Consider the following 144,179-nt stretch of genomic DNA (forward strand, 5'->3'; position numbering starts at 1 on the left):
GAGACATACAAGATGATCAGAGGATTAGATAGGGTGGACAGTGAGAGTCTTTTTCCGAGGATGATGACTTCAGCTTGTACAAGGGGGCATAGCTACAAATTGAGGGGTGATAGATTTAAGACAAATGTCAGAGGCAGGTTCTTTACTCAGAGAGTGGTAAGGGTGTGGAATGCCCTGCCTGCCAGTGTAGTTAACTCAGCCACATTAGGGGCATTTAAACGGTCCTTGGATAAGCATATGGATAATGATAGGATAGTGTAGGGGGAGCGGCTTAGATTAGTTCGCAGGTCGGAGCAACATCCAGGGCTGAAGGGCCTGTTCTGTGCTGTATTGTTCTATGTTCTATGTGACTCCAGATCCAAAGTAATATTGAAGTTATATTCAAGATTGTTTGGGACCACCTTCTCTAGAGCAATTAAGAATGGGCAGCAGGGCATACATCTCATGATGGAATATTGAGAAATGTAGAGACTCCAAGCCCATTTATTTAGCATGAAATTAATGATTATTAGATGGCAAATCCTTTATGAAATGTATAATTGAAGGTCAGTTCTACTGGAAAATTCAATATTCCCCTGTTATTTTTGGTTTAAGGTTTTACGACAGTCATCAACCCATTTGATGTTTTATGATGAAAGCAGGGTAGCAATAACGTTTGTAGGGGTATGGGCCAAATGCTGGCAAGTGGGACTAGATTAATTTAGGATGTCTGGTCGGCGTGGCAAGTTGGACTGAAGGGTCTGCTGTATAACTCTAGGACTCCATAAGTTGGAGTCTTGTTAAGTACAGAATCATGGGTCAAAAGGACAGGGGAATTTGGGAATCTTTGTGTAGTTTTTAAAATCTTAAATTTTCTGATGAGTCTGAGAGTAGTATATGCAGTGTGTTTCCCCAGTGAATTGTGACAAGCTGTTCTTGCAGTAACTACTGACAAATGTCACTAGAATACCGGGTGAAAACTTTATTTCGATAATGTTCCCATGAAGCACCAGACATCGTTAACTTGGGAGGTGCTATAGAAATACTGTTGTTGATGGTGAGGCAGCAAAATCAGTAAGATTCTATGGTAAATAAGTTTTGACTTGAAGAATATTTTTAAACATTCTGTTCATCTTTTCATTCAATATTCCCACTATTTGCTAGAAAATACTTTAGTGCAGAGGGAAAGCTAGAATTGTGGAAAAATTTCAGCTGACAGGTGTTATGCGTCCAATTTCATCTTGCAATCTTTGTTCTAGGAATATATCCTATTTACTTAAATAAACTCTTCTTTTCCTGATCTCATTTTCGTTTAAATGCTAAGTATGTCTGCAAAATCATGAGGGGTATAGACAGGGTGGATAGCAAAAAGCTTTTTCCCAAAAAAATAGATGACAGGTTAGACAGAGTTCAGTGAGTGGAGGAAAGTTTAAGGGAGATATGCGTGGAAAGTTCTTTACACAGAGGGTGGTGGGTGCCTGGAACGCGTTGCCAGTGGAGGTGGTAGACACAGACACGTTAGCGTCTTTTAAGATATATCTGGACAGGTACATGGATGGGCAGGGAGCAAATGGACACAGGCTGTTAGAAAATAGATGACAGGTTAGACAGAGGATCTTGATCGGCGCAGGCTTGGAGGGCTGAAGGGCCTGTTCCTGTGCTGTAGGTTTCTTTGTTCTTTGTTATGTTGCCTCTTGACTATTCATTTCTACCTTATTTCTTCCTCTTTGAAAGTCTTAACAAATAACCATTTCCAAAGGGCACAGTCGATTAAATGACACGAGAAAGAAATACCAAAAATTATTTTCTAAACAGGATTTTAATACAATTAATCCCCGTAGAGTGTTTAGAAGGTGCTAAAAACCAACAAGTGGATATAATGAAGAAATAGTAGTCAGCAAGTCCAGTGATGTCACAAGGATATCTGCATCAGTCAACATAGTCAAATTTCACTGGAGTGACTGGATATCCAAGGAGTCTCATGTTTTTGAGTAAAATAAAAACTGAAAGAACTGTGGATGCTGTAATTCAGAAACAAGAACAGGAACTTCCTAGAAAAGCTCAGCAGATCTGCTAGCATCTGTGGAGAGAAATCAGAGTTAATGTTTCAAGTAAAGTGACCCTTCCCCAGAACTGATTCTGTTCTGAAGGGTCACTCGACCCGAAGTGTTAACTCTGATTTCTCTCCACAGATGTTGCTGGACCTGCTAGGCTTTTCCAGCAATTTCTGTTTTTGCTTTTGAGTAAAATATAGTTTGCAAAATGTATTTTGTAGTCTTAAGGGATACAACCCTTCCTGGGAAACCAGGATTCTTTTTAAGATTACAAAGTGTGGAGCTGGTTGAACACAGCAGGCCAAGCAGCATCTTGTGCTCCTGAGATGCTGCTTGGCCTGCTGTGTTCATCCAGCTCCACACTTTGTTGTCTTGGATTCTCCAGCATCTGCAGTTCCCATTATCTCTGATTCTTTTTAAGATTACTCAGTTTGCAATTCCTACGTGCACAGATTATTTTCAAATCAATACTCTTATTAATCTCTGAAGAAGGGTCTTGGCCCAAAATGTCAGCCTTCCTGTTCAAAGAAACAAAGAAACCTACAGCACAGGAACAGGCCCTTCAGCCCTCTAAGCTTGCGCCGATCAAGATCCTCTGTCTAACCTGTCATCTATTTTCTAACAGTCTGCGTCCATTTGCTCCCTGCCCATCCATGTACCTGTCCAAATATATCTTAAAAGACGTTAATGTGCCTGCGTCTACCACCTCCGCTGGCAATGCGTTCCAGGCACCCACCACCCTCTGTGTAAAGAACTTTCCACGCATATCTCCCTTAAACTTTCCTCCTCTCACTTTGAACTCATGACCCCTAGTAACTGAGTCCCCCACTCTGGGGGAAAAGCTTTTTGCTATCCACCCTGTCTATACCCCTCAAGATTTTGTAGACCTCAATCAGGTCCCCCCTCAATCTCCGTCTTTCTAATGAAAATAATCCTAATCTATTCAACCTCTCTTCATGGCTAGCATCCTCCATACCAGGCAACATCCTGGTGTACCTCCTGTGAACCTTCTCCAAAGCATCCACATCCTTTTGGTAATGTGGCGACCAGAACTGTACACAGTACTCCAAATGTGGCCAAACCAAAGTCCTATACAACTGCAACATGACCTGCCAACTCTTGTACTCAATAACCTGCCCAATGAAGGAAAGCATGCCATATATCTTCTTGACCACCCTATTGACCTGCGTTGCCACCTTCAGGGAACAATGGACCTGAACACCCAGATCTCTCTGTTCATCAATTTTCCCTAGGACTTTTCCATTTACTGTATAGTTCGCCCTTGAATTTGATCTTCCAAAATGCATCACCTCACATTTGCCTGGATTGAACTCCATCTGCCATTTATCTGCCCAACTCTCCAGTCTATCTATATTCTGCTGTAATTTCTGACAGTCCCCTTCACTATCAGCTACTCCACCAATCTTAGCGTCATCAGCAAACCTGCTGATCAGACCACCTACACCTTCCTCCAAATCATTTACATATATCACAAGCAACAGTGGTCCCAGTACAGATCCCTGTGGAACACCACTGGTCACATGTCTCCAATTTGAGAAACTCCCTTCTACTGCTACCATCTGTCTCCTGTTTCCCAGCCAGTTTTTTATCCATCTAGCTAGCACGCCCTGGGCCCCATGTGATTTCAATTTCTCCATCAGCCTGCCATGGGGAACCTTATCAAACGCCTTACTGAAGTCCATGAATATGACATCTACAACCTTTCCCTCATCAATCAACTTTGTCACGTCCTCAAAGAATTCTATTAAGTTGGTAAGACATGACCTTCTCTGAACAAAACCATGTTGCCTATCACTGATAAGCCCATTTTCTTCCAAATGGGAATAGATCCTATCTCTCAGTATCTTCTCCAGTGCTTCCCTACCACTGACGTCAGACTCACCAGTCGATAATTACCTGGATTATCCTTGCTGCCCTTTTTTAAACAAGGGGACAACATTAGCAAGTCTCCAGTCCTCTGGGACCTCACCCATGTCTAAGGACGCTGCAAAGATATCTGTTAGGGCCCCGGCCATTTTCTCTCTCGCGTCCCTCATAAACCTGGGATAGATCCCATCCAGACCTGGGGACTTGTCCACCTGAATGTCTTTTAGGATACCTAACACTCCCTCCTTCCTTCTGTCAACTTGACCTAGACTAAGCAAACATCGATCCCTAACCTCAACATCTGTCATGTCCCTGTCCTTGGTGAATACCGATGCAAAGTACTCGTTAAGAATGTCACCCATTTTCTCTGACTCAGCGCATAACTTTCCTTCTTTGTCCTTAAGTGGGCCAATCCTTTCTCTAGTTACCCTCTTGCTCTTTATATATGAGTAAAAGGCTTTGGGATTTTCCTTAACCATGTTTGCCAGCAATATCTCATGTCCTCTCTTAGCCCTCTTAATCCCTCATTTCAGATTCGCTCTACATTCCCGATATTCTTGCAAAGCTTCATCTGTCTTCATTCACCTAGACCTCATGCATGCTTCCTTTTTTCTCTTGGCCAGTCACACAATTTCACCTGTCATCCATGGCTCCCTAATCTTGCCTTTTCTATTCCTCATTTTCACAGGAACATGTCTCTCCTGCTAATCAACCTCTCCTTAAAAGCCTGCCACATATCAAATGTGGATTTACCTTCAAACAGTTTCTCCCAATCTACATTCCTCAGATCCTGCCGAATCTTGGTATAGTCGGCCTTCCCCCAGTTTAGTACTCTGATGCTGCTTGGCCTGCTGTATTCATCCAGCTCCACACCTTGTTATGTCTTATTAATTGCTATTTACTGCAGCAGTGCAATTGTCAGAGAGAATTATTAAACAGACTGGAGTTCTTAGAAGACTGAATATCGAGGGGGTCAGCCAATACATTTTTAAAATTCATTCATTGGATGACGGCATCACTGGCTCGGGGTAATTTATTCCCCATCCCTAATGGCCCAGAGGGTAGTTCAGAGTCAACCACATTGCTGTGGGTCTGGAGTCACATGTAGGGCAAATCAGGTAAGGATGGCAGTTTCCTTCCCTAAAGGACATTAGTGAACCAGGTGGGTTTTACCCGACAATCGATTCTTGGTCATTATTACACACTTAATTCTAGTTTTTAAAAATTGAATTCAAATTCTATCATCTGCCATGGTGGGATTTGAATACAGGTCCTCAGAACATTTTCCGGGTCTCTGGATTAATAGTCCAGCGATAATACCACTAGGCCACTGCCTCCTCTAATGAACATTAAAATTATGAATGGGTGCAACAGGGTACCTTACACAAAGTAGAGATGTTGCCACTTCTGGGAACATCCAAAACAACTTTTCATGTTTACATCACTTGTCGCCTGTGCTTTCTCCAGTGTTTTGAATAAGTTTAATATCTTGATATTCAGATTCATAAAAGTCAGTTTGTGCACCATTCCATCTGTGGTCTATTGTTACACCTGACTGGAATGGCACACTCAAAATCAGGCCCTTGTATTCCTGGAGACATCACTAAATTAAAGATTTTAATAAAGTGTGCAAAATCTCAAGTTCATCTCTCTGATGGACTCGGGTTAACAGAAAACACAGGCCAGGTTTCTGTACATAAGAACAATTTCAATTTATTAAAAAAAAAGTAGATTTTCAAGGTTTGAGTGAAGATTTGAAGCTCATGTGCCAGTTGTAGGTGTTGGTGTGTTCACTGAGCTGGGAGGTTTGATAGCAGATGTTTCGTCCCCTTATTAGGAGACATCCTCAGTGCTCTGGAGCCTCCTGTTGACTCGTGCCGATTTGAATTTCTAACGTCTGGTTTTTGCTGCTTCTGGTGGGTCCTGGTTCCGGTTGTGCATTGTAATTAGACCTGATATACCGACTATTACAATGCACAGCCGGAGCCAGCATTTACCGGAAGCAGCAAAAACCAGGCCATTATAAATTCAAACCAGCACAAGACAACAGCGCTTCACAGGAGGCTCCAGAACACTGAGGATGTCACCGAGTAAGGGGACAAAACATCTGCTATCAAACCTCCCAGCTCAGCGAACACACCAACATCTACAAAATAAGTAGATTCTAACCACCAGTAAACAATGACATATTGACATATAACTCTATCAGTAAAAGCTCTAACCCCTCTAGCTTTAACCCAGCTAATCAAACATCTTGGTACTACATTTGGAGGGAAAATGTAATGGGGAAACAGTTTGCTATCACCACTCCTCAGGATTTAATGTGGAGTCCTCTTGTTCCCAAAGTCTTTTCTTCAGGTTCATAGAATCATCATTGAGAAGGTTCAAGATGCATAATATTATTTAGAAACTTGGGTCCTAATTTGGACAGATCAGATATAGCTTAAAGTTTGATAATCAGTTCTATATTGTGAGGGTTTAGAAAGGGCTTGCTTTTGTTTTTGTGCTCACAGTGTGGTACCACGGTGTCTGGTAAAGTGTTTATGCAGATTTAAAGCAGGCTTTAAAAGAAACCCTTGAGGTGAACAGTTCAGCATTTTATAGAACAAGGGTAGAACAGAAAACAAAAGTGCTGTTGCTTGGTAATAAAATGTAATATGAACAAAAATAATTTCTCTTTAGAAAAGGAGAACCATCCAGGTCAAGCAGTGTGCAGGCTTCTTATGACAGAAGTAAGTCAGTCAGGTAATAAAGGGCTGCAAGAGCAGTCAGGACAGGAGAAAAAGAGGATGCTGCCCAACATACTATGGTCTCCAGCATTTGAATTGAATTGTATCATTTATTATCACATGCATTCAATATAAAAAGTGGAAAGTGTGTACCATCGCTGTACATACGTGCTGCCATTCACTTTAATTTAAAATAAATCAAGAAAGATAACTTAGATTCCAACTTTCCCTTCTACTGCCGAAGTCCCACTCTGCGCTTTCCAACCCTCGCCATGCTGCAGCCAGTGTCCTGCTCTGGGCTGCCTCACTGGCCCCGCTCTTGCCCTCGCTGCCACTGCTCCACCAGTCCCACTTTCTCAATCACCCAATTCCTAGTCAATAGCGATTGACTCTGGAAATGCCTTCAGATAACTCATTATGTGAAAGCTAATCAAAATGCACATTGCTGTTCCAGATAACTTTGACTCAACCCATAACTTTACCACACTGTTTGCTTTCATTGATGTTAGCACAGCCCAGAGACAGCACTTGTCCCTAAACTACAAGAGATCAGAGGTTTGAACCTCACTCCAAGGAGCTAAGTACAGCATCTAGGCTGAGACTTCAGGACTGCATTGCTGGGGCTCTGTCTTTAACCCATGCCTTGCCTGTGATATGACAGATGAGGTGGGGATAAATACTTGCCAATCTTTGTCTCAAAATCTCATAAAAGATTAAATGGCTATCATGTTTACTGCTGTTTGAAAATACCTACATGTGCAACCTTCAAACAATTCACATCAACACAGCTAATGAATTGCTTTTTAAAGTGAAGTCTTTTGGAGATATTTTTAAGGTGAGAAGAGAGAGTTTTAAAAAGACATAGGGAGCGGTTTGTGTGTGGAATGAACTGCCAAAGGAAGTGACGGATGCATGTATGGTTACATCTAGAAGACATTTGGATAAGTACAGGAATAGGAAAGGTTTGGAGAATTACGTGCCAAATGCAGGTAAGTGGGATCAGTTTAGTTTGGTGTCTACTAGTTAGACCAAATGATCTGCTTCCAAGCTGTGTGACTGACTCCAATTAAAATTTTACCTATACACAACATTTAATGAGTCAAAAGTTTTTGGCACTAAATATGCTTGGTTTATTAATTTTAGCTGTAGTTTCATGGCAAAACAGATGCTTGTTCAGAATATCCAACAATCCAAGACAATAGAAAAGGCAGTTAGCAGTTGCTACTTCTCTTAACGTTTTGCAACAGATTCTAGAGTGGCACTTCCTGGTCTTGTGCAAACTGTGTAGAACTTTTTTTTAAAAAGAGAGGTGGTGTACCCTGGATGTTCCAACGTACACAACAACATACCCACTGTTAACTTTTGTTATTAAACAAGATCCTGAATCCCAGGCACATCCTAAAAACAGACAGAGGGAAGAGAAATATATGAAAACAGTTGTTCAAGTGTTAAATTATGACAGGCCTGTTGACTACTCCACTATGCCTGAAAGTGATGTAAAGCCCATGAAAATTTAAAAGGAGCATTTATTGCAAGCTTAACCATTACAGGTATATACAATACTCGAGATATCAAAACGATATCCAAGAGAAAGTCCTTATTTACAGCATCAGGTTTCAGTCATTAAGTTACAAGCAAGATGAGACAGCATGAACACAGAAGCATTTACACAGTATTTTTACAAAACAAAAACAATTTAAACTCTGCAGCCTAAAGTGACGCAAGTGAGATGTTAATGTGATAACATCCCATCGATTTCCATACTTCTATAAATTAAAGTCTTTTATCTACCTATACATAGGTATGCAGGCACTGCCCTGAAGCTTCCTGCCCAGCTAGGAATTCAGTGTAAGGCTTTTGTAACTCAGCTTCCCACACATTGGTATGCAGACACTGTCTTAAGCTTCCTGACTGAATAAAATTAGAATTAAACTGTTTCAAATAGGATTAGGTGGGGAACATTTGTAAAGCTGTGAGACCTCTAAAGCATGTAGCTTCTGTTGCTGACAAAGGGGCCAGGGCGCTGACTTTGTTCTAGCCAGACACACCGGCAACTTGAAATCACAATCTGTCCCGATAACAACTTGAAATTGCCTCCTGCCATTAGCAGCCACTTCACTAGCAATCGATACTATATCCTAGAGATAATGGGAACTGCAGATGCTGGAGAATTCCAAGATAATAAATGTGAGGCTGGATGAACACAGCAGGCCAAGCAGCATCTCAGGAGCACAAAAGATGATGTTTCGGGCCTAGGCCCTTCATCAGAGAGATACTATATCCTGGTCTTTTATGTTCTTATTAGATTAAATTCCCTACAGTGTGGAAACAGGCCCTTTGGCCCAACAAGTCCACATCACCCCTTGAAGCATCCCAGACCTATCCCCCTATAACCCACACACCCCTGAACACTATGGGTAATTCACCTAACCTGCACATCTTTGGACTATGGGAGGAAACCGGAGCACCCGGAGGAAACCCACGTAGACACGGGGAGAACGTGCAAACTCCACACAGTCGCCCAAGGCTGGAATTGAACCCGGGTCCCTGGCGCTGTGAGGCTGCAGTGCTAACCACTGAGCCACCATGCCGCCTCTGATGTAATAGTTGTTTGGTATCCTGTCTGTCTGTTGTAGTAATTGTTTAATGTATCATGTCATTGTAAATTGTGAAATTGTTTTATGTATCATGTCTTTTATAAAGTATAAAAAGCGGGGACCGTCCCCTGCTCGGGGAGAATTACTTGTGAGACTCTGCACTCTGTGCCGGGTTAAGTATAGTGATTCTCCACAGCTTATACTTGCTTGGTAATAAAAGGATTTGTGTTTTTCTAAATAGCTGAGTGTCTTGTTATTGCAGCAAGTCCATGAGGGCCTCCGAAAACAAACTTGACACAAAGAACAAAAGCATGACATGATAACACAAGCAAGATGATTTGGTCTAAGAGCAGCTTGAAGAATGTCCAAAATACCAATTCACATTTAGGATGGGCAGACTGCCTCAAATGCATTTGGATGTAACATGGAATGGTTCACAATTATGATGCACAACAAATGTAGGTCAATAGTACCTTCAACTGCTAAAGAAAATGCAATTATTTGTCGGTTTCACGAAAACGACAAGTACCTGGGCAAAACATACAATGTAATTCTCATGAATTAATGGCCAGTAAGAATGGCTGAAACTACACCAAGTTCAGAAATCAGGTTACAATAATTTACAGATGATTCAGACAAAACCACCAAAGCAATGACAGAAAATATTCAATAGCCCTACATTTTATTTAAAAGTACTGTGTGAACACAACCTTGAATTCAAAGTATTTTCCCAAAGACTGAGCATATTTCTATTCACGAGACTTAATTATCAAAAAAATGGGTTTGAATTACCAGAAGGGTAATTAAAAACAATTGGATGCAGATGCTTATAAGTTACTTAATACTAAGCAAACACAACTGTGGGGTCATACAGCTTTAATGCTTGTGCTTTTCTGAAGAACATTTCATTGATGTTTGAAGTACTTGCACAGTCCCCACAAATTCTTCTTTGAAGCTCCTGATAGGCTTGACTCTTAACAGCTCAATCCAGGAATAATATAGAAAATGTTCCATTCAAAAGCTAGCTAGTTAAAGTGCATTGTACTCCACACACTTTGATGGGTCTGTTGGAAAATGCTTTTGGCAGATGGTCATCAACCGTTTCAAGCCCTAGAAGAATAGCAACGAGGAAAAGTAAGTTGAGGCGATGGTTTTTGGTGAATGAATGCAATCTGAAGGGCTAAGCATTTTCTTGAATCAAAACAGTTTAATTCTCAAACAGGAATTTGGAGATATTTTACAATTTTAAGGCCAACATGTACATCTTCATTAGGCAATTCACATTCCAATGTATAATGCCCAATGTACTAACAGTACTTAACAGTAAATGTTTTTAAATAATATCAGGGAAATTCAATTCTCAAATATAGGTTCAGTTTTAGGTACCAGCCAAACGTTCATTTCAAACATATGAAAATCAGAAACTGGTGCCCCCTCAACAATCTGCAAAAAGGTCTTTCAATAGACTCATTGTACCTGTAATAGCTAAGCAATTGTTTTTAACAATGTGTTTCTACTTTGCACAAGCTGTTTATAATTAAACTGAATACCTCAGAATTAAGCTAAATGTTCTATGTTGCTTCCCACTTAATTTCATCATAGCTTGTCAAATGCTATGTGAAATATTAGATTTGTTTCTTATCATTGTTTTCATAGTTTCTGTTTCTTTAAACATTAGCTGATCTCTGATACTGTTGCTCACAAAAAGGTTAAGCCCAAGGAGTGCAGTTAATGAGTTAACCAGGCATGTTTCTCCAAGGTCACTGCTGAATGCTCTCCATAGCTAAATCAGGATAATTGTAGCTGCCTATAAACGGCTGAGGCTAATCAGAAAGTAACTGAACCAACCGTAAATTTCTAGCTAGGGTAAGGAAGCAACAATCATGAAATAACTGCCCCTTTCTTTTGAAAAAGTGTGTTTTACATCTATTATACAATACAATATTTTGGAGTGTCATTAGAGACAACACATATTAGATTGCTGATCTCCTGTACCAGTGCAAGTCAGTGACTAAAAAAGTGCTGATTTTCCTTTGCTGGTCTCAGCCAGATTTGTGCACCCAGGGGATGTTGCACCTTCCCTAAGACCATTTACACGAGAACATAAATGTGGGAAGAAGAACAAGTTAAAAAAGTAGAATAAAAGTCTAAAGATTAAAGTACCTTTCACAGCTCAGTATAAAGCCTTTCATTTAGGATTAAAAAGACAAACCTGGATGTATTTCCGCTGTGTTTCATCATTCAATACATGTGCCACGTGTTTGGAAAAGATTTTTTCACGACCTGTACGGGCATGGATTCCAACCATGGTAACTCCAATAGGCCATGGAGCATTGCCAATGGCCATCTGAAGGTAAGCATCATTTGCCTGCAGAGAAGACAACTGCTTCTTACAAAATCTATACTTACTGATAACACAAATATGGTCCAGTTAACGGTTCATTAACTTCATCAACTAAATTGAACAAAAGCTCTCAGGTCAGTTAAATGGCCAAGCGATGCAAAGTGCTATTGCTTGAACTCTGATTCAACAGTAACAATTAGTTCTGAGCATCTTATGTGTTGAAGACACAGACTTTCAGATCATAACACTGCCTGGAACAGTTTGTTCCATAAAATTAAGCTTCATAGCTGGTATATTATCAATATTTCTGAATTGGTAAAACTATGTTCAGCTGCACGCTGGTGTCTTCTATAATTTCCCTTACTAAACATCAGAGAATATAACATAAGGATCCTGTAGAAAGACAAAGGCTGTAGAGAACAGATACTGTTAAATCTATTAGACTTGATGGCTTTGAAACTTCTCTGTAGCTTTCCAAATAACACGTTCCAGTATGTCATCACTACATGAGTACCAGCTATGTTGAATACATCTCACTGAAGCGGGCAAGCAAGGTTGATCTTTTACAGAGATTTGTCCTCGACTACCAGCTTATCCTGTCATGATCATTAGTATTTACCTTAACGTATTCCCTTTGTAACATGAATTTGATGATATCTGTAATGGATTCTTTGATGTCCTGGGACAGGGTCTGGGAGAAAGTAGAATATATATTCATTTAAACTTGTATTTTGACAAACTATAATAAACTAATGCAGCATTTATTCAAGTCTTATGCTACCCAACTGTGACAATCAAATAGTTCATGAAAAATGACACAACAGTAATTGCAGATACAAAGTACTTTACAAATTTTATAGTCAAACTCTATTACGGCCACAGGGTTTAAGTTAAAAAATTTAAATCTTGAGAGTTGGGGGTATTTACGAAGAAATGAATTAGGAGCAAAAGTAGGCAATTTGGCCATTTCAGCCTGCTCTGCCATTCAGTAAGGTCACAATTGATTTGTTTGTGTCACAAATTCCATGTTCCCATCTCTCCCTGATAACTCGTGATTCCCCTACCTAATTAAAATTTAACTACTTCCACTTTAAAAATATTCAATAATCCCACCTCCAGCACCTACTCAGACAGAGTTCCAAACTTATCTGGCCCTCAGACAAAAAAAGAATTCCCCATATCTGTCCTAAAAGGGTAATCCTAATTTTAAACTAGTGTCCCTGAGCTCTGGACTCACTCAAGGAGGGCTTATCTTATGAAGAGAGGTTGACTGAGCTCGGACTCTCTTCATTGGAGAAAAGGAGGAGGAGAGGGGACCTAATTGAGGTATACAAGATAATGAGAGGCATAGATAGAGTTGATAGCCAGAGACTATTTCCCAGGGCAGAAATGGCTAACACGAGGGGTCATAGTTTTAAGCTGGTTGGAGGAAAGTATAGAGGGGATGTCAGAGGCAGGTTCTTTACACAGAGAGTTGTGAGAGCATGGAATGCGTTGCCAGCAGCAGTTGTGGAAGCAAGGTCATTGGGGCCATTTAAGAGACTGCTGGGCATGCATATGGTCACAGAAATTTGAGGGTGCATACATGAGGATCAATGGTCGGCACAACATCGTGGGCTGAAGGGCCTGTTCTGTGCTGTACTGTTCTATGTTCTATTCTTCCCACGTCCACCTCGTCAAGACCTTTCAGGATCTTATACACTTTGATCCAAACACCTTTTGCACTTCTGAACTCCAGTGGAAAAAAGTCCAGCCTGTCCAATCTTATTTCATTACACAATATGGTCATTCCAGGAAGCAATCTAGTAAATCTCCTCTGAACTGCCTCCATGGAATTTAAAAGCTGGAAAACTGAGCTAGTTCATTTCAAACAATTTCACTACAAGTCCTTCCTATTCCTGTGCACCAGAGGAGACCTAGCTGGCTGAAAACTCAAGTTTAAAAAAAGAGCAGAAATGACTCCAGCAATTTCAAAATTTTTACCTTCTTCCGAAGTTTCCTGAAGAGAGGTTTCAAGTAAGATTCAGTCTGCTTGTGGGTGGCTCCAGCAAGTTTACCCTGAACACTGCACTTTAAATAATCCTCCCTGGCATTCAGGTCTTTTGCCCAAACATCAAGAAGAAACTACAGAATACAAATCATAAAAATATATTAGAGAACCCTATGAAGAAAACACAAATTAGGTTATTAATGCAAGGTTAGGCCCCTCAACCCCTTGAATCTGCTCCACCATTTTGATCCTGGCTGTTCTAATTACTCCTTGTATTCAATAACCTTTCAGTTCTTTTTCTTTTCAAGAACCTATCTACTTGTGTTTTAAAGACATTCAGAGGGTCTGCTTCTGTGCTTTTTGAGGAAGAGACTTCCAAAGACACATGACCCTCTGATGAGGAAACAAAATTCAGAATTGTTCTGAAGGGTCACAGGAGTTGAAAACGTTAACTATGCTTTCTCTCTACTTGTGCAGTCTGACCTGCTGAATTTCTTTAGAAATTTCAGTTGTTTGTTTGTTTCAGGTCTTCAGCATCCGCAATTCTGTTTTATATTATAGAAGAAAAGACTACTTTTTTAGTCAAGTATTAGGAAACACAGCCAAATAGCAGGTCAGGGGAAGTGCAATAGCATCAGATTTCACAAGTCAGGCTCTATTCTTGAAAGATCAGGAGATCAAAACACTGTCTTTCTGGATTGAGAATTGTTTCTACTTTATGGCACACACTGACATTGGCAGAACAAATTTTCTTGGATGCTGCAAAAAGCTTTTAGAGGTTTGTTTAAGAATCTTTTTTTCACCTCTGAATACAGACTCAAAACACTCCAACCCCGCACGGCCCGTTTCTATCTCCTTCCCAAAATCCACAAACCTGCCTGCCCTGGTCGACCCATCGTCTCAGCCTGCTCCTGCCCCACCGAACTCATCTCCACCTATCTGGACTCCATTTTCTCCCCTTTGGTCCAGGAATTCCCCACCTATGTCCGTGACACCACCCACGCCCTCCACCTCCTCCAGGACTTCCAATTCCCTGGCCCCCAACACCTCATATTCACCATGGACGTCCAGTCCCTGTACACCTGCATTCCGCATGGAGATGGCCTCAAGGCCCTCCGCTTCTTCCTGTCCCGCAGGCCCGACCAGGCCCCCTCCACCGACACTCTCATCCGCCTAGCTGAACTCGTCCTCACACTCAACAACTTCTCTTTTGACTCCTCCCACTTCCTACAGACTAAGGGGGTGGCCATGGGCACCCGCATGGGCCCCAGCTATGCCTGTCTCTTTGTAGGTTACGTGGAACAGTCCCTCTTCCGCACCTACACAGGCCCCAAACCCCACCTCTTCCTCCGGTACATTGATGACTGTATCGGCGCCGCCTCTTGCTCCCCAGAGGAGCTCGAACAGTTCATCCACTTCACCAACACCTTCCACCCCAACCTTCAGTTCACCTGGGCCATCTCCAGCACATCCCTCACCTTCCTGGACCTCTCAGTCTCCATCTCAGGCAACCAGCTTGTAACTGATGTCCATTTCAAGCCCACCGACTCCCACAGCTACCTAGAATACACCTCCTCCCACCCACCCTCCTGCAAAAATTCCATCCCCTATTCCCAATTCCTCCGCCTCCGCCGCATCTGCTCCCACGATAAGACATTCCACTCCCGCACATCCCAGATGTCCAAGTTCTTTAAGGACCGCAACTTTCCCCCCACGGTGATTGAGAACGCCCTTGACCGCGTCTCCTGCATTTCCCGCGACACATCCCTCAGACCCCGCCCCCGCCACAACCGCCCTAAGAGGATCCCCCTCGTTCTCACACACCACCCTACCAACCTCCGGATACAACGCATTATCCTCCGACACTTCCGCCATTTACAATCCGACCCCACCACCCAAGACATTTTTCCATCCCCTCCCCTGTCTGCTTTCCGGAGAGACCACTCTCTCCGTGACTCCCTTGTTCGCTCCACACTGCCCTCCAACCCCACCACACCCGGCACCTTCCCCTGCAACCGCAGGAAATGCTACACTTGTCCCCACACCTCCTCCCTCACCCCCATCCCAGGCCCCAAGATGACATTCCACATTAAGCAGAGGTTCACCTGCACATCTGCCAATGTGGTATACTGCATCCACTGTACCCGGTGCGGCTTCCTCTACATTGGGGAAACCAAGCGGAGGCTTGGGGACCGCTTTGCAGAACACCTCCGCTCAGTTCGCAACAAACAACTGCACCTCCCAGTCGCAAACCATTTCCACTCCCCCTCCCATTCTCTTGATGACATGTCCATCATGGGCCTCCTGCACTGCCACAATGATGCCACCCGAAGGTTGCAGGAACAGCAACTCATATTCCGCCTGGGAACCCTGCAGCCATATGGTATCAATGTGGACTTCACCAGTTTCAAAATCTCCCCTTCCCCTACTGCATCCCTAAACCAGCCCAGTTCATCCCCTCCCCCCACTGCACCACACAACCAGCCCAGCTCTTCCCCCCCACCCACTGCATCCCAAAACCAGTCCAACCTGTCTCTGCCTCCCTAACCGGTTCTTCCTCTCACCCATCCCTTCCTCCCACCCCAAGCCGCACCCCCAGCTACCTACTAACCTCATCCCACCTCCTTGACCTGTCCGTCTTGCCTGGACTGACCTATCCCCTCCCTACCTCCCCACCTACACCCTCTCCACCTATCTTCTTTACTCTCCATCTTCGGTCCGCCTCCCCCTCTCTCCCTGTTTATTCCAGTTCCCTCCCCCCATCCCCCTCTCTGATGAAGGGTCTAGGCCCGAAACGTCAGCTTTTGTGCTCCTGAGATGCTGCTTGGCCTGCTGTGTTCATCCAGCCTCACATTTTATTATCTTGGAATCTCCAGCATCTGCAGTTCCCATTATCTCTCTCTCTCTCTCAAAACAATCCAAATGCATTTCAGAGATTTTCATTAGTAAATGACAAAAGATTATGAATGTATAATCTCCATTTGTGTTTTCATTTTATGATTGTATTCCATAAAGCCTACAAGAGACAGTTACACACGTATACTGTTTCTTCACATTGACATGACTTAGACACCGAATTGTTTTACTGGAAATCAGTATCTAGGCTAGCTCACTGAGCCAACTTAATCTTTGTTTCAACAGAACATGGATCGGCAAAGTTACATTTTAATCCCAATCCCATACAATTTACCAATATTCTTTAATACAAAGTGTGCTTTCAGATATGTGGAGTCAAAAAAAAATCGTATTGCATTATAATTAAATTGCTGGCAAGTGATCCTGTACAGGATCAGAAAGACACAAGGGAATGTGCTAAAGGGAAAGTCAGGCCTTTTTGTGGGGGGGGGGATGGGGAGGGGAGACTGAGTTGACCTGTCGGTCAAGTCAGTCCAAAGGAGAAGCAAGAGCCGAGACAGGGGACAGAATGGGCTAGTCAGGATGAAGGAGTAGTAGCGAGGGCAGTGGTAGGCATTGGGAGCCATGAGATCCTTGCAGTCCAACTAATTTGGGTTTTTCTGATCCAGGTTATATCAAATTTCCACTATATTTCTTCATAATGCTTTCAGACAGCTGATGTTTGTTTTAAAATTATTACTACTTGTTGGAATTGGCTTGTTTATAGGTAAATTGTTCAACTTTATACTACTACTCTGTTGACTGGACCTTTGGAGGAGATGGACCAGCTGACAAGTACTGCAGACAGTCATAATGAGATTTTTTTATTTTTCTTCCCCATAACAGTAATGTAGAGATATTTAGCAACTTAGTCATCTTTGCAATGAGTTATTATTTAAGATAAAGCAAACGTGCAGAGTGATAGAAAAATACAAGCTACTCCTACAACAGTCGTTGGAGACTGCTTCCCGTGAGCAGGTTGGTTAATGCATTTCCGACATTTCAAAAAAGACTCCACTTCAAAACACTTTATAGGCTGTAAAGTATTTTGAGTAGCTGGTGGACATGAGTGATGAATAAAGTATATGGCTTGACTGTCTTCATTGCTCAGAGCGTTGAGTTCAGGAGTAGGGACATAATGTTGAGGTTGAAACAGAGGTTGGTGAGGCCACTGAAGCAGAAAAGTGCACTCTTCTGGTCACCCTGCTTTAGGAAAGATATTATTAAATTGGAGAGGGTGCAGAAAAGATTTACAAGGATATTACTGGAACTGGAGCATTTGACTTAAAAGGAGAGGCGGAATAGGTACAGTACAGCATAGGAGGTTGAGGGGTGACCTTATTGAGGTTTATAAAATCATGAGGGGCATAGATAAGGTGAATAGCAGAAGTGGTTTCCTTTGGGCAGGGGAGTTCAAAACAAAAGGGCATAATTTTAAGGTGAGAGGAGAAAAATTTAAAAAGCATCCGGGGGCAACTTTTTCCACACAGAGGATGTTTCTTTTGTGGAATGAACTGTTACAATAAGTAGTAGATACAGGTGGAGCTACAACATTGAAAATATATTTGGACAGGTACACGAATGGGAAACGTGGTCAGATAGATCAAAGATAATGGGAACTGCAGATGCTGGAGAATCCAAGATAATAAAATGTGAGGCTGGATGAACACAGCAGGCCCAGCAGCATCTCAGGAGCACAAAAGCTGACGTTTCGGGCCTAGACCCTTCATCAGAGAGGGGGATGGGGAGAGGGCTCTGGAATAAATAGGGAGAGAGGGGGAGGCAGACCGAAGATGGAGAGTAAAGAAGATAGGTGGAGAGAGTATAGGTGGGGAGGTAGGGAGGGGATAGGTCAGTACAGGGAAGACGGACAGGTCAAGGAGGTGGGATGAGGTTAGTAGGTAGGAGATGGAGGTGCGGCTTGAGGTGGGAGGAAGGGATGGGCGAGAGGAAGAACAAGTTAGGGAGGCAGACAGGTTGGGCTGGTTTTGGGATGCAGTGGGTGGAGGGGAAGAGCTGGGCTGGTTGTGTGGTGCAGTGGGGGAGGGGAGATTTTGAAGCTGGTGAAGTCCACATTGATACCATTGGGCTGCAGGGTTCCCAAGCGGAATATGAGTTGCTGTTCCTGCAACCTTCGGGTGGCATCATTGTGGCACTGCAGGAGGCCCATGATGGACATGTCATCTAAAGAATGGGAGGGGGTGTGGAAATGGTTTGCAACTGGGAGGTGCAGTTGTTTATGGCGAACCGAGCGGAGGTGTTCTGCAAAGCGGCCCCCAAGCCTCCGCTTGGTTTCCCCAATGTAGCGGAAGCCACACCGGGTACAGTGGATGCAGTATACCACATTGGCAGATGTGCAGGTGAACCTCTGCTTAATGTGGAAAGTCATCTTGGGGCCTGGGATAGGGGTGAGGAAGGAGGTGTGGGGGCAAGTGTAGCACTTCCTGTGGTTGCAGGGGAAGGTGCCGGGTGTGGTAGGGTTGGAGGGCAGTGTGGAGCGAACAAGGGAGTCACGGAGAGAGTGGTCTCTCTGGAACGCAGACAGGGGTGGGGATGGAAAAATGTCTTGGGTGGTGGGGTCGGATTGTAGATGGCGGAAGTGTCGGAGGATGATGCGTTGTATCCGGAGGTTGGTGGGGTGGTGTGTGAGAACGAGGGGGGTCCTCTTTGGGCGGTTGTGGCGGGGGCGGGGTGTGAGGGATGTGTTGCTGGAAATGCGGGAGACGCGGTCAAGGGCGTTCTCGACCACTGCGGGGGGGAAAGTTGCGGTCCTTGAAGAACTTGGGCATCTGGGATGTGCGGGAGTGGAATGCCTCATCCTGGGAGCAGATGCGGCGGAGGTGGAGGAATTTGGAATAGGGGATGGAATTTTTGCAGGACGGTGGCACCCAACACCTCATTTTCACCATGGACGTCCAGTCCCTATACACCTGCATTCCGCATGCAGATGGCCTCAAGGCCCTCCGCTTCTTCCTGTCCCGCAGGCCCGACCAGTCCCCCTCCACCGACACCCTCATCCGCCTAGCTGAACTCGTCCTCACCCTCAACAATTTCTCTTTCAATTCCTCTCACTTCCTACAGACTAAGGGGGTGGCAATGGGCACCCGCATGGGCCCCAGCTATGCCTGCCTCTTTGTAGGTTACGTGGAACAATCCCTCTTCCGCACCTACACAGGCCCCAAACCCCACCCCTTCCTCCGTTACATTGATGACTGTATCGGCGCTGCCTCTTGCTCCCCAGAGGAGCTCGAACAGTTCATCCACTTCACCAACACCTTCCATCCCAACCTTCAGTTCACCTGGGCCATCTCCAGCACATCCCTCACCTTCCTGGATCTCTCAGCCTCCATCTCAGGCAACCAGCTTGTAACTGATGTCCACTTCAAGCCCACCGACTCCCACAGCTACCTAGAATACACCTCCTCCCACCCACCCTCCTGCAAAAATTCCATCCCCTATTCCCAATTCCTCCGCCTCCGCCGCATCTGCTCCCAGGATGAGGCATTCCACTCCCGCACATCCCAGATGTCCAAGTTCTTCAAGGACCGCAACTTCCCCCCCGCAGTGGTCGAGAACGCCCTTGACCGCGTCTCCCGCATTTCCAGCAACACATCCTTCACACTCCGCCCCCGCCACAACCGCCCAAAGAGGATCCCCCTCGTTCTCACACACCACCCAACAACCTCCGGATACAACGCATCATCCTCCGACACTTCCGCCATCTACAATCCAGCGCGACCACCCAAGACATTTTTCCATCCCCACCCCTGTCTGCTTTCCGGAGAGACCACTCTCTCTGTGACTCCCTTGTTCGCTCCACACTGCCCTCCAACTCCACCACACCCAGCACCTTCCCCTGCAACCGCAGGAAATGCTACACTTGCCCCCACACCTCCTCCCTCACTCCTATCCCAGGCCCCAAGATGACTTTCCACATTAAGCAGAGGTTCACCTGCACATCTGCCAATGTGGTATACTGCATCCACTGTACCCGGTGTGGCTTCCTCTACATTGGGGAAACCAAGCGGAGGCTTGGAGACCGCTTTGCAGAACACCTCCGCTCGGTTCGCAATAAACAACTGCACCTCCCAGTCGCAAACCATTTCCACTCCCCCTCCCATTCTCTAGATGACATGTCCATCATGGGCCTCCTGCAGTGCCACAATGATGCCACCCGAAGGTTGCAGGAACAGCAACTCATATTCCGCTTGGGAACCCTGCAGCCCAATGGTATCAATGTGGACTTCACCAGCTTCAAAATCTCCCCTTCCCCTACCACATCCCAAAACCAGCCCAGTTCGTCCCCTCCCCCTACTGCACCACACAACCAGCCCAGCTCTTCCCCTCCACCCACTGCATCCCATAACCAGTTCAACCTGTCTCTGCCTCCCTAACCTGTTCTTCCTCTCACCCATCCCTTCCTCCCACCCCAAGCCGCACCTCCATCTCCTACCTACTAACCTCATCCCACCTCCTTGACCTGTCCGTCTTCCCTGGACTGACCTATCCCCTCCCTACCTCCCCACCTCTACTCTTCTCTCCACCTATCTTCTTTTCTCTCCATCTTCGGTCCGCCTCCCCCTCTCTCCCTATTTATTCCAGAATCCTCACCCCATCCCCCTCTCTGATGAAGGGTCTAGGCCCGAAACGTCAGCTTTTGTGCTCCTGAGATGCTGCTGGGCCTGCTGTGTTCATCCAGCCTCACATTTTATTATCTCAGATAGATCAAAGGATCTGTTTCCATGCTGCATGACTGACTCTAAGTGCAAATTTTCCCCCTCATAATGGTCAGGAATTCATTAACTCATTTAAAATAGCTTTAAATTAAATAGTGGGGAGGTCCAGGTTCAAGTATCAACTGCTCCAGAGGTATGTCATAACATTTCTGAACAAGTTATGTTATATAAATGACTTGGATCTGAACATAGGAGATATGGTTAGTAAGTCAGCAGATGACACCAAAAGTGGTGGTGTAGTGGACAGCAAACAAGGTTACCTCAGAGTACAACGGGTCTTTGATCACATGGGCTGATGGACCATGAAGTAGCAGATGGAGTTTAATTTAGATAAATGTGATATACTGCAGTTTGGAAAGCCAAATCAGGGCAGGACTTATACACTTAATGGTAAAGTCCTGGTGAGTATTGCTGAACAAAGAGACCTTGGAAGTGCTGGTTCATAGTTCCATGAAAATAAAGTCACAGGCAGACAGGATAGAGAAGGCGGCGTTTGATATGCTTGCCTTTATTGGTCAGTGCATAGAGTTTAGGAGTTGGGAGGTCATGTTGCAGTTGTACAGGACATTGAGTAGACCACTTTTGGAGTACTGCATTCAATTTGGGTCTCCCTGCTATCGGAATGTTACTGTGAAATTTGAAGAGTTCAGAAAAGATTTACAAGGCAGTTGCCAGGGTTCGAGGGTTTGAGCTATATAGAGAGCCTGAATAAGCTGGGGCTATTTTCCTTGCAACATCAGAGGCTGAAGGGTGACCTTACAGAAATTTATAAAATCATGAGGGGCAATGGATAGGGCAAAATGCCAAGCTCTTTTCCCTGGGGTGGGGAAATCCAGAACGAAAGGGAATTAGTTTAAGGTGAGACAGGAAAGATTTAAAAGGGAAATAAGGGGCAATTTTTTCATACAGAGAGTGGTGTGTATGGATTGAACTGCCAGAGGAAATGGTGGAAGCTGGTACAATTAAAACATTTAAAAAGCATCTGGATGGGTATATGAATAGGAAGGATTTAGAGGAATTAGGGCCAAATGCTGGCAAATGGAACTGTACTGATTTAGGATATTTGGTCAAAATGGACAAATTGGACCGAAGGGTCTATTTCCATGCTGCACAGCTCTATGACTAAGTTGATTAGAAATGCTTAAAACTATTAAAAAGGAACTGAATGAAATGTACCTGCCGAGAGATTAGAATCCCTAATGGGGACAAGTCAGATGGAAAATCCTCCAAATTCCAGTGAATGCAACAAAAGCAAAAAGAAAGAAATTGGCTCTCCTGGTACAGCTATCATGTTTAATAGGGGCAGGCCTTAGCCAGAGGCAGGGCGATAAGATGGAGGCTGCCAGTTTTCAAACTTGGTGGTTTTGTAGAAAAGATGGCATCACCAAAATCAAGTAATTCAGGTCCAGGAGGCATTCACTGTTTGGATACTCATTTATATTCATTTCAATTCTAGAGTCAGCTGAGATTGATCAGCAAAATCAAGCAAGCTTGTTCAGAGGGACTACTGCAGAGTATTTATAACTTTTCTGTAAGGTTCGGTACTTGGATAATGTGAAATCTGACGAGAATTGTTATTCTATATGTCCACCTGCTGTCTGAAAAATAAAGCAGCTTAAAGATTTGCATTTAGCCTCATCGCACTAAAGCTTTTGCCCATCTGTCTTTGAAAAGACTGGAAAAGTCCATGTGAAAGCATGAGTGAAATAGAATACTGAAGTACCAACCACCAATGCGTACGACATTTACACTCCTGGATTATATTGTTAAGCACTACGCATTGCAGTCACATTCATGAACACATGCGGCTTAGACTGCTCATAGTTAGTGCCAACTTTGTAAAACAGGGAAGGTTTATATAAGGTAGATTTAAAACATATAAGCAGCAGCAAAATTCATCCAGATATTAAAAACAGTTAATGCAGATTACGGTGTTGTCTGGAGATGGCGATGATTACTTGGGGTTGCCATCAAGTTCATTTTTACACCAGCACAGATGAAAAGTTGATGATGTACCACCTCAGACAAGTGTTTGGCTTTAAGATTTCAGCTTTCCACGGAAGATTACAGTGTGGTCAGTGGTTTTATTTTGGGGGAAGCACGCACTCTGGAAATTTCACATTGTAAGCTACCTAAAATTCTTCAGAATCAACATGTTGGGTTCTTGATGGGCGAGAACAATTTTTAATAAATTCATGTTCATCACGGAAAGGAAATTTATTGCCCAAGAAAACACCATGTTCCACTTTAAATGTTGACTGATAGCATCAAGCAGTCGACTTCAGGTACAGATTGCGAGATACAGATTAAATCTCCTCTAATTTGTCGTCAGTATGTGCCTCTAAAGAACGTCTTCAACTCAATACATTGCAAGTGGCTGTTTTCCAACCTAGCTTTTGTGTGGGCTCCCCTGGTGGGATGTCAATTTTGAGCCAATTATTGCTGAATTGTCAGCAGTCTTGTGTTTTAGGCTCACTTCTATTAGGAATGAGATTACAGCCACCAGGACAAGGCTAGTTTCATCATGTCAGACATGGTTGGTTCACTCTGTGGACCAACTCATTAAATAGATATAATTCACTGTCAGAAATAAGTGCTTTAAAAATATTGTCAGCATTTGTTGTCTTACCCTTAGAACTTTGGTTATGGTATCCATGTCTTTACAGTCATCACCGTGGCCCAAAGACTCACCCAAGGCCTGTAATAAAACAGATCAACTATCAGTTGAAATTTGTGGAAGCATTGCGAATTAACCAATTAAGAGCAGTTAATATGAAGAAATAACTTATTTGTAGCTGTTGTGACATTATAAAAACTACATTGCTTTATTAGTCAATGAAAGCAAGCATGCAGGTACAGCAGGCAGTGAAGAAAGCTCATAGCATGTTGGCCTTCATCACAAGAGGAATTGAGTACAGGAGCAAAGAGGTCCTTCTGCAGCTGTACAGGATCCTGGTGAGACCGCACCTGGAGTATTGTGTGCAGTTTGGTCTCCAAATTTGAGGAAGGACATTCTTGCTATTGAGGGAGTGCAGCGTAGGTTAACAAGGTCAATTCCTGGAATGGCGGGACTATCATATGTTGAAAAATTGGAGCGACTGGGCCTGTATATACTTGAGTTTAGAAGGATGAGAGGGGATCTGATTGAGACGTATAAGATTATTAAGGGATTGGACACTGGAGGCAGGAGGCATGTTTCCGCTGATGGGTGAGTCCAGAGCCAGAGGACACAGTTTTAAAATAAGGGGTTGGCCATTTAGAACAGAGTTGAGGAAAAACTTCTTCACCCAGAGACTGGTGGATATATGGAATGCGCTGCCCCAGAAGGCAGTGGAGGCCAACTCTCTGGAGGCTTTCAAGAAAGAGATAGACAGAGCTCTTAAAGATAGTGGAATCAAGGGTTATGGGGATAAGGCAGGAACAGGATACTGATTGTGGATGATCAGCCATGATCATAATGAATGGTGGTGCTGGCTCGAAGGGCCGAATGGCCTACTCCAGCACCTATTGTCTATTAAAAAAAAATTGGCTAACGCCTTATAGTTTGGTAGTCATGTGACATTATACAGCTGTTGCGATAGGGAGAATTAAAAAGACTGCAATTCACATTGAGTATGTTAGTGCAGATATGCTGTACAATTGAACACTTTTGCAAATGCTGGCTCTGGACCTAGATTGAGCAGCATTATGCAAAGTTCTCTCAGGCTGCCAGTGATAGGTTTATCTACGGCTGAACTTGAAGATTCAGTTTCTTGGCTAGAGTTTATTTGCTGTCTCACTAGCACATTGGACAGCAGATATCTTCCAAAGCAGACAATCTACCACCTCAGGAATTGAAGATCTGCAGCCTTCAGTACTCATGGGTTACTTGCCACGAGCAGTGTAGAATCATAAGCAGGAAAAGTTTGATTTGCTGATAACAACGTGTGAAGCTGGATGAACACAGCAGGCCAAGCAGCATCTCAGGAGCACAAAAGCTGATGTTTCGGGCCTAGACCCTTCATGAGAGAGGGGGATGGGGAGAGGGTTCTGGAATAAATAGGGAGAGAGGGGGAGGCAGACCGAAGATGGAGAGAAAAGAAGATAGGTGGAGAGGAGAGTATAGGTGGAGAGGAGAGTATAGGTGGGGAGGTAGGGAGGGGATAGGTCAGTCCAGGGAAGACGGACAGGTCAAGGAGACGGGATGAGGTTCGTAGGTAGGAAATGGAGGTGCGGCTTGAGGTGGGAGGAAGGGATAGATGAGAGGAAGAACAGGTTAGGGAGGCGGGACAAGCTGGGCTGGTTTTGGGATGCAGTGGGGGAAGGGAAGATTTTGAAGCTTGTGAAGTCCACATTGATAGCATTGGGCTGCAGGGTTCCCAAGCAGCATATGAGTTGCTGTTCCTGCAACCTTTGGGTTGTATCATTGTGGCACTGCAGGAGGCCCATGATGGACATGTCGTCGGAGGAATGGGAGGCGGAGTTAAAATGGTTCGCGACTGGGAGGTGCAGTTGTTGCATCCCAAAACCAGCCCAGCTCGTCCCCTCCCCCCATTGCATCCCAAAACCAGCCCAGCTTGTCCCCGCCTCCCTAACCTGTTCTTCCTCTCACCCATCCCTTCCTCCGACCTCCATTTCCTACCTACTAACCTCATCCCGTCTCCTTGACCTGTCCGTCTTCCCTGGACTGACCTATCCCCTCCCTACCTCCCCACCTATACTCTCCTCTCCACCTATCTTCTTTTCTCTCCATCTTCGGTCTGCCTCCCCTCTCTCCCTATTTATTCCAGAACCCTCTCCCCATCCCCCTCTCTGATGAAGGGTCTAGGCACGAAACGTCAGCTTTTGTGCTCCTGAGATGCTGCTTGGCCTGTTGTGTTCATCCAGCTTCACACTTTGTTATCTTGGATTCTCCAGTATCTGCAGTTCCCATTAGCTCTGATCACAAAGTTTGATTTGCTGGCTGCTCAGCAGATTTATGGCACCGAAAGAAGCAATGTTTTCTCATACCAATATTACCAAGTCTTCCTCTGCTGGGATATCCCTGACACAGCACTTCAGACCCCTCAACTATCTCAGTCACTATGTTCACCTCACCTTTTGCAGCATATCCTCTCGCACACGTCCTCACCTTTCATTTGCAATCATTTGTCCTAATGCTATTTCTTTCAGTGTCTATCATGATATGCTGTAAATTATATTATTGGTACAGAAATCTAGAAGGAAAGAAAACACTAGAAAACTATAGGTCAGTCAGGTTCTGAAAAAGATTCAATATTTAAATCAGAATATGAAACATTTCACTCAAATCCTACTCTGTAAGATGTGATCGAGTCGCTATAAGTTTCTTAAACTCAGAGTTTCAGTATTTCTGGTTGTTTTTCATTCTGTTTTTACTTTCAACATGTTTGTGCCCTTTTGAAATCAGCATTTTTAAAAGCTCCTTCAGTCATCTTCAGGTAGTTTCTTTCATTCTTTTCAACAGCTTTAGAAACTTACATGATCCTGTGTGTATCTTTCCCAAATGCAGGTTTGTCAGAGACTTTTCATATTATTGAATATAAATAATAATTTCAAACTACTAAAGCATGAGATCACCCAACAATAAGTTGTACCTGCTTTGAATCAAAACATTGGTGAGAAATTTTGTTTCAGAAAAGGCAACTTAACTTCCAAAACACAGTTACCAGTTGTTAATAGTTCAAAAACAAGCAAGATTATTAAATAGCAGTTACATCCAAAAAAACAAAGGAGGAGCTGGAAATGTTAGATTGCGCAAAAAACAAAACTTGATGGCAACTATCAATGAGAATTTTGGAAGAATTCAGAAATAATCATCATTATTCAAGGTGATATGCTATGTACATTGACCAGGTCCAAATGGCATTATTACGATCACTCAAGATGTGTAGAAGAAATAAGGGAACAGAGCAACAGAATAGGCCAGTCAGCTTCTCGACTCTGTACCACAATTCAACAAGACCCAGGCAAATCTGTGGCCTAACTCCATATACCTGTCTTTGCTCATGTCCCTGAACACCTTTGCTTAACAAACATTTATCTATCTCCAATTTAAAATTAACTGATCCAGCATCCACTGCCATTTGTGGAAGAGTTCCAAAAACCATCAGTTTGTGTGTAGAAATATTTCCTAACAGGATTAGAGTTAAAACAACTACCTAGCTAGGCCTGAAAGTCAATAAGAATCTATCAGAAACATCAGATGTTGTTTCTGTAGCATCAATCAATTTTGAACAATGCAAGTGAGGGATGGAAGACAACGTCCAGAAGCTTGCTCAGGCATCAGTAAAATATAACACCAACTTTCGTACAATCAAGACTACACTCCACGACACAGATGTGAAGAATAAAAGGCAAGATCTCCGGAAATAATTAAGATCTCAGTATCCTAAAGCTGAATGAAGTAGAACATTTTAAAGCTTTGGTTCATCCAATCTCTGAGTTACCTTAAAGAACTAGTTCACAAACCTCTTACCTCCAGCTCCTCAATCGTTGTATTTTCTTCATGAACTTTCAGGTCATTCTGTCCTTCCTCTTCACCATGTTCCTGACCAGCGACAATTTCGTTTAAATACTGCTGGTCTATCTTATCCATAGCAGCTTTCAAGTCATTTCTCAAACCCTATAGGAGGTCAGACAAAACAAAAACACCTGAGATTTTATGAATGATGGAATGACTAATTGGAATTATTACATACTGGTTGGCTCACTTGTTGTTTGGAAAATTTTGTATATTTTCACTCTTGTATGTTAACCCTTCATCATGCAGAATAGCAATCACAAAATTGCTTTACATGAGCAGAATTTCTGTTTTTTAAAGTAATTTGTAGCAGTTGTAGCTATGTCTTTGTATTTTCTGGTTCCTTTCTTTAGTTTTATATTTTGCAAGCTTCCAAAGTTACTTTATCTTGGGAGTGATGCAAGGCTAGGGGTATGAGATTGTTCATGATCCTATTGATTGGCTGATCAGGCTCAAGGGCGAAATGGTCTACTCCTGTTCCTATTTCTTGTCATTTTATTATATATTTTCAGAATCTGGCTTGAAATATGAGATTAAAATGTCAATACTAACAAAAGGAAATATAATATTACTTATTACAATGCCAGCTGATGGGATCTGATTTGCTATGTATTTCTAAGAGTACAACCTGCCTTGACCATAAGCTTTATTTTTGCAATTTGGTCACTGTGATGGTCAGTCACTGAACCTATTCGTATGTGGCTAATAATGTACTTCATTTTGTAAACTTACCTGTGAAATGAAAGAAACCAGGACCTTTATATAATATAATCACAATTAGGAAAGATCTTATCAAAAACAGCAAAAAGATGCAAAAAACTTGTGGCTGTAAGAGCTGCTCTTTTTTGAGGTATTTTCAATGGTAGAGCTGATTTCCTTGAATTCTAGGAGCAGTAATTACTGTTATATAAGCTGTTGCATTGTTCTGGAACTTTGGGAAAAACGACCAAACAGCTGCACTTTAAAGAAGATGGAAGGGAGACAAAGGCAGTGACCACATGGCAGGAAATGAATCAACGCGGAAAGAAACGTTCACTGCTGTCTGTCCCAGTAGTGAACCTTCACACTTAACCGCCTCTGATGTTTGATTTCAAGAACCTTTGGACATCAGAGTTTATCTCAGAAAAATAAACAGCAAAATTCACAGCTGAGATTGGAGAAACCTGTGTGGGGAGATCATAGTAAGACTGTTCTATTTTCTGGGTCAGTAGATTGTTAAGGTGCAAAGACAGCCTTTAATAGAGTGAGAGATAATGGCAACTGCAGATGCTGGAGAAATCCAAGATAATAAAATGTGAGGCTGGATGAACACAGCAGGCCAAGCAGCATCTCAGGAGCACAAAAGCTGACGTTTCGGGCCTAGACCCTTCATCAGAGCCTTTCTGATGAAGGGTCTAGGCCCGAAACGTCAGCTTTGATGCTCCTGAGATGCTGCTTGGCCTGCTGTGTTCATCCAGCCTCACATTTTATTATCTTTAATCGAGTGACACACTTTTCCTGTTGGATCACACGGATCAGTTAAAGCAGCACTTAAAGGCAATGAGGAATTTACAGGAGCCGGGGGAGTGATGGATGGCAGTTGCAGGGAGGAAGACAACTGAAAACACAATCAGGTAGATGAGTAAACTCCGGGAAAGGTAGGAGAGGTAGGCAGATAATGCAGGAGTCTTCTGTGATGATCCTAATCTCAAACAAGAATGCTGCTTTGGAACATGTAAGGGGTGATGGACTCATAGGGAAATGCAGCACTGATAGCCAGGTTCCTGGTACCAGGACTAGCTCTAATGGAACAAGGGGTAGGTCAGGTTCTAAGCGATCAATTGTGACAGGGGGCTCTCTAGTCGGAGGCACAGACAGATGTTTCTGCAGTCGAAAGGGAGAAATCAGGATGGTATGTTGCCTCCCTGGTGCCAGCATCAAGGATATCTTGGAGACGGTGCAGAACATTCTCAAGGGGGAAGACAGACCAGCAGGAGGTTGTAGTACATGTTGGAACTAGATAAGGACAAGGTTCTGAGGAGAGAATATAGGAAGTTAGGCAGGAATTCAAAAAGGAAACCCTCAACAGCAGTAATATCTGGAATACTCCCAGTGCCACAAGCTAGTGAGGGTTGGAATAGGAGAATACAACACACAAATACATCGCCAAGGAGCTGGTGCAGGGGAGGAGGATTTACATTTCTGGATCACTGGAATCTCTTCTGGGGTAGAAGTGACCTGTTTAAGGGGGACGGATTGCACCTGAATTTGAAGGGGACTAATATACTAGTGGGGAGATTTGCTCGTGCTGCTTGGAAGGATTTAAACTAGTAAGAAGGGGTGAGACCCAGGGAGACAGTGGAGAAAGACAGCAGTCTGAAGCTGATGTAGTTGGGAAAGGGAGCAAGTCAAACAAACAGTCAGAACGGAGCAAAGAACGAGCTTGGACTGATAAATTAAATTGCATTTATTTCAATGCAAGAGGGCTAACAGGTAAGGCAGGTGAGCTCAGTGCATGGCTGGGGTCATAGGACTGGCATATCATAGCAATTACAGAGATGTGACTCAGGAATGAACAGGACTGGCAGCTTAATGTTCCAGGGTATTGATGCTTTAGGAAGGTTAGAAAGGGAAGCAAAAGAGAAGGGGGAGTGGCGTTTTGATTAAGGACAACATTACTGCTGTACTTAGGGAGGGTATTTCTGCGAATACATCTAGGGAAATTATTTGGGTGGAATAGTGAAATAAAAATGGGATGATCACCTACTTGGATTCTGAAGGAGGGTTATACCCAAAACGTTGTCTGCTCCTTTCCTCCAAATGCTGCTAGCTTGCTGTGTTCTTCCAGCCTCTAAGGTTCAAAGCTTGACCCACTCTTGGGAAATACAGCAGGGCAGGTGACTGAGATGTCAGTAGGGCAGCACTTTGGGGCCAGTGGCCATAATTCTAGTAGTTTTAAAATAGTGATGGAAAAGATTAGGCCAGAACTAAAAGTTAAAGTTCTAAGTTGGAGAAATGCCAATTTTGATATAAGTTGATTGCATAAGTTGATTGAGGGCGGATGTTTGCAGATAAAGGGACAGCTGGAAAATGGGAAGCCTTCAAAAATGAGACAACAAGAGTCCAGGGACAGTATGTTCTTATTAGGGTGAAGGGCAAGGCTGGTAGGCAGAGGGAATGATGGATGACGATGAAATTGACATCCTGGTCAAGATAAAGAAGGAAATATGTGTCAGGGATAGACGGCAGAGAAAGAGCGAATCCCTAGAAGACTGTAAGGGCAGTAGGAGTATACTCAAGAGGATAATCAGGAGGGCAAATGGGGGACATGAGATGGCTTTGGCAAATAGGGCTAAAGAGAATCCAAAGAGATTCTACAAATACCTTTAGGACAAAAGAGTAACTAGAGAGAGAAGTGGACCCCTTAAAGATCAGCAGGGCTGCCTATATGTGGAACCACAGGAGATGGGGAAGATACTAGACAAGTATTTTGCATCAGTGTTCACTGTAGAGAAGGATATGGAAGACAGAGAACAGGGATAAATAAATAGCGGCCTCTTGAAAAGCGTCCCTATTACAGAAGTGGTGATGATGGACGTTTTAAAATGCATAAAGGTGGATAAATCCTCGGGGCCTGATCAGATGTACTGTAGAGCTCTGTGGGAAGCAAGGAAAGAGATTGCTGGGCCCGTGGCTGAGATATTTTTATCACTACAAGCCACAGGTGAGGTCCTGGAACAGTGGATGTTGGCTACCGCCATGCCACAATTTAAGAAAGAACATAGAACATAGAACAGTACAGCACAGAACAGGCCCTTCAGCCCACAATGTTGTGCCGACCATTGATCCTCATGTATGCACCCTCAAATTTCTGTGACCATATACATGTCCAGCAGTCTCTTAAATGACCCCAATGACCTTGCTTCCACAACTGCTGCTGGCAACATAGAACATAGAACAGTACAGCACAGAAAGATGTAAGTAAAAGCCAGGGAACTACAGACCAGTGAGCATGTCTTCAGTGGTGGGCAAGTTGTTGGAGGCAATCCTAAGGGGCAGGGCTTACATGTATTTGGAAAGGCAATGACTGATTAGGGATAGTTAACATGGCTTTGTGTATGGGAAATTGTGTCTCACTAACTTGATTGAGTGTTTTGAAGTAACAAAGCAAATTGATGAGGGCAGAGCAGTGGACGTGATCTACATGGGCTTCAGTATGGCATTCGACATGGTTCCTGAGGGTAGACTTGTTAGCAAGGTTAGATCACACGGAATACAGGGAGAAATTGCCATTTGGATACAGAAGGTAGAGGGGCAAAGGATGTTGGTGGAGGGTTGCTTTTCAGACGAGAGGGCTGTGACCAGCGGTGTGCCACAACGATTGACGCCGGGTCCACAGCTTTTCGTGATTTATATGAATTATTTGCATATGACCCTAGGAGGTTATTAAGTTTGCACTCGACAGCAAAATTGGAGGTGTAACGAAGAGCTAAGGCGGAAACCTCAGACTACAATGGGATCTTGATCAGATGGGTCAATGGGCTGAGTGGCAGATGGAATTTAACTTAGATAAATGTGAAGTGCTGCTTTTGGAAAAGCATATCAGGGCAGGATTTATACCTTTAATGATAAGATCCTGGAGAGCGTTGCGGAACAAAGAGACCTTGGAGTGCTGGTTCATAGTCCCTTGAAAATGAAGTCACAGGCAGACTGGATAGCGAAGGCAGCGTTTGGTCTGCTTGCCTTTATTGGTCAGTGCATAGAGTATAGGAGCTGGGATGTCATGTTGTGGCTGTACATTTGTTCGGCCTCTTTTGAAATACTGCATGCAATTCTGGTCTCCCTGCTATAGGAAGGATGTTGTGAAACTTGCAAGGGTTCAGGAAATAATTTACAAGGAAGTTACCAGGGTTGGAGGGTTTGAGCTAGAGGCAGAGGTTGAAAAGGCTGGGGCTATTTTCTCTGGCATGCTGGATGCTAAGGGGGGAACCTTATAGAGGTCCTTTCCCTGGGGTGTGGAAGGCCAAAATTAAAGGGCATTAAAGGGTTTAAGGTGAGAGGGGAAAGATTTAAAAGGGACCTAAAGGGTACATTTTCCATGCAAAGGGTGGTTTGTATATGTAATGAGCTGCTGGAAGAAGTGGAGAAGGCTGGCATGAGTACAACATTTAAAAGGCATCGGGATGGGTAAGTGAATAGAAAGGATTTAGAGGGGTACAGGCCAAATGCTGGCAAAATGGGACTAAAATTTATATAGGATGGTTGGTATGGACAAGTTGGACTGCAGGGTCTGCTTCTGTGCTGTATATCTCTATGGCTCTTTTTTTACCCTCAGCAATATCCTTTACAGATACTCGACCCCAGTTCCAGTGAAGTATCACTCGTATCTTAACTCTGGATTTCTTATCAATTGCTGAGGTTGCAAGCTTTTTCTTTTGGTAAATTTCTGCACACTCACCAGATTTAATTCGCTCTGTTGCTATTCCAATCCAACACACAAAGTCACAAGTTAATTCACTGAACTCTAAGAAAAAAACTCAGGGCTTTTCCGAGCACATCATCTTCGACTCCTAAAATAGCATAAGCAGACTTCTTTGAAGCTCTGATTGTCTAGAAACTGTAAAAACTAAATCATCCTTCGACTTCTCTCTCAACTAAACCTGCAACATGGCCCCTCTTCATTTTTCCCTTTCTGGGGTTTCAAATCTTAAATTAGTAAACACTTTGGCAATTATCTCACGAGGTAGCTTCTGTGTACCATATATGAATATGTTGCCATAATGTGCATTCTTTCATGTAAAAGCAGTTTACAGAATTATGATACTGCAGTTGGAGGTCATTCAGTCCATTGCATCATCAATGGCAGTATTATCTAGTCTGGCTCTATTATCTAGTGCCTGTCTAGTGCCAATCTCCTGCCATTTCCTCCATATCCCATTATTATTATTCAAAACACAAATCCAATAAAAAAAAATTCAATACCATCTAGAATGCCTCAACTGAACCTGTCTCCACATTTCCAGGCACTATATTGCATACCTTACTTGCTACGTGGAAGTTTTTTTTCCTGACGTTTCGCTTGCTTCATTTGTGTATCACTGTAAACCTACGTCCTCCTGTCCTCACTTCTGCTAACAGTAAGTTCAGGGATGACTTATGCAAATGCCAACGAAACACTTTAATTCTTGAAAAAAGTATACCTTATTAATTTCAGGAGTTAAGATTTCTATTTTTCGAAGACGTTGAAAGGCCTCATAGTCTGTTTCAGCAAACAATCGAATTGGTTCTCCTCTTTCACGTAGCCTTCGGATAACCTTGAAAGACAGCAAAATGGTTTAATTTTATCACAGGAATTCTGGGCTAAAGAATAGTTGCATTGCCAAGCCATTCTTTGGACAGCTCTGAATAAGTGAAATACTATGTTTAAGCAGAATGATGATGATTTCTGTAGGATTTATTTATCAAGAATTTCCTAAAAGATACCAATATATTATGAAAAGCCAAAGCTGTTTCCTGTTTAAAAATCAAGCACAAACATGGTGTATTTTTGATTCTCTGTTGGGACTTCCCCTGAAATAAGTGAAGTAATGCTACTCTCTGGCAGATGTTGATGCACTTGAGCCAATTTTGAAAGAAAATTAATTGTCACAGCACAACAGCACCATCTACTGCAATTCTATCACAAACACCATAAAGTACAATAATTATACTAAAATTTAAATTTAATGCAGAAAATTCCAATGACTCAGAATTTGCTAGGTCAGGTCATCATACCCTGTGGCCCCCTCAGCTTATTCTTATACTCATCCATCCAAAAACCTTTTGTTCTACAAGTTTTCTAAAGTGAAAATTGATAACTGTACAGAGGTCTTTAAAGCATCTGGGACCTTGACAAATGATAAAACCAATGGTTTACACCTTCTTAACAATTAAGGATTGAGAAATAAACAGATAAAGGACTGAGGAGAAGGGTGATTTGAATAGTTGAATAGAAAAGTCAAATGAGGTACACATTAAAAGGAGGAGTAAAAAATGGAATAAAGTAAAAGTAAGACTTTCTAAACAAAATCAGACTTTTAAATGTTTCCAAGAAAAAAATTACAACATGTAGGAATAAGAATACAACCTTCTGATTTTTTCACACTCTGGACCAGAGATTAACTGGCAATGACTCAATTTTGTGCTGTCAAACAGGTACCTAGATCATTAATTATCAATTTTAACTTTCATTGGTAACTTTAACGTGCAAGCGAGATGAAAATTCAGTGAAACTTGGAGATTAAACGGAAGATACCACTTGCACAAAACTAATAGCAGAGCGGCTCAAATTGTTCCGCAACTTGCAGTGGTTTGTAACTCAGAGGATTTCTCTTCCTTGTTACATGTATCTGCCCAATTTGCACATTTGTAATGACGTGCAAAAGGCGCAAGTATTTTTTCTTGAGAAACGTTCGGCCCTGTACATCTCTTCCGAAGTAAAAGGAAGTAAACTTTTTCAGAATAATTTTACAGGAGGGCAGAGAACTTGAACAACATCTTGAAGCATCAAATTATTGTGTTTCTCTTTCTGCAGTGATACAGCATGTTCAAGTCACTGGGTGACTATAACTCAACAAAGTTGCTGTAGGAAAGAATGTCAAGTTGAAAATTGCCAAAGCATATTTAGTAGCTGCTAGCTTAAAATTGGGTTTCACAGTACCTGAATATAAGTTACTTAGCTGCTTTCTTGCCAGCATACGTGGCAGACAGGCAGAAAATTCAAATCAAGAGGGCTTTCATAAAACATAGAATATATAACAGTATAGCACAAGACAGGCCCTTCAGCCCACGATGTTGTGCTGACCTATAATCCTAACACGATCAAACTACCCCGCATACCATACATTTTACTATCCTCCATGTACCTATCCAAGAGTTGTTTAAAAGTCTCTAAAGCATCTGACTCCACTACCACTGCCGACAGCACATTCCACATGTTCACCATTCTCTGTGTGAAGAACCTACCTCTGACATTTCCCCTAAACCCTCCTCCAATCACCTTAAAACTATGCCTCCTCATAATAGTCATTTCTGCCTTGGGAAAAAGTCTCTGACTATCCACTCTATCTATGCCTCTCATCATCTTGTGAACCTCTATCAAGTCACTGCTCATCCCTCCTTGCTCCAATGAAAAAAGCCCTGGATCCCTCAGCCTTTCCTCATAAAACCTGCCCTCCAGTCTAGGCAGTATCCTGGTAAATCTCCTCGGCAACCTCTCGGAAGCTTCCACATCTTTCCTGTAGTGAGCTGACCAGAACTGAACACAATGTTCCAAGAGTGGGGTAACCAGAGTTTTACAGAGCTACAGCATAACCTCACAGCTCTTAAACTCAATTGCTCTGCCAGTGAAAGCCAACACACCATCTACCTTCTTTACAACCCTATCAACTTAGATGGCAACTTTGAGGGATCTATGGATGTGGACCCCAAGATCCCTCTGTTCCTCCACACTGTTGAGAATCCTGCCATTAACCCTTTATTCTGCATTCAAATTCAACCTTCCAAAATGAATCATGTCACACTTTTGTGCGTTGAATTCCATCTGCCACTTCTTTGCCCAGCTCTGCATCCTGTCAATGTCCTGTTACAACCTACGACAGCCCTCCACGCTGTCCACAACTCCACCAACCTTCGTGTCAGCAAATTTACTAACCGACCCTTCCACTTCCTCATCCAAGTCATTTCTAAAGATCACAAAGAGCAGAGGTCCCAGAACAGATCCCTGTGGCACATCACTGGTCACCAAGCTCCAGGCTGAATACTTCCAATCTACTACCACCCCCTGACTTATATTGCACAGCCAGTTTTGTATCCAGACAGCCAAATTTCCCTGAATCCATGCTCCTTAATTTCTGAATAAGCCTATCATGTGGAACCTTATTGAATGCCTTGCAAAAATCCACATACACCGCATCCACTGCTCTACCTTCATCGATGTGTTTTGTCACATTCTCAAAGACTTGCGAGGCATTACTGCCTCTCAAAGCCATGCTGACTATTTCTAATCAAAGTGTGCTTTTCCAAATAATCATTAATACTATCTCTCAGAAGCCTCTCCAATAATTTGCTGACCACAGAAGACAGACTGACTGGTCTGTAATTTCCAGGATTATCCCTATTCCCTTTTTTAAACAAGGGAATGACTTCTACCATCCTCTAATCTTCTGGTACTACTCCAGTGGACAGTGAGGATGCAAAGATCATTGCCAAAGGGGCAGCAATCTCTTCCCTCGCTTCCCATACAAACCTTGGGTATATCCCATCTAGCTCAAGGGACTTATCTATCCTCATGTTTTTCAAAATTTCGAGCACATCCTCCTTCCTAACAACAACCTGTTCGAGCATATCTGCCTGTTTCATGCTGTCCTCACAAATGTCAAGGTCCCTCTCACTGGTGAATACTGAAGCAAAATATTCATTAAGGACCTCCCCTACCCCCACTGCCTCTGATGGGCCCTACCGTCACTCTGGCCATTCTCTGGCCTATAAAAAGCCTTGGGGTTTTCCTTGACCCTACCCACCAAGGTTTTCTTATCCCCCCTTCTAGCTTTCTTAAGTCCATTCTTTAGTTCCTTACTGGCTACCCTGTAGACCTCTAGATCCCTGCTTCCTCAACCTTAAGTAAGCTTCCTTCTTCCTCTTGACTAGGTGTTCCACATGTCTTGTCATCCAAGGTTCCTTCACCTTACCATCCTTTCCTCGCTTCAGTAAACCAACCAGTACCTGCAGCAACTGCTCCCTAAACAACCTCCACCGTTTTGTCGTGCATTTCCCGGAGAACATCCGATTCCAACTGTTGCTCTGCAGTTCTTGCCCAATACATTGTAATTCCCCCTCCCCCAATTAAATACTTTCCCGTACTGCCTGCTCCTATCCCTCTCCATGATTATAATAAAATTGCTATCGCTGAAATGCTCTACAACCAAAAGATCTGACACTTGACCTGGTTCGTCGCCAAGCACCAAATCCAATATGGCCTCCACTCTAGTCGGCCTATCTACATATTGAGTCAGAAATCCTTCCTGGACACACCTGACAAAATCTGCTCCAGGAGGTTCCAGTCTATATTAGGTAAGCGAAGTCACCCATGACAACAACCCTATTACTTCTGCACCTTTCCAAAATCTGTCCCTCAGTGTCTCTGTTGCTTCTTGTGGGGCGGGGGGGGGGGGGGGGGGGTCTATAGAAAGCTCCCAATAAAGTGACTGCTTCTTTCCTGTTTCTGACTTCGACCCATACTGATTCAGTGGAGAAACCCTCCTCCAGGACCTCCCTTTCTGCGGGTGTGATGCCATCCCTGATTAGCAATGCCACTCCCCCTCAACTCTTTTACCTCCCGCCCTATTTCTATTGAAACATAACATTTGTAACCAGAAATAACAAGGTGCAGACCCTTCTTCAGAAAATGATTTTGTGAAGGGTCTCTGTCCGAAATGTCAGCCTTCCTGCTCCTCTGATGCTGCTTTGCCTGCTGTATTCTTCCAGCTCTACACCTTGTTATCTCAGACTCTCCAGCATCTGCAGTTCCTACTGTCTCCAAAACAACATTCGTAACCAGAATTTATACATTGCTGTTTTGTTGTTCTGTCAAGGGCTTAATTTGACAATATAGCAAGAAAAAAATACAATTTTTACATAGAAGTCAAAAGTATCAAATTAATTGCCATAGATTCTGCCTCCAAATCTGACAGGCTATTGATACTGAATTTTGACAGTTTCCAAGATTCAGTGTGCAAGACTAAATCCTACCTCTTGCCTGGAAAGGGTCATTGGTAACTTCTCTTCTGCAAGCTCCAGTTCAAGCGCCGGGTTTGAAGCAGCAGCATCTTCATCATTTGTTTTTGTTTGCACCTGTACATTAACAGTATTTGTCACGACATTTCAGTGCAAGAACTAATCTCTAAGTTACAGCATCACATAATTAACAGATCACATAAATTATAAGTAATTTCATTTCCCGTTTGGTGAAACAGTGGGGGAAATCAGCTTTCCCAAGCATGTTTAAACCCAAACCACCTAACGTCTATTTTTGATTCCTACAAAGGCTAAAGTTTTATGCAGATAAATCAAAAATTGTAAACTTTGCCTTTTTCTGGAACAGACATGTCTTATATTATTTGTATTGCATAGTGAATTTTTTTTGTAATTGAGCAACTTATATTTTAATTTTTTAGGACTTTGAACTGAAATGGAAATTTCACTTGATTTGCATCAAAGATGGACACTCTAAACAATGTGGGAAATCTGAGGAAATCCGCACTTTGAAAGATAGAAAAGAGACATAGACAATTTTCTAAAAAGGGAAAGACTTCAGAAATACAAAGTACAAAAGGATTTGTGAGTCCGAGTTCTGGATTCTCTGAGGGTTAACATGCTGACTTAGTTGATGGCTAGGTAGGGAAATGCGATGTTGGCATTCATTTCAAGAGGGCTAGAATACACGAGGAGAGACATATTACGGAGCCTGTATAAGGCTCTGGTCAGACTGCATTTGGATTCTGCTCAGCAGTTTTGGGCCCCATTTCTAAGGAAAGATGTACTGGTATTGGAGGGAGTCCAGAGGAGGTTTGCAAGAATATTCCTGGGGATGAAGGGCTTGACATATGAACAAGGACGGAGAACTCTGGGTCTGTACTTGATGGAGTTTAGGATGATGATGGGGGAATCTGATGTACGCTTACAGAATATCAAGTGGCTTGGATAAGTGGGAAGTGGAGAAGATGTTTCCACTAGCAGGAGAGATTAGGACCCAAGGGCACATCCTCAGTGAAGGGACAACCCTTTGGAGCTGAGACAAGAAGGAATTCTTCAGTCACAGTGCGATGAATCTGTGGAATTCATTACTGCAGAGGGCTGTGGAGGCGAAGTCATGAAGTGTATTTAAAACAAGAGATAGATTAGTTCACAGAATCATATTTTACATTGTACTACTGCCAACGATCAAGCATATGATTTTCATTCAACCCAGTCTCCTGTCTAGATGGATCTTACTATCATTTGTTCAGAGTGTATTTCAAGAACAGCTCAATATCAACATATATTACAGGTTGTAGGAGAAAAAAATGACAATGGGTCAGATAGGAAAGTTCAAACTAATGAGCTTGAATGTTATATTCATATTGAACTTTAATTAAACCTCTCTAAATAACAGCATTTGAAAGAGGTTTGCATTTGAAACATTAGGAAAGTGTGCCCTATCCATGGCTTAGTTACGATAAAATATAAAAGATGACAATTGTTTGAAGCGTTTTACCCTGTAGTCCCATTATTTTCAATGAGCCAACATTTTTACTTTTTCTCAGGAAAATTGAAGTGTTACGTAATTCAAACAGATTATGAAAGGCAGACTTCAACAATGTTCAGATTATGATGATCAAAACATAACCCGTATTTGATAAAATATGATAATGCATAAAAACTGGCCAATGGTCTGTATGATCATAAGGATGTGCTAGGACAGCTAGATGGAGGAGGGTGAGAGAACATTAATGTGGAAATTCAATGTGAACATGGACCATTTTTCATAAATGGGATGTTTCTGCACTGTACACTAGTCACCCTTTGCACCTGTCTCCGTTGTTCTGGAAAAATCTCCGAATTATTTTCCGTAACAAATTATAGCAAAAAAAAATGCTGATACATAGTTACAATATCCTTATATTTCATGCTTATTCCATGCTGTTTTTCTTTTAATTCCATGCCTTGATCATCAATACAAAAATGAATGAGACTTGCATTAACACCATTAAAGCAAGCAAATAGCTATGTCTGCAATAACCACAGCACTTGGTTTAAACTGTACTTTCTACCAACACTGCATTCCAGATGCAGGCACAAGCTTTCCAACTGCTTTCATGCATGTAAGAGTATCAATGCTACTTTCCATAATTTCTAAGCAATCTATCCTTTTACTGGGCTAGCATGAGAACAAAAATGCAAAACACGATACAATGGCTTTAAGGATACCTTCTAATTCTGTAGGTAGAAACTTACCAGTGACTAACAGTTTTCTTACTTTTCAGGATCAACAGAAATATCTTAAAATTATACAATTTAAATTCTTACTAATAAAGACATTCCATCACAGTATTCAGGTATTAAAAATGAATTTCCTCCTCCCTATTTACCATTTTAAAAAAATTGTATTCTACAATAAGAAAATTTAAAACCTGCCAATACTACTCTGTAAACCAAACACATGACTGGAAAAAGGTGATTCTACTGTCAATTATTTTTCTCTTAACTGGGTGACATCAATGCCTGTCTTCCTGTGATGCAAGCTTGTTTTCTAACCTGATTTCCCACACAGTCATAATGTGACAACACGCTGCCTCATTCAGTACACAGCTTTTAAAGGAATAATTTAAGCCAACTTTACATAATAACAAACATTGTACTTTTCAACGAGAAACTATACAGTATTTCATCCTAAATTAGTCATAGTTAAATAAATGACAAGTACAACAATTATTCAAGCCAATCATGAAAATTTCTTCATTTGATGACTGAAAGGACATTTTATTAATCTTATTTAACTGAACAAATCTAATAAAACAATGCCAAATATTAAAAGCCAAGGCACAGGCTCACTACTTGCGTACTATTTGCTGTCATGCAGTCAGCTACATCGGTTGCTTAACAGCCCAAAACAAAAAGATAAAGTTTGTTTTTGAACCCATACCTTTGGTGGTGGTTCTTCAGTTACAACCTATTGATACAAGTTTCACAGGAAAGGTTTGTCGTTAAACTCTCAGTCAAATCTCACTGGTGAAATGCATTTGGTTGCTACACTTTTAGCATAGTATCGTCTGTTGATTCACCTCTCGTAACCTCAAACTAAAATAAGTACCTTGTAGCCACATCTTTCCAAATACGTCTCTTCTTCCTTCTTGGCAAGTTCACTACGTTTGAAGAATTTTTTTGATTCCTGAAAAAAAATACAGAAGTGAGTCTCTCCATATCTTGTTCACATTGTGAAAGAAATATTGTGTTGCGAACATTGCGAGCATGTGTAAAGCAGGAATCTAAACAATACTTTTTTAGATTCTTATCGCACTGTAGCCAAAGGTATTGGAATGGGAGTGGAGAACTGTAAAGAGCTGATCATAAGAATACGTGCCCCATTTGCAGAAAGGAGTTACACCATTAATTGCAGGATGTCAAAATGGCCACGTTAGCTCCATTTCAACAAACTGCTTGAACAAACTAAGAAAATGCAAAGTTCACACATGCCCAATGATCATGTTATGCCTGCTACCACTAATCACAATGCTTTTTCCATTCCTGTGGATTTACACAGTGAATAGACAATATCATGGTGCTGAAAGGTCCATTTTCATGTCATCATGTTGTACTCCAAGAGGACAGGAAGGAATTAGACTCAATACAACTGTTGCAACTGGACAGACTCAAGCCTATGAATGATGATGCTTCCTCACCCAGAGATTCAAGCGGCTCCCACATCAACATGTTACATTCCAGGATTAGGATCTACAGAACACCACATACAATATCTTATAATTAAGAGACTGTGAGTGCCACATTTAAAATCAAATATTTATAAAATAAAACACTCAGAGAAACTCCAGCAAGACACAAAGTCAAGCCAAAGAATCAAACTAAAAGACAAGGAAACATATTCTTGGAGGATAGCAAGAACTGCAGATGCTGGAATCAGAGACAACAGTGTGGAGATTCAGAAATTCTGAAGAAGGGTCCCAACCCGAAACGTCAACTTTCCTGCTTCTCTGATGCTTCCTGGCCTGCTGTGTTCCTCCAGCTCCACACTGTGTCTCATACATGGTTGCAACTTCAGGAGAGGAGGAAAAGAGAATAGCAAATTCAACATTTAAAGCTTGCAATTTTCCTAATATTTGCCCAAAAGCCTCTCTTCAAACATCACATATGTTGGTGGCAAAAATGGGGCTTAAGTTGGTAAATTCAAGTATTGTTATCTTTCTCCCATGACTGAATCATACAAAAATCCTCTCTATCACTGTGATGATCCACTGCTAACTGAATAACATTTACAGCCTCTGCTGTGGAAACCATCGTATGTATGTAAACACAAGAAAATGTATTTGCAGACACAATAACATGACAGAAACACACAGCATTAGTCAAATAGGAGACAATGCTAAGATTATAACCCAAATGACATAGCACAAGATCATCACCTTACAAGAAGAAATCAGCCTTGATGACTGAAGTAAAGATTAGCTCAGAATTGTTAATCTTTGGAATTCTCCACCCTAGACAGTTATTGCAACTTGGACTGAATTTATTCAAGACTGTGATCAGAGATAATGGGAACTGCAGATGCAGGAGGATCCAAGATAACAAAGTGTGAAGCTGGATGAACAAAGCAGGCCAAGCAGCATCTCAGGAGCGCAAAAGCTGACGTTTCGGGCCTAGACCCTTCTTCAGAAAAGGGGGCAGGGGTGAGGGTTCTGGAATAAATAGGGAGAGAGGGGGAGGAGGACCGAAGACAGATAGAGAAGGTACGTGGAGAGGACAGTATAGGTGGGGAGGAGATAGGTCAGTCCAGGGAGGACAACAGGTCAAGGAGGGGGGATGAGGTTGGTAGGTGGGCAATGGAGGTGTGGCTTGAGGTGGGAGGAGGGGATAGGTGAGAGGAAGAACAGGTTAGGGAGGCGGGGACGAGCTGGGCTGGTTTTGTGATGCAGTGGGGGGAGGGGACGAACTGGGCTGGTTTTGGGATGCGGTGGGGGAAGGGGAGATTTTGAAGCTGGTGAAGTCCACATTGATACCATTGGGCTGCAGGGTTCCCAAGCGGAATAGGAGTTGCTGTTCCTGCAACCTTCGGGTAGCATCATTGCGGCACTGCAGGAGGCCCATGATGAACATGTCGTCTAAGGAATGGGAGGGGGAGTTAAAATGGTTCGCGACTGGGAGGTGCAGTTGTTTACTGCGAACCGAGCGGAGGTGTTCTGCAAGGCAGTCCCCAGAATACAACATTGGCAGATGTGCAGGTGAACATCTGCATAATATGTAAGAGAGATCATGGGAACTGCAGATGCTGGAGAATTCCAAGATAATAAAATGTGAGGCTGGATGAACACAGCAGGCCAAGCAGCATCTCAGGAGCACAAAAGCTGACGTTTCGGGCCTAGACCCTTCATCAGAGGGGGGGATGGGGAGAGGGAACTGGAATAAATAGGGAGAGAGGGGGAGGCGGACCGAAGATGCAGAGTAAAGAAGATAGGTGGAGAGAGTATAGGTGGGGAGGTAGGGAGGGGATAGGTCAGTCCAGGGAAGACGGACAGGTCAAGGAGGTGGGATGAGGTTAGTAGGTAGCTGGGGGTGCGGCTTGGGGTGGGAGGAAGGGATGGGTGGGAGGAAGAACCGGTTAGGGAGGTAGAGACAGGTTGGACTGGTTTTGGGATGCAGTGGGTGGGGGGGAAGAGCTGGGCTGGTTGTGTGGTGCAGTGGGGGGAGGGGACGAACTGGGCTGGTTTAGGGATGCAGTAGGGGAAGGGGAGATTTTGAAACTGGTGAAGTCCACATTGATACCATATGGCTGCAGGGTTCCCAGGCGGAATATGAGGTGCTGTTCCTGCAACCTTCGGGTGGCATCATTGTGGCAGTGCAGGAGGCCCACGATGGACATGTCATCTAGAGAATGGGAGGGGGAGTGGAAATGGTTTGCGACTGGGAGGTGCAGTTGTTTGTTGCGAACTGAGCGGAGGTGTTCTGCAAAGCGGTCCCCAAGCCTCCGCTTGGTTTCCCCAATGTAGAGGAAGCCGCACCGGGTACAGTGGATGCAGTATACCACATTGGCAGATGTGCAGGTGAACCTCTGCTTAATGTGGAATGTCATCTTGGGGCCTGGGATATCCCCTCCCTACCTCCCCACCTATACTCTCTCCACCTACCTGGTGTGAGGGATGTGTTGCGGGAAATACGGGAGACAGATTTCGCGCAACACATCCCTCGCACCCCGCCCCCACCACAACTGCCCTAAGAGGATCCCCCCTCGTTCTCACACACCACCCTACCAACCTCTGGATACAACGCATCATCCTCCGACACTTCCGCCATTTCCGCCAGTTTCCCCCCACGGTGATTGAGAACGCCCTTGACCGCGTCTCCCGCATTTCCCGCAACAAATCCCTCAGACCCCGCCCCCGCCACAACCGCCCCAAGAGGATCCCCCTCGTTCTCACACACCACCCTACCAACCTCCGGATACAACGCATTATCCTCCGACACTTCTGCCATTTACAATCCGACCCCACCACCCAAGACATTTTTCCATCCCCTCCCCTGTCTGCTTTCCGGAGAGACCACTCTCTCCGTGACTCCCTTGTTCGCTCCACACTGCCCTCCAACCCCACCACACCCGGCACCTTCCCCTGCAACCGCAGGAAATGCTACACTTGTCCCCACACCTCCTCCCTCACCCCCATCCCAGGCCCCAAGATGACATTCCACATTAAGCAGAGGTTCACCTGCACATCTGCCAATGTGGTATACTGCATCCACTGTACCCGGTGCGGCTTCCTCTACATTGGGGAAACCAAGCGGAGGCTTGGGGACCGCTTTGCAGAACACCTCCGCTCAGTTCGCAACAAACAACTGCACCTCCCAGTCGCAAACCATTTCCACTCCCCCTCCCATTCTCTTTATGACATGTCCATCATGGGCCTCCTGCACTGCCACAATGATGCCACCCGAAGGTTGCAGGAACAGCAACTCATATTCCGCCTGGGAACCCTGCAGCCATATGGTATCAATGTGGACTTCACCAGTTTCAAAATCTCCCCTTCCCCTACTGCATCCCTAAACCAGCCCAGTTCATCCCCTCCCCCCACTGCACCACACAACCAGCCCAGCTCTTCCCCCCCACCCACTGCATCCCAAAACCAGTCCAACCTGTCTCTGCCTCCCTAACCGGTTCTTCCTCTCACCCATCCCTTCCTCCCACCCCAAGCCGCACCCCCAGCTACCTACTAACCTCATCCCACCTCCTTGACCTGTCCGTCTTCCCTGGACTGACCTATCCCCTCCCTACCTCCCCACCTACACCCTCTCCACCTATCTTCTTTACTCTCCATCTTCGGTCCGCCTCCCCCTCTCTCCCTGTTTATTCCAGTTCCCTCCCCCCATCCCCCACTCTGATGAAGGGTCTAGGCCCGAAACGTCAGCTTTTGTGCTCCTGAGATGCTGCTTGGCCTGCTGTGTTCATCCAGCCTCACGTTTTATTGCTTAATATGTAATCCCCCTTGTCCCCACAACGCATCATCCTCCGACACTTCCGCCACCTGCAGTCCGACCCCACCACCCAAGAAATTTTTCCATCCCCACCCTTCTCTGCTTTCCAGAGAGACCACTCTCTCCGTGACTCCCTTGTCCGCTCCACACTCCCCTCCAACCCCACCACACCAGGCACCTTTCCCTACAACCGCAGGAAGTGCTACACTTGCCCCCACACCTCCTCCCTCACCCCCATCCCAAGCCAAGATGACTTTCCACATTAAGCAGATGTTCACCTGCACGTCTGCCAAAGTGGTATACTGTATCCACTTTGCCCGGTGTGGCTTCCTCTACATTGGGGAAACCAAGTGGAGGCTTGGGGACCACTTTGCAGAACACCTCCGCTCGGTTTGCAATAAGCAACTGTACCGGGTGGCACGGTGGCTGAGTGGTTAGCACTGTAGCCTCACAGTGCCAGGGACCCGGGTTCAATTCCAGCCTTAGGGGACTGTCTGTGTGGAGTTTGCACGTTCTTTCCGTGTCTGCATGGGTCTCCTCCCACAGTCCAAAGATGTGCAGGTCAGGTGGATTGGCTGTGCTAAATTGCCCATAGTGTTCAGGGGTGTGTGGGTTATTTGGGGATGGGTCTGGGTGGGATGTTCCAAGGGGTGGTGTGGACTTGTCGGGCCAAAGGGCTTGTTTCGACACTGTAGGGAATCTAATCTGAAAACCTCCCAGTCGCAAACCATTTTAACCCCCCCCTCCCATTCCTCAGACGACATGTCCATCATGGGCCTCCTGCAGTGCCACAGTGATGCCACCCGAAGGTTGCAGGAACAGCAACTCATATTCCGCTTGGGAACCCTGCGGCCCAATGATATCAATGTGGATTTCACTAGCTTCAAAATCTCCCCTCCCCCACTGCAACCCAAAACCAGCCCAGTTCGTACCCTCCTCCCTAACCTGTTCTTCCTCTCACCTATCCCCTCCTCCCACCTCAAGTTGCACCTCCTTTTCCCAACTACCAACCTCATCCCGCCTCCTTGACCTATCCCCTCCCCAACTATACTCTCCTCTCCACCTATCTTCTTTTCTCTCCATTTTCAGTCCGCCTCCCCCTCTCTCCCTATTTATTCCAGAAGCCTCTCCCCATCCCCCTCTCTGGAGGAGGATCTAGGCCCGAAACGTCAGCTTTTGTGCTCCTGAGATACTGCTTGGCCTGCTGTGTTCATCCAGCTCCACACTTTGTTGTCTCATATTCAAGACTGTGATTTGAAATTAGGGCAGAACTCAATTCTCCACCCCAACGAACCACACATGCCAGCATCGCACATGCCTCCCCCGCTGACCCCCAAAATCAGCGCAACTACACCCTGACCATCAAACTTAGCGCTCTCTCCCTCACCCCTGGGGACCAGCTCTCCCACTTCTGGCGTCTGCTCACTCCCGGGGCCGGCTCTCTCTCTACCTCCCCCCAACCCCGGGGGCCTGCTCTTCACCTCACACCCCCCCAGGGGCCTGCTTTCCAGCCTTGCCCCTACTTCTCCTCACACCCCACCCCTTCCCCTCAACGTCCCCCTCCATGCCTCCTGAGGGCTGGCAACGTCCCCCGCCATCCTCTCACCCCTCCCACAGGGAATGGCTCTCCCACCCCCTTACCCTCACCTCCGGGGCCAGGTGTCCTCTCCCTCTCCCCCTCCCCACTGGGGCCAGGTGTCCTCCTCCCTCCTCTCTCACCCCCACCCCCCTGGGGGCCAGCTATACCCCCACCTCTCCCTCACCCCCCCGGGGCCGGTTGTCTCCTCCCCGCCCCCACCCCCAGGGGCCGGCTGTTCTCCCTCACCCCCCGGGGCCCGGCTGTTCTCCTCCCCCTCCCCCCGGGGCCGGCTGTTCTCCTCCCCCCGGGGCCGGCTGTTCTCCTCCCCCTCCCCAGGGCCGGCTGTTCTCCTCCCCCTCCCCACCCCCACGGGGCCGGCTGTTCTCCTCCCCCTCCCCACCCCCCCGGGGCCGGCTGTTCTCCTCCCCCTCCCCACCCCCCCGGGGCCGGCTGTTCTCCTCCCCCTCCCCACCCCCACGGGGCCGGCTGTTCTCCTCCCCACCCCCACGGGGCCCGGCTGTTCTCCTCCTCCTCCTCCCCTTCCCCACCCCCCGGGGCCGGCTGTTCTCCTCCCCCACCCCCCGGGGCCGGCTGTTCTCCCTCACCCCCGGGGCCCGGCTTTCCTCCAGGAGCCGTCGTTTCCTCTCGATCTCCGCCTTCAGCTGCTCCATCCGCGCGGCCGCCGCCACAACAACGTCGTCACGTCCGGGTCAGAGGGCGAGGCGCCGGAAACCCGCCGCCGCACCACAGCGACGGCGCGGCCTAGCCGTCGATTAGACCAAATCCGCCCTCACCTTCCCCCCCCCCGAAGTAATCCAAGCCGCGGAACACCGCCAAATAACTTCAAAAGGATTCGCACATTTAAATAACTATAGACCCTATACTAAAAGTAAATATTTCATAAATAATTTTATATTACTCCACGTTTTAACAAATCATAAGAATTGGTAACTCCATTTCTCTGTCCAGAGCAGCTCCTGTTTATATTTTATTGCCTTTGAGAAGCTGCTTCCTTGAACCACAGCAATCCGTTTTCAATGGATGCAACTCTCTGAGAATCCATTCCCAAAGTTTGCTATCAACTGAGGATAAACTGGTTTTCCAGTTTCTCCTTCCCTCGTTTTAAACTTTTAGAAGACACAATTCCAAACTGTCGAGAGTTTAGGAGCAATTTATGAATAATCCATCTGCAATATCCTTATCTACTGTTTTTAAAAGCATGCAATGGGAACCATCAGATATGGAGATTTGCCGCACAATTCCTCAGACAGTACTGACTTCAGGGGTGGAGGATGTAGTGTTTCCCTCATGCAGAAAGGAGTCTCCCCCTTGGTGGAATGTCCTCCCCTGTTACACGAGGAGCGCGCCCATTAGGGAGCATGGAGTGTCCCCCTCGTGGAGGATGTAGTCTCTCCCCGGCGGAGTGTCCCCCTCGTGGAGGATGTAGTCTCTCCCCGGCGGAGTGTCCCCCTCGTGGAGGATGTAGTCTCTCCCCGGCGGAGTGTCCCCCTCGTGGAGGATGTAGTCTCTCCCCGGCGGAGTGTCCCCCTCGTGGAGGATGTAGTCTCTCCCCGGCGGAGTGTCCCCCTCGTGGAGGATGTAGTCTCTCCCCGGCGGAGTGTCCCCCTCGTGGAGGATGTAGTCTCTCCCCGGCGGAGTGTCCCCCTCGTGGAGGATGTAGTCTCTCCCCGGCGGAGTGTCCCCCTCGTGGAGGATGTAGTCTCTCCCCGGCGGAGTGTCCCCCTCGTGGAGGATGTAGTCTCTCCCCGGTGGAGCGTCCCCCTGGCGGAGTGTGAAGTGTCTCCCCGGTGGAGCGTCCCCCTGGCGGAGTGTGAAGTGTCTCCCTGGCGGAGCGTCCCCCTGGCGGAGTGTGAAGTGTCTCCCTGGCGGAGGGTCCCCCTGGCGGAGTGTGCAGTGTCTCCCTGGCGGAGTGTAAAGTGTCTCCCTGGCGGAGTGTAAAGTGTCCCCCTGGCGGAGTGTGCAGTGTCCCCCTGGCGGAGTGTGAAGTGTCTCCCGGATGAAGGGTCCCCCCCGGGTGGAGTCCTTTTCCTCCTGAGGGCGGTCGGCGGTCGGTCGCGGCTCCCTCTCCCGCTGATTGCCGGCGCCTGGTCTCCGGGAAAGTGAAGCGGCGGCTCGGGCAGACGGTGGGGTGAGCCGGTCCCCGGACGAGTGTGGGAGTTGCGGCGGGATCGATGGAAGTCACCGAGTGGAAAAGGAGCAGGAAAACGCGGAGCTTTAGGAGAGCGAATGAAGGTGAGAGAGCGCGGCCTGGACCAACATTAAACCATTTACCAAGGAAACAGTAACCAACAAGCCCATTAACCAGGGAAACATAACCCAGCCGCACCATCAACCTGGGGAACAATAACCAGCAAAGCCATTAACTACCGAAACATCAAGCAGTAAAATCCTTAACCAGAAAAACATTAACCAAAAAAAAACCCGCCAACCTGGGAACATAGCGAGATAAATCTTTAACCAGGGGAATACTAACCAGCATAAGTCACCAACTAGTTATCACAGATTGAGGAAGGGGACATCTAAATTTGAAATTAGATTTATTGCAGAAGTTAGGAGCTTCCTTTTTCTAATAGTAACTGGGATCTGGTTTTGTGATCGTTTTCAGCAGTTTGCGCCTTTGCCTGTGCTAATCTTCACTGTACCTCACTCAATTTCTACTGTGGGTGTGAAGCAAACTCAATTTCCCGAGGAATGAGCTTAATATCGCAGCTTGAGCAGCCACCAGACAGAGAGGCTCTGATTGAGGATTTATTACAATCCCTGAGTCAATCAAAATGTGAATTCTTCCTGATTAAAATTACATCTGGAAAACACCACAAATCAGTGGTAAAGGTGAACTCAAGGTATTTGGGCAGGTATGTGAATAGGAAAGGTTTAGAGGGATATGGGCCAACTGTAGGCAGATGGGACTAGGTCAGTTTATGAACCCTTGTCAGGATTGGATGAGTGAGACCAAAGTGTCCATTTCTGAACTTTTAACCTGGCTTTTAAACACAGGTTGACGGAACGCACAAACCAGATTCTGTACTTGACAAGAACTATTTGTTTATTACAAGTAAATATAATTACTGTTTATTAATGTAAGTAGATTTGAACTACAGAAACAATTATGAACCATCAACAGATCACTCTACCAGTTAAAATTCAAATGCATTTGTAAACTCCCCTCGTCACATGTACAGAGACAAACAAACAGAGACAAAAAATGGTGTTATGGATGGAAGGAAAGACTGGCAGGTGGTTCATAGTCATAGAGGTGTACAGCATGGAAACAGAACTTTTGGTCCACTTGGCCGTACCAACCAGATACCCTAAATAATCTAGTCCCATTTGCCAGCATTTGGCCCAAATCCCTCTGAAACCCTTTCTATCCATGTACCCATCCAGTTGCCTTTTAAATAATTTACAATTGTACCAGCCTCCTCCACTTCCTCTGGCAGCTCATTTCTAGACAGGGACCACCCTCTATGTGGAAAAGGTTGCCCCTTAGGTCCCTTTTAAATCTTTCCTGTCTCCCCTTAAACCAATTCTCTTTAGTTCTGGATTCCCCTACTCTGGGGAAAAGAGCTTGGCTATTCACCCTACCAATGCCCCTCATGATTATACATATGGTTATAAGGTCATCCCTCAGTATCCGATGCTCCAGGGACAATAGCCCCAGCCCATTCAGTCTCTCCCTATAGCTCAATCCCTCCAAACCTGGCAACATCCTGGCTCAAGATAATAAAATGTGAGGCTGGATGAACACAGCAGGCCCAGCAGCATCTCAGGAGCACAAAAGCTGACGTTTTGGGCCTAGACGCTTCATCAGAGAGGGGGATGGGGTGAGGGTTCTGGAATAAATAGGGAGACAGGGGGAGGCGGATCGAAGATGGAGAGAAAAGAAGATAGGTAGGGAGGGGATAGGTCAGTCCAGGGAAGACGGACAGGTCAAGGAGGTGAGGATGAGGTTAGTAGGTAGGAGCTGGAGGTGTGCCTTGGGGTGGGAGGAAGGGATGCGTGAGAGGAAGAACAGGTTAGGGAGGCAGAGACAGGTTGGACTGGTTTTGGGATGCAGTGGGTGGAGGGGAAGAGCTGGGCTGGTTGTGTGGTGCAGTGGGGGGAGGGGACGAACTGGACTGGTTTAGGGATGCGGTGGGGGAAGGGAAGATTTTGAAGCTGGTGAAGTGCACATTGATACCATTGGGCTGCAGGGTTCCCAAGCGGAATATGAGTTGCTGTTCCTGCAACCTTCGGGTGGCATCATTGTGGCACTGCAGGAGGCTCATGATGGACATGTCATCTAAAGAATGGGAGGGGGAGTGGAAATGGTTTGCGACTGGGAGGTGCAGTTGTTTGTTGTGAACTGAGCGGAGGTGTTCTGAAAGCTGTCCCCAAGCCTCCGCTTGGTTTCCCCAATGTAGAGGAAGCCACACCGGGCACAGTGGATACAGTTTACCACATTGTCAGATGTGCAGGTGAACCTCTGCTTAATATGGACAGTCATCTTGGGGCCTGGGATAGGGGTGAGGGAGGAGGTGTGGGGACAAGTGTAGCATTTCCTGCGGTTGCAGGGGAAGGTGCCGGGTGTGGTGGGGTTGGAGGGCAGTGTGGAGCGAACAAGGGAGTCACGGAGAGAGTGGTCTCTCCGGAAAGCAGACAAGGGTGGGGATGGAAAAATGTCTTGGGTGGTGGGTTCGGATTGTAGATGGCGGAAACCTGGTTCAGAGGTCTCTCAGCAGGGTTTGCTGTGCTGATCCTTTTACTGATCAGAAAGGTGCTTTTTAATCTTCTTTCTCCAGGTACTTCCGCTTGGTTGCAGGAGTCACAGGGTGAGTGGTTCAACTTATAAATATTGCTGACTTATTAATTAAAGGTTGCAGCTTACAGCAATGGTTAAGGGGAAATAAACAGCCTGAGATGGTTTTACTGCATAACAAAAACAGCTCTTTCCTGCCCATAAGTGCGATGGCTTCTGACCCAACTATTCACGCTTTCATGCTGTTCAGCTACCTGGGAACTAAGCATGGAGGCAGGCTGGAATGCTCTGTCATTGATAATTAGTCATAAATCCACAGACCAAACAGCTGCTTGTTGGCAGCCAAAGCTCCAACTGTACACGATCCCCGGCTCTAATTTGTCTGTAACTAAGCCTTCCCCACTATTTGAGCCAATAGCTGTTTAACAGCATTGCAATGACTGTCAGGAACTACCTTTTAAAAACTGCAGCAATCCTTGGCTCTTTTCCTATTTCAGTCCAAACAAACCATAAAAATAGAAAGATCCAATCTTTACACTTTAATCAAATTATGTACTTGAAATAAATTAGAGAAAATGAGAAATTAATGAAAAACAATTCGATAATAAATTCTAAAATTTTGATATATTTGTGGAAGGAAATGATTGGTTCAGGATAAGTGTTTATGATAATTGAGCAAAAATAGCAAACTGCTAGAATGATGACTTGGGATGGACTTCTCAAGGGTCGAGCTTCAATGGAAACAGTGGATGCAGTGTACCTGGATTTTATCAAAGCATTTGATAAGGTTCTCCATGGTAGGCTCATTCAGCAAGTAAGGAGACACCGGATCCAAGGAAATTCGGCTGTTTGCGTACAGAATTGGCCGTCCAATTGAAGATATAAAGTATTCAGCCTGGATCTTGGTGACCAGTGGTGTTCCGCCAGGATCTGTTCTTTGTGATCTTTACAAGTGACTTGGATGAGGAAGTGGAAGGGTGGGTTAGTAAGTTTTTCAATGACACGAAGGTTGGTGGAGTTGTGAACAGCGTGGAGGGCTGTTGTAGGTTGTAACAGGACATTGAGAGGATGCAGAGCTGGGCAAAGAAGTGACAGGTGGAATTCAACCCAGAAAAGTGTCAAGTGATTCATTTGGACGGTTGAATTTGAATGCAGAATACAGGGTTAATAGCAGGATTCTTGGCAGTATAGAGCTACAGAGGGATCTTGGCGTCCACATCCATAGATCCCTCAAAGTTGCCACCCAAGTTGATAGGGTTGTTAAGAAGGCGTATGGTGTGTTGGCTTTCATTGGCAGGGGGATTGAGTTTAAGTGTAGTGAGGTTATGCTGCAGCTCCATAAAACTCTGGTTAGACCACATTTGGAATATTGTGTTCAGCTCTGGTTGCCTCACTGTAGGAAGGATGTGAAAGCTTTAGAGAGGGTGCACAGGAGATTTACCAGGATGCTGCCTGGACTGCAGGGCAGGTCTTATGAGGAAAGGTTGAGGGAGCTGGCGCTTTTCTCATTGGAGTGAAGAAGGATGAGAGGTGACTTGATAAATGTGTACATCTTGATAAGAGGCATAGCTAGAGTGGATAGTCAGAGACTTTTTCCTAGGGTGGAAATGGCTATTATGAGGGGGCATAGTTTTAAGGTGATTGTAGGAAGGTATAGGGGAGATGTCAGAGGTAGGTTCTTCACACAGAGAGTGGTGGGCGTGTGGAATGCACTGCCACAGTGGTAGTGGAGTCAGATACTTTAGAGACATTTAAGGGACGCTTGGATAGGCACATGGATGATAGTAAAATGAAGGGTATGCCGGGTAGTTTAATCTTAGAGTAGGATAATAGGTCGGCACAACATCGTGGGCTGAAGGGCCTGCACTGTTCTGTGTTTCTTTGTTTCAATGAAGGTTTTGAATTCGTTGTCCCTTGATTTTACTTATTAACGTTTATTGCACTGTTGCCTAAAGATCTTAATAAGGGAATAGTGACTTTCCCATGGTTGTCAGTTAGCTTCTGTCAAAAACCGTTGTAATAATTGTTTATGGGCAGTTAAACCAAAATTGTAAATGTTGACTAATCAGCGGTACTTGTTGCAGATTATCAAGATGATAACTTGGACAGCAAGGAAAGCCTGGGGCAGGCACTTGACACAGTTATTGTCACAGGTATGTTTTTGCTTCATTATCTATACGTTGTACGGAAAATAACAAAATATATGTTGTACAACATGGGATTAGGGCGGTCAATTCTTTGTTGACTGTTGTGATCATGATGTGCCTTCTGTGCTGTAAACACTAAATGTGGTAAAAGATTATCAGGGTAGGCAGCAATATGGAGTAATCGGATCAGCCAAGATCTTATCAGGCTTCAGGGGCTGAGTAGCTTACTCTTCCTCCTAATTTGTGTGGAAAATGTTTATACACTTCTTGCTAGTACTCCGAATGCTTTTCCATTTTTACTATTTGTAGTAATGCTGACTCACCTTGAAGCTTTAGGCTACAGAGACAGAAATAGTTCTCATGCATACACAAAACACCCTGCTGTTCCAAATTCTCTCGTCACCCATACACAATGTTTATTTTTTGAAAATTTCTTTCTTTGTCTTCTCTATCTGCCAGTCACAAACTAACCTGGTCAGAGATTGCCAATGTGAACTAGGTGTTCAGTCAATCATTAGTAGATGTGTTCAGGTAGCCTTGTCCTGTGCATTTTTATTTCTTAAAGATATTGTTCTTCCCTTGGCAAAGTACAATTGCAATATGTAGTTTACACCTCCACGTGACTCAGGAACTCATGTCCATGGTATAGGTTATTGGTATTATCATGTACTGTGCTACTGTATTAATTAATTCCTGTCTTCTCGCACCAAGGCAAGAGCTGAATCATAGAATCCCTACAGTGTTGAAACAGGCCCTTCAGCCCAACAAGTCCACACTGACCCTCCGTGAAGCTGACCGAGATCCATCCCCCCCATAACCCACCTAATCTACACATCCCTGAACACTATGGACAATTTCCCATAACCAATCCACCTCGCCTGCACATTTTTGGACCTTGGGAGTAAACCGGAGTACCTGGACGAAACCCACACAGACACAGGGAGAATGTGCAAACTCCACGGTCACCCGAGGGTTGGATTGAACCTGGGCCCCTGGCGCTGTGAGGCAGCAGTGCTAACCACTGAGCCACCGTGCTGCCCCAATTTTTTTCCCAACTATTGTATTCAGTACCCCGACCAATGAATGAAAGCATGCCATATGCCATCTTGACCACCCTATTGACCTGCGTTGCCATCTTCAGGGTACAGTGGACCTGAACACCCAGATCTTTCTGTGCATCGATTTTCCCCAGGGCTTTTCCATTTACCATATAGTTTGCGAACTGTAGCTGAGTTGGGAAAGAGTCTACCACTTATTCATGTTGCTTTTACAGGGACATCTGTGAAATAATTTTGAAATATTTGCTCAGGATAGAAAACAAGTAATGTTATTTTGTGGAAGCTAAAACTGGAAGGTTCACATTATAGACAGAATCATCAATATGTACAGAAGGAGGCCACTAAGCTCATTGAATTGCACCTAAATTCCCTCTAATTTTGTTACCTTCTGAGCAGATCTCTGAGGTCAGTGTGTGGAATTGGAAGTCAGTGCTGGGAATAGAGTTGACATGATGATCAGTGTACATGGACAGTTGTGTGTCTGTTCACCCTCACAGCTTAGAAGGAGTACTGACATCCTCTGGTCCCTTTAAAGAGCAATCCAGTTCTCTTCTCCCTAACCACCCGCCTTTCCAAAAATATTTATCCGCTTTCCTCTTTGGTGACCTTTGAATCTTTGTCCGCTGTCCTATCAGGCAATGTTTTCTGAATCCTGGCCCCCTGATGTCTCCTGCTGTTTTACCAAAAATTTTTAATCAGTCCCCTCAAGAAATGTACTCAATGACATGGCCTCCACAGCCTTCTGTGGCAGTGAACTTCATAGATCCACCATTCTCTGGCTGAAGAAGTTTCTCCTTGTCTCCATTCTAAAAAGGTCTTCCCTTTACTCTAAGGCTGTGCCCTCTGGTGCTAGACTCTCCTACCAAGGAAGCATCTTCCCCATATCCACTTTGTCCAAGCCATTCAGTATTCTGCAAGTTTCAATTAGACTTCCCCCTCATCCGTCTAAACTCCAATGAGACCCAGAGCCCTCAAATGTTCCTCATATGTTAAGCTTTCCATTCCTGAGACCATTCTTTTGAGCCTCCTCTGAACTCTCTCCAAGGCCAAGGGCACACAGCCTTAGAGTAAAGGGAAGACCTTTTTAGAATGGAGATAAGGAGAAACTTCTTCAGCCAGAGAGTGGTGGATCTATGAAGTTCACTGAGATATGGGGCCCAAAACTGCGCATAATACTCCAAATGTGGCCTGACCAAAAACTTATAAAGCCTCAGTAGTACATGCCTGCTTTTATATTCAAAAGTCAGTGAATCCAGCTGGGACTCTGGACCTTTACAGAGTAGGAAGAAACCTGTTGCTCCGTTCTGCCTTTGGCACCTTTCTGAAGAACAATCTGAAACTAATCCCGTGTCTCCTGCATCCTGTTGGCTCTTTATCGTGTTCTGCTTCAAATATGTATACGCTTATCACTGAGAAAACTATAAATCTCTGCCGGTGTGCTGTACGTAGTCATGTTTTCCAGGTTCCAGCAACTCCATGAAAGTACTTCCCACACACTCACTCCCTCACTCACTGTCCTGTTAGATATAGCACAGATGACTTGCATGCCAATCAGCATAAGCAGCAAGTGACAGACAGAGCTAAGTGCTTGCACAGCCAACGGATTCAATCCAAACCATCGCCTCCTCTACAAGATGCACTGCAGTAACCCTTCACACCTTCCAAAACAATGACCACGACAATCTAGAAGGACAAGGGCAACAGGTACTTGGCCACAAGTATCTGCAAGTTCTCCTCCAAACCCCTCACCATCCTGACTTGGAAATATATGGCTGTTTCTTTTGCATTGGCTCAAATTCTGGAGGGTCTCTCTCCAGCACAGGGAATGCAGAAGTTCAAGAACGCACCTTCTCGAGGTGCAACTGGGAATGGGCGGTAAATACTGGCCCAGCCAGCAACGTGATCATCCCATGAGTGAATTTAAAAAAAAGAAATTCTTGATTAATACAAAACTAAGATACAGGAGATATGAAATAGACAAAACAAGAAATTACTGGAGAAACTCAGCAGGTCTGGCAGCATTTATAGTGCAAGAAACAGTTAATGTTTCAAGTGCAAGGACCCTTCTTCAGAAGTCACCAGGCTCAAGCTGCTAACTGATTTTCTTTCCCTTGATGATGAGCTTCTCTGTAAATTGTTGATTACTCATTGCTGACTCTGAAATTGGAAGAACTAATATTTTCCTATTTGTTCTGGCAAAATGCTTCAAAAATATTTTAGAAAATCCTTTCTACTAATCCTCTGCTCCTGTTAAAGCAGTTCAAGTATCTTCCTGAGGATGATCTTGAGATCGACAGTGACTTTACTGATCCCAGTGTGATGCTGATGCCCATAGCTGCTTATGGTATCTGAACTATGGTACCCGTGGTTTCCAAACTATTTCTGCAAATTTATCATCACCTGGAGGTAGGGAAAGGGGATAAGAAGATCGATCTCTTACAAAGTGTGCAGGATTCCTTTCTATCAATTAGACTAAAATTCCAATAAGGAGGGTTCACTATTGTTTTGGCAATGGGAATAGACGAGAGCAGCACAGAAGTATATGTAGGACAACACCTGATCAATCATGACCGTAATATAATAGAGTTTGAGATCATAAGTAAGATAAAGGCAGATTATTAGAGTAGAGAAAAGCTGATTTTCAACAACTGAGAATGGAACTTGCAAAGATGAAATAGCTAACTATATCATCAAACAACAATAGTTGTCAGCATTCAACGGAATGCAGGAAAATATCTGCAGAAAGAAAAGAACAAACTAAATAATGTGTGGAACACCATAAGGGAGCAATTACAGAATAAGAAAGAAACAGCAGCGGGAGAACCATTCAATTAAAAGCAAAAGGCTTCGGTAGAAATGGTTGGATAGGATAGTATAATACTCATCAAAAAAAAGACAAAATTCTTAGATCATTATTTTCCTTCAATATTTACCAAATGGCTAGAATATTGACACAACATTGCATGATGTGATGAGCAATAAGATGTGTATTTCTAAAATGTAATAAAAGGGACGTTAACTCAATAACTCAGAGGATAAACTCGTGATCTGGATAGAATCAGATATTTTAACAGAATCCTGGGAATAGGTGTAAGAGGTATTGCTAATATTTAATGATTCTTTAACAAAGACTGTAGTGCTGGAGGACAAGACAATAGGAGGAGGGATGGATCTTGAGGCCATCGGTTCAACCATCTTTCTATCTATGCTATTATATCGACTCTTACACCACATTATTTGGATATTTTTAAAGGTCCTGCTAAAACATTCCTTATTCAACAGGTCTGGCATCATCCGTGAAGAAAAGTCATAGTTAACATTTTGAGTCCAATGACCCTTCCTCAGAATGGTCAGTTTTCTTCACAGATGCAGCCAGACTTCATGAGCTTTTACAGCAACTCCTGTTTTTGTTCTTGATTTACAGCATCTGCAGTTCTTTTGGTTTTTACTCCTTATTCAATACCTATAAGACCATAAGAAACAGGAGCAGAAATTAGGCCATTCAGCCCATAGAGTCTGCTAAGCCATTCAATCATGGCTGATAAGTCAGAACGCACTGCATCTACTACATTACCTCTTACCGTCCAGTAGGTAATTTCTTTCAAAGAGGTTTCATAAATTTGTCATTCTCAACTTGCTTGGAACTGTGATAGATGTACCAATGAAAAGTGGTCAATTTGAAACGTTAACTCTGTTTTTGTTCCTGCTGCTTCTACCAAATCTGCTTGACATCTCAAACATTTTCTAATTCCTTTCAGATTTCCAGCATCTGCAACAGTTTGCTTTTCTCTTTTTAACTCACTTGGCTTTTTTGAGTAATATTTCTAAGATGTTAATTCATTATGAGTCTGAAACCTACATCTGGGCTATTCAGTTTATAATTTATCCTTCAATGTCCCCTTGAACAGAAGTCTCACAATAGTTTTCTTCCAGACCCTGCCACAACTTTTAAACTTCTGATCAAAGCTTCTCCTGTTTCCTTACTGGCTTCTTTCAGCACTCCGGGGTGCTTGCTGCAACAGAACAGTTTTACTTTTAAACATTTATAGTCCTGAATTGATGTGGAGGTGCTGGTGTTGGACTGGGGTGGACAAGGTCAGAAATCACATGACACCAGGTTATAGTCCAACAGTTTTATTTGAAACCACAAGCTTTCGGAGCACTACTCCTTTGTCAGTGAAGTCACCTCTTGGAGGAACGCTTCAAAAGCTTGTCAATTCAAATAAACCTGTTGGATTATAACCTGATGTCGTGTGACTTCTGACCCAATCTTGAATTGCACTGTTTTTTCATGCATGCCAATACAAAAGTCCATGCTTTTTTATTGAATAACTTGGTCTAATTTGCTAGGTGACATGTGTGAGGGGTTGAAGAAGGAAGTGTCAGGAACGACACACTTTTTAAATAACAAGGTTGACAGTGTAAGAATCCATCAGCAAATGATGCCTGGCCACGAAAAAGTGAAGGACGAACCAGGGACTTCAGATTTAACAGATCTGCAAAGCGATACAAACCAGACCAATACCTGTCCTGATGAGCCTCGTTTATCCCAGAGTATCGTCTGGAATGATATCCAGAATCAAACACAGAAATCCTGTGTTTCAGGAGGATACAGATCACCTAGACTGGTCATAGCTGCAAACACTGAAAGATTCCAAGGTATGCTAGAAAGCAATGGTATGTGAATTTTTTTGTTTTGGAGAGAACATGTGAATTTCAATAATCCAGTTTCTTCAGAAAGAATGAAAACATACTCTGTACCAAGTGATTTTTAATGAGCTAAGAAAATGTTTAACCAACCTCCACCCAAAATATTACTGACTCTTGCCTCTCACCAGTTTCCAAACGATGCTCCAACCTCATATCTTTCGAGATGTGAACATTATGAAGGAAAAGAAATGAAGAACACTCCACTGATTTCATCATGCTTTTGTTTCTCTGTTCTGTCTAGTAACAGCAAATGTACAGAACACCTAAGATATAAACGTATCTGATCAATAGAATAGATATTCTTGTCAGTTTACAACACAGGACTATTTGCATGCCCTCTGCAATTGCAGCATGTAATAGACAGGGCTAGTTAAGGTGATTGGAGGAAGGAATAGGGGACATGTCAGAGATAGGCTCTTCACACAGAGAGTAGTGGGCATGTGGAATGCGCTGCCGGCAGTGGTAGTGGAAACAGATACTTTAGAGACATTTAAACGACTCTTGGATAGACACACGGGGGTTAGTAAAATGTAGGGTATGCAGGGAAGTTTGACCTTTGTTGGATAATAGGTCGGCACAACATCGTGGGCTGAAGGGCCTGTACTGTGCTGTACTTTTCTATGTTCTTAAGTGATCCCACAACCAATGGATAAGATCTAAAGAACAAAAGAACAAAGAAAATTACAGCACAGGAACAAGCCCTTCGGCCCTCCAAGCCTGCTCCGATCAAGATCCTCTGTCTAACCTGTCATCTATTTTCTAATGGCCTGGGTCCATTTGCTCCCTGCCCATCCATGTACCTGTCCAAATATATCTTAAAAGAAGCTAACGTGTCTGCGTCTACCACCTCTGCTGGCAATGCATTCCAGGCACCCACCACCCTCTGTGTAAAGAACTTTCCACGCATATCTCCCTTAAACGTTCCTCCTCTCACTTTGAACTCATGACCCCTAGTAATTGAATCCCCCACTCTGGGGAAAAAGCTTCTTGCTATCCACCCTGTCTATACCCCTCATGATTTTGTAGACCTCAATTAGGTCCCCCCTCAATCTCCGTCTTTCTAATGAAAATAATCCTAATCTACTCAACCTATGTTCATAGCTAGCACCCTCCATACCAGGCAACATCCTGGTGAACCTCCTCTGTACCCTCTCCAAAGCATCCACATCTTTTTGGTAATGTGGCGACCAGAACTGTACACAGTACTCCAAATGTGCCGAACCAAAGTCCTATACGACTGCAACATGACCTGCCAACTCTTGTACTCAATACCCCGTCCACTGAAGGAAAGCGTGCCATATGCCTTGACCACCCTATTGACCTGCGTTGTCACCTTCAGGGAACAATGGACCTGAACACTCAGATCTCTCTGTTCATCAATTTTCCCTAGGACTTTTCCATTTACTGTATAGTTCTCCCTTGAATTTGATCGTCCAAAATGCATCACTTCACATTTGCCCAGATTGAACTCCATCTGCCATTTATCTGCCCAACTCTCCAGTCTATCTATATTCTGCTGTAATCTCTGACAGTCCCCTTCACTATCTGCTACTCCACCAATCTTAGTGTCATCAGCAAACTTGCTGATCAGACCACCTACACCTTCCTCCAAATCATTTACATATATCACAAGCAACAGTGGTCCCAGCATAGATCCCTGTGGAATACCACTGGTTACAGGTCTCCAATTTGAGAAACTCCCTTCTACTAGTACTCTCTGTCTCCTGTTGCCTAGCCAATTTTTTATCCATCTAGCTAGCACACCCTGGACCCCATGTGACTTCACTTTCTCCATCAGCCTGCCATGGAGAACCTTATCAAATGCCTTACTGAAGTCCATGTATATGACATCTACAGCCTTTCCCTCATCAACCAACTTTGTCACGTCCTCAAAGAATTCTATTAAGTTGGTAAGACATGACCTTCCCTGCACAAAACCATATTGCCTATCACTGATAAGCCCATTTTCTTCCAAATGGGAATAGATCCTATCCCTCAGTATCTTCTCCAGTAGCTTCCCTACCACTGACGTCAGGTTCACCGTTCGATAATTACCTGGATTCAGGCTCACCAGTTGATAATTACCAGTTCTGCCACATCCAGTCATGAATGTTGGTGGATAATCAAATAGTTAAGGAACTTTCACAAACATTTCATTCTGAACAACTGGGGACCCACCACATCAGTTCATAAACAAGGCTGCTGCTTTTGCATCCATTTTCAGCTTGATGTGCTGAGTGGATGATCCATCGTTGCTTCCCCCGAGGTCCTGGCATTATAGTTGCCAATTTTCAACCAACTCAATTTGCTCCATATAATAGCAGGAAACAATTCAATCCACTGGATACTGCAAATACTATGGGTCCTGTCAACACTCCAGCAATAGTACTGAAGACTTGTGTTCCTGAACTAGGCGCTGCAGAACTACCTGTTTCAGTACAGCTCTGACTCTGGCATCTACCCAATAGTGGGAAGATTGTCTAGGTTTTTCCTGTTCATAAAAATCAGGAAAAATCCAACTTGGTCAGTTTCAGCCCTGTCAGTTTGCTCTTGATTATCAGCAGAGTAATGAAAGGGGTTGTTACCAGGGCTATCAAGCAACACTTGTAAAGGATTAACCTGCTTACAGAATGCCCAGTTAGAGATCTGCCACAGCCACTGAGCTCCTGACCGCATTATAGCCTTGGCCCAAACATCGACAAAAGAACTAAATTCAAGAGGAGAGATGAGAGTGGCAGTCCTTAACTGAAGGCAGCATTCTACTGAGCATAATATCAATGAGCCCTTGCAAAGCTAGAATCAATGGGAGTTAGAGGGAAAACCCACTGCTGTTTGGAGCCATACCTGGCACAAAGGAAGATGGTGTCAGATGCTGGTTATCAATAAACTCAGCTCCAGGGCACCTCTGCAGGAGTTCCTCAGTGTTGTGTCCCAGGCGCAACCATCTTCAACTGCTTCACGAATGGCCTTCCCTCCATCATAAGGTCAGAAGTGAAGATGTTTGTTGCTGATCGCACAATGTTCAACATCATTCACACACTTTGGAATCTGAATCAGCCCATGTTCAGCTACAGTAACACCAGGACAATATCCAAGCTGGGCTGTTAAGTATCAAATAACATTTACACTTGACACATGTCAGGTAATGATAGCCTCCAATGGAGAGAATCTAATCATCACACCTTCATTTTTTTTAGGCATTACCGTCCTTAATCTCCCATAATCAACCTCTTTGGAGTTATCATTGAGCAGAAACTGAACTAGATTTGCTACAGAGATACAGTGGCCAGAAGAACAGTTCAGAGGCTAGGAATGTGCTTACTCACCTCAAGCCTCCCTAAAGCCTGTCCATTATTTGCAAAGCACAAGTCAGGAATATGATGGAATACTCCCCACTTGCCTGGATGGGTGCAGCTCCAACAACGCTCAAGAAGCTTGACACCATCCAGGATAAAGTAATCCCCACTTGATTGGAACCCCATCTACCACTTTCAACATTCTGTCCCTTCGTTGCCTACACACAGTGACAACATTGTGTACCACCTGCAAGATGCACAGCTGTAACTCATAAAGATTCCTTTCTCAAATTGCCAACCTCTAACACCTTGACAGAGAAGGCCAGCAATTACATAGGAACACCACCACCTACATCTTCCCTTTTAAGTCACACACTTCCCTGATCTGGAAATATTTCACTGTTCCTTTAATGCTGCTGGGTTAACATTCCGGAACACCAGTCTGAGCAGTACTGTAGGTGTCCCTGCATTCCTGGAATTGAAGCAAAGACGGCAGTTTGCCACCACCACCTTCAGGGTGTTTAGGGATGGGTAGTTAGTACTGGCCTAGCCAGTAATGCTTCTTTCCCATGAACAGCCAAACCAAAAATCTACATCTCCAAGTGTGTATGTGTAATTTTTTGATGACAGTTATGGAAACCATGCAAATGCCATGTTTTGTCTGATGCCATAAATCAGTCTTGTAATTGAAGAGGCACAGGGTCATTGAGTTATTTTCCACATGCATAAGAGAATCTAAAACAAACGTATTCCAGTATTTTCTATGTTATTTAAAAATTTAACATTTTCAGACTAAAAGAATTTTTTGGCATGTATAGAGTAAGTTCAAAAATGTCTATGTCACGGAAACCCCCACCAACGACTGATGGTTGTGTGGTCTGGCCATCTGAAATCATAGGATAGGAGGGCTATCCAATGAGGAGAGGTGGAATAAATGAATGTATCCTCTCTTCTGTTTAGAAGAATGGAAGATTGAAGCTTCGCATTGAAGGATTTTAAATTCTGAGAGGGCTCAATAGAAAAGCTGCAAACGGGATGATTCCCTGGCTGGTGAATCTAGAAAATAGGGACAGTCTCTGTATTAGAGGCAAATCATTTAGGATTAAATGGAGAAAGAATGTCATCATTTGGAGGGTTGTGATTCTTTGGAATTCTCTACCTCAGAGAACTGTGGATGTGGTATTGTTGAGCATATTCATGAATAAGATTGGTCTGTTTTAGGGCACAGAGGAAGTTGAGAACTATGGAGATAATGCAGTGAAATGAAGATCAACCATGGTCTCATTGAATGGCTGAGTAGGCTCGAGGGGCTGAATGGCTTCTTCCTGCTCTGATTTATCTTACTCATTTGAAGTGGCTACTGAGCTAAGTTTTTGCAACAGGGTAAGGTGAAGGACAAAGAAGAAGCTGTACACACCCTCTACTCACATTAATGACAAGTAGATGTTTACTTCCAGTCACTCAAATGGTGACAGCTGGCCCATTAATCTGCATCACGCTTTGAATCCAAACATCTTAATGATGTTACTGAGCGAGAAGGCAGAGGAGGAGCCAAGTCCTGCACTCTGAGTCCCACTATCTCTTGGGATGGCCTGCCCCGTGTGCCCAAAGATCCTGCAGGTCAAGAATCTGTCTGATCTGTCACATGAAGAACAATGGCAGGATTTGTGACACTGAGTAGATATCCTCAAGTCAAAGACTAGCCAACAATCCTGGTACCATATTCTCAAGAAAGGAGAGGTAGCAGAGATTCTGAGGATGTGGGTGTACAAGTGCCTGAACAATATTCATTTTTATATAGCATCTTTAATGTAATAACATTTCCCAAGGTCTTCACAGGAGTGCTTTTAAAGCAGGATTTGACATTATTGGGGCATCTGGCCAAAGCTTGACCAGATGTAGGTTTTAAAAGGAGGAAAGAGAGGCTGAGAAGCTCAGTTCTAGAGTTTCGAGTTCAGGCAGCTGTAGGCAGAGTAGCCAATAGTGAAGCGGTTAGGACTGGGGTGCACAAGAAGCCAGGGTTCAATGAGCACAGAAATCTTGGAGGGTTGTGGGGGTGGAGGAGGTTTCAGAACTGGAGAGAACAAGAGCTTAAAGGGATTTGAAAATAATAAAATTTTAGAATTGAAGTATTACTTGAAGGGTGGCCAATAAAGGTAGTGAGTGTAAGGGTGATAGATGAATATGGTGGTGCAATAAGAACTCTAAAAGCAAACTTTAATGTTACAATGTGCAAGACGATTGGCAAAAGCACCTATCAGATAGCCACTACTTCAGACAGTCATAGAGTATGGAAACAGACACTTCAGTCCAACCAGTTCACGCAGATCACGTCCCCAAACTAAACTAGTTCCACCTGCGTTTGGCCCATATCCCTCTAAACCTTTACTATTCATGAACTTATCCAAATGTCTTCTAAGCGTTGTAACTGTATCTGCATCCACCACTTTCTATAGCTGTTCATTCCATACACGAACCACCCTCTGTAAAACAAGCTGCCCCTCAGCTCTTTTTAAATCTTTCTCCTGTCTCCTTAAAAAATGCTCCCTTGTTTTAATCACCCCTACCACGGGGAAAAGACCCTTGTCATTAGCAAAAGTCCCAGCCTTTCCAGCTTTTCTGTTTTTACATCTCAACTTTCCATTTCCAACAACATCCTGGTAAAATTTTTTGAATCCTGTCTGGTTTAATCATATCCTTCCTATAACTGGGAAACCAGAACTGCACAAAGTATTCCAGAAGAGGCCTTACCAATGTCCAGAACAACCTCCAAAGATCTAAGCAATGAAGGCAGGAGTGCTAATCGCCTTCTTAACCACCCTATTTACCTGTGATGCAAATTTCAATGAATTATGTACCTGAACCCGAGGTCTCACTGTTCTACACCCTACACAGAGCCCTAACATTATCCAAATTAAACTCCATTTGCTACTCCTCAGCCCATTGACCCAATTGATCAAGATTGCTTTGTAATCTTATACCTCTTTACCACTAATTTTGATGTCATCTGCAAACTTACTACCCATGCCTCCTATAGTCTCATCCAAATTATTTATATAAATGAAAAATAAAAGTGGACCCAATACCAATCGCCACGTAACACCACTGGTCATAGGCCTCCAGTCCAAAAGACAACCCCACACCACCACCCTCTGTATCCTACCATAAAACCAAATTTTGTATCCAATGGCAAGCTCACTCTGAATTCCAACCTCATTATACATTGTCAAAGTTTGCTCTTTTTCACTCCTAAAATGCTATTTGTATTAGTATTATTGTTTCATTTTCATGCACAGAATTAATTTAGAACATTGCATTGTTCTGCAGGAGAGATGCCACATTCTGCAGTGGATTCGAACCGTTGTATGTGTAGTTGTCAGCCAACATTACTAGCCATACTGAATGAGCTTCGAACCCTGCGGGAATGGATGCAAGGACAAGCAGGTACGGTCTGATTTCATCCTGTAGAATGATGTAGAGTTTGTTCCTTTTTGTATGGTTTAAATGCTTTCATGGAAGGAAAGCAAGGCATGCAACAGGGATTCAGGAGTTTTCCAACAATATAGATTACATCAGTAAACATCTACAGTTGACAGTTGAATCAATAGTCTTGCTGTTCCTTTAGTTGTGAGCATGATTTACTTACATCTTTAGTTTCTACTTATTTCCCATATTTTCTCCTCAGTATAAAACTGAGCTGTACAGGTCAGCAATTTCCCAAGGTTTGATCCTGAATTTGCTCTGCACTAAATGATTGCTACCCTATCTTACCACCTGAACTTTCACTCCCTCCATCACCAATGCACAGTAGCAGCAATGTGTACCATCTGCAAGATGCAGTGCAGGAATGCATTAAGGTTTCTTTGACAGCGCCTTCCAAACCTACGAGCTGTCCAACCTAGATGGACACGGGCAACAGATACAGTGAATTACCACCTACTGCAAGTTCTCGTCCAAGTCACCTACTACCTTCACACTGTTCCTTCACTGTTACTGGGTCAAATTGCTGGAACTCCATTCCTAATGGCACTGTGGGTCCATCTATACCAAATGGACTAAAATAGCTCAAGAAAGCAAATCCACCATCATCTTCTCAAAGGGATTTAAGGATGGCAACAAATACTGGCAAATAAAAAGCAAAATATTTTGGTTGATCTCACTTGTTAAGTTGATGAGAGAGGTTTGATTCATTATGATGCTCTGGGCTAAGGAGGGAAGCTTCCCAACAGGATTGTGGTTTTATGCACAGGAGTGTCAGCTGAAGGCAAGGTCAGACTGGTGCATGATGCAACGCCAAATCAAATGACTACGTGACATCCACGGCCCATGATTACAGAAATAGGAGCAGACCATTCAGTACAACTGTGGCTGATCAGTCACTTCAATGCTTTTCTCCCTAGCTCCCCATCATCCATTATGTCATTCATACTTAGAACTCTGTTACTCTTTACAGGAGAAAATTACTGCAGATGCTGGAATCTGTACTGAAAACAAAAAAATGCTGGAGATCACAGCGGGCTAGGCAGCATCCATGAAGAGAGAGCAAGCTAACATTTTGAGTCAAGGTGACTTTTAACTCTGATGAAGAGTCATCTAGACTCGAAATGTTAGCTTGCTGTCTCTCCATTCATGCTGCCTGACCTGCTGTGATTTCCAGCATTTTAAATTTTCTATTACTCTCTACTTCATTTGTACTTAATGAGCTTCCACAGCTCTCTGAGGTAGAGAATTCCAAAGATTCATAACCTTTTGGTGAAAAACATGTCACCTCATGTTGTTCCAGCGTGGCTTCGCCTTATTTTTAAATTGTAATCCTTGGTTCTAGACTCCCCACCCAGGGGAAACGTCTTATCTAAATCTATCCTATGTATCCTTTTCCAGTGTTTTGTGCATTTCAATAAAATCACCTATCGATCTGTAAAACTCGAAGAGAATACAGCCCAACTTTCCCTAATATCTCTCCACAAGACAATTTCACCATCCCATGAACAAATCTAATTAATCTTTGATGCACTTCCCACTTCCTCTCTGGCAACAATATCTTTTCCTCGGATAAAGAAACCAAAACTGCACACAGTATTCCAGCTGCTGTCTAATTAAAGTTCAATGTAAATGAAGCAAGACTTTGCTACTCCGTAATCACATTCTCTTGCAATCAAAACTAAAGTTCCATCAGACTTCCTAATTGTCTGCGGCATCTGTATATTAATCTTGAGTGATTTATTGATAAGATACCCTGTCCCTTTCTACATCTATCATTTCTTTACCAAGGAAGAAATACTGTGGACATCTGTTCCTCTAAGCAGAATGGATTAACTCACAATTTTCCATATGATATTGCTATCTGCCTTGTTGTATCCAGTTGGTAAGCTTTTACAATCCTGTCAAAGCCACTTTGCATCTTTCTTATAGCATATGTTCCCATCCAGTTTTTGTGTCATCTGCAAACTTGGAAATATTAAGGTCGGTCTCCACATCCAAATCATTGATGGTGCCTTGTGAGCAACTGATGCCAAAGTAAAGATCCTTCTGGTATCCCACTATTCATAGATTACCAAACTGACGAAAACCCATTAATTCCAACTCCGTGTTTCTGACAACTAATCTTTAATTCATGCCACTATATTTCCTCCTATCCTATGTGCTTTAATTTTTCAAACCAACCTCTTGTGAGGCACTTCATCAAAACCGTTCTAAAAATCCAAGTATACTACATTCATCGACTTCACTATATCAATTGTTAGTGACATCTTCAGGAACCTCTAATAGATCTGTCAGACAGGATTTCCCATTCACAAATTCATGCTGAGTATGCCCAGTCGGAAACTTCTTAACAAAGTGCCCATTTAAATCAGAGTGTGGAGCTGGAGGAACACAGCAGGCCAGGCAGCATCTGTGTTATTTCTGACTCCAGCATCAGCAAGTCTTACTATCTCTCATTTAAATCACATTCTTTATAATATATTGATGTAAGGCGAACAGGTCTGCATTTCTCATTTTCTCATTTTCTCATCCCCTCCTGTCTAGATTTACTCCCACCCAATATGCAGGAACCATTTCAGAAACTGTAGAATCTTGGAACATGATCACCAATTAAGCCGCCATCTCTGTAGCCAACTCATTCACCACTCCAGGATGTAGTCCTATCAAATTCTCCAACACATCCTTTGTAAATTTACCAGTTTCCTTCAATTCCTTATTATCTATAGTCCATGCAGACTATGAAACATGAAGACTAACTATTTAAATACATGAATATATAAATTGACATTGTGGAATCTTAGAGTTATAAAGCACAGAGACAGGCCCATCGGCCCAACTTGTCTGCACCAACCAGATATCCTAAACAGATCTAATACCATTTGCCAGGATTTGTCCATGTCCCTCTTAAACCCTTCCTATTCATGTACTCATCCAGATGTTTTTTAAATGTGGTTATTGTACCGGCCGCCTCCACTTCCTCTGGCAGCATATTCCATACGCACACCACCCTCTGCGTGAAAAAGTTCCTCCTTAGGTCCATTTTAAATCTTTCCGCTCTCACCTTAAACCTATGCCCCTCTAGTTTTGGACCGTGCTACCCTGGAGAAAAGAGCTTGGCTATTCATCCTATCTATGCCGCTCATGATTTTACAAATCTCTATAAGGTCATCCTGCAGCCTCCGACACTCCAGGGAAAATAGCCCCAGTTTATTCAGCCTCTCCCTGTACATCAAACCTTCCAACCCAGCAAACATCCTTGTAAATCTTTTCTGAACCCTTTAAATTCAGAAGATCCTTTTTATAGCAGCAAGGCCAAAATTGAATGTAGTATTTGAAAAGCAGCCTAACCGATGTCCTTACAACCGCAACATGACTCCACTTTCAAGGAAATATGAACCAGCACTCCAAGGTCGTCTTGTTGAGCAACACTCCCCAAGACCTTACTATTAAGCCCTGTCCTGATTTGCCTTTCCAAAATGCAGCACCTCACATTTATCTAAATTAAACTGCATTTGCCACTCCTCGGTCCATTGGCCCATCTGATCGCAGTCCTGTTATACTCTGACATCACCCCCTCAGCTATCCAGTACACCTCCAATTTTGCTGTCATCTGCAAACTTGCTAACCATACCTCCTATATTCACATCATCGTTATTTATGTAAATGACAAAAAGCAGTGGCCCCAGCACCAATCCTTGTGGCACATCATTAGTCACAGGCCTCCAGTCTGAAAAACAAACTCCACCACCACCCTCTACCTCCTACCTTCAAGCCAGTTCTGTATCCAAATGGCTATTCTCCCTGAATTCCATGTGATCTAACTTTGTTAACTAGTCTACTATATGAGACCCTGTTGAACACCTTACTGAAATCCCTACAAATCATATCCACTACTCTGCCTTCATGAATCCTCTTTGTTACTACTTCAAAAACTCAATCAAATTAATGAGACAGTGTTCCTCACGCACAAAGCCATGTTGACTACCCCTAATCAGTCCTTGCTTTTCCGAATACATGTAAATCCTGTCCACAGGAACCCATCCCCAACAACTTGCCCACCACTGATGTCAGGCTCACTGCTTATAGTCCTTCTCCGCAGTCAATAGTGATACAATATATTTGTTTAGTATCTCCTTTAGCTCCACACGTTGTCTCGTTTATCTTTACGGGGCCCTATTCTCTCCCTAGTTATTCTTTTGCCCTTAACGTATTTGTAGAATCTCTCTTGATTCTCTTTAACCCTATTTGCCGAAGATATCTCATGTCCCCTTATTACCCTCCTGATTTCTGTTTTAAGTATAGCCCGACCATCCTTACAGTCCTCTCTGGATTCATTTGATGCCTGACAGATGCTTCCTTTTCCTTGACTAAACACTCAATCTTTCAAGTCATCCAGTATTCTCTACAGCTACTAGCCTTGCCCTTCATACTAACAGGAACACACTATCTTTGAACTCTCGTCATCCAATTTTTGAAGGCCTTCCACTTTCCAACTATCCGATTGCCTGCAAAAAGCCTCCCGTCAATCAACTTGTGAAAATTCCTGTCTCATAACCATTAAATTTAGCTTTACTCCAATTAAAACTTTAACTTTTTGATCATTACTCTTCTTTTCCATAACTATTTTAAAACTAAGAGAATTATGATCATTTGCCCCAAAGTGCTCTCCCACCAACAACAATTCAGTAACTTGCTCTGCCTTATTTTCCAAGAGACAGTCAAGTTTTGCTCCGGCTTTATTAAGTACATCCACATATTGATAAAGAAAAATTTCTTGTGCTCACTTAACAGATCTCTCTCCATCCAAGCAATTAAAACTATGGCAGTCCCAATATATGTTTAGAAAGTTAGAATCCCTTACCGTTACAACCCTATTATTCTTACAGCTACCTGAGATCTCTTTATGTATTGCTTCTCAATTTCCCACCGACTGTTAGGGCGTCTACAGTACAGTCCCATCAAGGATGATCATCCCTTCCTTATTTCTCAGTTCCACTGGGTACTGGATGTAAGGCTCACCAGTCTATGGTCCTTACAGGAATATCCTCCTTAAGTATAACTGTAATGTTATCCTTAACGTTGAGCTGCAAATCCTGCTTCTCCCTGAACCGCAGGACAGAAACAACTAAAAAAGGGAGAACTAAAAGACATTTCAGAATGGGTGGGTTTTTTTTAAGCTTGAAGTACTTAGAGTAACACTGTATTTTTAATAAATATAAAAATGACAAGTCTATATAACCACTGTGGGCACCAGAACATGACCTGGAGTTACAATAAAACCTCTTGTTCCTTAACAGGTCCTCAGAGCACCATGCAGGTTCCATCGTCCCATGTTTCCACCTCTCGTTCAAATTTTCTACGGAACAAAACTGTGAAAAAAAGACCGATCCACAAGACCAAGCCTGCTCCAGCTCAACCAAATGCTAAAGTTCATAATCAGAGCATCAGTTTACCACAAACTGAAAAGAGCCGTTCATTACCAACAGAGAAGGTGACCAGAGATAATAATCTAAGGCAGAGCCTACCAAATCGGATACAGAGTTACATTTCAGAACTGGACAGCCTACAAAACAGCGATCTTTTAGAGGTAAGTACGAGGGGATTATACTTCTTAGAGTGCAGAAGCTCACCACCTGGAACATGGACATAAAGTTTAATGTCTCGAGGGAGAACCATTGGTCAGTCTGTATAGACTGTAATTTTCTTTTAAGGGGAGTACAAGCCTGGCATTGGCTTAGTAAGGTTATCCATTGAATAGTCTAGCAAATGAATATTCTTGCATTTGATCTGTGGTCTGAACTGAATCAGCTGATCTCAGTTCTGCTGTAGCGTCCTTATAACAGACCTCAGTACCTTAGGTAAGTCAAGGACTCCATTCCTGATAACTCTGAGACCTTTGCTGGAAATGAATGTGTGAAACTATGATAGGCCTGTGGTAAAACAGCCAGACAGTGCTCGTGGCTAAGGCTAATGGCCAATGGCCAGCTAGCTGATCACAGAACCTGAGGTTCACTGATATTCATCCAGCAAAGGAGGAAATATCTTCAGGAACTTAAAAATGGGATGAAAATGAATTTCTCTTTTGGTAAAGAAATTCAATGCTGCATTAGTATAACTTCTTTATGTGCAACTGGCTCAATATTTGGTTTTGAAAGGGTTGGTCAGCGATTAACAAAAATGTAGGTGTAAGTGCTTGAGTATGCTGTTGAGAGCTGTTGATCCACTCCTGTAATGACCATAGATTTGTCATTTATAAAATAAGCTGGTTGGAACTGGTATTCTGAATGTTCTGCTTCAGTTGACTTTGTGATCAGACAAGCATTTCAGACTTGTTTCTGTCAGGGATCATTCACGGAAGATTAAGTAATTTCATAACAATATTCTTGGTCGTTGATAGAAGTCCCTCATTGGTCTGAATAGATTTTGCATTTTTGATTTTGTACAGGCTGTTTTTATTTATTTTCCACCCCTCAGCTTACGTTTTAGCCTGCCTCATTCCCACCATAATGATACACTGTTATCTTATTCCCAGATCTCTCCCAATGATATTTTGAACCTGGCAAGTGAGAATTATCAAAGCAGCCTGGAATAACTTTCCCAATATTTTCATTGTCTCCTATCCTCTCTCTCCCTGAACAGCATATCAAGGACTGGTATATTGTAAAGAATTACAGATGAAAATTCATGTGCTACAGTTTATCTTTACCATAAAGTGCATTGTCCAAGTATTCTCAGTGTTTAGGGCATCGATTGGAGTGACAAGCTCACCATGTCTTGAATGACTAAACTCCAATGTGAAACAGTGCTCAAGTACTGTAAGGTGGAATCAGGGTGAAGGTTTGTGCATTTGATTTTCTATGCATGGTGAATTCTCAATTTCAACATCTCTAACCACAGCAAATATTTGGAGGGATATCTATTCACTCTCTATAGTGTACTTCTTACTGGACTGTCTGTATACCAGCACCCTTTTTACTGTTTCCAGTTTCTAAACAAGTTTATGACCAATTCATTATTTTGTTGAAATGGATTTTCTTTTGAAGACATTAAGAGAGCAATAACTCAAAATAGGAACAGAACTTGACGCGAGCAGAATTTTAACATTATTAATGAGGCTTGACTTTTGTTCTATCTTTAAAACTGTCTTGTTTTCAATAACCTACTTAATCTAAATTTAGGACATTAGCCTGAGCATAAATAGCCAATAACTAACTTTTCAATAAAGAAATGTTGCAGAATTGTGTAGATTGAAAGAATTCCACGAGATGAGTTAAAGTTAACAGATATTTACAAGAATTTCAGCATGAAACCATTTGATTATAAAGCACTCACTAAGAGGACAAAGGTATGGGTTTCTGCTCAGGGAATGGATAGGACAAGTATTCAAATCTGTGTTTAACTCTAGGAACAACTTGGTAAGGGAACAAGTATCTTCTCAAATGATTAGAGCAAGAATGAAAAAAGCAGGGAAATCTGTGAATGAACGTGGCCAAAAGAAAGGAGTGGGAGAGAAAGAAAGGCAAAGGAGCTGTTCTTGATTTACACCCCATGTGAGAATGTTCCATAAATTTATGGTGATGCAGCTGTTAAGCTGGCTCGGATGGAGAAGACACTGGCAAACAGAACCTCATTCCAGTTGTGGGTAACCCCATGGGAAACGATATAAATGAAATGGTGTGGTAATTGATGCAGAGTATCTCCTTACTAATATCCAGTGTCTGTTAAACCCTGTCATGATGAAGTATAGATCACCACTTTGGAACACCATTCCAGGGTGGATTATATGATTATTACAACAAAGGAAACTAATTATTTATATATTGAGCATTAAAATATATATTATGAGGATACTATGGCTTTAAGAGGTGTATTTTGTCCCATTTTTAATGAAGAAAGGGCGAGACAAAGGCTCCGAGCGGTCTGCTCAAAGCCAATCAAGTAAACAGCTTGGGAGGCCTTGGGTTTTTTAATTGGAACAATAGAAACAGCCTGAATAGGTGGGTCAAGCTCCCACAGAACCAGGATTTTTAGTTTTAGCGTCCTGTAGTTGCTATGGTTTTGGCGCTGAATGTGGAAGCTCTTATTCCTCTCTCTGTTACAACTAAAAGATCGTTTCTCTTCCTGTTGCTAGAATTGCATTTAGACTATCTATGTTACTGAATGTGTCTTTTCCAAGGCTATGTTTATGGGATGTTACTATTTTGGAATAATTAATTAGTAGCAGTTGATATATATTATTTTGTTAAGCATTTCGATTGTTACAGTTTAGCCAATTCTTTTATTTTGTCTGTAATTTAACTCTAGTGTGAAAATAAGGTGTGTTTTGCCTAAAGTCGAGGAGTTTGACCAATCAAATTGCATCTGGAACACAATGCTTTACACTTACCTTTTAAATAAGTAGTAGTTAGGGTCTAGGCTAACATCTCAACATATTTTGTGGAGCTTTGATCTGGTCCATACCAATACAGAGTTTGCTGGTCTTGGACCTTGAATGAAAGGTTGCACAGGATTATGTTAAGACAGCTGCCTCAGGTCGAGATTGAAAGTGAAACAGATTGTTTAAATGTAAATTCAGTTCTGAAGTATATTCTTAAGAAGTTGCATCTTGCCTCTAAAGGAAAGGGGAAAAAATGTGAATAAACAGCTTTGCAACTAATTATTAAAATAACAGAAATGGGTATATATAATTTAAATCACTTATTAAATAACTTAGAGTTAGTGTGTTCGTTTTTAATTTTAAGAATAGGGATAATCAAATAAATTAATGCCCTCTAGTTTATAAATAATCTGACACTGGCATAAATTTGGGAAATAAAATGCTGAGATAGCCTATGAAATGTTTGGCATGGAAATTTTATAAGTTGATATTCAACAGAAAAGATATTTTCAAAGGTCTGGCAATTAAGCAGTTCTCATAGGCAGACAGATGATTCCTGAAGAATCTGGTAGCCTCAATTGAGTATTAGAAGGTCTTTTGATGTTTGACTTTCAAAAGCATGGGAAATAGTGAATAGAATCCCTATAAGTGTGGAAACAGGCCCTTCAGCCCAACAAGTCCACACGAACCCTTGGAGCATCCCAATCACTTAATCTACACACCCCTGAACACTACGGGCAATTTAGCACAGACAATTCACCTAGTCTGCATATCTTTGGACTGTGGGAGGAAACCGGAGCACCTGGAGGAAACCCACGCAGACAAGGGTAGAATGTGCAAACTCCTCTTCAAAGAAGTCTTATAATTTGGTCAAACGGTTCCTCTGATGAAACCATGGTGACTTTTGCTGATTACTTTGAGTTCTTCTAAGTCTGCAACAATAATATTCTTAATGATTGATCCCAATACCTTCCCTACAACAGACACCAAGTTAACAGATCTAACGTTTCCTGCTTACTGGTGCTGTCCCTTATTCAATGTAGGGGTTACATTTGTTAGTTTTTAGTCAGTTGAAATAATTCCTGAATATCGAATTTTGGAAAATTGACATCAGTCTAATACAAAAGTCACCTCTTAAAACCATAGGGAGACGTCTATCAGGATCTAAAAGTGTCAGTATCAGTTTGATTAGTACCACTTCCCTAGTGATTGCAATTGTGCTTAAGTTCCTCTCTTTCTTCCACTTCCTGTTTTACACCCATTCCTGGAAAGTGTCCTTTCTACAGTTTTCGTCTACAATGAAGGCAAAGCAATAGATTTGTTCATGTACCCAATATTTCCTTATTATCCATTAATAACTCTCCATTCTCATTTCTGAGAGGCTCAGCAGTCACAGAATCCCGACCATGTGGAAACAGGCCATTCAGCCCAAAGCGTCCTCACTGACCCTCTGAACAGCATCCCATTCAGATCCATCCCTCTACCCTATCCCTGTACCCTGCATTTCCCATGGCTAACCCACTTGCTTGCACATCTCTGAACATGAAGGGCAATTTAACATGGCCAATCTACCTAGCATTATGTCATTTACACTTTCCTTTTTAAATACTCACAGAAGATCTTGCTATCCTCTTATGTTTCGAGCTAGCTCCTCTTATACCAATAATTTCTTCTTCCTGATTGACCTTATAGTCATTCTTTGACTGTCTGTATTCATCTGATCTGCCACTAACTTCTGTTATATGCTTTGTCCTTAAGTTTGATGCTTGCCCTAACTTCTTTCGCAAACTACAAATGGTGGGTCTTCCATTTAGAGTTTTTTTAATAATGTGAAAATACTTGAGCCAAAGAGACAGCACATGATAGCAGGGATACAACAAATCCGGTGACCCAAGAAATGGGGTTTAATGCATGATATAAATATTTGATAGACTGTGATAGCGGCCACCTTGGATTGGAGCAGCTCTTTTAATTATAAGTATTTAGATGTATTATTTGCTTGCAATAACGTCTTACTGGTAAATATATCTTTAAAGTTTAGTCACTATAGATCAATTAAGATTCCATCAGTTTTTACCCATTTGAAAACTAACAGCTATGTAGTTTATTCTTATAATTTAATCTACGTGACACGGTACCAATTAAAAGGACCTTAACATGGTTGCAAAAGAAATTATTTATATAGCTGGTTTTGCAAATCATTCTATTAGTTCCCCACTGTCAAACAGAAGATACTGACTCAGATTAAAAGGGGGAAAATTACAACACCGGTCAGCACTTTCCCTTAATTGAGTTTGTTGCAAGTTTGTCCAGAAGTGTTAAAACAGATAAAAACTCCACTCCTGTGCATCCTCCCCCTCCTTCCCTTCATGGTGCCTTGAAAAAGTTTGCTCTGTTAAATATGCTAAATAAGTGCCATTCTTCGTAATTAACATAATACAGAACAAGATGGTTCTCAAATTCTCAAAATACTGTTTCATTCCTGAGTTATTTCAAGGTGGATCAATTTAAAGCTATAATTCTTTTAGGGTTTTATGAACTATATTTACCTCTTCACTTCTTGTAATTTTAAAATTACCACTGTCTCAAATTTCAATTGATGCAGCATCCACAGCTTCTTGGGAAATTAATTTGAGATTTCCACTGCCCTCTTTGTGTTAATAAAATCCTGATTTTATTCCTAATTTACCCACTGTAATTTTAGAAATATTTCCTTTTGATTTGGTGTCTGCCAACACAGTTTCTTCATAGCTACACTTGAATTCCTTCAAATTTTAAGTATTTTGATTAGATGTTCCTAATTCTTCTAAATGCAAGGGAAACTAAGTTTCTGCAACTTATGCTCCTCATTGGGCACTTTCCAAGTTAATACCTTGCTGATGAATTTATGCTTGTCTAAGGAAAGATGTGCTGGCACGAGAGGCAATGCAGATCTGGCGCACAAAGCGGATCTTGGGTATGGAGGGATTTTCTTAAGAGGACGGATTGAGTTGACTTGGTCTGTATTCATTGGAGTTTAGAAGAATGAGTGGACACCTCATTGAAACATATAAGATTCTTAGGGGACTTCACAGGGTAAACGTGGAGTCTAGAACCTAGAGAGCATCATTTCAAGTTTAAGGGTTGCACATTTAAAACAGAGATGAGGAGGAATTTCTGCCCTTAGAATTTGTGGAATTCTTTACCACAGAAGGCTGTAGAGACTGGTTGTTGAGGATATTCAAGGCTAAGATAGATTTTTAATTAGTAATGGTATCAAGGATTCTGTGAGAATGCAGGAAAAGGGAGTTGAGAATTGGCAGATCATAATGAACTCACTGGTGCAGCAGACTCAATGGGCCAAATGATCTGTTTCTGCTTTCGGTGCCTTACTGTCCTATAGACTTGCCTCTTTATAATCCTATCAATATTACTGTGACCTCCTCATTTACTGCTACTTTGGCAACAGCCTCCTCTCTACTGAAGACAGATGCAAAGAACTCATTTAAAACTCCAGCCAAATTTCTACCTCTACAAAGATATATTCTTGGTCCCGAACTGACAATTCCTCTTCTCTCCTGTACAATACTTTGATGACTGTCTTACTGTTTATATATATTTATAAGGGATTTTTTGGTTTCTTTTTAAGCTCAGCTGCTAATTTCTTACTTTCCCTGTCCTTCTTAGTGATATGTTATATCACAGGAGTAAACTAAAGGTGAAGATACCACTGCATAGTTGGAAAAATGGTTTACAAAAACAAATGTTTGGTTTTAAATTTGGTGTGATAGTGCATATCTTATTGATTTGACTGAAAGGTTTGCCACTGGTGTGCTGTAGAAAATTTGAACAGTAGTCCTTTGTTCTGGCTAGTTGACAGCTTTTTCCCCAGTGGTTGATACTACCTGGAAACAAGAAACTAATTGTAATGTTCATTACAGAAATCCGATTCTGATCTAAATGGCGCACGTTTAGAATCCAAATCAGTAATGCTATCGAGTATGTATTTTTAAAGATTAATAGCTGGAGCAAGGTAAAAGGGCAGTTGGCATCCACGGAAACATGTGTGTTAAAATGAGTAAATCTCTGGAATAGCTAAGAAAGGGGATGAAATTCAGCTGGTAACAATTGCATGCTGTGCAATGATAGCTGTGAATCTGTCTGCACTTCAGCAAAAAGAGAGTTAGATCGATGAATGGGAATGCTCCTGACTGATTTGCTTACAGGATCAGATATGTTATGGAGCATTTTTCTTTCAGAAAATGCTTGAAATATCTCCTTGTGATTATGGGAACCATCTCTTTCACAATAGGATCTCAGTATTTCTTTGGGATGTTGGATTAGGGAGGTGAATAAATGGGATTGAGAAGCTCTAAATCCTACCTGGAAGATGGTGTTCGATTCAATTCCAAGCTTCCGCTCTTTCTCAGATTTGCATGCCCCATGGTTACTGGATGGAATAACTGGGCAAGGCTGAAACTTGTAGGATTATGAAACAAGGTCAGGCTATTCCACTCACATTGAGTCTGACCTTTCACAGATGATCTGATATTTGATCTACATTGAGGAAAGTATAATCTAACCTCGAGGTAACTAATCACTGACCTCCACGGTGGCTCAGTGGTTAGCATTGCTGCCTCACAGTGCCAGGGACCCAGTTCAGTTCTGTCGTTGGGCGACTGTGTGGAGCTTGTATATGCTCCATGTGTCTGTGTGGGTTTCCACCAGGTGCTCCAGTTTCCTCCCACAGTCCAAAGATGTACGGGTTCGGTGGATTAGCCATGCTAAATTGCTCATAGTGTCCAGGGATGTGTAGGCTGGGTGATTAGCCATGGGAAATTTAGGGTTAAAGGGCTAGGGTGTGGGTAGAAGGTCTGGGTGGAATGCTATTAAGAGGATCAGTGTAGACTTGTTGGACTGAATAACTTGTTTCCACATTGGAGAGATCCACAATTCTATGATAAAATGTAGTTTGAATTTTTGAAAGTACTGTGGGAAACCGCCAGGATAATGCCCTAGTAATGTGTGTCTTGCTATTCAGTCTTCAGTGATGCTGCTTATGTTTCCAGGTTCAATAGCAAAGAAGCCACTGTGTTCAATAGTATATTTAAACTTTGTCCATTCTTAGCCAAAGATTTCAGCCTTATTTTCAGTCCTGTTGAAAACCAAAATGGTATTAATTGTGTTTTACTGCGGCATCTTATCAAGCTTCCTTCAATAGCACCATCCAAACCTTCCTTTACCACTTAGAAGGAAAAGGGCAGCAGATAAAGGTAAAATCATCTTGACTTAGAAATATATTACCAGGATATATTTCAGTTGCACTGGGTCAAAATTCTCCCCAAGGGAATTGAGGATCTAGCTCCAGCACATGGACTGCAGCAGTTCAAGAAGGTAGCTCATCATCACCTTCTCAAAGGCAATAGAAATGGGCAATGGATGCAACTCCAGCCAAAGACACCCTCAATCCATAAAATAATATATACTTTTTTAAATTAATAGAGGCCTATTTCAATAGAGAAGGATGCAACAAAGATTGATTTGGGTTTCAAAACTTTGAAGGTTGTTGTAGAAAAGGAAGAGAGGTCCATCATGAGGCCATGTGTGGTCAACCGGGTGTATAATGTATCTTGGTTTGAACACAATGAAGTCTTTGTTGCTACGTTGAGTGATGTACTCATTCTGAGTAGAATGGAGCTTGTTTACGGCAGGGTAAAAAGGGGGATCCCATTTTTAGAATTTAGAAGCAACAGCAGAAAAAAATCTGTTACATGAAATAACTGGTGTGAGGAAGATGACCATACAACAACCATATAAAAATGTACCTCAAAACACACTGTAAAGAGACATCAGCAGTGGCAATGTTTTATTTTAATTTGTAACAGAAAACTGATTTGAAATAGATGTGAAGGAAAGATTGTAAACCTTGCTGTCTATTTAAACAAATGTTGAAAATTTACGAGTGGTAATGGGAACTGCGGATGCTGGAGAATCCAAGATAATGAAATGTGAGGCTGGATGAACACAGCAGGCCCAGCAGCATCTCAGGAGCACAAAAGCTGACGTTTCGGGCCTAGACCCTTCATCAGAGAGGGGGATGGGGTAAGGGTTCTGGAATAAATAGGGAGAGAGGGGGAGGCAGACCGAAGATGGAGAGAAAAGAAGATAGGTGGAGAGGAGAGTATAGGTGGGGAGGTAGGGAGGGGATAGGTCAGTCCAGGGAAGTCGGACAGGTCAAGGAGGTGGGATGAGGTTAGTAGTTAGGAGATGGAGGTGCGGCTTGATGTGGGAGGAAGGGATGGGTGAGAGGAAGAACAGGTTAGGGAGGCAGAGACAGGTTGGACTGGTTTTGGGATGCAGTGGGTGGAGGGAAAGAGCTGGGCTGGTTGTGTGGTGCAGTGGGGGGAGGGGACGAACTGGGCTGGTTTAGGGATGCGGTGGGGGAAGGGGAGATTTTGAAGCTGGTGAAGTCCACATTGATACCATTGGGCTGCAGGGTTCCCAAGCGGAAAATGAGTTGCTGTTCCTGCAACCTTCGGGTGGCATCATTGTGGCACTGCAGGAGGCCCATGATGGACATGTCGTCTGAGGAATGGGAGGGGGGGTTAAAATGGATCGCGACTGGGAGGTGCAGTTGTTTATTGCGAACCGAGTGGAAGTGTTCTGCGAAACAATCCCCAAGCCTCTGCTTGGTTTCCCCAATGTAGAGGAAGCCACACTGGGTACAGTGGATACAGTATACCACACTGGTAGATGTGCAGGTGAACCTCTGCTTAATGTGGAAAGCCATCGGAGGCTTGGGGACGCTTTGCAGAACACCTCCGCTCGGTTCGCAATAAACAACTGCACCTCCCAGTCGCAAACCATTTCCACTCCCCCTCCCACTCTTTAGATGACATGTCCATCATGGGCCTCCTGCAGTGCCACAAAGATGCCACCCGAAGGTTGAAGGAACAGCAACTCATATTCCGCTTGGGAACCCTGCAGCCCAATGGTATCAATGTGGACTTCACCAGCTTCAAAATCTCCCCTTCCCCCACCGCATCCCTAAACCAGCCCAGTTCGTCCCCTCCCCCCACTGCACCACACAACCAGCCCAGCTCTTTCCCTCCACCCACTGCATCCCAAAACCAGTCCAACCTGTCTCTGCCTCCCTAACCTGTTCTTCCTCTCACCCATCCCTTCCTCCCACCTCAAGCCGCACCTCCATCTCCTACCTACTAACCTCATCCCACCTCCTTGACCTGTCCGTCTTCCCTGGACTGACCTATCCCCTCCCTACATCCCCACCTATACTCTCCTCTCCACCTATCTTCTTTTCTCTCCATCTTCGGTTCGCCTCCCCCTCTCTCCCTATTTATTCCAGAACCCTCAACCCATCCCCCTTTCTGATGAAGGGTCTAGGCCCGAAACGTCAGCTTTTGTGCTCCTGTGATGCTGCTGGGCCTGCTGTGTTCATCCAGCCTCACATTTGAAAATTTACTAGAATGTTTTATTGCGGTGGCAAAATACAACAATGCTTCAGGTTTATTTCAGTTCTTGAATTTGGGGTTGTTTATGCGCTATTTAATCTGTGGGGAATAGAGGGTGGCACAGTTACGCCAAATAAGAGCTTTCACTTTATTTCCTGTTATTTTTTGGTAGCCAGAGGTCCGGATTGCAGAAGGCTATGACGTGTTTATTCCCAAATCTCAACTGGTCTCCATATTACTGAACTACTCCCGCTCGGGAAGTTTGCTTTTTCGGAAACTTGTCTCTGCATTTTTTGATGATCGAACACTGGCTAGTTCTCTTCCAAACGGGAAGAGAAAAAGGGGAGCCAATGATCATCGAAAAGGTCTTGATCAAAACATTGTGGGAGCAATAAAAGGTAATTTTAAAAGAATACTTTAACAAAATATGCATTTTGTTTAAACTAAAGGACTGGTTGCCCTATCATAGGCATTGTGAAAAATAGTTTTTCAATAATTAGATTACGGTTCATAATGACCTCCTTGTTTATGCTGTTATGCCTAATTTTGTGAATGAACATAGAGTGCTGAGCAGCATTACGTTATCATGAAGACATTGAATCTCATATTCCTGCTTCTAAATTGTTGGGGGCAGTGGTTGCCTTAAGAATGTTGCTAATAGTTCGTCTGCATCCAAAATTACATTACTCATTTTGCTTACATTAATAGAAAACATTTTTCAACTGTATTGGCATATATTCTGTGTAATTGCTCGTGTGGAGAAATTGTGAACTTTATGAATATCTAATTACAAAGTCACTAATATGAGTTTCTTTCGAGCCTGTATTCAGTAATGAAGTGCTAATTGTGGAGCTAGGCAGATTTATGACGCGATTCTCAATTATTTGCTTCTCACATATTTATACTTGAGCTTTGGCTATGAATGACACAGGCAAGATGAGCTTTTATTGTCAGTCCCTAAATATCTTTGACAAGATGGTAGTGAGCTGCCTTCGTGAACTGCTCAAATCTGCTTGTATAGGTTCACCCCTTCTTCTGGAGGAGTTTGATGCAAGTGAGTGGCTTTTCAAAGGGCACTTGAGAATCAACCACATTTGGCTAGTTTGGATTCAAATGTAGGCCGGACTAATGAAGCCTGGTGGATTTCCTCACCTGAAGGCAATAATATAGTTTTAGGAATTTACATTTCTCATCTACCTAGGTGGAATTTGGAATCATGTTCCCAGAGCATTAGCCTCGACCTTTAACTAATTTTACTAATTAAATGATTATTACCACGGTGTTTCCTTAGCCTAAGAAGGCAACTCTCCCAAAACAGTAGACCCTCCATCGTCATGGAGTGCCAGCCTGGATTAGAGGTCAACAGCTCTAAAAAGGCCTTTCAGCCCATTCAGACTGCACTGGTCAAAAACACCACCTGATTATTCTAATCCTATTTTCTAGCACTTGGCCCATGGCCTTGTATGCCTTGACATTGCAAGTGTACATCAAAATACCTCGTAATTGTTCATGGTTTAATGGCTTCATTTGGGACTCTGCTGACTATGGTCACCTAGCATGGTGATGTAATGTCTGAACGAGAACAAGCCAGGTCAGCAAGCATGTCAACAACCTCACTTATTACTCGTTAATAAGGGTTTCTGCCTGCACTACTTCCACGGGCAGAGAGTTCCAGATTCCCACCACCCTCACGTCCCCTCTAAATCTCCTGACCCTTACCTTCAATCTTTGCCCCTAGTTGTTGACCCCTGGACCAAGGGGAAAAGTTTCTTCTTGTCAACATAATTTTAAATCTCTGAAGTGGGACTTAAACTTACAAACTTAACTCTAAGGGAAGGGGATGGGATAGTCATGGTCCTCAGTTATAAGGCATGAGATCAATTTACAAATGTATTATTAACATTTCACGTTTACCTTTCCAGCACTTTACTTGACCCCTGAACAGAGCAATTATTTAAACCTGGAAAGGTTATGACGATATTAGACAAAAGTTGTTTTAAGATCAAGAAGGATTTAGATTGTCAATACAACTTAATGTTCAATTTCTGGTGACACAGTTATTTTATGTGATTATTGATATATATTTTGCAAGTTGTAGGTCCAGGAGTATAACCTCACCACCATAAATTTCAGCATTCAATTAACTAACATTTAAATTTTTCAGTTTTCACAGGAAGATATTGTACCTTATATCAGATTGATAGACTTCCTGGACCGAAGGATTGGATACAGATTCTCCAAGATCAAATTAAATTAGCCAGAAAGCGTTTAAAAAGAGGTTCTGGTAAGTAAGGGAATTTTGCATTTGCATAATTTGTATTTTTCAGTGGCATGTTGGTGTTGCTGACAAGGTCAGTGTCCATTGCCCATCCCTAATTGCCCTTGTTGTAAGTGGCTTGATTTGCCATTTCAGAGGCCAGTTAAGAGTGGGCCAGTTTACTGTATATCTGGAGTTGCACATAGGCCAGACTAGGTAAGGATGGCAGCTTCCCTTCCTTGAAGGATATTAGTGAAGCATTTGGCAATCTATAACAACTAGTGTTTGTTTCGTACTCACCGTCACTGACAAGTTTACATATTCAGCTTACCTAATGGCATTCAAACATGTCTCAAGAGAATTACTCTGGGGCTCTGGATTACTAATCTGTTGACATTACCGTTACATCACCACCCCGTAACAGTGATTATTACAGAAGACTAATAATCTGAATTTTTGAAAAAACTGTATTTGTCTTCATTTTCAAATATTGTGAAAAATTTGAGTAGGGGTTAATGCAACCTCTAAAAATTCTACAGAAGAAAGAACAATCCTGGATCCAAAAACATAGATTCTAAACTTAGATGAAGAATAAAACTTTGGAAGGTCATGCTGTTCCATGACTTTTACAGGTTGCTTTCACGTGTCTTGGAAGTAGTAGCAAAAGTTTAATGATCGGTCTTGACTCTTTAATCTTCCATTCCATAAAATAATCGAATCTGCCTTCTTTAGTTGATTTCGATGTGGATGTGCAAACATTGTGCTGAAATTTACTGTTGACATAAAACAGAGGCAAGAGACACTACAATACTTCAGATTTCTGCCAGGTTAGCCGAAAGGCACAGGGACAGCTCTCTGCAGAGAGGACATGTAATGTATTTTGGGATGAAACAAATGATTGCAAGTGTAAATTCAATGGAATGATGCTGAAATTCTCAAAGAACAGTCTGGGGTGACCAGAGATGGAAATACATAAGACTTAGAATTCAACAGATGATACAAATATTGTTGAATTGTAGATTTAAAAACCAGAACCTGGGCAGTTCAGGAACTGCACAAAGTTGGACAATCTTTCTTGGTACATGCACACTGTATCTATTAATGGAGAGAAGAAAAAGCAGAATAAGGAGATCTCCCAGAACCTTTAAAATGTGGCTGCATAAACACGAGCATGAAAATAGATAGCTTTTCAGTATAGGTTTGGAGGTGGCTGGACTACATATGAGTGTTAGTCGCAGATAGAATGGGATGGAATAAAAAGTGATTTCATTGGAAGAGGAATAATGCTAAGATACTGATTTTCCAGTCTGGAGAGATGGGAACTAGATGTCGTAGTCTCCAGATAAGTGATCAGATTTTCAGGATTGAGATACAGGAAAACCTCTTCACTCAGAAGGCTGTGAATCTTTAGCAACAAAAACAAAGTTGTTGGAAAAGCTCAGCAGGTCGGACAGCATCTGTGAAGGGAAAAAAACAAAGTTAATGTTTCGGGTCCGTTGACCCTTCCCCAGAACAGAATCTTTAGAATCCTTTATTACAGAGAGCTGTGGGTGCTCAATTGTTGAATAAATTCAAGATTAGATAGATGTTTCAGATGAAAGGATTGGAAGTGAAAGAGAATTAAGAGACAGCACAGAAAGGTGTTATTGAGAAGGAAGATCAACTTATTGACTGTTGGAGCAGGCTTGATGGCTTACTAGTTTTATTCTAGATCCTGCATATGCAGAATGTCATTACCTTACTAACTATCTAAGTTGTTTCCATAGATAATCTAACAAATCTGATTCATCTTATTATTTGCAATCTGTGTATTAGATACAATTCTAATCGATTTTTCACTTCTATTTCTAGGCCTGGAACCATTTGAATCCCGCGGAAAGGTGGGAAGCAGTTTTGTTCTAAATCCAGGTAATATTCAGTGACGCTTGTCCTACTGAACACATTTCAGGAACACTTGTCATTCTTCTGCACAATGATATATATGCAGATGTAACAGATGACCTGCACCAGTGAAGTCGCACAAATGATTGAGTGATAATGATCATAACAGAATTGTTTTTGATGGTGTTTCTTTAAGGAAGGAGTGTTGACCATGAGTCTGCTGAACAGAAAGTATCTAATGATCCTTGTAATGTTTGTGTTCGGAAGAACCACCTGCTTCTCTTCAAGTAACGTCATGGAAATGGCCATATGATTGAGTAGAACAAGGAGCTGGGACATGTGAACACACATACAAATACATAAACATATGGTCAGGAGCAGGTCATTTGAGATCCTAGCTTAGTATCTCATCAAAAAGTCCCCCAATAATGCACTCCTTGTGAATTGCTCTGGGATCTTACCATAGAGTATTCCAATCCTGGTGTGGAGGCTGTAATCCTATTAGCGCCGGAATGTTCATCCAGAGACCCAGGGAATATTCTGGGGACCCAGGTTTGAATCCCACCATGGCAGAAAGTAGGATTTGAATTCAATAAAAATCTGGAATTATGCCTAACAATGACCATGAAACTATTGCCGATTGTCAAGAAAAGCCCATCTGGTTCACTAATATCCTTTACGGAAGGAAACTGCTGTCCTTACCTGGTCTGGCCTACACATGACTCTAGACCCACAGCAATGTGTGGTTGACTCAATTGCTCTCTGGGCAATTAGGAATGGGAAATAAATGCTAGCCAAGCCAGTGATACCCAAATCCCTTGAATGAATAAATAAAAACAATAAATAAAATCCAATGACTTTGCGAATAAAGCTCGTCAGACAGAAACTAGAATGGTGCTGTGGTTTTGTTGATTAATAGCACAACTGGAGAAGTAAATAAGAAACAGTGTGTGCTGGAGAAACTAAGCAGATCAGGCACCACCTGTACGGAAGTGAGTTAACATTTCAAATCTAATCTGACTCTTCTTTGGAACTGAAGTGAGTGGAAGTGTAATGGATTTTATGTTGAGAAGGGAAAAATGGGATAAAAGGGAATGTCATAATCTGCAGTATTTTACTTTTATATAATGGTAATGAATTATTGGGCTGTTTGTGAGACTACAATACAAGCTTATACATTTGGAATCATGGTCAGTCATTACCTGTAAAGAAGGAAATGCAGTAATTTAAATTAGATATTTTGCAATGCAGGGTTAAATGCAAAGTCCTCCTTAGTAACAAACTTGAGAGTTTTCTTAGACAAATTAAGCAACAGCTTAACATAGTCATACTCACAGAATCATACCTTACAGACAATATCCCAGACGTCACCATCACCATCCCTCGATATGTGCTGTCCCACCGGCAGGACAGACCCAGTAGGAGGGGGTGGTGCAGTTTATACGATCGGGAGGGTGTTGCTCCAGGAGTCCTTAACGTTGGTTCTGGATCCCACGAAGTCTCATGACTTCAAGTTAAACATAGGCAAGGAAACTTCCTGCTGATTACCACATACCGTCCTCCCTCGCTGACAAATCAGTACTCCTCCATGTTGAACAACACTTGGAGGAAGTACTGAAGATGGCAAGGGCACAAAATGTACTCTGGGTGGGGGATTTCAGTGCCTACCACCAAGAGTGGCTCAGTGATAGTATTACTGATTGAGCTGGTTGGGTTCTAAAGGGTATAGCTGCTAGACTGGGTCTGCGGCAGGTGGTGAGGGAACCAACAAGACAGAATAACACACCGACCTCATCCTTACCGATCTGCTGGCTGCAGGTGCATCTGTCCATGGCAGAATTGGTAAGAGTGACCATTGCACAGTCCTTGTGGAGACGAAGTTCCATCTTCACACTGAGAATACCCTCCATCATGCTGAATGGGACAGACTTCAAATAGATCTAGTAACTGAAAAGTGGACATCCATGAAACAACGTGAGTCATCATTAGTAACACAGTATTCTAGCACAATTTGCCACTTCATGGCCCAGCATATCCCCACTCAACCATTACCGTCAAAAAGGGATCAACCCCAGCTATACCAAAAAAAAAGGTGTCAACCTGGTGAAGCTACCAAATAGTACCACTTGTATGCTAAACAGCATAAACAGTAAATGGTAGGCAGAGCTAAGCAATCCCGTAACCAACAGGTCATATCTGAGCTCTGCAGTCCTGACACATCCGCTTGTGGGTGGTGGTGGACAATTAAATAACTCACTGGAGATAGTCGGCATGGCTTTTTTCAATAGAAATTGTGTTGGACAAACTTTGAGTGTTTTGAAGAGGTGACCAAGAAGATAGATGAACGCTGAGAGGTAGACGTTATCTGCATGGATTAAAACAAGCCTTCTACAAGGTTCCATATGGTAGACTGATTAGTAAGGTTAGATCTCATGGGATGCGGGGAGAGCTAGCCAATTGGATAAATTAGCTTGATGGTAGGATACAGAATGTGGTGGTAGAGGGTTGTTCAGACTGGAGACTGCGACTAGTGGTGTGCTATAAGGAAGAGTGCTACGTCCACTATTGTTTGTCATTTATACAAACAATTTAGATGAGAATATCAGAGGTATGGCTCGTAGGTTTGAGGATCACACCAAAATTGGTGGTATGGTGGTGAAGAAGATTATCTAAGAGAACAATGGGATCTTAATCAACTGGGCCAATGGGCCGAGGAATGGCAGATGGAGTTTAATTGGGATAAATGCAAGCTGTTGTATTTTAGTAAGACGAAACAAGGAAGTGCTTACACAGTTAATGGTCAGGCCCTGAGAGCACTGTCAAATGGAGAGACCCAGAGATGCAGGTACATAGTTCCTTGAAATTGGTGTCACATGTAGACAGTATGGTGAAGAAGGTGTTTGGCATGCTTGCCTTCATTGGTTATGGCACTGACCAGAGGAGTTGGGATGTCAGGTTGCGGCTGTACAAGACATTTTTTTAGTTTATTCATTAACAGGATGAGGGCATCACTGGCTAGGCAACATTTATTGCCCATCCCTAATTGCCCAGAGGGCACTTCAGGGTCAACCACATTGCAGTGGGTCCGGAGTCACATGTAGGCCAGACGAGGTAAGGATGGCAGTTTCCTTCCGTAAAGGACATTTGTGAACCAGATAGGTTTTTCCAACAACTGACAATGGATTCATGGTCATCATTAGATTCTTTATTCCAGATATTTTATTGAATTCAAATTCCACCATCCCAAGACTTGAGCCCGGGTCCCCAGAATGTTATATGGGTCTCTGGATTAACAGCCCAGCGATAATACCACTAGGCCACCACCTGCCTTATAGGCCACATTTGAAGTACTGCATACAATTCTGATTGCCCTGCTAAAGCAAAGATGTTATTAAACTGGAAAGGGTATAAAAAAGATTTACAAGGTTGTTACCAAGACTGGAGGGTTTGAGTTATAAGGAGGGGCTGGATAGGCTGGGACTTTTTTTCCCTGGAGCATCGGAGTCTGACGGGTGACCTTATAGAGTTTTGTAAAATAATGAGAGGCATACATAAGGTGAACAGCCAAGGCCTTTTCTGCAGGATAGGGGAGTCCAGAACTAGAGGGGCATAGGTTTAAGGTGAGAAGGGAAATATTTAAAAGAGACCTGAGGGGCATCTTTTTCTCACAGAGGGTAGTGCATATATGAAAGGAGCTGCCATTGGAAGTTATGGAGGTGGGTACAATTACAACATTTAAAAGACATTTGGGTTGAAACATGGATAGGAAAGGTATAGAGGGATATGGGCCAAATGCAGGGAAATAGGACTGGTTCAGTTTAGGAAAGCTGGTTGGATTCTATAACACATCAGAGTAAAAGATAAGGCTGAAGCATTTGCAGCTATCTTTATCCAGAAGTTGCAAGTGGATAATCTCTCTTGGCCTCGTAGAGTGGTCCCCAGCATCACAGAAACCAGTCTTCAGCCGATTCAATTCACTCCATGTGATATCAAAAAATGATTGGAGATACTGGATTTGGCAAAGGTTAGGGGTCTTGACAACGTTCCAGCAATCATATTGAAGACTTGTGCTGCAAAACTTGCCATTCCGCTGGCCAGGCTCTTAAGGTACAGTTACATCACTGGCATCTACCCAACAATGTGGAAAATTGCCCAGGTATGTCCTGCGTACACAAAGCAGGACAAATCCAAATCAGCCAATTAACACCCAATCAGTCTACTCTCAACCACCATTAAAGTGATGGAAGATATCATCAACATTGCTCTCAAGCAGCACTTGTTTGGTGATAACAGTGTGAAGCTGGATGAACACAGCAGGCCAAGCAGCATCTCAGGAGCACAAAAGCTGACGTTTCGGGCCTAGACCCTTCTTTGGAGAGGGCTCTGAAATAAATAGGAAGAGAGGGGGAAGGAGACCAAAGATGGATAGAGGAGAAGATAGGTGGAGAGGAGAGTATAAGTGGGGAGGGGATAGGTCAGTCCAGGGAGGACGGACAGGTCAAGGAGGCGGGATGAGGTTGGTAGGTGGGAATTGGAGGTGCGGCTTGAAGTGGGAGGAGGGGGATACCAAAACGTCAGCTTTTGTGCTCCTGAGATGCTGCTTGTCCTGCTGTGTTCATCCAGCCTCACATTTTGTTATCTTGGATTCTCCAGCATCTGCAGTTCCCATTATCTCTGATTACTTGTTTGGTGATGCCCAGTTGGGTTCCGCTAGGGCATGTAGTCCCTGACTTCATTAAATCTTTGGTTAAACCATGGACAAAACAGCTAGAAGAGGTGAGAAGATACTGACAGTCCTTGACATCAAGGCGTCCTACCAAAGTAGCCACGGAAACGGATCGTTCTGTCCAAGTCCGTCAAGTGTCCGCAACAAATTTATTCACATTTTCCTGAACTTGGCCCATATCCTTTTATAACTTTCCTATTCATGTACCCTATCCAAAAATATCTTAAATGTTGTAACTGTACCTGCATCTACCACTCCTGATAGTTCATTCCACATATGAACCACCTTCTGTGTGAAAAAGTTGCCGCTTAGGTCCTTTCTAAATCTTTTTCCTCTCACGTTAAAATTAGGTCTTTGAACTCTTCGACCCTAGGGAAAAGACTGAAAACAAGAATCGCTGGCGATCACAGCAAGTCAGGCAGCATCCATGGAGACAGAGCAAGCTAATGTTTTGAGTCTAGACGACTTCATCAGAGCTGAGAGATAAAACATTTGCTATTCACCTTATCTATGCCCCTCATATTTTATAAACCTTTGTAAGGCCACACCTCAACCTCCTAGGAGTGACATTTAACTTGACTGAAAATACTGGCTGAATTTATAACCAAGCATACAGAGTAATGTGATTAAGTTTCATTCATAATAATGTGCAGCATCCTGTTTCATCCTTGATCTTTTGAGTCAGTTTTCCTTCAACTGTATCCCAATTGATTTGTACTCGATAATAACGGTAATTCATGGCTGTTGTTGGTCAGAAAAGAATTTTAAAATTTTGTGTTGACTGTGTTGTTCTGCTCAATGAGCTGATTTTCTTCAAGCAATGACTGATGATCCTGAAATATATGTTTTGTTTCAGGAGGGAGCTCTAATGCAGCCAGTTCAAGCAATATGTGGAATACTTCTGAACCAGGCCGTACAGTTTAAATGTGATATGTGGACAGCTGTTTTTCTAATGCAACACAAACCTTGTAGCAGTTGGATCAAAAAAAGTCCTTTACTCATTCATTTTTTTGTGTGTTTTTCTCTCTCTCCCTTTCTGGTGCATCTCAAAACACCTACACAATCAACTATGTTCCTTTGTAAATCTTCCATTTATTTAATGTTCAAAGTTTACTGTACCTTACTTACAAATTTGTGCTTTAAGTTCTTATGAATCTGTGTTTTGTGTTTGTAATAACCACTCTGTGCTGCTGTCAAGAGTATTGTAAAGAATTTGCAACTGGAACATAAAACATGCACAGAATTCCTCATATAATTTAACAACTAACACCAAAAGATTTCATTAGAAAATTATGCAGAATACACCAAAGCAACATTTCTTTTTCTATAGACAGCTCAATTTGAGTTTAGTATTTAACGGTTTTCTTAAAGCAGTCAATTGAGCATATATTCACCTTGAATGCTACTGCAAACAAAGCAAAAAAAAGCAGGCATAAGATAACAAAATGTGAAGCTGGATGAACACAGCAGGCCAAGCAGCATCTCAGGAGCACAAAAGCTGCCGTTTTGGGCCTAGACCCTTCTTCAGAGAGGTCTAGGCCTGAAACGTCAGCTTTTGTGCTCCTGAGATGCTGCTTGGCCTGCTGTGTTCATCCAGCTCCACACTTTGTTATCTTGGATTCTCCAGCATCTGCAGTTCCCATTATCTCTGATACAAAGAAAGCGGACAGCCTGTTTTGTACTCTTGTGATCTTTCTCTGTGACAGTGGGTATATCATCAGTCATTGGGGTCAAAAATCCTGGAGCTCACTAATTAATAATATTATGGAATGTACCTGTTGTTATGATCCCAGCTGATTTTAATACTAGACAAGTCTAAGGAGGATAAATTCAGTGCAAAACCTTGCTTGTTAGATCTTAAAATTTTTTTTTCAAAGTGACGGTCGGTTGCTGAATACATTCACAAGAGGCTGCCAGTGTCATTTCTCACAAACAATAAAACATCTGTTGATCTAGAGAAAACGTTAACTGTACTATACGACACAAAAGAGAAGTTGGAAAAGTTTCCTTATAGACATCAGAAAAAGATTCAACCTCACGCCATCTGTTTTATCCCAACAATATCTTTCCAAATATTCAAAGTTCAGTGAATAGTCAACATTATCTTCACACTGAAGCTGTCTTGTTCGACTCAGACTGGGACAGTTACAATCAGTTTGTTTTCAGTGAATTTTTGTGCATTCACTACATGCTTTTTCCTTTCATCTGGTGTCTTTCTTCAAGACACCCAAAATAAACTGAAAATTAAACCTGCTATGGGTTTGTTGAGCTAAAAGTAATATGAGTTCCTGAAATTCTGATGTCCTGCTGTCTTGTCTCTACTTTGTGGCACACCCTTGCCCGAACACACATTGCTAACCTTCTGGATTGTTCTCTCAGCCCGTGTCACTGAATTCCTGTCATTCGGCTACAGTTCACATTTTTTTTAATACACTGAGCCCCTGCACTCCAATTAAGATTGTAAAACTAAATTAAAATACATATTAAAAACAAAAGGAACCTCCACCCGTGAGTTCACGAATGATACTGTAAAAATGACTAACCCTTCTTAGCACACAAAATATAACAACATTATGCATTTAACACAATACAGTGTCATTTCTTAAAGGTGCAAGTGCATAACCCACCACTACATTCCCAAATATGATTCTGATGGGTAGTAAATACTGGACATTCTGGGAATGCTGTCATTCCCAAGCACATAGGCAGTTTTAAAATGAAGGCAAATTTATCCCCCACGCCTTCACTAGCTGTCATGATGGCACAGTAATTCAGGGTGACTCTTCCAAGTTAGTATAAAGTTATTTTACTTGTTTCTAAGTTGCTCAGTACATTCAAATTGAGGTATCTGTGATAACTGTGAATTTTAAATAGTAGAAGCAGTATTATGCATTTACTATGAATTCAATTTGTATTTAAACCAGCTCCTCTTAATTATCCTTGCTAAAAATAAAATGGGTACTTTTCTCCAAAGATGCTGTTCGGTACTGACCATGCTCAGACACTAATTCTGATGAAAAGGTAGTTAAATGAAGTCCTTGCTTCATACAAGTTGATGTTACTGGCCAATTATTCAGGAATAAAGTGTATTAAGTACATTATTTCTAAATTCAACTATTGTATAATGATATTTTGTTTTCTTGGAAGCTAATTACTAAATCATTAGATTTTAAAACTGATTCCTTTTAAAATTTCTTTTATAAGATCATTGGAAAATGCAAATAAATTGGATTTTTATTAGAAATTGTGAAATTATTTGAAAATGAGCAAAAATTATTGTAATATATTATCATGGTTTTAATATGTGATACTTGTAGCATTTTTATTGTAAAGATGAATATAACTGTTAAGAGCCAATGTTGTGTCACCTTAATGAACCACCCTTGCCTAAAAAAAATTACCATAACATATAAAATGCTTTTTGACCTCTTTAACAGAAATTTTAACTATTTGAATATCTACATTTAAGTAGCAGAATACCTTACAGGTGTTGAAGTTGCACCTTGGTGTTATATGGTGATTTTTGCAGTGGTCTAATGGTTCAAACGCCATTCACTATACCAAATAGTACCACCAATAAAAATATGAATCTTTTAGACCACACCATAGCTTTGCAATAGCTTTGACCTTGTTGGCCCCCTGGCCTTTGGGAAGGTCACTGTATTCACTGGAACAGAGAAAACCAGTTGGATTTGGTATTGATCCATTCTTTGGAAATAGTGGCTTTTATAATTTTAAAAAGCTTTAATCTTTTTAATGATTTATATTTTACCTTCCCCTGAATTACACCTGTTCTCCCTACTTGACGATAAAATTGGTTTGCCTGGTGACATTGGCCTTGCTGAACAACAATAGGTCATACACTTCCAAATGTGAACATTAATGCTCATTTTTATTCTCTCTCCTCACATACCCCCTTGCCTGGAATTTTAGTTTACAGCACAGAAGGTTGCCATTCACCCTTTGTGTCAATACTGGCTCTTTAGCGGAAGCAATCCAAAGCTAACCTCACACCTCCTTGTCATAGACTGAGTTAAGAAATACATTAAATTTCCTTTAAAATGGTAACTTAATCAATCAGTAACTTTGGAAAAGTATTCCTTGGTTTAACAATCTTTTGCATAAAGAATTTCTGGATTCTGTCCTTCACTTTCTTAGCTTTGAATTAAATGACAACTTGTAACTGGCTCCCAAACAACTTGCATCATATAGTGCTTATGAAATGCTTCACAGAAGAGTAATCGGGTAAGATACAGAGTTTAGATTTATGGAGGTTGGAAGAGTGGAGGTTGCCCAGCTGAGCATTGGAATAAGGGATTCCCATCACTAACAAAGCATCAATGAGATTTTCAGCATATCAAGAAGAAATTGTTTTTCCATACTTCCTCTGTTAAAGACATCCAGAATTTTTATAATAGCAATCAAATTTCCTCTGCTGCAGTAGAAGAGGTGCCAATATCTGTAGTCATAATTCATAACTAAAGTTTCTTATCCCAAGCATTATCATGATGATTGAATACCTTCTATGAGACCATTTTAATTTGCATAGTGGGAATCCTGTAGCTTCAAGTAGGAGGAGAGGTGATGGCTTAGTGACAATGTTATTGCACTAGATAAAAACTCAGAAGCACAAGCCAATGTTCTGATGACTTGGGTTAGAATCCCACTGAGGCAAATCATGAAATTTTAATTGAATAAAAATCATTTAAAAAGAACAAGACTAATGGCAACCATATAATGATTATCAATTTAAAAAATTACCTGGTTTGCTACTATGAAGGAGGGAAGTTTGCCATTCTTACTTGCATTGATGTACATGTCAGTCCAGACCAACCATGGTTGTAAAAATGGCCTTCATACATGAAATGGTCCATTTACAAACGAGTGATAGGTCTATCAGGAAGTCTGGTAGGATTGAGAGATCCATGTTTCTGTAGTGTAGTGCTTATCACATTCGCCTAACAGACGAAAGGTCCCTGGTTTGAAACTGGGTAGAAACAGCAGCCCAACATTATTTATTGTGTATTGCACATCCAGGGCGGCATGGTGGCTCAGTGGTTAGCACTGCAGCCTCACAGCGCCACGGACCCAGGTTCAAGTCCAGCCTCTGGTAACTGCCTGTGCGCAGTTTGCACGTTCTCCCTGTCTGTGTGGGTTTTCTCTGAGTGCTCCGGTTTCCTCCCACAGTCCAAAGATGTGCAAGCTAGGTGGATTGGTCATGCTAAATTGCCAGTAGTATTCAGGGTTATAGGGGGATGGGTCTGGGTGGGATCTATCAAGGGGCAGTGTGGACTTGTTGGGCTGAAGGGCCTGTTTCCACACTGTAGGGAATCTAGTCTAATCTATTAACAACGAACAATAGGTCCTTCTATTGTTTGGAGGTTCCTGGCCATAAAATTCACACATCTTTGGTGGTCTTATCAAGAAGAAAAAGAGTTAGCAAAATGCCTCCTTGTGTGGAACAATTTTGCCTCAGACTTAGGAGTCTCATACAACACTCAGTATTTCCAAGACAAGAGTAATTCTGCACTTTATGCCTAACTGCTTTTGGTGAATCCTCAAAAGAATGTCATTCTGCAGTGAACTGCAAATTACCAGTTGATTATCAAAAGCCAGTAAATCCTTAATGATAAAGAAGTGCTATTTGTATTTAAAGTAAATGTTTACAACATGGTCTGTAAACAGAGAAAGCACTTAGGATCACTATTTGTTCCTCCACAAGGAGGTGATATTTGATTGGCAAGGTAGCCAAGGCAATGTTGTTGTCTGGGCATATGAGTGTAGATCAACCCCCAAAATCATTGTCATCAAACATTTGTACATTAATTGTGACTGTAGAAAGAGCCTTTGCCAATGTCAGATACTCACCTCAGACATATTGAGTCTTACATGACCCTCACAAATCTGAAGTGAAATCATTATATACAAGAAGAGATTTTTGATTATTCTTTTTCATCCAGTAATTGCTCTCAATCACCAAAAATATTTTCACAGTATCATATAACTGCTAAAGCCTCTTTCTTGATGATTGCTAACCATGTTCTGACATTCAATAATGCCCTTGAAGTGTAATGTATATAGATCCTGGCTGTCACTGAAAAAGAATCACCTCAATACCTGTAGCTGAGGCATCAGTTGCAATAATTGTGGAAAACAGTAATGGAGGTTAGCATATCTTATGGAGGTTCGCATATCTTAACATTCTGATAGGTCTTCTGTTACAATTGCAGCTCAATATGAAGATTGTGACTTCCTTAAGAGAATTTTCAGGGGTTTGGTAATAGAGTCAAGGTGTGGTTAAAAATCTGGCCAACAGATTCACCCTGCCCAGAAACCATTGGAGATCATGAACCAATGTTGGAACTGGGAGTCTTTGACTGCTTTAGTTTTCTGTGGATCAGCCTCCATCCCATCATTACTTACAATGTGATCTAAGAAACCAATGGAATCCCTAGAAAATTCACAATTATCATTCAGCATAAGGCTGCTTCATGTATATATTTCAAGACATTATGCTGTCTCCAGCCATGGAACTGAACTGTTTGAACATGTATCAGGATATCACCAGCATAAGACACCATCTAACCCTTGTAAAATGTTGGGCATAGTACATTGGAAAACTTTGAGGCAGAAATGATACTGAAAGAGTGTCAACCAAAAGGGACAATGACAAGGAGTGAGGAGTCAAGATGTCCCAACTAGAAGGTCCTGCCAAAACTCACTATTGACATCCAGCTTTGGAAATATTTTACGGGTGGGAAGCATAGCCAGATTTTTATTAAGTATTGACCAAGGATGTATTTCTCTAGCAACATTGTGTGAGATCCACACAAATTCAAATGGAGTCACTGGGCTTGAGAACTGTGACCATACCTGAGCAACATTCTGTCACAGGGAAGATAACACCTATATTGTCCATTGTTGTTTCTCTACTTTTCCTGTTACTAGATGAGTGATCTTCCTAGGTGTAAAGATACATATAGTTTGACATCAGCTGTTTTAGTAACTTTGTATTGTGCTCAAAGACATTGTTTCAGTGTGCGTAACATGCCTTCTGACACAATGGAAAAAAATTGCTGGTTACTGATTAAGTGTATTTCTTCCTCATATACATGATCTTTGAATATCAATACAACATGTTGCTGAATAGGCTGGGGCTTTTATCCTTGGAGCATCAGACACTATGGGTGTCCTTATAGAGGTTTATAAAATCACAAGGTACACAGACAGGGTGAATAGCCAAGATCTTTTTCCCAGGGTGGAGGAGTCCAAAACTAGAGGGCATAGGTTTAAGGTGAAAGGGGAAAGATTAAAAAGGTACCTGAGGGGTACTTTTTTTCATGCACAAGGTGATGCATGTATGGAATGAGCTGGCAGAAAAAGTGGAGGAGACAGGTACAATTAAAAACATTTAAAAAGTATGTGGATAGCTATACGAGGACCAAACACTGGCAAATGGGACTAGATCAGATTAGGATGTCTGGTTGGCGTAGGTGCAGTCGGACTGAAGAGTCTGTTTCTGTCCTGGATGATTCTAAATTTTTATTTGTAGGTACAATACCTACAGCGACACAGTTTCAAATTTGCACAGTAACATCTTGACCTTAGCTGACTGTGGAGTATTATCCAAGGTAACTATGACATCGGTGCCCATATCCAGCTTAAATTTGGTTGCATGAGTATTTACATAGATTACTTCTGATGTATCTACATCAAGTGGCTAATTTTTCATCGGACCAGGTGTTATTCATTTTCCGTAACTATTTGCTCTTCATGTAAAGAGACAGGTTCCAATTATGTGAGCGATAATGGGAACTGCAGATGCTGGAGAATCCAAGATAAGAAAGTGTGGAGCTGGATGAACACAGCAGGCCAAGCAGCATCTCAGGAGCACAAAAGCTGACGTTTCGGGCCTAGACCTCTCTGAAGAAGGGTCTAGGCCTGAAACGTCAGCTTTTGTGCTCCTGAGATGCTGCTTGGCCTGCTGTGTTCATCCAGCTCCACACTTTCTTATATTAGGTTCCAATTATGTTCTGTTCCAAGGCATGAATATACCTAATGGCTTGAAAACAATGTGGTTTGTTGCTTGGTATACTCTTTAGACTAGCAGATCTTCAAGAAGTGACCTGTTTACCTACAATGAATACATTGTTGAAGTAAAGCTGGACAGTTTTTCTCTTCAGTGATGTGGTGTTTTAGAACCACACCTGTGATAAAATGTTGAAGCATTAAACTGTTTAGCATTTCACAGTTGAAGGTCTGTTTCCTCTGGTCAAACGGTCAATGTGCTTTAAGTAATAAACACTCCTTGTACAATGTTCTGCATTGAATAGGATTTTTACTGTAAAATACTTCTTGAACAATGTTCTAGGCACTTCATCCATCTCTGTTTGAACTGGTTACCATAGTTAGGTCCTCTTCCAACTGAAATTCAGTAACTGATTTATCTAAAAGACCAATGACAATTCTGTTGCCAATGCGTGCATTGTAAGTTTGCATAGATATACAGTTAAGATAGTAAATACAGGTTATTAATGAAACTATCTATAAATTCTCCTGGGAATTGGTATCGGCTGACGTGTGATTTTACCTGTGTTTTATTTGTTCTTGAAATGAAACGTTTGGTGGAGGAATTTCCAGGGTCCGATAGTTGCCCTGCTATCCTTTGACTTATCCACTGAGTGACCAGACAAAGATCCAGTGTGTTGAAAAAGGCTTTTATTACTTACTATAGCAAGGGACTTCAGAGTATCTAAACATGCCACGTTGAAGACCACAGACAAAGGATTACAGAGGCAGTCATAGTCTTGGATACAGTTGCATGGAATTAATTGTTTTTGACCAGTGAGTTATTTGTTCTTGATGTGAAGCATTGCTCAAAACATCTAATGTGGTTGTCAAATGTAACTTGTTTCTCATTATCTACATTACTACATAGGTAACTACATCAGATAATGTGTTATATGTTAAACTGTTCAGCATTTGATTTGGTGTCCAAATTTGTTCAAAATCATAGAAATGGTGGTTTCCACATTTGCTAATTTTGCTGTACTAGCAAATAAATCCGATAGTCTGAATTTCTCTAGTGGAAAAATTGGCATCAGTGAATTTTGGTGCATTGGCTGACTGCTGTTGGTCTATTTTTAAAAAAATTGGATGACTGTTGGGATTTTGATTTCCTTGTACTACATTCATTTCGTTGACTTCTTGTATTCATTATTTGATTTTTTTTGTTAATGTGCCATTTATTAATGAGATGTCCAATGGAGCTTCATTCAGTTTCTAAAAGGGGAAACCACCATTTCACTTTATTCCCTGTTTGATGAGCGCACAGAGTTTCCTGGAAATACATATTTTAAAATATATTCCTGAGACCTGATGTGTCAAAATAGAATGTTTACACAAATAGGTGTCTGTAGATTCTATTGTTACACTCCTGTAAATACTACTTCACATAGTTAGGAATAAGGGAATGGTAATTATCCAGAAAAATAATATTGTGAATATTTTAAAGGGCCTTAATACTTAATTTGAACTATTATTTAGATTTGTAGTCAGCTTTTGTCTCTTAAATAGTTTTAAGATATAACTAAATGAAGATTAGTTCATAACAAAACGTAACTATTTAATTACGTAAATCTAGCTTATCCGATATTTTGCTAAATGATGCCTTACTGTTTTGTTTTAACAAGAGCTTTGTTTTTTGTTCAGCGTAACTCTACAGCAGCTGCAAGAGTGAATATCAACATTACAGTCGATAGTTATACATCACTTATACAAGGTTGCATTCAGGCAAAATGCGTTTTGCTGTGCAGATGCAAACTCTGCAGTGCAGTTTGATGTGATCTCTTGTTACCACAAGCTGCTTTGACCAGTTACTTACAATGGTTAGGTGCCAAGTAACTGGTGTTTTCTTAAAGTACCTCCTGGGAACACTTTAAATTCAACTTTGCAAAGGGCTACCCAGTACCTTTGTGTAAGATTTCATTCCATAGGTGAACTCATACCTCCTGCCTAAATGGAAAAAATATGATGTCAAAGCTTATAGGCATAAGTCAAAATGCAAATGTTTATCAGTAATCACATGCAATTTTGCCTGACAGCAACTCGAGATGATGTTGTCTACTTTCGCCCTTTGGAGGTTTCTCCTCGCCTACAACTTTATTCCCTCCAGGATACTGAAGGTTGTAATGCAAAGTAGGTGAGTTTTAGAAAAACAATATTTAAGGTTGATCTTTGTTGGGCAATTTTGTTTTCCCCCTCATGCAGTTTCCTAATTGTTAATAATGGGATGTCTTGAAAGTGAAAAAAGGAACATTGGCTTTGCGCCAGATTGGCTTCATGTGAGAACAGCACTAGTTCTAAGGAGTGCTGTTATCAGGAGCTGCTAAAGGATGAGGACGAAAACAGTTTGAACTGTTCTCGTCGAACAGTTAGAACAACAAAAACAATACAAGAAGTCATTTAACAAAATTCACTTAAATATTTTGTCACCAATGATTCAATCCAAAATTGAATAAATAGTCCAGTTATTTCATATATTTAATCAATTTTTGAGGTGCATTATTGACTGAATGAACTTAATTTGTACAAGTAATAAATTGCAATACAGGAAATCAAGAACTGAAAACCTGAACTCTCTTTCTCTTGCCATAAATACACAGTAATCTGCCAAGTATGTTCTGAATTTTCTGTTGCTGTTTAAACCAAAATCAGTTTCATTAGCAACAAGTTTTCATTTGATTTTTTTTTCAGGGTGGGCAGGGGAAAGAGACAGGGAATCAGTGGACATCAACAAGGAGAGAGATAGTGCGTGCTTTAAGCTTTGAGTTAAATATAGCCTGCAGACCTCTGAATGAGTTGGTGCTTGTGAAAACAGGAGTTAGTGAAGCCTGGATGAAGAACATTGAGTAATCTGAACTCTGAGAATCAGGGTTGCAAACTTAAGTTTAGTGACTGGCTGGAGGAAAGACAGTTGGAATTGTGGCATGGCATTGAGTGGGAGAAGTAAACAATAGAGGGAAGCCTTCCACCAGTTTAAATGTCTCATTAACCACATTCAATGAAAGCTTTTCCTACTCCATTGTGGCAAGTGTAGGGATTACTCTGCTTCCTATTTATGCTTCTGAAATACAAGAAAATCACTTGACGGACCTTGTACAAATTTTACAACTGGAAGAGTGGACAAAAGCAGGACATCCCAGTATTATTTTTGACTATAGGATCCATCATAGCAGAGGCGAGATGTTAAATTTGCTACAGTAATGCAGATCAGTGAAGTGATGCATTCCATTTACTCAGTAAACCAGAGGAACCTTGCAAAAATATACTCCTTTGATATAAAGTAAAACAAATCTTTTCAAGCTTCTTTCAAGTTATTTGAGTGTTTTGAAAAATTAGGGAGTGCATATGGATTTTGACCTTAAAGCAAAATTCACATTAGAGTTATTCATCTCTGGACATTTCTTTAATTTTCCACATATATATTTCAGATTACAGGTACAGACATGACAAATGTCACCTGTAAAGGTGTATTTGGTAATAATGCATTCCCATTTCACAACCGGAAAACTTCAAAATGGAAGAATTATTGTTCCATTACACTGCAGAGTACTCCTACACGAAAGGTACAATATTAGATTTTTTTAAACACTAATCAATTTATCTCAGAGATAATGGGAACTGCAGATGCTGGAGAATCCGAGATAACGAAGTGTGGAGCTGGAGGAACACAGCGGGCCAAGCAGCATCTTAGGAGCACAAAAGCTGACATTTCGGGCCTAAACCCTTCATCCCGAAACGTCAGCTTTTATGCTCCTAAGATGCTGCTTGGCCTGCTGTGTTCATCCAGCTCCACATTTTGGTATCTCAATTTATCTGAGTTTGAAAGTACCATTCCCAGCTAGATACTATAGAGCCACAAAGTCAGTACAACACGGAAGGAGGTCATTCAGTCTTTCAATTCAATGCCCATGCTCTGCACAGCAATTCTGCCATTTTTTTGCACTATTCCCATTGCAAGTCTATTTTTGTTAATTGTTCATCCAGTTTTGTTTGAATTCATTAATCATCACTACTTCCACCTTCTCAGGAATGTGTTTGAGAGAGAAACTTTAAGAAAATGTTTGCAAGAGCACAATGGATTCATGGTGAATTCAAAAATGAAATAATTTGTGCATGTCATCACTTTGCTTCGCCATCCCCAAGCAAAGAGACAATCAATTATCTTTTGATTAAAAAAAGTCAATAACTCAAGTGTGATCAATAATATTTATGTTTAAGGTTCACAACACTGCTGCTGAATTAAACTACAACAGAAGCCTTGTGCCATTTGCATCAATAGGAAAGTGGCAAGTGAAAGCACTGATCATTTAATCAATCTTTCAACAACTCAAATCAGGAGAGGCTTATAGTTTCGAAAGATGAGTTTCTTTGATATGTTTGTAAGTAAAAAATGTTTTGATGGAAAGTAGCATCTTGATTAATATCCATCTTGTGCATCCAATGGAGACTGGTCTTACATATTTATTCTATATAAACAGGGCAAAAGCAGAAAAAAGTAAACAAAGATAACAAGGTCATTAAAAACATTACAGCTCTATTTATGCATATTGAGTTGCTGCAATTCCAAATCTGAATCAGGTTGGATCAAGAATTCCAGTCTCACAATAACCTAGATTATCTTTCGAATGATATTTGACCTGTTGTCCTTTAGCACTGTTTTCTTTCTTATTACCACCTTTTATAATCACTGTTTTACTGAGTCATTTTTAACATTCCTGCTTCTGGATAGGACAAAAGCACAGAAGAATCTGCAAGTGAACATTCTGAATGGAAAGGGAAGGTAGCTATTTAGATATTTCACTAAGTGTACAGTGGTATTTATATAAAAAAAGTTGATCAACATCTGACCACTTCCTCCAAACACACCATTTAATTATATCATTTCTCGAGATCATTTAGGTCTAAGTCTTGTCGACCTTAGATCAGTTCACAGTAAAATATTCAAAGTTGCTTCAGAAGAATATTATAAAACAAAGTTGACTTAAAACTGCGTGTGTCTAACAGGTCAACGTTAAAAGAGTAGAGTAATCTCAGCAAGTGATGGGCTTGAAGAAGTTCAAGAATAGATGGTAAAACCAGTGAGAAATTCCAATTCAACAATGAAAAATTTAAAAATGGAAACAATTGTGGATTGACAGCCATTACAGGTCATTTAAACTAATGCATTTTTAAAAATTCATTCATAGGATGTGGGCATTGCTGACTGGGCCAGTATTTATTGCCTTTGAGGTGGTGAGCTGCATTTAAGAATAGAGCTCAGGACCACTGATGTAGGTATTATGTTGGGAAGGCAGTTCTAAGATTTTGACCCAGTGAAACTTAAGGAATGACAATATATTTCCAAGCTGGAATGGAGAAAAAGCTTTGATCAAATTTGCATGTGGTAGTAAGTCCCATATATTTACTACCCTTGTCCTTCTAGATGGAAATGATCATGGGTTTGTAAAGTGCTGCCCAAGGACCCTTGCTGGATTTCAGTAGTGCATTTTGTGGATGTTATACACTGCTGCAACTGAGCGCAGTGGAAGGAATGAATCTTTTGTTGAGCTTGTGCCAATCAAGTGGGCTTTATCCTGAACTAACAAGTTTCTTGGGTTTCCTCAGTCCATCTGCTGCGGAAACCCATTGTTATCTCCAACACAATTATTACAATGTTGTCCTGGCTGCTCCCATCTTCCACCCATTCCAAACTTCTGCTGCTGACATCTTAACTCATTTCAAATTTATTCAACACACCACTCGACTTCTGCTAATCACCCCACTAATGATAACAATTTTAAATCCTCATCTGATGTTAAAATCTATGTTCTTACCTCTTCCCTATCAATGTTGATGGCTGGAGGAGGCAATCTACTACCAGTACTTAGAGTCACATTGGACTCAATTCTGTTTCTCCCTCCCCATACAGCCAAATCTGAATTTCCCCAGTACTACTTTTAAATCTACCATGTATGTATTCCTCCAATTTTGTTCTTTCACATTCTTGCAATTTTAAATATCTATATCATTAGCAAACACATTTTTAGTGGTCTTAGCCTGAAACTCTGCATTCCCTCTGAAAACCTTCGTCTCCCTTTTAAGCGATGTTCCTAAAATTCTCTCTCTAATCATGCTACTGATCATCTGTCCTGATTTTCCTTCAAGCTTAGAGTTCAACCCAATTTTTTTTTAAAAAATCTGATTTAAAAATAAAATTCTGAGGAAACTTTGATGTAGAGATAGTTACAGAGTCAATGTTTCGAGTTCAACATGACCCAGTCACACTCGAAACGTTTCGTTTCTCTCTCCACTGTCGCTACCAGACCTATTGAGTTTCTCCAACATTTTGTTCATCTTTCAGTTTTCCAGCATCCACAACATCTTGTGTTTTAGTGTCAAAAATGTCTCATTGATATAACTCAGTAAGCATGTCTTACGATATTAAAAGGCAACTGTCATTAAAGTTTATTTTTAAACTTTGCAACGCGAGTTTATGCGTAGAAAAAAATTCCTACACAACTGTTGGCTTCATTGGACAAATACATCCTTTGAAATCAGTTGAATGAAATCACCAAATTAAAAACTCATGTCGTTGCTCCTACATTATACTTGCTACACAATAACGGGTCCTAATTAAGAAACTACAAAAGTAAATAAATACACGATTTACCCTTGAACAAGGCAGATGCAGAATTTCTCAGTAGTTCATAACAAGAGTCGACAACAAACTTCAGTTAAAGACAATGAACTGGAATACAAAAAAAAAGTTTAATCGACTAACATTGAGTCTGTTGCCGTGTGTGTCTGTCTGTCGGGGGGTGGGGGAGGGGGCAGCATTTAATCTTTTCTCTTTAAGCAGTGCGCCGACAAGAAATCATTTCCTCCGCAGACACGGGCGGGACGTTCCCTTTAAGAGTGCATGTACCTTCTCGTGAATGTTGCTCCAAAGAAAGGTCGCATCTAGCGCCCACACACGGGACATAACCACATCTAATAGGGTTTTAGACTGAAAGAGTGTGAGAAAGCAGGGCTACCATTCACCAAGGACCGCTATATATCTGCATGAAAGCGATTCTATTTTTCTTACAATTGAACTCCACCAATCCCTTTAATTTTTTTCCGCCATGATTTCTTAAAGGGGACGGCAATAAAAGGCGCCATTTGGCCCACTTCGGGATACCGTCGTCCGAAATAAAATCACTTTCTGCATACCACACGATTTATCGGCATCAACTCTTCACAAAAACATAAGTACATAAAATTGAAGGAGACGGTTTGAAGAGGAAATAACTCCGAGCAACGACACCTACCCTCTTCACTCATCGGCGTCCCGGCGCCGAATGAGTTTGTTCTCCGAAAGGCGTGCGGACTAACAAGCGCGTGGCGGGGGCTTGGCTGTGGGGGGGGAGGGGAAATGCGAGCTCGCGCCGTCCGCCAAGGAATCCTACCGCGCGCGAGCACGGGGGTGCCGGCCACCGTCAACCACGCCTGCGCAATAGCGCGCAGCCTCCGGTCGGCGGCATCCGCTGCATTTTTCCCTCTGCTGCGCTTGCGTGCTCCCAGTCAGCGAGCAACAGGGACAGCGCCTGCGCACAGGCCCAGTCGGTTTTCCTTACCCGGACACCGCCGGCTCTGCATTCATGCGCACAGTCACTTGTCCGGTCGATGGGGGAGGGAAATGGCCGGCTGCCGGCACATTGCGCATGTGGGGAGGCTGAGTCGACCTGTCTGGGTTGCGGGCTGCACTCCGCGCATGCGCCTCGGCTCTAGTTTCTCCAACTCGTCGGTGTGCGCGTTGTTGTCCGCGCGTTCACGCACCCCCCCATCTCCTGCGCGTGGGATTGTGGGTGCTCGGGTTGCCCGCCGAGGCGCGCGCGCGGATCGAAGGTAAGGCACCGACTGGAACCATCGAGGGTTAAAAAATTTAAACCGCGACCGTTAACCAAAAGGGAAAAAAAAATTTCCTCAGAGCGGCCTGCAAAATATAAAAGAAGCAGCATTTTAACCCTGTAACAGCCACGGGAGCTTGTTGTTAACCATCTCCATGTCTCTCTCAGCACACAGGTTCGGCGAAGAGCAGGAGGAGGAGGGCGACAGAAGAGACATCTTTTTTAAAGCGTTGAGAGTGAACATATAAAATACACACGTGTACATTTCCTTTTTTATTATTTTTTAAAACCTGTCTATGCACGTCAAACATCTATGAGTTATCGATCATGTCGGTGAGGGAGACGTTCAACCCGGAGAGCTATGAGTTGGATAAAAATTTCCGCCTGACCCGCTTTGCCGAGCTGAAGGGAACGGGGTGCAAAGTGCCGCAGGATGTCCTGCTCAAGCTGCTGGAGGCCCTGCAGGAGAATCACTACCAGGAGGATGAGCAGTTCCTGGGGGCAGTCATGCCCCGTCTGGGTGAGCCTGCCTGCAACCTTTGCGGGGATACCGATCTTGTGCATTGCAACTTGTATTATTTCTATTGCACATTGCATACTCTTTCATCCGTCAACCCCTCGCTTCCACTATCACCCCAGTTCTGGACTTGCAAAGAGAAAAAAATGGGAGTGAAAAGTAAACTTCGGCCACCCCCGTTCCCCCTTACTTTAATGATCTCTTCAGCCCTGGATTTGTGAAAAGCGAACTTCAGATGTTCTTCCCACCCCTTCATTTTAACTGAGCCTAGTTTTGACTTTGCAAACGAAAAAACTGGGAATGAAAATTGAACTCTAACTGTGCGCTCCCCTTCCCTCTTGTTTTAAATCGCCCTAACTCTGGCTTTACAAAACAAGAGTGAATTTGTAACTTCTCCCTTTTTTCCTTGCTTTGACTATCGTCCCAGCTTTGGCTTTGCAAATCAAAAACGTGAAAAGTGAACTCCAGCCGCCCCCTTTACCTTGCTGTCATTATCACCAGTTCTAGCTATTGCAAAAAGCTTGAGGTGAAAAGTTAACTCAACTGCTTCACCCCCACCTCATTGCTTAAAATTTTCTTTTTCCATTTTTCTCTTGAATTCCAATGATTTTGCCCTAGTTCATCTATTCTTTCACTGTTCAAATCTTGCATACTTTTGACTAACTGAGGGCTTTTTAAAATGGTGATAAAACCTTGTTTCTGTGTTCAGTGTGTGTATGCCTTTTTAAGAAATTGTACAGTAGTGAAATTTGTTAACCCTTCAAAACCCTTGTAGCAAATAGATGTGATGTATGTTTTGAAGAAGCTATATTATGGTACAGTCAGTGTTTGAAGGTTGAATTTGTTTTGATGAAGTGATTAAGTGAAACAATTGTTAATCCTTTGCATATTTGGCAAACGAAAATGGTGTGTGCTATTCATGTATGTTCACATGAAGAATGGGCGTGATTACATTAAAAACAGAAGGTGAGAGAGACTTTGAACATGTGCCTGGTTAAAGTATCATGAGGTGCAGAAAATATTCAGCAATTTGAGTGTACTGTAGGGAACTAGAATATAGGGGATGAAGGAAAAAAGTTGTACTTATATTGTGCGTTTTCATGTCCACAGTCTCAAAGTGCTTTGCAATCAGTGGAGTACATTTGAAATGTAGTCAGTGTTGTAATGTGGCAAATAGAGGTGCCCCCTCCCAACATTACATGTCAATGAGCACTTGATCTGGTTTTGAAATGTTGATTGAGGTATAAGTATTGCCCAGGATACAAGTGAGAACTCCCTTGCTTTTTATGCTATAGATTTGTAAAGCTCTGTTTTATCTCCATCTGAGTTAGTGTTTTATTCTGAGCAACACCCTTTAGGATGGATATGTTGTCCTTGAAGATGGTTTTACCCGAATGACACTGGGATTTGAACAGATTGAGACAAAACTACCAAAAATGAGCTTTTATTTCCTGAAATTTGGAAGTTTGAGCAATGAATTAATCTAGGTTTTCAAAATATTAAGGGAGTTGAAAGCTAGGTAGGAAGTATTTCTGCAGGTTGGACAATCTCAAATTGTGACTATAGAGTTGGACCTTTGAGGATTTATATGCAAAAATTGTAGGACATGTGAAACTTTCTTCTGCCAAGCAACAGTTGATGCAAAATCCATTTAATTTAAATCTAGATATTTAGATTTTGTTAATCGAAGGGATGTGAGCAAATAGTCTGCACGGAGTTAAGCCACAGACCAGCCATGGTCTCGTTGGATCCTGGAACAGGTTCAAGGAGCTAAGTAGCCTTTTCTTGTTCGTGTAACCAAAGTGTGATGTTGGATGAGCACAGCAGGCCAAGCAGCATCTCAGGAGCACAAAAGCTGACATTTTGGGCCTAGACCCTTCATCAGAGAGGGTTCTGGAATAAATTGGGAGAGATAGGGAATAAATAGGAGGAGGCGGACTGAAGATGGAGAGAGAAGAAGATAGGTGGAGAGGAGAGTAGAGGTGGGGAGGGAATAGGTCAGTCCAGGGAAGACGGACAGGTCAAGGAGGTGGGATGAGGTTAGTAGGTAGGAAATGGAGGTGCGGCTTGAGGTGGGAGGAAGGGATGGGTGGGAGGAAGAACAGGTTAGGGAGGCAGAGACAGGCTGGGCTGGTTTTGGGATGCAGTAGGGGGAAGTGGACAAACTGGGTTGGTTTTGGGATGCAGTGGGGGAAGGGGAGATTTTGAAGGTTGTGAAGTCCACATTGATACCATTGGGCTGCAGGGTTCCCAAGCGGAATATGAGTTGCTGTTACTGCAACCTTCAGGTGGCTTCATTGTGGCACTGCAGGAGTCCCATGATGGACATGTTGTCTGAGGAATTGGATGGGGAGTTAAAATGGTTCACAACTGGGAGGTGCGGTTGTTTATTGCGAACCGAGCAGAGGTGTTCTGCAAAGCGGTCCCCAGGTCTTCGCTTGGTTTCCCCAATGTAGAGGAAGCCACACCGGGTACAATGGATACAGTATACCACATTGGCAGATGCGCAGGTGAACATCTGCTTAATATGAAAGGTCATCTTGGGGCCTGGGATGGGGCTGAGGGAGGAGGTGTGGGGCAAGTGTAGCATTTCCTGCGGTTGCAGGGGAAGGTGCCGGGCGTGGTGGGGTTGGAGGGGAGTGTGGAGCGAACAAGGGAGTCATAGAGAGAGTGGTCTCTCCGGAAGGCAGACAAGGGTGGAGATGGAAAAAGGATGGAAAGATGCTTCAAGGACCGCAACTTTTCCCCCCCGCAGTGGTCGAGAATGCCCTTGACCGCGTCTCCCACATTTCCCGCAACACACCCCGCCCCCACCACAACTGCCCCAAGAGGATCCCCCTCGTTCTCACACACCACCCCACCAACCTCCGGATACAACGCATCATCCTCCGACACTTCCGCCATCTACAATCCGACCCCACCACCCAAGACATTTTTCCAACATCACCCTTGTCTGCCTTCCGGAGAGACCACTCTCTCCGTGACTCCCTTGTTCACTCCACGCTCCCCTCCAACCCCACCACACCCGGCACCTTTCCCTGCAACCGCAGGAAGTGCTACACTTTCCCCCACACCTCCTCCCTCACCCTCATCCCAGGCCCGAAGATGACTTTCCATATTAAGCAGAGGTTCACCTGCACATCTGCCAATGTGGTATACTGTATCCATTGTACTCGGTGTGGCTACCTCTACATTGGGGAAACCAAGCGGAGTCTTGGGGACCGCTTTGCAGAACACCTCTGCTCGGTTTGCAATAAACAACTGCACCTCCCTGGTGCAAACCATTTTAACTCCCCCTCCGATTCCTCAGACAACATGTCTATCATGGGCCTCCTGCAATGCCACAATGATGCCACCCGAATGTTGCAGGAACAGGAACTCATATTCCGCTTGGGAACCCTGCAGCCCAATGGTATCAATGCGGACTTCACAAGCTTCAAAATCTCCCCTCCTCCCACTGCATCCCAAAACCAGCCCAGCTCGTGCCCTCCCCCCACTGCATCCCAAAACCAGTCCAGCCTGTCTCCGCCTCCCTAACCTGTTCTTCCTCTCACCCATCCCTTCCTCCCACCTCAAGCCGCACCTCCATTTCCTACCTACTAACCTCATCCCACCTCCTTGACCTGTCCGTCTTCCCTGGACTGAACTATCCCCTCCCCACCTCTACTCTCCTCTCCACCTATCTTCTTTTCTCTCCATCTTCGGTCCGCCTCCCCCTCTATCCCTATTTATTCCAGACCCTCTCCCCATGCCCCTCTCTGATGAAGGGTCTAGGCCCGAAATGTCAGCTTTTGTGCTCCTGAGATGCTGCTTGGCCTGTTGTGTTCATCCAGCTCCACACTTTGTTATCTTGGATTCTCCAGCATCTGCCGTTCCCATTATCACATGCCCCTTCAGAAAGTTGCTTTACTAGTTAGTACAAATCTAAAATACTGTATATGCTGCAAATTTGAAATAAAAAATTAAAATACTTGGCAGGTCAGGCAGTATCTGCAGTGAGAGAAGCAAAGTTAGCATTCTTAGATTGAAAATCTGATGTATTTTGTGAACCTGAAACATTCATTCAGTATTTCTCCACTAATGCCAAACCTCCTGAATGCTTTGAGCATTTTCCATTTTCATTGCTTTGCTAAGGTTTTGGTACTGGGGAACTTAAATATTCTTGTTCTGTGTTTGAAATAAATAGTACCAAGTGCTGCTGTTAATTCCATAGAATTGGTTTTGAAGAAGTATCAAATACCTGCTGTAAAAATGTTAAAATTACAACTTCAAGACATAGTCTCTTGTCTCATTTGTTATTGTACTGTCTTTGTGTCTTGCAATTTGCTTATTTTTTTAAATTGGTAATACTAATTTTTTGTGTGAATTTCTACACACTTATTGTAAGCCTTTGAAGCTGGCTCATTGAAACTTGACCTAGATAACAAAGTGTGAAGCTGGATGAACACAGCAGGCCAAGCAGCATCTTAGGAGCACAAAAGCTGACGTTTTGGGATGAAGGGCCTAGACCCTTCATCAGAAGTCTAGGCCCGAAACGTCAGCTTTTGTGCTCCTAAGTTGCTACTTGGCCTGCTGTGGTCATCCAGCTTCACACTTTGTTATCTCGCATTCTCCAGCATCTGCAGTTCACATTATCTCTGAAACTTGACCTAATCAAGCCATATAGCAACCAGGTTCCTGAGCTTTTCTTTCAGATAAGTGCAAAGTGACTGATTTACACTGCTGTAATTAGAAAACCTTCACTGGATTGGCATGATGCAATACATGACAGTCTGTCAGTGTCTTGATCAATTATCTCACATTTTGCTGTTACATCCTTCATCATATAGCAATGCCTCTTTGACCAAATTAACCATCTTAAAAATTGCTGTGATCCCTTTTGAAATCATTATGAATCGATCCATTTCATTTCTGGCAGACTTTCCAAGTGTCCAATTTGAACCTTTTTCATTTTTATCTAGACTTTTTCAGGCTTCCTCCTTCTCATCACAGTCCTAACCAGTTTTATCTAAGGCATTTCATATTTGCAACCTGGGAGGTCAACCTTCCTTGCTGGGCACTGCAGCAAGAACAAAAACAGAAATTGCTGGATAACATTGAAGAGTCAGCAAACTCAAAACGTTAACTCTGCTTTCCTCTGCTGCTGCCAGATCCGCTGAGTGTTTCCAGCATTTTCTGTTTTTGTTTTAGATCTCCAGCATCTTCAGTTCTTTCTTTCATTTTAGTGAAGCAAGAACATTGTTCTGCTAATGTCATTTGTCTTAGACTGATGAGTTGTGCCAATTGTGAGCAGTTTGATGAGAGAAGAGAATACAGGAGGTGATTTTTCCATTGTCTTTTGTATGTGTGCGAAAAGAAAAACTTCCCAGAAAGATTCTCTTCCTTTTAAACAGCCATTGTCATTTGAGGGTTTAGCTGTTCTACTATCATTGAAACTTTTCTGGTTTTGCCATTAGCCATGACACCCACCCCCGAGAAAAATCCTTCGTCAGTTTGCATTAGGGCAATCATCCACTGAGGTTTCAAGTTGCACTGCTATCCTTGAATGCTGCCCCACAATTTTTGCAGCACCACTTTGTATCCAAGGTAATATTTGAGATCTTAAGAAATGGATTGAAAACCAACCAAACTAGTGCATAGGCTGTGATCAGTCCACTTTTATGAAAGGTTGTGTGGAGCTAGTGATGCTGTAGCTGTAATGAGAATGTTTGATTCAAAATACTGTCATCACATGATCCAAGATACTATAAAAAGTGTTGTTTAGCCAAAGAAGTAAAGAATAACAGCAGAAATGTACACCTGCTTTGTGGATTATGAAAAACTGGGTGAACTGACAAAACCGGCTGAGGGCAATCTTGAGTTGATTGAAGGCAAAGAATGATCATCTGTGGAAGGCTGGTACAAACAGCAGTGTCGGTGAAATTAAACCTCGTGTAATTAAGAGTAAAGTGAAAGGAGACAGTTAATGATCACCATCTATGTGAAGCCATGATTTTTTTTTTAAAAAGTAGATTGAGTATAGAAAAGTGTAGAAGTAGGATGTCATTTCATGTGATTTGCAGATGACTGGTTCCTGGTGGCTTGCAGAGTAGAAGGTCTCCAGTTACCAACAAGAAGGAGGAGTGAAGTGATGCAAGTTTATGGAATAGAAATGAATGTAAAGTAAGAAACATGGAGAAAATGATATACATAGGAAAAGCAGCAGACTATTCAGCTCTTCAAACCTGTTCTGCCATTCATTGAGATCATGGCTGATCTGCTTTTGTCACGAATCTCTTAATACTTACACTTTTAAAACAAAATATCTACTTCAGATTTAAAATTAACAGCTGAACTAACACCCACTGTTGTTTGTGGAAGAGTGCTGTAAACTCTACCACCCTCCATTTGTAGAAGTGGTTCCTAATATCTCTTCTGAGCAGTCTGGCCCTAATGCTCAGACTATGGCCCCTAGACCTACTGTCTCCAACCCTGTCTTTTCCTGGTAATATCTTGAAGACTTTGATCAGATCACTCTTTAGCCTTCTAAATTCTAGATCAAATAGGCCTTAATCGCAGAAACCCATGAATCAGTGCTGTTTAGGTCCCAATGATTGGTGAACATCTGGAGCAGACTTCATAATGTAAGGACCTGTGAAGCAACTTGTCATATGAAGGTTACTGCCATAAATAAATCAGCAATAGAGTAGCAATGGCAATGATCAAGTATAAAGAATTGCTCAGGGAATGAATAGAGATCCAAAGAAAAGAATACTCAAGCTTGACATTGGAAGTGCTTTGTCGAGCTTAAACATGACATTGACTGTGAAACGTGGACTAGAAAACTGTGAAATCTGCTTCTGGAGAAGCATGGAAATGGTCAGCTAGAGAGAGTTTGAGCAATGAAGAGGTTCTCAGGATGGTGAATCATACAGACATGAATTAGGAGCAGAGTGGGCCACTTAGCCCCTTGAACTTGCTCTGCCATTCAATACGATCATGGTTGATCTGATTGCAAGCTTAAAACTGCATTTTTTTAGATTCCCATTAATAACTTGATGAACTTCTAAGATTTCGTATTTTTAATAGATGCTTAAATGGCATTTTTATAGCAATCACAGTGCCTTATGTAACTGGAGTGGTGGACTTGTTAAATATTGATACATAATTCTTTTTGTATTTGATCTTCATATAAGTATAAAGTTATGGGAGTTGGGGCAAAATGGAAAAACATTCACAGCTTTAGTTTAGGGCAAATTAGTGAGTTTGTTTACTCTTAATTAGGTAACTGTGATAGAACTGTTTCATTCTAGGCAAATAATTCAGAAAATTGGATTTTTTTGTGAGATTCTCTTTTGATCCATTACTTGTAACTTTAGTTTGCTGTTTTCCTCTTCCCTCATTAATTTTTCTCTTTGTACTTCTGGTCTTTGAGATTCTGTATAATTATCTTGCAAAATTAAAATTTTAAAAGAAGCAAAATGAATTATTAAAAAGCAGGCAAGATATTTCAATATAACATGACAAATTTATATTGAAGCTTGAGAGTGAGTGTGGATTTGCTTTTAGGCTGCACTTATAGAATCCCAGAATTGTTAAATTAGAGGACGAGGAGGAGGAGGAGAATATTTGGCCCATTGTGTCTGCACTGGCTCTTCAAATGAGCAGTGTAGTTAATTCTATTCTCCCAGATTCTCCCTGCAGCCCTGCGCATTGTTACTTTCAGATAACAGTCAAATTCTCTTTTGAATGCTTCACTTGAACCTGTATCCACCACACATTCGGGCGGTGCATTCCGGACCTTAGCTACTCAGTGCATGAAAGGTTTCTTCAAATGTTTTGTTTGCTGCTTTTGCCAAGTTACTTTTAATCTGTGCACAATTGTTCTTTAAACTTTTCATGAGTGAGAGCAGTTTCGCCATGTCTATTGTGTCCAGGCCACTCAGATTTTGAATCCCCCTGTCAAGTTTCCTCTCAGCCTTGTTTCCTTGCCTATATACTGCCTTACCAATGTGGATTTTATATCTAATAAAATCGTATAAATTTAAAATGCAATCTTTTAAGAAGCAATCTCGCAAATTGGCCCAAGATGTGGTTAGTCTTTTTAACACCTGTGAGTAACTTCAGTTCTTATATTATCACTGACTTATGTCATCACACTGTATCATACTTGCCATATTAAATTTGTAAAGTATTCCACTAGCTATTCCTCAGCATTTTCAAAAGTAAGTTTCATTTTATTAAGAGAATTGATTTAAGTATTATAATGTTTACCCAGCATGCTGGAGTTCCTGTACCTTAGTGTTGATTCACTTCGTTGTTTTGATGTGATGAATGAAGACTTGAGGACAGACAGGAGGACAATGATGTTGCAAAACTCTGGAAGAAATGTTGATATCTAGGAAAGAACTTAGAGAATGTTTACAATTTGTGTTTTTTATTTTCTCAATTGTTTACTAATGGGTCGTCTCTATCCTTTTAGATTTTTAATCTCTCCATGAATTGACCAACCTCTCCCTGTCTTCGCCTGCAAGTTTTGAACCAATACTTTACATTTGCAAGTTGGTTCCTTTTATAGTTTTATTTTTATGTATCACCATATCTTTTCTAAGTACAGCACTGCTTAATCATTCTTCCAATAATAAAAAGATCCTTCATTCATATATCAATTCATATAAAATATAATGGAATAGGTCCATGCACAGTGCGTGACTGAAGTTACATTTAATCTTGTTTTTGAAAATGCATTTTTTTTGGTATAATTTGACATAAATGACATGATGGAAGGACCAGCAGTAAACTTCAGGTTGCTGACAAGTCTGGTTAACGACCATGCTCTAGCAGTTACAGGAAGGCAAAATGTGCTTCAGTTTGTCCAAGAAACAGCTTTTTTGAACTGTGGCTTTCCTTTGCTTCTGGAATAGAACTTGACCCACAGGCTGACAGCTACAAAACAGAATCAAAATGAAAGTTGCATTTGCTTCACAGGTCTAATTTAGTGGCAAGTTGGTGAAACTGAATTCAAAAATATCTGTTAACTTGTGAACTAATGCTAGAAAATGGTCATGAAAACTGCTGGATTTTCTTTTTAGGGATAGTAACTTCCTGACCAACTTAAGTTACATTCTAGGCATTGTTTCTGTTATGTCAGCATACACAGGGCTGAATGATAAATACTGCCTTAACAATATTGCCCACATCCCAGAGACAAAAAATATAATTCAAATTAAAATACAAACCTTAAATTAAGGGCAGATAGTTCTGGGAAACAGCTAAGTGAAGGTGTTCTTCAGGAATTTTTCTTTGAGATAATATGTCTGCATTTGGACTAAAACAGTTATAATTAAGGAAAATCGTGTTATATCAATGCTGCAGTGATAGTCTAAGTGATTGCAAATTTAAATTCTTCAATGCTATGTTTGTATTCATTAATTCAATAAAATTGGATCTGTCCATCTGGCCACTAGGTGTTCTCTAGTTGCCAAAATTCAATTAGGAGCTTGAAGCTCCTTTTTGTATGTCTGAGACTTAATACAAAGTTGCATGCTCCAAATGGTGAAGTCTTTCCTGAATTCTTGCACAATCAAATGAAGCTATTCAAGTGTTTTGAATAGTTACTACTATTAATTTGCAGTTATAGTTCAGTCAGTCTTGATTGTTCCTCGAAGTGAATAGGCAATAGATGATCAAAACTTCATGCAAAATGCATGGCTGAAGTAACATTGGATGCCTTTTAAGAAATGGGCTTTTTGTACAATTTCATGTAAATGTCATGTAGTGAAGGACCAGCAGTAAACTTAAGAATGCTGAGAATTCTGGTGAACATCCATGCTCTTTTAACCAGTCTTAAAGTCAATTTTGCGCTATATTCCAAATATTAATTAGGATAATAGTTACGTAAATTGCAGAACTAAACATTTGCAACAAAATAAGTATAAACATGTGGGTTTATTATTCCCCAAGGATTCCTTCAGTCATAAAAACGTAGAAAATAGGCATAGGAGTAGGCCATTCAGCCCTTCAAGCTTACTGTGCCATTCAATGTGTTCTTGGCTGATCATCCAATTCACTGAGGAAGGATCACAGGACCTGAAACATTAACTCTGTTTTCCCCTCCACTGATGCTGCCAGACCTGCTGAGCTTTTCCAGCAGCTTTATTTTTGTTCCTGAAATTTACAGCATCCGCAGTTCTTTTGGTTCTTATCCAATTCACTACCACGTTTCCACTTTTGCCACATCCCCTTTGATCTTTTTAGCCACAAGAACTCTATCTGTCTTGAAAACATATAGTATTTTGGCCTCAAATGCTTTCTGTGATAGAGAATTCCCCTGGTTCACCGCTGCCTGGATGAAGAAATCTCTTCTCATCTCAGTCCTAAGTTACTTACTTGTACCTTTAGACTGTGACACCTGGTTCTGGTCTCCCTGGTCATCAGGAATTTCTTTCCTGCATTTACCCTATGTGGTCCTACCATAATTTTACCAGTTTCAATCAGAACACTCTTCATTCTTTCCAGTGAATATAGTCCTAACCAATCCAGTCTTTCTTCATATGCCAGTCCTTCCATCCCAGAAATCAATCTGTTAGAGTCCATTCACATGAAATATTCTCAACGTGGAGATTTATATTTTTGTTAAAACCAAAAGTCCGAAAATACGTTCTTTAATTTTGTCCGAGTTCACTTTCTTTTGAGGATTTTTTGTTAGCGATAACATTGAAATATGCTTTGAATATCCTCCAAATCAAGAGGAATTTATGACATAGAATAATTTTTGCTTTTAGCTCTAGCACCTGTAATCCCCAGATCTCTCTGTATTTGGACTAAGTACAGCTGATCTGTAAGGTGACTGTACCTTGAAATATTTAGTCTGACTTTGTTTTGACAATAGGACACTGCACTAAAAAATTAATAACTGATAGTGACCATTATAAATATTAATAAAATTTAAATTGGTAAGCCGATCATCTGATTATTACGACTGCTTTCTTTTCTTTTTTGAGTCACTTTTTGCCCATTTTTTTTATGCCTGTTTCTCACATTCTTTCTCAGTTTCTTTATGCAACCTGTCATAACAAATGGACATAGTTCTGGAGCTACCACTTCAGATGGAACTATAACCTTCACACAGGTTGGTGCCTTCAGAAATAGATGGTAGAGGCATGGAAAGGAAGGAAAATGTTTCGTAGTAATCATTTAAAGCAGCTCCATCCATCTTTGTGATAACAAGGTTTAGAGCTGGATGAACACAGGCCAAGCAGCTTCAGAAATGCCACTTCTGAAGAAGGGTCTAGGCCCAAAACGTCAGCCTTCCTGCTCCTCTGATGCTGCTTGGCCTGCTGTGTTCATCCAGTTCTACACCTTGTTATCTCAGATTCTCCAGCATCTGCAGTTCTTACTATCTCCATCCGTCTTTGTAGTGATGTATGAAGTCAAATGTCAGCATGTGTTTAGAAAATGGAAGTTAATTTATGGCTTTCCATTTTGTGCTTGAAAGTGTTTGCTTACACTTGCAGCCACAAAATAAATTATAAGGCGGAACCAAACATATATCAGTAAATGAGGACAAAGCCTTTTTTTCCTGAAGCTGAACATTATTCATTAGACTGTAGATATCATGTGTATTTGGAATGGATTGTCATTGACACAGCCCTTTCTTTAGGGCTGCATAACAATTTTCTTTGGTTAAAAATTCTTCTTTTCATGTTGGTCATTTGGAAAGATTGTTCTCTGCTTTTGATTACTTTTCTCCGGAACTGGGCTGTGTTGAAAATTTTAGTTGTGAACTTTAAGGGCGTGGATTTATTTTTCTAATGGCCAGGACACTTTGAAAGTGGTACATGCGACAATTGTGATTGGGCATCTGTAATTTCACAAGTTATCATTTGAAAGGGCCACATAATGTTGTAAATTCAAGACATTCTGTAAATTGAATCTATTTCAATATTATGAAGACAATTTGCTGGCATGAATTTAGTGCCATTCTACGTGGAAGGAAATTTTCTTTAGTTACAAATAGATTAAGATAGATTAGCATTTTCATGCATATTTGCAAACTAGATTTGAGTGAAAGAAAATAGAAAATGCTGAAGTACTCAGCAGATCAGGCAATAGACAATAGGTGCTGGAGTAGGCCATTTGGCCCTTCGAGCCAGCACCACCATTCATTATGATCATGGCTAATCATCCACAATCAGTATCCTGTTCCTGCGTCATCCCCATAATCCTTGATTCCACTATCTCTAAGAGCTCTATCCATCTCTTTCTTGAAAGTAGCCAGAGAGTTGGCCTCCACTGCCTTCTGGGGCAGAGCATTCCATATATCCACCACTCTCCGGGTGAAGAAGTTTTTCCTCAACTCTGTTCTAAATGGCCTACCCCTTATTTTAAAACTGTGTCCTCTGGCTCTGGACTCATCCATCAGTGGAAACATGCTTCCTGCCTCCAGATTGTCCAATCCCTTAATAATCTTATATGTCTCAATCAGATCCCCTGTCATCCTTCTAAACTCAAGTATATACAGGCCCAGTCGCTCCAATCTTTCGACATATGATAGTCCCGCCATTCTGGGAATTGACCTCGTGAACCTACGCTGCACTCCCTCAATAGCAAGAATGTCCTTCCTCAAATTTGGAAACCAAAACTGCACACAATACTCCAGGTGCGGTCTCACCAGGATCCTGTACAGCTGCAGAAGGACCTCTTTGCTCCTGTACTCAATTTCTCTTGTTATGAAGGCCCGCATGCCATTAGCTTTCTTCACTACCTGCTGTACCTGCATGCTTGCTTTCATTGACTGATGTACAAGAACACCTAGATCTCGTTATACTTCCCCCTTACCTAACTTGACTCCATTGAGATAGTAATCTGCCTTCCTGTTCTTGCCACCAAAGTGGATAACCACACATTTATCAACATTAAACTGCATCTGCCATGCATCCGTCCACTCACCTAGCCTGTCCAAGTCACCCTGTATTCTCATAACATCCTCCTCACATTTCATGCTGCCACCCAACTTTGTGTCATCAGCAAATTTGCTAATATTACTTTCAATGCCTTCATCTATATCATTAATGTATATTGTGAACAACTGCGGTCCCAGCGCCTGCCATTCCGAAAAGGACCCGTTTATCACTACTCTTTGCTTCCTGTCAGCCAGCCAATTTTCAATCCAAGTCAGTATTTTTCCCCCAATACCATGTGCCCTAATTTTGCTCACCAATCTCCCATGCGGGACTTTATCAAAGGCTTTCTGAAAGTCCAGGTACGCTACATCCACTGGTTCTCCCTTGTCCATCTTCATAGATACATCCTCAAAAAATTCCAGAAGATTAGTCAAGCACGATTTCCCCTTCGTAAATCCATGCTGACTCTGACCTATCCTGTTACTGCTGTCCAAATGAGTCGTAATTTCATCTTTTATAATTGACTCCAGCATCTTTCCCACCACTGACGTCAGGCTAACCAGTCTATAATTTCCTGTTTCCTCTCTCCCTCCTTTCTTGAAAAGTGGGACAACATTAGCCACCCTCCAATCCGCAGGAACTGATCCTGAATCTATAGAATATTGGAAAATGATTACCAATGCGTCCACGATTTCTAGAGCCACCTCCTTAAGTACCCTGGGATGCAGACCATTAGGTCCCGGGGACTTATCAGCCTTCAGACCTAACAGTCTATCCAACGCCATTTCCTGCCTAATATAAATTCCCTTCATTTCGTCCATTACTTTAGGTCCTTCAGCCACTGTTGCATCTGGGAAATTGCTTGTCTTCCCTAGTGAAGATAGGTACAAAGTACCTATTCAACTGTTTTGCCATTTCCTTGTTCCCCATAATAAATTCACCCGTTTCTGACTTCAAGGGCCCAATTTTAGTCTTAACTTTTTTTTTCTTTTTACATAATACCTAAAAAAACTTTTACTATCCTCCTTTATATTTTTGGCCATTTTTTCTCTGCGTCTTACCATTTTAGTTATGTTCTGTTGCTCTTTAAAAGCTTCCCAGTCCTCCGGCTTCCCACTCATCTGTGCTATGTTATACCTTTTCTCTTTTATCGTTCTGCAGTCCTTAATTTCCCTCGTCAGTGTATATGAAAAGACAAACAGAGTTAACCGGTACGTGAACTTTGATTAGAATGGCCTTGAAAAGTTAATTCTGTTTTCCTCTTCACAGTTCCTATCTGACCTGCAGAGCAACACCAGCATTTTTATTTTACTTACTCATGCATGTAGGTCTTGTTGGATGGTCATTGGCTGGAGGGGAGCTTGCAGGTGGTGTTCTCACATCCCTGTTGACCTTGTCCTTCTAGATCAAAATGGTTATGGATTTGGAAGGTGCTGTCCAAAGAGTTTTGGTGAATTTGTGCAGTGCATTTTGTAGATTGTACTATAGTATGTACATAGTAACGGTGATCGAGTTGAGCATTTGTGGATGTGTCACCACAAGCAGGCTGCTTTAGACACCTTTGTAACAACCACCGCTTTCGTGGGATGCTAAGTCACAATCTGTCACAACTTGTGTTAAGTTATTAGGGAGATCCAACTGTTCTTGAAGTAATGGATTTCTGTGTTGCATTGCAGATGTGAGAGGACGCAAACCTTTGCTATCGCTTTAATGGAAAATACGACAGAACAATAAATAGCGTTTTTTACTTTTAGCCTTGTTTATCAGTGACTTAGTCCGGAGCAGAGTGGTAATTTATAGTTTAGTGTCAGTAACTTACTTGCACACCAGAAATTCAATTTTTTTTCCTGCGTGCACTGTTGTGGGTTGAACCGGACTCTTTGCACCCTTTAGTGTCCTGTTTCACTTAGTCGCAAACTTCTGATTGCCAAGATTACCCATCTCCATGTCTGTCTCTGCTTCACACCAGCTTCTGAGCTTCATGTACATTCCTTTTTGCTTCTGGACTTTATTCCAGTGCTCTTTACGATTAAAAACACATCTAAAGCTGTTCTGTGCCTCTCTGTATTCACACAAAGTCCAGTTCACCCATAACTGTTCTGGTTGTTGACTTATGCTGGTTCACTTTCTGGGAACATCTAGATTTTGAAATGTTAAAATTATCGTTCTTTGTCTTTAAACCTCTCGTAGCCCTTCCTTATCTCTAACTTTTTCCCAGCCTTGCAACCATCCCATTATCACAACCCTATCCCCCTCTAATTCTGATCTGTTAATTGACCTACCCTTGATAGCTCTGCATTTCTACCTCTCCCTTTTTAACTTATCCCTTAAAATCGATCTGTTTCACCAAACCTTTGGTCACCTGTTCTCAAACAAGACCATAAGATGTAGGAACAGAAGTAGGCCATTAAACCAAATGAGTCTGCTTTGCCATTCAGTGAGATAATGATTTGGTAATCTTCCGCTCCACTGCCCTGCATTTTCCCTTTAACCCTTGATACCCTCACTAATGAAAAATCGGCCTATCTCGGCCTTGACAACCCAGCCTCAACAGTTTTCTCAGCGGTAAAGAATTTCACAGATTCACTACCCTGAGAAAATAAATCTCTTCATCTCTGTCTTAAATGAGAGACTCCTTATCCTGAGATTATGCCTTCTACTCCTAGATTCTGTCATAGTAAAACAACCTTTCTGCATTTACCCTATCAAGTTCCCTAAGAATTTTGCTTGTTTCATTCTTTAAATTACAATCAAAACAGACCCAACCTACCCACCTCTCATAAGAGAGCCCCTCCATACCCAGTATCAACTTAGGGAACCTTTTCAGGATTGCCTCCAAAGCTAGTATATCCTTCCTTGGATAAAGGACACAAAACTGTTCATTGTATTCCATCTGGAGTCTTTCTAGTGCATTGTATTGTTTTAGCAAAGCCTGATTACTCTCTTACTCCATTCCCTTAGAAATAAAGGCCAACGTCCAATTTGTCTCCCTATAATCTGTTTAACTTGGATGCTGGCTTTTCATGATTCATGCTTGAGGATTCCCAAAACCCTCTGGCTTTCTGTAGTATTTCTTCGTTTAATTATTATTCAGTTCCTGTATTTTTCCAGCCAAAATGCATAACTTCACATTTTCATCCATCTGCCAAGATTTTGTCCACTTGCTTAACCTGTCTGTATCTCTCTGCAGAGAAAATAGGAACTGCAGATGCTGGAGAATTCAAGATAACAAGGTGTGGAGCTGGATGAACACAGCAGGCCGAGCAGGAAAGCTGACATTTCGGGCCTAGACCCTTCATTCTGATTCTCATCAGAATGAAGGGTCTAGGCCTGAAACATCAGCTTTCCTAGTCCTAAGATGCTGCTTGGCCTGCTGTGTTCATCCAGCTCCACACCTCTATATCTCTCTGCAGACTGTTTGTTTGTGTCATTCTCAGCATTTATCATCTCGCACTATTTTTGGGTCATCCATGTGGCCTTTGTAAGTCACCATGCTCTCAAATTAGTTAATATGTACTGTAAGTAAGTGTGGCACCAGCACTTATCCCGGTAGAACTTCTGGATGTGGGCTGCCATCCTGGGAATGCCTCACCTCCAACTCAGCCCCTACCCCCACCCCCTTAATCCAACACTCTGACTTCTTTTAGTGAGCAAAACCTCTATCCTCGCTCATACAAGCTCAAACACCATACACTTTTAATTTATCGAAGTTGCCTAATGTATGCCCCCCTTTTTTTTTATTCCCTTAATAAATTAAGGTGTTCCATTGTCAATTTTTCAATCCTCTGGGACTTTGCAGAATCTCGGATTCTTGGAAGATTAGTACTAGTGCATCCACTGTCTTTAGAAATAATTCCTTCAGCATTCCTAGAATGCAACCCATCAGGTCCAAGGGACTTACCAGTCTTTAACTTCATTTGTTTTCTCCAGCACCTTTTTATTCTCTATTTATTTCCTTTGCTCTGCCCTTTCATTATTTAATAATTTTGAAATGCTCTTGGTGTATTCTACCGTGAAGACCAATGGAAAGTATTTATCCAGCTATTCTGCCATGGCCTGATTCTCCATTACTGTTTCTCCAGCCTCATTCTCTAAGGGGCCCATGTTCTCTTGGGCTTCTCTCTTTCTGTTTACTTATTGAAAGAAGCTCTTGCAATCTGACTTGATATCACTTGCTCCTTGTATGGTTCTGTTTCAAACTCTGCTTATGTTGCTGTCAGGCATGTTTTGACCTTTCCCTGTGGGAAGGGCTATAAAATAATGCACATTGTTCCTGACCTCTGAGATTACATGTAAATCAGAGGACCGAAGAAATTACACAGTTTTCATTAGCAATGTCAATTAATTTTTTTTTAAAATGAATGGATTTTAGGTGCTGGATGTTGCTACTTTGCCTTAAAATTATCATTGTATCTGGATTACAATTTTTTTTTCTACTGAATATCTTCGGAAAAGGAAACCAATTCTGTTAAATGGTAATGATTTATTAATTGTGGTCTATCCTCTTAGAACTTTTGTTTTCTTAAGCATTATTGATCACCCATTTTGCTCAGTTGGTGAGTTCTTGGAATCTGTCCTTTAGAAAGCTCACCTGTGGGACTGACGTACCTTTCACTTTATTGTACTGATTTTAATTGCTGAAGTTCTAGTATTAATGCTCAAGCCACTTTTTGCTTCACTTTGATCCTGTCTAGTTGATTCTTCATTCCAAGTCTTTAGATTTGTGATGTGTTTTATTTTAATCTCTGTATTTCAGTCATTAAAGGAAACTTTACTAACTCATGTTTTCCATTTATTATAATGGATTCCTTTTGGAAATTGACTGATTCCATGCAAAGTATTGACAAAATGACATAGTTTGGAATTCTTATTAACATTATCCAATGGTGAGTGCCTGTTATCCTCTGGGTTTCTTTTGAATGTTGAATAAGCTGTAGCTTTGTGCTTTTCATGCCTACACGTGTTATTTATGAACTAACTAACTTAAATAATTTCTTAACTTGCTAAAAAAGCATATAATGTACCTTTTAAAACTACCCAATTGTGGGGCAACAATGTGTGAAAAGTGCAATACTGCTTTGTGAGCAGTATTCCTGTTTTACTAATGGAGCCAAATTATATTTCAAAAAATTCTGCTAGGTATTTTTTTCTGCCAGATATGGCCATTTGTAGTGTTTGTTGTTCACCCAGAGATGAGTTACATCAGCATGTAGCTCAGTCAAGTTTTGGATTCTTGAACAGATTATTTAACACCGATGAGCGTCAAAATAATTTTTATTTTGAACCAAATTTAGAGAATTATTTCCTTGAATTAAGTGTAACTAGTATTTTGTATTAGTGGGAATCAGAAAGTTAACTGTGTGCAAAAAATGAGTGCTGTGGGATAGGTATATGTTTCTACCTTCTATGGTGTCAAAGCCAAGCACTTTGAAACTCAGTAATTCACAACTACATGCATAGTAAAGCCACATCCTCTCAAGAACGCTTCTTTATAGTTGCTTGGTAATGCAGATATGCAGACCAACCTTTTCATCTTGCTGTCATCAGTACTGTTGTAAAGAATACCACGTTTCAAAGACGGCAACAATTTACATGACTTGAGAAACTGAGTGCTGGTTGTTTAACAAAGTGGACTCTGGTCAAGGTGCTGTCATAGAGAATGTCCCCATGAACAGTCACCCCAAACCTTTCTGTTTGAATTCAAAGAAGTCGCGTCCACTGTGGGTGAAGTGTGCCGTAGGCTGTACACCCAGAAACCAAGTTACCCAATTGAAAAGATGTAATGCCCTGGACCAAATCCTTCTGCCAGCAGAGAACTGAGATCTGCTTATAAATTTTATGTAACTTCTTGCAAGGGCAAATAAGCCATGTTGTGAGCCCAGCTTAAATTTTAAATTGAAGTTGCAAGGAAAGCTCAGCAGGCCTGGTAGCATCTGTGGAAAAAAAAAATCAGAGTTAACGTTTTGGGTCCAGTGACCCTTCCTCAGAATTCGGTTCTGAGAAAGGGTCATTGGACCTGAAACGTTAACTCTTGACTTTTTTTTCCCGTTTACAGATGCTGCTAGACCTGCTGGGCTTTCCCAGCAGCTTCTGTTTTTGTTCCTGATTTACAGCATCTGCAGTTCTTTTGGTTTAAATTTTAAATTGGTGATTCGTGTAATTTTAGGTATATTCAGAATCGTTAAGCATGGCTTAATTGTGGAAACCTATTTGATAATGGGTCGTGTTTTCTGGGTTTTGAGAACACTGACTGGTTGGTTGGAAACAGTAATTCTGCATCTTGCAAACAACCAAGATGCTCTGGCTGTATACCATGTTATTTGTTTCAGTGGTAGACAGAATGAGTTTTTGGCTAGATTGCAGCATCTGGAGAATATCTCTCATTGCATAGTAGTCGAGTGAAACAGCTAGCTTCATTTGTTGGTCAGTTTTGAGACAACTTGCCTTAATTTCCACTCCCCCTCCCATTCTTTAGATGACATGTCCATCATGGGCCTCCTGCAGTGCCACAATGATGCCACCCGAAGGTTGCAGGAACAGCAACTCGTATTCCGCTTGGGAACCCTGCAGCCCAATGGTATCAATGTGGACTTCACCAGCTTCAAAATCTCCCCTTCCCCTACCACATCCCAAAACCAGCCCAGTTCGTCCTCTTCCCCCCCACTGCACCACACAACCAGCCTAGCTCTTCCCCTCCACCCACTGCATCCCAAAACCAGTCCAACCTGTCTCTGCCTCCCTAACCTGTTCTTCCTCTCACCCATCCCTTCCTCCCACCCCAAGCCGCACCTCCATTTCCTACCTACTAACCTCATCCCACCTCCTTGACCTGTCCGTCTTCCCTGGACTGACCTATCCTCTCCCTACCTCCCCACCTATACTCTCCTGTCCACCTATCTTCTTTTCTCTCCACCTTCGGTCCGCCTCCCCCTCTCTCCCTATTTATTCCAGAACCCTCACCCCATCCCCCTCTCTGATGAAGGGTCTAGGCCCGAAACATCAGCTTCTGTGCTCCTGAGATGCTGCTTGGCCTGCTGTGTTCATCCAGCCTCACATTTTATTATCTTAATTTAAGGTAGACTGTGTCTACTTTTTAGGAGCAAATACAGTGCCTATGGACCTGTTTGAGTGTGCTTTCTGAATACTCTGATTTGAAAGGAATGCATTGTCTTCAGAATATATTTGATATTAATGACTCATCGATGGCCACAAGTGAGGTGCTGGAAAACTGAAGGTTGGCTAATGTCGTGCCACTATTTAAGAAAGGTGGTAAGGAAAAACCAGGGAACTACAGACAGGTGAGCTTGACCATAAGTGGTAGGCAAGTTGTTGGAGGGAATCCTGAAGGACAGGGTTTACATGTATTTGGAAAGGCAAGGACCAATTAGGGATAGCCAACATGGCTCTCTGTGTAGGAAATTGGGTTTGACTAACATGATTGAATTTTTCGAAGAAGTAACAAAGACAGTTGATGAGGGCAGAACAGTGGATGTCATCTGTATGGACTTCAGTAAAGCATTTGACAAGGTTCCACATGATAGATTGATTAGCAGTGTTAGATCACACAGAATAGAGGAGAACTAGGTTTGGGTACAGAACTGGCTTGAAGTTAGAAGACAGAGGATGGTGGTGGAAGGTTACTTTTCAGACTGGAGGCCTGTGACCAGCGCTGTGCCACAAGGATTGGTGCTGGGTCCACTGCTGTTTGTAATTTATATAAATGATTTGGATGTAGATGTAGGAGGTATGGTTATAAGTTTGCAGATGACAGCAACATTGGAGGTGTAGTGAACAACTAAGGGCATTACCTCAGAATACAATGGGATCTTGATCAGATGGGCCACTGGTCCAAGGTATGGCAGATGGAGTTTAATTTAGATAATTTGAGCTACTACATTTTGGAAAGGCAAATCAGGGCAGGACTTACCCAGTTAACCCTGGGGAGTGTTGCTGAACAAAAAGATCTTGGAGCACTGGTTCATATTTCCTTGAAAGTGGAGTTGCAGGCTGACAGGATGGTGAAGAAGGCATTTGGTATGCTTGCCTTTATTGGTCATTGCATTGAGTAAACAAGTTGGGAGGTCATGTTGCAGCTGTGTAGGACATTGGTTTGGCTACTTTTGGATTCTTGTGTGCATTTCTGGTCTCCCTGCTATAGGCAGGATGTTGTGAAACTAGAAAGGGCTCAGAAAAGCTTTATGAGGATGTTGCCAGGGTTGGAGTGTTTGAGCTATAGGGAGAAGCTGAATAGACCTGTGCTATTTTGCCTGGAGCGTAGGAGGCTGAGGGCTGACCTTATAGAGGTGGTGGAGTCCAAAACCAGGAGGCATACATCTAAGGTTAGAGGAGAAAGATTAGTTTTCAAGCAGAGAGTGGTGCATGAATTGAATGAATTGCCAGAGGAAGTGGGTGAAGGCTGATGGGATTACTACTTTTAAAATGCTTCTGGATGGGTTTATGAATAGGAAGGGTTTAGAGGGATACAGGCAAATGCTGGCAATTGGAACTAGATTTATATGGGATATCTGGTGGGCATGGATGATTTGGATGAAAGGGTCTCTTTCCGTGCTGTATATCTCTGTGACTCAGGCCCTGTTGATGAGTCCTAATAAGGCCAAGCTTATAGTACATAGTCTGAGGAATGTTGTGATATTGACTCTACCTCTGAATCAAAAGGCCTAGGTCAGGTCCCATCTGCAGAGATGCTGATGACATCTGAATGGGTTCATTATAAGTTAGCTATAGTGTAAGAACTCCAACACACATATTGACCAGTGTAAGTGGGCTTGCAGTGGAGAATTATAGAGAACTCATTAAGGGATTCCTCATTTAGTACATCAAGTTTAAAAAAAAATTGCCAGGCTGTTCCAATTCAAAAGTGAAATAGAATGGAGCTTAAGGTTTGCAAATAAATCTTAATGTGCAGCTGCAGATTCTAATATCGTAAATTAATTAATTGCATACAGAAATGTGCAGGAATGGGGGATGAGGCTTCACCTACCCAAGGAGTTATTCTTGGATTTTTCTGTCAAATGTTTTCTGAGTAACTGTTGTGATGGGTAATTTGGAACTGTTCAATTTCTCTGACCTGTACCCTAGAATTGATATCTTATGACTTTTTAAGGGGGTCCTGTGGAATTGGGAAATTGCCCCTTAGAAGTTCAAACTAACTGGACAGTTTCCACAGAGACAGTTAGTGTACCTGGAAGTAATGGTGAACTGCCTGGAGACCAGAAGATTAATGAATGTCAGTGAACTGGAAACTTTTTTAAAACCGAAAGAATTGTGGATGCTGTAAATCAGGAACAAAAGCAAAGTTGCTTTGGAAAAGCTCAGTAGGTCTGGCAGCTCCCGTGAAGGAAACAGCAGAGTTAATGTTTCAGGTCTGGTGACCCTTCCTCAGAACTGTGTGCATGGAAACTTACTTAATTTTGTGAAAATGGTTATAGTGCTTTGAACCATGGTTAAGAAAATGTAAAAAAACTTACACCACTAACTGTTGAAATGACTAACTCTTAACTCATAAACTTGTGAAGTTGTTCATTTTGGCAGGAAGAATAAAATACAGATTATTACTTAAATGGAAAATGACTGTTGAATTCTGAGGTGTAAAGGGGGTTTTGGTGGTCCAATGTGCAAGTCACAAAAATAATGCAGGAATAGCACAGAATCTAGCATAGAAGCAGGGATCAGGACTAGGCAATTTAACCCATTGAGCCTGTAGACTAATGGAATCATGAAGACTAATGGAATGCTATCCTTCCTTAGAAGAAGACTTGAACATAAAGCAAGGATGTAATGCTTCAGGTGTACAGAGCATTGGTGAGACTCAGTCTCTAATACCATGTTTGGTTTTAGATTCTTCATACAAGTAAGGATGTAAATATGTTGGAGATAGTTCAGAGGTTTGAAAGATTGATATCTGGAGTGAGAGCGTTGCTTTACGAGGATAGGTTGAACAGGGTGTTATTGTTTCGACTGGCATTTTGAAGAACGAGAGTGGACTTAATTGAGTATAAAATTCTGAATGGCCTTGATAAGATGGAAATGGTCAGGATCGTAGCTCTTGTGGGTTAGTCCAGACCCAAGAGGGCACTGCTTAAAAATTGGGGATCATTTAGAATGTATTTCTGAGCTTTACAGCTTTGTAATTCTGCCTCAGAAGGTAAGGGAGGCAGGGTCTTTGCTTTTAAGACAAAGGTAGGTAGATTCTAATTAGGTAACAATGGGTTGTCAGAGCTAGGTGGGAATTTGGAATTTGAAATGCATGCAGATCAATCATGATCTTACTGACTGGCAGAGCAGCCCCAAGGGGGATGCTTTTTCATATGTTCATGTTCTTGTTCGCTTTCAAGTTTATTCTTTAGAATGGGAACAGTCAGACTTTGATTTCCCAGACCTTGCGATTTATTTTCTAGTATTTACAATAATAGTGTGTGCAAATGCAGTCACACATTGTGCATTTAACATTTGTCACCAGAAAAAGTTTCTTTTGAAAGAAAGATTCCCAGTTTTAAAGAAAACTGCGCTTTTTGCATGGACATTGTGAGCTCTAAGTGACAATTGTAATTGTAGTAGCATTAGTCAAGCAAGTTAACAATTACCATTGACCTATTATTAACAGTTCTGATGGCAGAGTGGTGCATAAAAAATTATGATGTGATGTATAATTTCCTGAGACTTCTGCACTGTAAGAAGTGCTTCCAACTTAGATGTACCGTGATTAATATACGAACATAACTATAACATTTAATGTTACTATAATTCTCTAGGAAATTCTAGGTCCAGGTGTCTATCATATCCTGTATAAATACTTGGAATGCGTGTATGAATAGATAGTTATTGAAGTCATATAATTTGAGGTTATGTTTGCCCTAACTATCCTTTTAATAGGGTGTCTGTTCTAAAGTAACTGTCACAAAAAAAATTGGTTTGATATAACACTGAGTGGAGCAGGAGGAACACAGCAGGCCAGGCAGCATCAGAGGAGCAGGAAAGCTGACGTTTCAAGTCGGGACCCTCCTACAGATTTCTTCAGTTTGCAATTTCTGCAATTTGATAGGATCGTGCTTTAATTCCATTGCTTCCCTGCCCTCCCCAAACTCGTGACTCTCAGAATCTATGTAACTCAGCTTTGAACATATTCAATTTGCAAGCCTCCATTCCCTTCGCCACAGAAGCGAATTCCAAAGCTAATCAACTTCTGAGACTGAGAGGAGAAATTTCTCCTTGTTTCTGTATTACATCAGAGATCCCTTTTATTTTTAAACTAAGTTCTGTAGCCCTGCATTCCCTCATGAGAGGAAGCACTTTTCTCCATTCACTGTGTAGTGCACCTTTTTGTCTTGCATGTGGCAATAGGTTGTATATTTCATTCTCCTCAGCTCTGAATGTAGGCCCAATCTAGTTAACTTTGCTTCATAAGATAACCCTTTTACACTAGCAATCAACCTAGTTAGTGCACCTTCTGATTTGCTTCCAGTGCAAGTAGAAGAGTATAATTTACCTTAATATGTACAACATTTTATCTGATGTGATGGTTCTTTTGACCAGTCTATGTCCTGCACTCTGCTACTACCCTGTTTCTTTAATTATAGCATATCCAGTAAACAAGATAGTAATAGACTACCTTCGAAATCTTGCTTAAATGAAAAGGATTCATTTTAGCTTTCATTTGAATAAAAACTTATTTTGTCTAAAAATTATCTTACTAAGGGATTGTGTTTGGAAGTTAATAATGTGACCGGTAATGTACAGGTATCAAATTAGAAACATCAAAGTATTATTTTAAATGGTTTATAGGCTTGCATTATTTTTCATTCACATATATTACAGTTTGCCCACTCCTGATTGACTGACTAGTTTCTTGGCTGAAGAGTGAAAGAATGTCCGGGTCCTATTCCTATCCATTTTTATCAAATTTTTATTTGATTTATAGGTTATTCTCTTTTTGTCCTGAATATTCCAATTTTTGTGGTTTACTTTGCACCAGTGATAATGACGACCAATAATTTACCAAGGAACATGCTTACTCTTTTTGATATTAAATCATTGGCATTTTGCAGCCGCCTGGTACTTTGTGACATTTCTTCTGTTGAATATTGAAATTGTTTTATGAATAAAAGGATGTGTTGAAGTTTATTTTTTAAATGCTATCGAGTTACCACATCTAGTGCTGTCCTTTATATATACCAGTTGCACATGAATCTTGATGGAAAAAAGATCTGAACTATCCGTTTTAAATAAATTCCCTACTACATCCCATCCTAAGGATTTGTGATTTTAACTTGCGTTTAATTTCACAGTGTTATTAGTATTAAATAAAACAAATACATTATTTTTTGTGTTAGTTCAGTGTTCTTTATATTACCAGGACCAGCAACATAAATCAACCAGTTATTTCCCTGTGCGCAACATTTTGAATGCAAATTGCCTCTCATTTGTCTGCATGAATAACATAACTAATCCATTGGTGCAATGTTTTTATTTGTAACTTCAAGCAGTTGTGATATAGCTTAATTTCCACCTACCAGTGCTTATGTTTTACTTCATAAAGCAATTAGTGTTCTCGTGGTTTGAGATGTTTTTGTTAATTCTAATAATCTTTGTTAATTTTGCAGGTATTGGAATGGATACATGTGTTATTCCCTTAAGACATGGTGGACTTTCTCTAGTTCAAACAACAGATTATTTTTATCCCATTGTTGATGATCCTTACATGATGGTGAGAAATTTTTAATATATTGTACATAATGAGTCACACTGATAAGACAAAATACACGCATTTACTGTCCAAGTCTACTGATTCACTGTTGTATGCCAATGATAAAAAATTTGGCACATCAAAAAGTATTGAAGTTTAAAACCTATCTACAAATTTTGTATAGAATATTCCTCCTCTCACCCACCTTCCTGTAAAAAGGCCATCCCCTATTCCCAATTCTTTCGCCTCCGCTGCATCTGCTCCCAAGATGAGGCACTCCACTCCCAAACATCCCAGATGTCCTCTTTTTTTTTCAAGAACCGCAACGTCCCCTCGACAGTGATCAAAAATGCCCTCAACCGTGTCTCCCGCATTTCCCGCAACTCATCCCTCACACCCCCTATCCGCAATAATAACCAAAGCAGAATCCCCCTCGTCCTCATGTACCAGCCGACCAACCTCCAAATCCAATGCGCCATCCTCCGACATTTCCGCCATCTGCAATCTGACCCCACTACCAAAGACATTTTTCCCTCTCCATCCTTTATTAGCTTTCCGGAGGGACCACTCTCTCCGTGACTCCCTTGTCCGCTCCACACTCCCCTCTAGCCCACCACCCCTAGCACTTTTCCGTGTGACCAAAGCAAGTGCTACACCTGCCCCTATACCTCCCTACTATCCCAGGCCCTAAGCAGACTTTTCACATCAAACAGATGTTCACCTGTATCCACTGTTCCCGTTGTGGCCTCTCCTACATCGGGGAAACCAAACGGAGGCTTTGGGACTGAGCCTTTGCTCAGTTCGCAACAACAACTCCCAGTCGCGAACCATTTCAACCACCCCTCGGATGACATGTCCCTCCTGGGCCTCCTGCATTGCCACAATGATGCCACCCGAAAAATGCAGGAACAGCATCTCACATTTCGCTTGGGAACCCTGCAGCCCAAGGGTATCAATGTGGACTTCGCAAGCTTCAAAATCTCCCCTCCCCCGACCACATCCCAAAAACAGCCCAGATAGTCCCTGCTTCCCTAACCATTCCTCCTACCCACTAACCTCATCCCATCCCCTTGACCTGGACATCCTCCCTGGACTGACCTATTCCCTTGCTAACTCACCACCTACATTCACCTTCTCTGGCTCTAACCTCGCCTCTTTGACCTGTCTGTCTCCTCTCACCCTATCTTCCCCTTTATCCATCTTCTATTTGCCTCCCCCGACGTCTTATTTATTTCAGATTCCCCTTCCCCATTTCTGAAGAAGGGTGCCGACCTGAGACGTCAAACTTTCCTGCTCCTCTGATGCTGCTTGGCCTGCTGTGTTCATCCAGCTTCACACCGTGTTATCCTACATACTATGTTCTTCTACTTTAATCTCTGATTATTGCTATGTTGATGGTTCTGTGACTACGTTTTATATTTTAAAAGCAATATTTATAACCGGTGTTCCTTGTAATCAAATGTATCAAGTTTAACTGCAACTGTCAAGTACTCTGTGCTTCATGTAACAAGTCATTTTATCTGTGACGTGCTGTTTTGGTCCTCTTTGAGTTTTGGCCTTCATTTGGTGATTAAGGCTTACAATCAATTAGAACATTTGCTGTACATTAGTTGGCCTCTTGAAGTTGACTGTATCTTGTATTCTGGGACAAATACCTACCTATGCTTTCACAAGTATATTAGATCAATTATGTATTACTGTTGCTTCCATTTTTGATATGGGCAATGTTTCTTGACTTTCTACTTTGTCAGAACGGAAGCAGTGAGGGTATAACTAGAGCATCATAATTTTTTTTAGTGTTTTGTTATGTGAAGTTAATTGTAAGAATTTTATTTTAGGAAGTAAAAATCTCTACTGTCCTCAAAAATCCAAGCTGATAACAATGCCACAGGAGATCCATTGGATTTTATTTTAGTCAGAGGATGTGGCCACCACTTCATAACCAACAACAATTAGCCATCCCTAATCGCCTTTTGAGAAAGTGCGGTGGGAAGCCACCACTTTGAATTGTATCAGGTCTTATAGTGAATATACCTCCAAAAATGCCTTTAGCTCAGCAGTTCAAGCATTTTGACCCAACAACAACTGGCAATTATTTAAATCCAGATGGTGTGTGACCTGGAGATGCTGCTGTTTGCCCTTGTAGTGGTGGAAGTCACAGTTTTGATGGGTGCTGTAGAAGGAACCACTATGACAGTTGAAGTGCATTTTATAGGTGCTATGCACTTCAGACATGTAATAGTTCTTCTTGGTGAAAGAAGTGAATATTTAAGATGATGGATGGGTACCATCATCACACAAACTGCTTTTTCCTGAATGATGTTGAACTGAGTATCTGTAATATGGATTTATTCATTAAAACCAACATTTTTGATAAATACGGGTCTAAGTTTGACCAAAAAACTTTGCACTCCCCTTAGTCTAATTTACCTTGTAAAAATCAAAAATTTGTTTGAATTCCTATGTTAAAGATATGTTGGCTAATTTAATATAAGTTAACAAATATGCTAATTAAGGAATGTGACAATATTGTTAGCCACCTACAGTTTTCTTAAAATTAATTTTAAGGTTCTGATGAAGTAAGTTTGATAATAATTGGACTTTCTGGTATAAAATTTCACTAAGCGCAAAATTAGATTATTATGACTCCGAATGTGTTGTCAGTGGCTGAAAACTGAGTTATTTTTTAAAAAAAAAATTAAAACACTGGGGTCAAGTGAAACCATCTGATTTTGTTCATCTTTTATTATTTTACTGGGCTGTACTTACATTCAAATAAATTATTGATTGACTCAATACATTATTAACTGAGAGGAAGTTTCCAAAAGGCTTCACTCAGGTTTGACTGTAATATGTGATCAAACAATTTTTACTCTTGCTCAGAACTGACACTTCTGACTGAAATTATTGTCTAAAGCCCTTTTTTCCACTGTTTTCCAGTACAGTGTCTTTTTGCCAAAGACAAAACTGGGAACACAATTTGATTTTACCTGGGGCAACACAGTGTGGCATTGACACCACACGCAAACTGGATGAGCAACACCTTGTATTCCACCTCGCCTCCTTGACCTGACACAACCTGTCCATCTTCTCTCCCACCTGTTCGACCCATGACTCCCTACTTGCACTCACCTATCACCGTCCCACACACACCTTCCCCGGCTGCACCCCTCCTCTCTGTTTATTTCCCAGCTCCCATTCCCCTCCCCATTTCTGAAGAAGGGTGCTGATTTGAAACGTCAACTTTCCTACTCTTGTGATGCTGCCTGACCTCCTGTGTTCCTTCCTCAGAACTGTGTGTATAGAAACTTAATTTAATTTTGTGAAGTTGGTTATAGTGCTTTGAATCATGGTAAAGAAAATATTAAAAAATTACACCACTAACTGTTGAAATGACTAACTCTTAACTCAAACTTGTGAAGATGTTCATTTTGCCTGAGGTGGTGGAGTCTAAAACCAGGATGCATAGGTCTAAGGTTAGAGGAGAAAGATTTGTTTCCAAGCAGAGTGTGGTGAATGAATGGAATGAACTGCTAGAGGAAGCGGGTGGAGGCTGATAGGATTACTAATTTTACACAACCTGTCCATCTTCTCTCCCACCTGTCAGACCTACCCCTCCCACTGACCAATGCCCACGACTCCCTACTTGCACTCACCTATCACCATCCCACCCACCTTCCCCGGCCCCTCCTTCAGCTTCAGACTCTAGAATCTGCAGTTCTTGCTATCTGATTTTACCTGGGCTTTTTTGCGTTGGTTATATAGTTCAGCATTCTACTGGCTTTTGGATCGCTGTGTTGGTTGAATATGGAACATAGAACAGTACAGCACAGTACAGGCCTTTCGGCCTACAATGTTGTGCCGAACTTTTACCCTGAACCTAAGATCTATCTAACCTCTACCCCTGCCTTATACTATCATCCATATGCCTATCTAATAGCCGCTTAAATCCCCTAATGAGGCCGACTCCACTACCCTCTCTGGCAATGCATTCCATGCCCTTACCATTCTCTGAGTAAAGAACCAACCTCTGACATTTCCCCTATATCTACCTCCACTCGCTTTAAAATTATGCTGCCTCCACCCAAAGAAAAAATTTCTGGCTGTCCACTCTATCTATACATCTGATCATTTTATACACCTCTATCAAGTCACCTGTCACCCTTCATCATTCTAAAGAGAAAAACCCTAGCGCTCTCAGCCTTTCCTTGCAAGACCTTCCTTCCATTCCAGGGAGCACGCTGGTAAATCACCTCTGCACCTTTTCCAACACTTCCACATCTTTCCTGTAATGACGCAACCAGAACTGGACACAATATTCCATATGTGGCTGAACCAGGCTTTTGTATAGCTGGAGCATAACTTCACGGCTCTTGAACTCAATCCCTCTATTAATGAAAGCTAACACACTATATACGCCTTCTTAACAACTTTGTCCACCTGGGTGGCAACTTTCAGGGAACTGTGGACAAGAATCCCAAGATCCCTCTGCTCGTCCACACTGCCAAGAATCTTTCCGTTATTCTACTTTCAAGTTTGTCCTTCCAAAATGAATCACTTCACACTTTTCGGGGTTAAAGTCCATCTGCCACTTCTTACTCCAGCTCTGCATCCTATCAGTGTCCCTTTTGTAACAGAACAGCCCTCCGCACTGTCCACAGCACAACCCACCTTCGTATCATCCGTGAACTTACTAATCCACCCTTCCACTCCTATATCCAAGTCATTTACAAAAATCACAAATAGAAGAGGACCCAGAACAGATCCTTGTGGTACACCACCATGTTGAATATTTTCAGTCCACTGTCACCCTTTGTTTTCTAAGGGTCAGTCAATTCTGAATCCAATTTCCCTCTATTCCATGCCTCCTTACTTTCTGCATGAGCCTACTGTGGGGAACTTTATCAAACACCTTACTTAAATCTATGTATGCCACATCTGCTGCTCTAACTTCATCCAAGCGTTTGGTCACCTCTTCCAAGAATTCAATAAGATTTGTTAGGCATGATCTACACTTCACAAATCCATGCTGTCTATCATAAATCAAACTGTGCATATCCAAATAATATCCAAATCCTATCTGTCCGAGCCATTTCCAATAAATTGCCCATCACTGAAGTAAGACTAACTGGCCTGTAATTTCCAGAGTTATCCCTGTTCCCTTTTTTGAACAAGGGAATGACGTTTGCCACTCTCCAATCTTCCAGCACTATACCCATGGACAGTGAAGACGAAAAGATCGTCGCCAAAGGCCCTGCGATCTCTTCCCTCACTTCCTATAGAATTCTTGGATAAATCCCATCAGACCTGGCAGATTTATCTGTCTTCAAGTTCCTCAGAATTCCTCGTACATCTTCCTGACTAACATAGACCTCCTCTAGCCTACCAGCCTGTCCGACATTGTCCTCCCCCTACAACTAGGTCCCTCTCATTGTGAATACCGAAGAAAATTTATTCATTGAGGCTCTCCCCTATCTCTTTAGGCTTAAATTCCCTTCACAATCCCTAATTGACCCAACCCTTACTCTAGTCATTCTCTTATTTCTCACCATACATGCAAAAAGCCTTGGAGTTTTTCTTGATCCTATCTGCTGAGGTTTTCTCATACACCCCTCTCGCTCTCCTAAGCCCTTTCTTCTGCTCTTTCCTGGCTAACTTATGTTCCTCTCGAACCTTTTCCAATCCTTGTTTCCTAAACCCTACATAAGCATCCTATAATATGTATTCTGAAGCTCCAAGGTTTCTTTTCAATCAGCTATTTCAGCAAAGTTCATGGTGTATTTGTCTCACTTTTCATTTTTCAGTTTGTTATTTCGGAGCTCCTTAAATTCTGTGCCCCCTCTCGTTTAGTAGCTTTTGCAAATTGCATGCAGGTTTGGTCTCCAAATTTGAATGCAGCATTGTAATTTTGATGCACAGATCCACGGCCACCTCCCCTGACTCTGATATCTTTCTTTTAAGCAATACCTATTGACCTGTTGTTTCTGTAGGCATTGCTAATGTTTATCCTAGGTCCCACAAGCTCGAAACTTAATCAGTAGTTTTTCATGTAGCACTTTATTAAATATGTCTGCAAAATCCAGGTGTGCTGTGGTAAGGCTTTCCATAGTTCTCTTGCTTTAGAATAATTTAGAAAATGATCAGGCAGAATCTTTGAATGGAGTCTGACAGGGAATTGGATGATGTAGTCAATGGTGAGAAATCTGGGAGAATTGTGTGAGAAGCCCATTTAGATCTTTCTCATTTTTGAGAGCAACTAGCTGCATTTTCCATCAAAGTTCTGGACATCGAGATAAGGTTCCCTCTAGGCAACAGTGAGATACCTTTACAGGGGAAGTACAGCTTATCAGCCTTGTTAATGATACATCTTGCTTCATTAACATGAGGCTTCCTATCCTTCCACCATCCATAAAGGAATTGGATGCTGAAAATTCCCAATATTAAAGTCAGAGTGGGTAAGAATCTCTACAGCATGGAAAAAGGCCATTTGGTTCATCGAATCCGCATTGATATTCTGAAGAGCATTCCACCCAGACGCAGCCTCGCCACCCCATCCCCCATAACCCACATTTGCTGTAGCTATTCAACCTAATCCCTGGTCACTACAGGGCAATTTAGCATAGCCAGTCCACCGAACCTGCACATCTTTGCATTGTGGGAGGAAACCAATGCAGACGTGGGGAGAACATGCAAACTCCACAGATATTCACCCAAGGTTGGAATTGAACCCGGGTCCCTGGCACTGTGGGCTGTAGCGCTAACCACCGATCCACCATGCTGCCCTGGCAACTCCAGCATTCTCCTCCAAGCCATCAATTTGGACATCGAATTGTACCATTTCCGAGCACACTTCAGGGCATTGACCTGATCATAGCTTGCAGCAGTCCTCCAAGTTGAGGGAGATACCCTTCAGTCAGGGGTCCCAGCACAATATTTCAAGGGCAGACTCCAATATCAGTCCAGGTGCTTGTGCATTGTCAGTTGACCATTTGGGCAGTCAGGTTCCTTTCTTCATAGGAGATGAAGGGCCAAATGTCGGACAGCCCACCACATACACACCTTGCCTCTTCTGCTTTATCATGCATTGTTTTCTCCTGGAATGAGAGCGAGGAAAGGATTGAGTGAGGTGAAAGTGGCACAGCTGTTAATGCTGGTGGGGGAAACTGGTGAACCTTTTGCAAGAGTGGATAGTCAGTGCAGAAGTTATTCAGGGTTAGGAAGATGAAGTGTTGGCAGTGAGGGAAAATGCTTTTCAGCTACAGCAAATGGTAAAATCAAGCTAGTACCGGATGTTAGGCATGCCTAGGGCTGGATGGAAGGCTGGAGAGCCAGACGTCAGGCAATTGTGTGAGGAAACTCGCTCTGTCGCGCAGATAGAAGGCCTCCATGAAACATGACTAAATTGGCACAGCCTAAAATGTAAGATTCAGCCCTTTGCGTCAGAATAGATTCAGAATCATAATCTTTCAATAAATTGTAATGACCAGTTGTTTTACCTAAAAATAAAGACCGGTTGACCTATATTAGCTCATGCCTTTCATTATGGGTATCTTGTTAGCAAACTATGCGACTCACCTTTTATGAGAAGAGCTCATTTCCTCCTTGCATGGCTGAGTGTCACACAGATTTTATAGTCACTTCATTTCCCTCTTATAATGGATTAATGTGCATGAAAATCATCTTGTGACTTATTTTTCCTGAATCCAGTACAATTACATTAATACTGGCACACATGCAAAATATATTTTTAAAATTGCACAACTTGTAATGAATGCTGAAATTATTTAACAAATGACAAAAATATTAATCTGTGGTGGTTAATACTGCTCCTGCTCTTCACTTCTTGCTGCCCGGAAGTTAGATTGGGCTTATCATTCAGTAAAGCTACAATGTGATGGACACTATCAGAAGTCTGGAAACAGAGTTGGAGGTGTAATGCAGACTACCTTCTGAAGTTTTGTTAGCAATAATGTTGTTTGAGTACAAATTTTCTTCTTGTAGGCATTATTCACCATAAGTACTCTGATGCCTGGCAGAACTTGTGAACCATATCAGCAAGTAGCCAACTTTTGACCTGATTGGTTAAAGTAGAAATGAAAGAAGCTGATGCCAGGGAGCAGGGCATGAACATGTTTGCTGTAATACTTAGGCTTGCAAACAAAATGTACATTTATGGAGTGTTGTCTTTATTGAGAGAGATGCTAGGTGAGAGATGGCGAGAACACACAATGTCGTAGATCAGTAGCACTTTGGACCCTGAGGAAATTTATAGTGCAGGTTGAGACTGCCATTTAGCCAAAACAAACCATTCTTTTGTGTGAAGAGCCGCAATCACTTTCCTACTATACACAGTGTGCAGTAGCCTGCAAGATATTATCTGCAGCAGCCAGGAATGACTGCATAATTTAAAAGTTATGAACCATTATGACCTTAGCGCCTACAGGCAGTACTATTCATGCCCTGTTTTGTGACCTTGCTGGCATTTTACACTGCAGTTGTGGTTTGAGAATTGCTACCTGAACACCACCTGTGAATATAGTCTCCTCTGTGATATTGTGTCCTCGTTCTGTGTAATAGAACACCATTAACTTAAAGCAATTTAGTAAATTTATATTTACATGAATTTTATTTAGTATCCACAGTCTCCAGACTTTGTGAGAATTTATAACTTGTGATCTGTAATCTCCAGATAAAGTATCTGTTTTTGTATTGGAGTTTTCCTTTTGAAGAATCGCTTTGATTTCATATTATTTACCATCTGTGTACTGACCTTTGTTTTCACTCCTCCCTTCAATTTTAACAGGGTCGTATTGCTTGTGCCAATGTTCTAAGTGATCTTTATGCCATGGGTGTCACAGAGTGTGACAATATGTTGATGCTGCTTGGAGTCAGCAATAAAATGACAGATAAGGTAAGCTACAGTATTAGCAAGGGCATCTAAATAATGCTAGTAGTATATTGAACTTTCCGAAGTTTAACTTTCTTTAAAGATAATTATCAATTAACCAATGTAATAGTAGAAATGAAAAGAAAAAGAGCTACAGGTGGTAAATTATGAACAAAAACACTAGGAGTACACGGCATCTGTCAAGCAAACACATGAGCAGCATTTCAAATTCATACACTTGGAGTTATTGAGTCATACAGCACGGAAACAGACCCTTCAGTCCAACCAGTCCATGCCAGCCATAATCCCAAATTAAACTAGTCCCACTTACCTGTGCTTGGTCCATACCTCTCTAAACATTTCTTATTCTTGTACTGATCCAAATATCTTAAATATTTGTAACTTGTACCCACGTTCATCACTTCCTTTCTGTGCACGAAGTTGCCCTTCGTGTCTTTCTTTAAATCTTCCTCCTCTCACAGAAATATGCCCCATGATCTTGAAATCCCCATCCGATGGAAAAGACACTTATGATTCACCGCTTCTTTCTTTTTAGTTTTAAAGAAAGACTCTAGTCCAAGATAGCAATTGCTGACTGTGAGCGATTGATAATTCTTGCCTCTTTTAATCAGTGTTTTGCTGAGTACAGTTAAAATGGTCTTCTCAGGCTCCAGGACAACTAACCATTTATATTAGAATGCAGATGACACCAGAATTACTGTCTCCAGACTGCAACTGTCAATTCACAATACATGAGTATTTTGATGTTAGTGCTGTGCTGGTGAGTATTTTGTATGTAACTGAGAAGTAAAGACTGCTGGCTAAGTTGGTAAAGCAATTTAGTGATTTTTTTTCTTTTTAAATAAATCTTTCAAAGTATATAATTGGAGTTTTTGTTCATAATCATTTCTAGAAGAATATAGAACTTTGTGATTGTCTGGTGTTCCAGGTTTCCAGGGTTAATTTATGGTTGTATGAGCATGTAATGAGCAGAGATGGGTTCTTCTCAATGAGAGAGAACCTGTGGCGGCCACTCTTGTACATATCTATCTAAATACATGCTCCAGGGTGAATTTGCCAGAGGTGTTGAAACAGTCATTCCTCACTCTCGGCCATAACCTGAATATCTAGACCGAGGTTTAATGCTTTACAAAGAGAAACAACCACACGAACCCGACCCTATAAAACTGTACACTGTCAGTACTTAGAAGGAAATTTTTTATCACTGTATAAAGAGTGCATTGCAGGCCTCAAGTCAGTTCCAGCATTGAAGTTTATATTGATAATTACATCTCATATAAAGATTTTACCATTTGATTTCTGTCTTTGCAGCCTTGGGGAGTTATTAGTTTTATCTGTTAATAGTTTATCTTTCCCTGTAGTACCCTGCTGGTATCAGTCTAGCTAGTATTCCAGATGAATGCAGTTGTTAATTGCAAAGAGAATGGACTGCATCTAAGTGTATTATCTGGATTGTGGTAAATCAGCATGAAAGCAATACTAATTTGAATGTAGATTATAGAATGCCAATAGCGTAAGTCATGCTCCT

General features: G+C 42.0%; 3 protein-coding genes and 1 long non-coding RNA gene across 10 annotated transcripts in view; 2 read left to right on the forward strand and 2 right to left on the reverse strand.

Annotated features, from left to right (window-relative positions):
* Window positions 1–8,157: 8,157 nt before the first annotated feature.
* prpf18 (PRP18 pre-mRNA processing factor 18 homolog (yeast)) lies at window positions 8,158–49,046 on the reverse strand. 4 transcript variants are annotated; one of them, XM_059654826.1, is made up of 11 exons: window positions 48,841–48,859; window positions 41,599–41,676; window positions 41,431–41,457; window positions 38,499–38,600; window positions 33,911–34,024; window positions 27,687–27,833; window positions 23,841–23,909; window positions 13,574–13,714; window positions 12,210–12,281; window positions 11,459–11,614; window positions 8,158–10,356 (listed from the first exon to the last, which is right to left on the reverse strand). In XM_059654826.1, exons 4-11 carry the CDS (start codon window positions 38,517–38,519, stop codon window positions 10,276–10,278), a joined length of 801 nt encoding a protein of 266 aa, XP_059510809.1. In that variant the 5' UTR covers window positions 38,520–38,600; window positions 41,431–41,457; window positions 41,599–41,676; window positions 48,841–48,859; the 3' UTR covers window positions 8,158–10,275. The 4 variants fall into 4 exon arrangements, with proteins under 4 accessions (XP_059510809.1, XP_059510806.1, XP_059510808.1 ...); XM_059654823.1 differs by lacking the exon at window positions 48,841–48,859 and adding an exon at window positions 48,168–48,264; XM_059654825.1 differs by lacking the exon at window positions 41,431–41,457 and having other exon boundaries at window positions 48,841–49,046.
* A 494-nt stretch (window positions 49,047–49,540) lies between these two features.
* Window positions 49,541–93,191, forward strand: bend7 (BEN domain containing 7). 2 transcript variants are annotated; one of them, XM_059654828.1, is made up of 9 exons: window positions 49,541–49,815; window positions 54,406–54,474; window positions 59,877–60,185; window positions 66,860–66,976; window positions 72,313–72,602; window positions 83,016–83,241; window positions 85,008–85,127; window positions 86,952–87,008; window positions 92,058–92,506. In XM_059654828.1, the coding sequence occupies exons 1-9, from the start codon at window positions 49,755–49,757 to the stop codon at window positions 92,063–92,065; spliced, it is 1,257 nt and encodes a 418-aa protein (XP_059510811.1). In that variant the 5' UTR covers window positions 49,541–49,754; the 3' UTR covers window positions 92,066–92,506. The 2 variants fall into 2 exon arrangements, with proteins under 2 accessions (XP_059510811.1, XP_059510810.1); XM_059654827.1 differs by lacking the exon at window positions 92,058–92,506 and adding an exon at window positions 92,564–93,191 and having other exon boundaries at window positions 49,542–49,815.
* A 7,217-nt stretch (window positions 93,192–100,408) lies between these two features.
* LOC125463200 (uncharacterized) lies at window positions 100,409–107,294 on the reverse strand. The gene is made up of 3 exons (XR_007249784.2): window positions 107,061–107,294; window positions 106,421–106,498; window positions 100,409–104,237 (listed from the first exon to the last, which is right to left on the reverse strand). It is a non-coding gene; the product is annotated as an uncharacterized LOC125463200 (long non-coding RNA).
* A 221-nt stretch (window positions 107,295–107,515) lies between these two features.
* sephs1 (selenophosphate synthetase 1) overlaps window positions 107,516–144,179 on the forward strand; it is a 61,509-nt gene continuing 24,845 nt past the window's right edge. Inside the window, exons 1-4 of one of the 3 annotated variants that reach the window (XM_048554097.2) lie at window positions 107,516–107,637; window positions 107,808–108,159; window positions 133,661–133,764; window positions 142,547–142,654. In XM_048554097.2, coding sequence (XP_048410054.1) covers window positions 107,967–108,159; window positions 133,661–133,764; window positions 142,547–142,654 — 405 coding nt within the window. In that variant the 5' untranslated portion in view covers window positions 107,516–107,637; window positions 107,808–107,966. The other 2 variants (XM_048554099.2, XM_048554098.2) reach the window with 2 other exon arrangements.

Source organism: Stegostoma tigrinum, chromosome 25 (assembly GCF_030684315.1).
Source record: "Stegostoma tigrinum isolate sSteTig4 chromosome 25, sSteTig4.hap1, whole genome shotgun sequence".
In the NCBI taxonomy this organism is placed as follows: domain Eukaryota; kingdom Metazoa; phylum Chordata; class Chondrichthyes; order Orectolobiformes; family Stegostomatidae; genus Stegostoma; species Stegostoma tigrinum.

Coding starts and splice junctions, on each gene's coding strand:
- prpf18 (XM_059654823.1), bottom strand. CDS start 48,233: ATGGAGCAGCTGAAGGCGGAGATCGAGAGGAAACGACGGCTCCTGGAG. Junction 41,677..48,167: donor AGGAAAGCCGGGCCCCGGGG/GTGAGGGAGAAC, acceptor ATTTTTTTTCAG/GAATCAAAAAAATTCTTCAA. Junction 27,834..33,910: donor TAACTCCTGAAATTAATAAG/GTATACTTTTTT, acceptor GACCTCCTATAG/GGTTTGAGAAATGACTTGAA.
- bend7 (XM_059654827.1), top strand. CDS start 49,755: ATGGAAGTCACCGAGTGGAAAAGGAGCAGGAAAACGCGGAGCTTTAGG. Junction 54,475..59,876: donor TGACACAGTTATTGTCACAG/GTATGTTTTTGC, acceptor CTAATTTGCTAG/GTGACATGTGTGAGGGGTTG. Junction 83,242..85,007: donor CATTGTGGGAGCAATAAAAG/GTAATTTTAAAA, acceptor TAAATTTTTCAG/TTTTCACAGGAAGATATTGT.